At 36.6% G+C, this 140,610-nt stretch overlaps 4 protein-coding genes across 4 annotated transcripts; 2 read left to right on the top strand and 2 right to left on the bottom strand.

The window, feature by feature from the left end:
* Positions 1 to 3,465: 3,465 nt before the first annotated feature.
* On the bottom strand, positions 3,466 to 5,468 carry LOC134678408 (uncharacterized). Its single transcript, XM_063536982.1, has 4 exons — positions 5,036 to 5,468; positions 4,514 to 4,678; positions 3,976 to 4,094; positions 3,466 to 3,674 (listed from the first exon to the last, which is right to left on the bottom strand). Exons 1-4 carry the CDS (start codon positions 5,342 to 5,344, stop codon positions 3,539 to 3,541), a joined length of 729 nt encoding a protein of 242 aa, XP_063393052.1. The 5' UTR covers positions 5,345 to 5,468; the 3' UTR covers positions 3,466 to 3,538.
* A 1,062-nt stretch (positions 5,469 to 6,530) lies between these two features.
* On the top strand, positions 6,531 to 11,150 carry LOC134678401 (CDK-activating kinase assembly factor MAT1). The gene is made up of 5 exons (XM_063536970.1): positions 6,531 to 6,771; positions 6,896 to 7,192; positions 7,412 to 7,650; positions 8,367 to 8,545; positions 9,160 to 11,150. The coding sequence occupies exons 1-5, from the start codon at positions 6,648 to 6,650 to the stop codon at positions 9,257 to 9,259; spliced, it is 939 nt and encodes a 312-aa protein (XP_063393040.1). The 5' UTR covers positions 6,531 to 6,647; the 3' UTR covers positions 9,260 to 11,150.
* A 13,171-nt stretch (positions 11,151 to 24,321) lies between these two features.
* On the top strand, positions 24,322 to 122,192 carry LOC134678683 (protein Wnt-4-like). Its single transcript, XM_063537338.1, has 8 exons — positions 24,322 to 24,939; positions 111,337 to 111,475; positions 113,196 to 113,316; positions 114,206 to 114,363; positions 115,641 to 115,748; positions 117,242 to 117,388; positions 121,197 to 121,324; positions 121,991 to 122,192. The coding sequence occupies exons 1-8, from the start codon at positions 24,875 to 24,877 to the stop codon at positions 122,190 to 122,192; spliced, it is 1,068 nt and encodes a 355-aa protein (XP_063393408.1). The 5' UTR covers positions 24,322 to 24,874.
* A 13,572-nt stretch (positions 122,193 to 135,764) lies between these two features.
* Positions 135,765 to 139,044, bottom strand: LOC134678392 (chitin deacetylase 7-like). Its single transcript, XM_063536957.1, has 6 exons — positions 138,883 to 139,044; positions 138,111 to 138,423; positions 137,396 to 137,663; positions 136,939 to 137,125; positions 136,234 to 136,374; positions 135,765 to 135,870 (listed from the first exon to the last, which is right to left on the bottom strand). The coding sequence occupies exons 1-6, from the start codon at positions 139,042 to 139,044 to the stop codon at positions 135,796 to 135,798; spliced, it is 1,146 nt and encodes a 381-aa protein (XP_063393027.1). The 3' UTR covers positions 135,765 to 135,795.
* Between the last annotated feature and the right edge of the window lie 1,566 nt (positions 139,045 to 140,610).

Here is a 140,610-nt window from a genome sequence, read left to right as displayed (position 1 = left end):
AAAAAAAATACCTGTGAATAGCCCAGTTATCCTACTATATAGAATAGTAAACTTGTTAAACATTTTTTTTTCATAACTCTGATAAAAAAAATGTTTTGTGTCGCGCGGCGTACCTGCATTGTAAGAGCGGTATGCAGCGTTTAGGATTTTTAAGTATGTTTCGATGGTTTCTGATAAGTTGTTATTCTTCTGGTTGTAGAAAATTACTTCTGGACGTGATATATATACAAATATAAATTAAATGTATAAATATAGATGTTGGGAAAACTTTCGCCAATAGAGTTATTATAAATGTGATAAAATTAACAAAGCAGATGTTTGATTAAAATGCGGGTTAAAATACGAGTAAGATATATATTGTTCGCAATTGCCACTATATGCCCATGGGTCCGTGCATTTTAGTTTTTTCTTAACGCAGTTGCACCTCCCTGCGCATTTTGTTTTGCAGCGGCAACGAATAAGCTCTAAACAAGCAGCAGCCGCCGCAGGTAGGCTTGTACATATGGGCTCCCAATAACCATTTTGTTTGGACCAGCTCCAGTCAGCAGGACATGGAAGCTGTTGCTGAGGGGCTATAATCTGTCCCCAAACATAGCCTCCTTGGTAAACTGCACGGAGAATATGTTTACGTAGGTAGCGCATCTTCCATTGGAGGCAGATTCTCTAACTTAAGATTATTTTTTGTAAAAAGTACTTTTCGGCACTCTTTTACACTTGTACTTGTACCTGATCCGAACACTGTAACACAATGCATAGTATCAAAATAATGTCTAAGGACCAATTCACATCTCGTAATTCAAATCTGTTCAGATTTAATATTGTAAGACTCTTACTTGTCATACAAGACAATAACATTTTTTTCCAAAATTGGCTGCTCAATGTTGTTTTGTTTACCGTATTTAAATCCCTCCGGAACATTACAAGGACCACTAAAACCAGGATTGTCAGATCCCTCATATTTCCCACTTTTCTGTATGCTGTATGTCTCACATGGACACTAAGGGCATCCGAAAAACAGAAAGTGAATGCACTAGAGATGTGGTGCTGGAGACGAATGCTGGGCATATCATGGACTGAGCATCAATTATTGAGGAGCTTGGCATTAAAGAGCGGTTGCTTTCTACGGGCAAAACTCGGTACTCAACTTCTTTCGACACGTGTCTCGTCGAGACGGAACCTCTACAGAACGTCTAGTTGTGCAAGAAAGAGTAGGAGGCGACAGGGCTAGGGGAAGATCTCTAATGAGATGTACTGACCAAACCAAATCAGTGTGTCGGTCACAGTAAGCGAATGCTTACGGAAAGCAGCTCTACGGGAGGAATGGCGACGTGTCGTTAAATGAGTCGCTCAAAAGTTTTCATAATGGCCACGACCACTCTATCAAGAGTGTAACGAAGAAGAAGGCCCTCCGTTACAGCAGGATATGCGCTTTAAGCTTGAAATACGCTTTTTTTCCCTTTCCACACACAAAAGAAACTGTGTTGTAACCTGAAAAGGCGTGGAAGAATGGCAAGACTACTATCCTTTCTGGTCCTGTAAAATAAATCATATATCTATGAGTTACAAATAAAATCATATATTTAAAGAAAGTTTGCAGCACGTGACCATTAGCCCAGTTGACCTGTCTCTTATTGCGGTGACATATTTATTTATTTTATTTACAATTAATGGAAGAACTACAAACGTTAGCTTAAGAAAATGCAATAGCATGGCACGAGAGGAACAGGTGATTCTTTCCTGTGCCAATCCTCCATTAATTGTAAATAAAATAAATATGTCACCGCAGTATACGAGACAGCTCACCAGGGCAATTGGTCAAGTGCTGCAAACTTTCTTTAAATATATGATTTTATTTGTAACGCATAGAAGTCTTGTCATTCTTCCACACCTTTTCAGGTTGCGACACTGTTTCTTTTTTGTATGGACAGGGAAAAAAGCGTATTTCAAGCTTGGAGCGCATATCCTGCCGTAACGGAGGGGTTTAAATACGGCAAACAAGGCAATATTGAGCAGGCATTGCCAATATTGATAAAAATTGTTATTGTCTTGTATGGCAAGTAAGAGTCTTACAATAGTAAGTATGGACAGATTTGAATTACGAGGTGTGAATTGGCCCCTAGACGTTATTTTAACAAAATGCATAGTATTTTGTTACTGATTTTACGAGTACATCAGGTACAAGTACGAGTGCAAAAGAGTGCCGAAAAGTACTTTTTACAAAAAAAAATCTTCAGTTAGAGAATCTGCATCCAATGGAAGATGCCCTACCCACGTAAACATATTTCTCCGTGCAGTTTACCAAGGAGGCTATGTTTGGGGACAGATTATAGCCCCTCAGCAACAGCTTCCATGTCCTGCTGACTGGAGCTGGTCCAAACAAAATGGTTATTGGGAGCCCATATGTACAAGCCTACCTGCGGCGGCTGCTGCTTGTTTAGAGCTTATTCGTTGCCGCTGCAAAACAAAATGGACAGGGAGGTGCAACTGCGTTAAGAAAAAACTAAAATGCACGGACCCATGGGCATGTAGTGGCAATTGCGAACAATATATATCTTACTCGTATTTTAACCCGCATTTTAATCAAACATCTGCTTTGTTAATTTTATCACATTTATAATAACTCTATTGGCGAAAGTTTTCCCAACATCTATATTTATACGTTTAATTTATATTTGTATATATATCACGTCCAGAAGTAATTTTCTACAACCAGAAGAATAACAACTTATCAGAAACCATCGAAACATACTTAAAAATCCTAAACGCTGCATACCGCTCTTACAATGCAGGTACGCCGCGCGACACAAAACATTTTTTTTATCAGAGTTATGAAAAAAAAATGTTTAACAAGTTTACTATTCTATATAGTAGGATAACTGGGCTATTCACAGGTATTTTTTTTCTAGAGCAAATCCTCATAGTTTTAATTTTGTAGAAGATTTTCGAAAAAAGAAGTGAAAAGATTTTTTTGGAATTTTTAATTTCTCGATTTTTTTGTATGGAAGAGTGAAAATTTAGTCACAGAAATGAATTCTTCATCCTCGAATTACACGAAAAAGACACCAAACTTGATATAGTTGCTAGATGTATGCAGATATATAGCTTAGAGTGAGGCGCGCCGGAGCCACATTTGCCCCCCCTCCCCTGCCCACCTGCTGGGTGGAACCTCTTGGCAACCGGGCTTAATCGGCTCTGATCACCCCCAGAAACACCTGTTCCAAGCGGTTTGCTTTGTCTCCAAAATGCAAGGTCCCCTTAGAAAACAGGACCTTAGAACTTCTGCTAAATATGAGAATATTCTCAAGAACTGATCATGGAGTTTGAGACTTAGTATAAAATAAGGAAAATGCATAATAATGGGAGAAACAAGAGAAAACAAATCATAATATAACTATAAATATAAAACATTATGAAAAAAATTTAAGACACAAGTGCCTTAAAAATTATTTAAATAAACTGATGTAATAAACTTTGACTGCATTTAATTCCAATTTATTTTTACATGACTTAGTTGGGGATAACATTGGGTAAAGTAACACTATTTTCGCATCAAAGATTGAGGCTGGAAGTGGTTCACTATGTTAACCCACCAGCTATCTTCTACACCTTTTGTGAATTCCCTGATGAATCTATAGTTAAGGATGAAGATTTTGTCTTGGTATTCTGGCTGGACACTGAAAGTAATACATTGTAAAATTTAAAAATCATCAAATAGTTAAAAATTATGAATCAAAAATCTTTATTTTAAATGGACTTCCTTTCATAATTTGCACAAGGATACCCTGAGATTTGATTTATTGGCAATGAAAGTGACTTACATAGTTAATATGTGCCCAGCACTTCTGTTTAGTAAAAATTTAAGCCTGCCTAACATGTCTAGGGCCAAAGTAGGTAGTAGCAAAGGTTTTTTACAGTACAGTCATTTGTCACATTGGTGCACAGAAATTTTAATGCCAATAAGTACTAATAACTTACCCTAATGAAACTGGCGGCAAGTCCCCACTCTCCTGCATTTGTTTGAGACCCCGAAGCACATGGTAGCACATCGTGATTTCTACCCAGCGCTTGTCTGACTCATCAAACATAACTCCAACCTAAAACAAATCACATCTATACTACATACTGCACAAATTCCTAATTACTATTTTAACTTTGAAATTGACAATTTATGATATCAGGCAACTTGTTGCATTAATGCATTCATTGCTACCCAGCCAAACAAGACATTCGCGCCAGGGCACAATAATTTTGTCATATAAAGCAGTAGTACCATGAACCCGACTATTGGGTTGTCTGGCCTGGGAACAAAATCATAAATTAACTTTTCGGTACTGAATGTGTTAAAATATACATTTGGACTTGTTATAATCCTTTTGCTCATTCATGCACTTTATCAATTGTGTAAGAGTGAATTAAAAATTATATCAGTCATGTAAAATGTTTGCAGTATACATCAGTACTAGTCAGTTATCTCATCCTTAGAGTTAATTGTAAGGTAGGTACATATACATACCTGATACGGAAAAGCATAGAAGATGTCTTCCTTGTCAATAGACAACAGCTGCCGTTGTGAGACAGACAGCTGAGAGATAGCAGTCTTTAAGGCTGCAATGGCCTCCTTGTCCACTAACCCTTCCAAGGACTTGAAATCACTCCTTTGGAGTGCCTCTGAAACAACCTGACTACTTGGTTAGGGAAATGATAAAATTCTCATACAATACGTTCAATAAGTAAAGTGGTATCCAGATGGGGCTGATCAAATCGACCGATTTAATCAGAAATTAAATTGGCGTCAATCTCCAATTTTAGACTTATGGTGATATAAAATTGAAAAATGCCCCGGAACGAAAATACTGGCCTCACAAATTGGTATTCTTGCGTCCGCACCTCATTTTATCGGTCATTATCAGCGATTGAAACCTAGGAGATTCGATCGGGCAATTCAATCAGATTGGCGAAAAATTTACTAATCTGGATATGCCTTAAGACTTCAATAATTATCCATAACGATACACAGAATCAGCATGGCACGTACCTGTACTGCATGTTTAGAGGCTTCTATAAACTCTGCAAGGCTGAACTCTGGTTCAAAATACGGTCTAATAATCAGATTCGCGAACATCCAGTTTTTGATGAATTTGATAAAAGAAGGCCACACCACTGGAGGGAAGTCCATCAGCTGCGGCAATTTCCTCGTTTCTACATTGTTATCGCAATAGTTTCGAAATTGTATAACAGGGCTTGATGAGGTTATAGGGAGTTGTTTTGGTAAACATTTATAGCTAAGTCTGTCGCATATTCTAAATGTTTGCCTCGTGAGGACTTGCCTTAGAGCTAGATTCATATTTTTAATTCGTTTTTAATTACAAAATGCACTTTTTTAGGCGTATTAAAGAAGCAAAACATGAAAATATAAAAGTTAACGTATTTACACAAAAATTACTTAACTTTTAGATCTGTCAAAATGCCTGAAATCTACGACATCTACATAGGGTTGCCAGATCGAAAGACGCTATTATCGGGAAACAATAGAAAATTTTTCGGGATTTTGGGACTTAAGGGAAAAAACATTCAAATTAAAGTAATTGTATTAAAACAACGATATTTTACATTATTAGCACTACGTCAGCTCGCTCGCTCGACAACAGTTCGGAGCTTGAAATTATTGTTTAAAAAAGTGCAGCTGTTTTTCGGGACAGTTAACACTTTGTCGGGAATCGGGAACACATGCTAAAAATCGGGAGAATCCCGCTAAATCCCGACCATCTGGCAACCCTACATCTACATCTCTGTAAAAAATACGTTCACGGAGCTCAGTCCAAAGGAATTATACTTTTTTGTTCGCATAACATAAATATTTTGCTCTTTTTTTAAATCAATTAAAGCTAAACATTTAATTTAACTTAGATTTTTTTTAAAAGTGATTTTTATAATCCTGTGGCTGTGACTTTAATTTCCAGGGCACAAATTGACATTAAAAAAAGTTTTAGTGTAGCGCTTTTATCTAACGTTAATATATTCGATCGATTATAATTTAAATTACTAAATATAATAATCAAAACAATATTAGATTACACCAAGAAAAGTCTGCAGCGATTTCAATAGCCCACGCACGGCAAGTGTTATTTATACGACATAATTTCGCAGAAGTTTGGCTTTTAAAATAACACTAGCACTGACTAGCACTTACAGACTTTTCTTGGTCCAACTTTAATAATAATAATTACTAACCTGCGCCAATTCTGAACTGTAATAAAATTGAACTGTTGAGTAGAACATCCGGACATACGAAAGCATAGATGCCCAAGCTTTAACGGAGACCTTAGCTGTCGCTTGGTCAATAGGGACAATTTGTTCAACCAATTTGTAATTTTAGTACAAAAATGGTCCAAAAAAAAGCTTGAAACATTTTTTTATTTAGGGTGTCTCGTTTGATAATTTTGGTTTTAGATTGTGTTCATCTATCGGTTCATCACCACTACATAAAAGTGCCGCGCCATTGCATCTGTCAAAGTCAAACCGTCAAAAATTGCTTTGTTTTCTCGGGCCGCGGCCGCCGACTTGCAATTTCGTTTGATTGTATGAGTACGGTTTTCTACTTAAAAAAGTGATATAATTTCAATAATAAACTTTACGAGATCATCATCATGGACGACCAAGCTTGTCCACGTTGTAAAACCACTAAGTATAGAAATCCATCGCTAAAATTGATGGTAAACGTTTGTGGCCATGCTTTATGCGAAAGTTGTGTAGATCTACTATTTTTGAAAGGTAATTTACTCATATTTTACTCATAAATAGCAATATTAAATATACTTGTGGTGTAATTAATTAAAATGTATCACTGGATAGTCTTAAAACTTCACGTGTTTGTATTTTTTCATTTTATTTTAAGGATCCGGTTCCTGCCCCGATTGCAACGTGCCACTACGACGGAGCAACTTCCGTGTTCAATTATTTGAAGATGCCATGGTTGAAAAAGAAATAGACATTAGAAAACGCGTATTGAAAGATTATAATAAAAAAGAGGAAGATTTTGCTACTCTAAGAGAATACAATGATTACTTGGAAGAAATAGAAACTATTATATTTAATTTAACGAATAATATAGATGTAGTAGGTACTAATAAGAGGATTGAGCAGTATAAGAAGGAAAACAAAGAACTTATTAATAAAAACAAAGCAAAAATTGGTAAGTTCTTAGCCCCCTTATTCATAAAACTTTAGAGACGTTTTACCTATCCTTTTCTTACAAATTACAGTTAAAGAAACATTTCATAGCAAATTCAGGCCAGTAAGGTGTTTAATCTTTTGCAGTCAAAATTTAACAAACAGTGTGGTGGAGAGGAGCTATAATTTATTTATGTAAATTAATTTTCAATTATCATAACACAATTGTTACTTATTTCAGGTCGGGAAGAATTAGAGCTTGAAGAAATACTAGAAATTGAGAAACAAATGGAGGAACTCAAGCGATCAGAGATACTCCGGCTCGAACAAGAGGCTAAAAAGGCCAAGATTCGGGAGAAGGAGGCTTTGATTGACGAGTTGATGTTTGCTGACGGTGATGCCAAAGACATCTTGAACACATTTGCTCAAAATGCCATTGCCAATAAGCAGGAGGCTGAGGTGGTGCCTATTGTGCCAAAGGTGAGGATTTGGTTCATAAGTGAATGGGAATCCTTAACACTTTGAAGGACACTATGCCTGTTGTACAGTCGCCATCAGATATATCGGAGCGGCCAAGGTGCTCATAAATATCTGAGCATGCCTGTACTGTCAAGGCGTTAGAGTGCGTGTTCAGATATTGTGAACACCTTGGCCGCTCCGATATATCTGATGGGGACTGTAATTGTAATTAGCCTTTATTATTGAAGTTAGTTGTTACATACTATATATTAAATCAGTTTCATAACTTTAACTTCAACTCATTCTTTGATGTAGGTAGGCCTTCTCCATAGCTTTCCATTTGTTTCTTTCTTTTGCTGTTTGCATCCATTTACCTCCTGTTATTGTTAGATCATTCAACCATCTAAACTTTTGTAGACCACTCTTTCTATTATTATATCTTGGGCACCACTCTACAAGGTTCTTTGTCCACTTATCTAGGGTTTCTCTCATCATATGCTATGATGCAATTATATAGCTTAACAACTCTTAATTGAAAGTACAGTACTTTCAATGTGTGAAACATGTTAGGAAGTATTGATATCACATTTTTATATTAGACTCCTGATGCTTTCTTATCTCGAACACTGCAAGATAAGGCTCTTGTAAATTTTGGTAGTTTTTCCGGCCTGGCCATGATATGACACTATACATAATTTCCCGGCCTCTATGTATAGTAATGTACTACTCATTTTTAGGTAACTCACTTCTCCTCTGGAGTGAAGTTCACAAGAGGAGCCAGTGGCCAGCAACCATTACCGACCTTCGAAGAGGGCCCTCTGTACAAATATGAGGCTCCAGTCATACCAGACCGATGTGGGCCTGATGCCCCAACCATTCAGGAGATTGTTACTGGTGGATACTTGCAACATGTTAGGTATGTACTCATAGTTGAGAGTAAATATTTAAGTGTTTCATTGCTATGATTTAATAATCATTCTTAACCGTGTTTTAGCCTACCTTTCTGATAGAGTTTTGACTGCTAAAATATTTAGATGAATCTGTTAGTCTTATTGTAATGTCAGTATTAATATATTTAAGTTACTGTTGATCATTTTTTTTATAGGATAATTAATACATTTGAAATTTTTGAATGAGTCTGTATGAGAATAAAGGGCTTGGGTTGGGAAATAGGGCTTGAAAAGGTTTAAGTAATACACTGCAGTTTCATTTTGCCTTTTTTTTCACTTTAACTTTACACTAGTATGTCTCATTCTATTTAAGTGTTATGGGCACTATGTGAAGATAATACACATGCATAAATGAACATATAAATATTTAGAAAATTGCAAACTCCTGAATATAATTCCTGGGGTCTGTTTATCATAAGCTTGTAACTTGTAATACAAGTGGAAATCCCTTTTTGACAGCTTTTGTTAGAAAGGGACTTCCACTTGTGTTGATAAATAGTGTTGATGTGGAGTATACTGGTGTACAGCTCTAAACCTATTGCAAATACAAAGTAAAATTTTTATTTAAAACTTTTTACAGAGCAGAGAACGAAGCAGAGAAGGCTGGCGGTTACTCATCAACTCTGCCGTGTTTGCGTGCCCTTCAGGACGCCCTGGCTGGCCTCTACCATGCCAGCTGACCCGGAGACCCCACCGAAACTGTCATCATACTCGACTAGCTATCTAATCACAGGCTGCATTCCAATGGAGGACAAACAGAAAGAAAAATAAATTATTTTAGAGTATGTAGGTAGGTAGTAACACTATTTTGTACAGAATTTCTACTGTCTAACTAGAAATTAATCGTAACTCTACTCTGTGAACGTTAATTATAGAAAGTAACTTTAACTCAAGCTTCAAGATTTCAAGTCATTTTGTCGAGGCGCATAGTATGACCTAGGTACGTCAGTTTGTCATAATTGTTGCCCCTTTCTTTAGGGTGATTCTTTTGAATTGAAGGTAGCTTTTGAGCTGTTTTCAATAGAATTACTCGTACCTGCAGAAAGAGATACAAAACGAGGACATCATTTAAAGTCAGTTTCATTGTTTAATGTACCATCACGCTCCGCGATTATTGCGCCATATAGCTCCTAAATTAAATTCCTAAATTCCTCCTTCTAGCTAAATTGGTTGATCAATACTTGCGCTATAGAATTTGCAATTTACCAAGAACCCTAAATGGTATAACAATCCCGTGTGGTGACTGTACATTTTAAGTTTTAACAATATGGCAGAAAGTCCTTAGCATTGATTAAACTATTCCGTTGGACTCGTCTATTGTTTTGGAGAAGACTATATTATTCGACTCTTCTTCAATTTCGAATACGAAAAGTTTATTAAAAAAACTTTGATATATAACATCCTATCGCAATTTGAAATATCGGTTGCAGCCTACCTCACCTTAAGTGAACATTACGAGTCCAATCCCTTCACATTATTACAGGGAACTTAAAGTTAAAATTATTTGAGATTAACGAGTTGTAAAAAAATCAGTCTTACGATCTTAATAAGAGTAATAAGAAAATTCAGATTCTACAGGGTTACTTTTTTACCAGTACAATAAATCAACATACGTAATTGTTGCCAAAAATAAAAAATACCAGCATTCTTTGTTACTACTATTTGGGAACAAAAAAACAAAAATACCAATGCCCGAACTTATCCGCTAAAGTACTAGAAAATGTGGATGCCTTACGCATCAATTAGCAAACGCACGAATTGGCAACTGTTTGTTTACGTCATCGCGCGCGATTTCATACCGTTGACTTGACACCTTGTAATTAGTGCAACCAGATGTTACTAAATTGGTGAAGGATAAATTAATTATTGCGAAATAAAAAAAAAAATTTTTTTATTTGTGCTATGTGATCTATTATCGATGATGTGGTAAAATTTATTGTACCGGTAAAAAAGTAACCCTGTATACCTTTTAACCGCTAAAGACGTCAACTAACGCGCGCAGCTACAGTCCAATATCAACCTTCGTGCCTCTAACAAAGGTTCACGATTGCGCGCTGCTGCCTCATACGGGTATCGTCTTGGGTCATCCCATTCGTTTTTCGTCAAGTTCTTAAATTGGTCCTATTCTACTTTCGTCACTCATTCTACATTCATCACAATCGTCGGTGGCTTTCAATGTAGAATGCGTGACGAAAGCAGAATAGGACTAATTTAAGAACTTGACGAAAAACGAATGGGACGACCCAAGACGATACCCTAATACGTTAGGCGTGGCGTTCAAAGGGTTAACAATTTTGTAAGTTAACTCAATAATTATCAATTATAAGTGTACACCAAACTAGCTTAGGGCCACTTGCACCACCCCACTAACCCGGGGTTAACCGGTTAAATCGTTAACCTAGTGTCAAATTGTACTGGTAACCATGGTAACGCAAAGGTTTAACCGCTAAACCCCGGGTTAGTGAATGGTGCAAGTGGCCCTTATTGAAGTGTAAATACTTAGTTAAGCTATTTAATTACTGTGTGTTGTTGTTGTTATTGTTGTTTGGTAATACATTGAGTGCATTTGAACGTTGATTTCATTATTGCCGTCCTCGCCGCCCCTGCAGAATGAATGAGCCATCCCTACTATGAAAAACAAGACGCGTTGAAAATAATTTTCGTAGGGCATATATTTTATTGCTTGACGCTTAAAGGGTTGTTGACCGAGCGTTAGCGTAGGTTACGTTTCAGCTCGAGCAAAAATGTTTTCGTAAGTATGCCCGAATGTTCTCGACAGGTTGCAATTCTCAACCGATTCTCATGAAATTTTGTGAGTAAATAGGTTCGATAATGAAATAGATTTTTTTTGTTGATAATTCGTTTTGGAAAACTCAAAATGGCGGAGCCATAGGTACGTTTATTCAGTTTAAAGCTATCACAGAGCCTTTAAATAGGTAGGTAATGCTATGAAACGCATGTCGAGTAACAAGATTCACAACACTTTTTGGGTTCCGTACCTGAAGGGTAAAAATGAGACCCTATTACTGTCTGTCAGTCACCAAACTGTATCTCACGAACCGTGATAGCTAGACAGTTGTAATTTTCACATATGATGTATTTCTGTTGCCGCTATAACAACAAATATTAAAAACAATAAAATAAATATTTTAGCGGGACTCCCATACAACAAACGTGTTTTTTTTTGCCGTTTTTTGCGTAATAGTACGGAGTGGTTGCTAATTTCGGGTAGTTAAGTGGTGTCTTATTGATATCTCCGTTGACATTTGCAGGGATGTCAGTCTTTCCATGACCACTGCTGGTGCAACTCAGCTAAAACATGGGAAATTAAGGTAAAAACAATGAAATTATATCGCTGTAGACCCGTTTGTGTAATTAATGTATAATGGTACGGAACCCTTCGTGCACGAGTCCAACTCGCACTTGGCCGGTTTATTTCTATCTTCGCCGTTACCGTTGACATAACGTTACCGTGCTACCAAAACCTGTTAATTTTGACCACTACACTTTTATTTGGTTAATATTAAGTTATAGAAACCAAGACACGTGCTTTACCTAAGCCGGCTTTTGTCGGCACATAACTCCAACGTCAACATCCATGTTTGTAGTACTTAAATGCAATGAACCTGCATTCAATGCCGAAGGAAACTAAACTTTAGTGCCTTCTTTTAAGGTCCTCAGGGAATTAGTTTGTGTATTTATGACGCGGCGCTTTTACACCTTATCGCTTGACCAATATTTGCTCCTTGCTCGTAGGTATGTCACTATATCAACAAGTATTTCATCATAACTCCCCATTAGTTACTCTTCAAAAGAGAGCTTTATTTCTAAATGTTTAAGGTAGCTTTTCGATATTTAGCTTATTGGAGGGTAGTACTTAAAGTAGTTGATAGGCGGACATGGACAGGCGGACAAATATATCGTATATGCATTATCGCTTTTTGTGATTTCTGTTGAATGGACAGGAAAGCGTATTGCTCAATCCCGAAGGGATAGATTAAATTATTAGAGGATTAGATACGAGTAGGTAATACGTTACCGGTTTACTTAGCCGTGACTTAGTTACTTCCTATTCCTGTTTGTAATCCCAGAGTACGATTAGTAAAAATGAAAAGAGAAATCTTGATAGCGCGATTTAGAATTAGTACTACTTGGAACAGCGCCATCTAGCTGGTTAACTGTATTTATTCTGCAAAAGGGTATGAATTGTCAATGTCACAAGAAATATCGTGATAGCACGATTCATTCCATTTTAGGTACTTACTCCACGACAAACTAGCATAGGTAGGTATTTTCCCGAAACCGAGCTTACCAGTAAATATTTCAAGATCTCCACGTTTTTAGGCCTCCTAATAGTCCTAATTTCGTTACGCCTTTTTTCTACTATTAGGTAATACCTACCTTTGTTAACCGATATCTGAATAACAATTTCGAAACTACTAAATATTTAAAAAATCTAAAATAAAAAAAAAACCCGACCAAGTCCGCGTGAACCACATAACTACGTACCTCTACTACGTATCCTAATATATTCTTCGTGCACTCGGGCGTTTTCACAAATCGTTGTACATACGAAAAAGTCGTGTCCCATGACTTCCTTAGCTATTTTCTTGAATATTACCCAGACGTATGATAAAATGTTATACTTTTCAATTAAACAACTCATTAGGCTTTTTATTGGTCCTAGAATAACGCATTTAGCATTGCAAAATTTTAAATAAAACCGAAAAACCTTAAAAAAGTAGTCCAATTTTGACGTGTCCCATACTATCCAGGCAAAGATCAGAGTAAGAAAAAAAAAATTATTCCAAGACTATTTCAAAGTAACGGCTATTTTTCTGATCAACAATAAACTAATCCTCAATTCTCAACCTTAAACTCGAGTAGTACAGTACAAATTTAATTAAAAACAACGTATTTTGTCCTGTCCTGCAGAATAGCGTACAGCGGAATTTCCATACTACGCCACCGCAGTTTTAAAGGCTTGGCAACATTTTTTTAAACAAATACGATCTGATTTTGAATTAAGGCAACATTTCAAGGCAATAGCAGCCGCCATTTTGTTGAAAACTACGGCAGTTGATGCGCATTATGAGTTTAGAGTGGTCGCGTGGCATTCAGTCAAAAACAAAACTTCCAATACGACGCCTGATTTTAATAAGGTTAGATAATCCTCTACTTAAAACTTTTTAATTTGTTGAACTTGTTATTTATTCGTTATTCCGAATAAATAACACATTCAATTGAAGATCTAATAGATCATTTGCAATTTACATTTTAATGTTGCGTTGTCGTTAATACGTTACCTCCATTACGCCACCATAGCGTGAATGGAAATAAAAAGTGACGTAATGGAATTCTTAGGGTCGTTTCATAACGAAGCTAATTTGCTAAAGGTAATAAATTTATATATTGTGTGCGTATTATAACCTCGTCAGACCCACTGTACAATGTAAAATTACAAGATGTACAGTCACCATCATAACATCGGAGCTGTGGAGGTGGTCACAAATAAAATAATTCTGGTAGTTTACTTTATTTTTTGAAAATGCAAAGCAGTATGAACATTGCCTTATAGTTCCTAAACGCCATTTTGTGTTCTAGCTTACGCCACTGGGCCGACTGGCCTAATATGTCCTGCTATGGCTGTGATGTATTTCTTAAGATATTATATACAATATTCTAACGATTTTAAGATGTTAATTTATAAAAGTTATTTAACTTTATTATGTATCAGAGATTTATTAATATTTCACTAAAATATTAGTCATTTGTCAAGCTGTAGACAATAATATATAGTAAAAAGTACTGAAAAGTAGCGTAAGGGAAAGTTTTTTGATAAAAACGGGGTTGTTTTGTTTTATTTAGAAGACGTTTATATTTTTTTTTGAAAGATTCTTTTGTTTATATTTTGATGAATAAAAATTAAAACACTTTAACCCTTCCTGTATTTTTTTTATCAATCGCAAAATCAGTGACGTAATGGAACCTTGACCTAGCCTGACACGAGATTAATTGCGATTATTTACTGGAATTGTTAATATATCTCAATAAATTTAGTATTTTTATGCACCTCAAACAATAAACTATCTAATCAGCTACACCATAAAATAATTTAAAATATTTCCCAAAGTGGAATTCCACATACGTCACCAACAACGATTTGTGAAAACGCTCACTCACGCGGCTCACGCCCATACATCATATACAAAAGTTAGCAAAATAATAAATGAAGAAATAGTTATTTACGATACAAGTGCGGAAAAGAGGAATTACCTATTCGCACGTGTATCGTACAACGTTTTACAGTACATATGGCCCTTTAAACTATTGACATACGCACGAAAAGTGCTATTTCACGCACTAGTGCGGGAAAATAGGACCATATTGTACTGTAAATAATGTATAAATCCTACAGGCATAATTTACACATCACAGACAGACATCATCACATCACACATACACGTACAGGTTAGACCAGACTCCACTCCCCTCGTTTAAACTCCTCGGCAATTCAGTACTAAGTTTATTTTCTTACCTCCATTACCCGTCGGGTATTTTCCTGTGTCTCACATGTTCGATACAATTAGCATGTACGCTCGGCGCCGCGGGGCCAGTCTAATTGGCCCTGTGTAAACCCGCCCTGCTATCGGGGTGCCGAGGGCGCTGCCGTGAGCTTGGCTGTATGGAGACGGCTTTTGCTTATGTTAACTTAACTGTTTCAGTCAAGTATATTGTCTATACGCGCGACATGTTTTAGAGAGCCTATTAGATCTCTATTTTGTTAGAAGGTTAGTGGGTCGCATACACTGCCGGATTTCACTTTTAATACCACAGATACAGTCAACTGCAGAGAAAAGGTACGCCCCCTGCATAGAAGTTTGTATGCAAAAGTGCTAAGCGAATATCCACTCAACCGTCCGGCCCGCGAGACTGTTTTCCTGTGAACCGTCCGGGTTTTTTTAGCGACGCCTGCCCCGCGCAGCGCATTCACAACTCTCTACAAAAATTATAACTACACTGCCATCTAAATTTTTTTAGAGCTAACTATTTAGTTAGGCTACGTTGTCGCATCAAGAGAATTAGTAAATAATGCCGAAATATTCCGTTAGATGGCTCTGAAATCAATTCTTTCTTCCAGCCCTTTGGATAGTAAGGTTCCCGCGGACGGTTAAGATTTTTATTTTTTTCGGATACTATGCTATCGTCGGACGGTCAAGTGGGTAGTAGATATTACTGACTGTAAGGTCTGTAGGTGTGTACCCACACATTTTAACGATTCGTTTCTTTTAGGTCAAAAACGTTCCGAACGATAAAGTAGAAAAATTAGGCTCTAAATTTAGTTTATTTTATGATGTCCACAGGAAAGACGCATACACACAATTCATGGTGCCGAAAAAACCGATTTTAAGCGATAATTTACGCATAACCTAATTCTCCATAAAAGTCCATTTGCCCTGAATCACCAAAACAAAACATTTCCACCCACCGAAAACAGTAGCTAAATATCATGAGAACCGCATACTTTTATTTGCCGTTCTATTAATTTTGTGGAAACAACAATGGGCGGTCTCCATAGTTGGTTAACGTGTACAAATCCGCCCAACTAGCGCGCTAATATTGACTTCTTATTACCGCGCGCTAACCGCACAGATACCATGCTGTATCCGACCAAGAGGTAAGGATGCTGGAGGGAATTTTATGGTAAATAGGAATTATGGTATAATATTTTTGAATCTGTAATAATTTAAATCGCGGAGAGGGTTGTACCTCAGGCAGGCCAGAGGGACACCTTTAATAATTTGACCCAAACTTTCAACACAGCGGGAATGCGAAATTGACATTTAATGAAAAGACAAAAATGTTAAAATTCCATTACCTACTTATCTCAAAATGATATATACTCGTATATGCCAGCTGAAGGGTTAAAGAAATAATTTTCCGGTATTGATACAGAATAAATTTAACCTAGTGATTCGAGCTGGCAGGCCGGCGCCATGATTTTGAGAAATAGCCCCAACAAATTGCTTGTTGTGTTATAGGTAGCAGATAGAGAGACCTGACAAGGTGTGACGATAAATAAGAAGATAGAGAGACATTACCGTTTCGTTCGCTAGGCGCAAACAATTGGTATCTTAGCGATGCCCTCTGGGCGTTTAAGTCGAAAAGTAAAGCAGACAGATCTCGATCAGAGAGACTCCGTCAATTGTTTTAAACGTGTCTTCTTTCGGATACTTTATTCAACAAGTTATTTTAGACCAATAATGGTCAGAAATATGAAGACAGCAAAACGTTGGCTGCCATTTCCACCCACTGTAAGTCCGGGTGGCCGGTATCGCTGCGCTCGGATAATATTGTGATTCCCGCGTCGCGTCCGCAGATAACAGGTAGGTAATGTCCGTCGCCATATTGTTGCAGGGAAGTTTCAGCTTGGCTTTACCTACAAATTGGACCAATTTTAATTCACCCTTTTTGGAATTAGCATGCGCAGACGGTGCTGAACCGGAAAGGAGAAGGAGAGAAGTTTTTATCGGGTAAAACGAAACGCTTCTACTACTGAACAAATGTATCCTTTAAGGATCCTCACAATGGCCGTGTGATGTCTCATCCAAAGGTGTCCCGCGGACTTGGCTAATAGGCGGCTTACCTTGTAGAGAAATTACCCACTTACCCAGATACTTAAATAAGATTTGCTTACTTTTTTTGAATGAGTAGGTACCTCGAATTACAAAATGATCATCCGTAAAGCAGGCCACTGACGAGCCTTCCAAATGGATGCCGTTACAATGGATCCATCCAAATGGACGGCATCCTAATATTAAACATTGTACGTTGTTTACATTCACGGACCGATTTTGGATTGCAGCCACGCTATTTGGACTGTTGGAAGGCTCGTCAATGGCCACCTTAATAATTTTAACATAAATCCATAAATTAGCCATTGGGCGAGTTGATTATTCCGTTATTTTAACAAAAAATGCCCATAAACTATGTACTTATATCGGAACAAACGTGTACGGTTGGTTCGCCAAATAACCTGCATATCAAATTCGCAGCTATTGTATTGAGTCCTTTGTTTTAATAATGGCGCAACTGGATCCAAGATGGCGGCTAAACGTCACCGGTGCAACATGGCGGCTGTAACGGTTATTGTTCGAAGCGCGCGCGATGAAAGGTGAAATTTTGATTGGCAAATTTAGAACGAGTTCATTGGCAAGGCATATTCATGCCAAATTCTGGCGTTCCGTAACATCATAACTTGCTGAAATTTTCGCAAAATGGTATATGGTTAATGGTATAGGTAGGGTCACTAGAGTCCGTCTAAGATAACTTTGCTCCGACTTGGAAAGAACAAAGTGAGGAAGTGTCATTATAAACGACACATTTTCATAGAAATTTGATATTTTTGTACTGAGTAGCTGTCTCATAAAATGTTAGTAGTATTTTTTTGGAAGTTTAGCACATCAATTTATTAAGAAATATAAAATCGAAATAATAAATTATGGTAAAAACATATGTCCTATTGTTTTAATTAATTCCAACCAAAAGAGACTTGAAGGAACTGTCGTCATAGGCACTTAGGGACTATCATCCGACGCGAGAGGTATAAATAACAGATATCAGAATGAACGTTTTAGCAGTTAGCTGCTAGAACCTGTAACTGTAAAAAAATAATGATTTTAAGAAATTAAACACGGCTGGCGGAAACGGGTCTATTAGCTTTATAATTTTTAAACTGATCACAAGCTCAGTGCGTCAGCACAGGCTGGCCTAACTAAAACAGCGCCCACCTAAACGCGGCGTTTAACAACGTGCCTATTTCTACGGTAGGGCTGCTATCGTATCGATAAAAAGTACGCTGGTGGTACCTAGTACTAAACGCATTTTTGTAAAAACCTCCTATATACGGATACCTTTCTATGATTGAGTGTAAGGCCTCAAAATGCTTTAAATTGTAACAAATATTATCAGTTATCAGTTTACTTACCTATGTGCATACGCATTTTTTTGCCCTCCGCCTCGCCTAGGTCTGTTCGAGAGTTATAATATATAAAAGCGTATCATTCAGGGTTTATCGAGTCACCTACTTAATTTTCAATCACTTTACAAGTAACCCTTTGGATGGCTGGTTTTAATTTAAATTTATCCTGATCATACAAAAAATACTTCAACAGGCAGTAATAAACACTCAGCATACTTACCAATCTCAAAAGCCCTTAAAACAGTAGACAATTCAACATCATGCCGAGTAAAGAATGTTTCAACTTCTGTAAGTTTGTTTATCGATAACTTTTTCAAAGCCCGTCCCTTACACTTTATTTATTTATCAAAATACTGGTTTGTATCAGCGCTCAATCATCGGAGTGTTTTCAAATCACTCACCACCGGCGGCCAGACCATCCGTCTTTATAAAACCCAGTGTAAACTGACCGGAATATATTGTACGTTTTAACTGCATATTAATTTGTTTATGTATGCCTATTAGCGCCGAAAATTTACAGCCGTAATAAAAAGATTCGCGGGATTTTGGCTGTTACGGAGGAATGCAGGAATGTTTTGTATAGGATTGTGCTGTTTCTGGGATTTCAGTGCATATCACAGGTACCTACTGGCAGTATAGTCACCTGCAATATTATATTAGACAATATCTTATTTGTAGAGCATAAGAGCGTGTCACATATTTTTGGGGCCTTTGAAGAGTAACATAAATGCAGGTAGGCAAGACTGTACACGATTTTGATTTGGGAGGGGCTTGAACCCAATGAGCCAGGTTCAGGTTACCCTAAAATTTTAATGGAAGGACTTAGATGCTTGTGATTGAGCCCTCTCCTTGAATCCACTACTGGAGACGCGACAAACTTATTTTGGTTTTTATCACGTGTAGTAAACAAAAATAACATTTTATCCAACATATGTATGAAGACTGACACGATCTTTAGTAGTAAACAAAGAAATAAAGATGGCGCTCTATGAATAAAATAAAAATAGCATAGATGATATCGCCGGAACGGGCTGAGTACGGAATATGCCGAGTTATTATTCTTCTAATAACTGGATCGTATTAACTTCGTGCGTAGACCAAGGGAAGGGAAGAGCTGAAAAACAAAACAGGAGATTGGTCTTTGAATTTTTATATACGGAGTATATATATAGTAGTGTACCCTATGATGGGCGTGGAACCAGTAATGGGACAAAAAACCACAAATCCTGTAAAATAAGTGTCTAAAAGTAGTTTATAAACACTGCCTGTATATTATCATAAATAAGAGTCCTAGAGCTGTTTCAGTTTAAATTTTTATTAAATTTGGTTGTTTTTTAAGAAATTGGCGTCAACCCAAAAGTTGTCGTGTCACTGAAAAAAAATACCACTACGAATTCTTAACAACTTCGCTAAGAGAGGTGAGTTAATTTATTAAATTTTAATTAATTAATACTTGATGAAAACTAGAATGTGTTTTGTTAATTGCATTTACCATGAGATAAGGTATACAACATACTATGTTGTGACTCCACAGATGTAAAAAAATAGTGGTATTTGACCCAATCCCATTATAGGAGCTGTAAAACTGCATACCTCCTATAATGGGACAATTTACATAATGATGCTTGCCATGCCATCATTTCATGTTTAAACAATACAGAAGTAAAATGTAGTTACGAAATATGTCAACCAGGAGGTATGCTCGGACTTCGGATAAATTAATATCGTTTTTTAGTGTGGGTCAAATCTTGGTAGCCGAGTTTGAGCCACTTTCCCGTTTTCCGATTGAGTTGAAATTTTGTATTCGTAATTAAATATGCAAATCGGATAATAATGCAATATTATGATAACATGGACCAGATCTGATGACCTATTTCAATATTTTATACTGATAGAGCAGTGTCCATTACTGGGAGGCCCATTACTGGAGCTTTGGTGTCCATGACTGGAGAAAAATAGCATAGTTTTAATTTGTTAAGTATGTGGAAACTCATTGCAGTATCTTTGATACAACACGCCTGAAACATGAAAGACGGGTAGGACTTTCATCTTTCAATACGCTAAGCGGCAGACCATTCACATGTATTAGGGAAATATCACAAATACTCCAAATTCCCTCTTAAATGTCCCATGACTGGTGCTGTTACTATAATATAGTTTAGTTCCTTACAAAAAAAGCTTAATTAACGGGCTTCGGGCTTTCATGAAATGGGATCATAATATTCGATTAAACTTTAAAATTTGATAGACCTATATATATTTATAGTGACATTGCAAAATTGTGGCGCTATCAAGTTAGTCTGATTATGATAGAGTTAGGATATGCCGTTAAAAAACCGAATAGTCTCAATTAATTGTTGCTAAATGTATAACCAGAGCCTGAAGAAGAAGTTTTTATACAACATTAAAAACATCTTCGGCAATTTATTTGAAGTGAAAATAACATTGACGAAAATTAGAAAGAAAGTGATCTAAAGAAATCACAAACATTAGCAGTGCAAATCTGCTTTACCACCCATTGGAATACCAGAGGGGTTTTGATTATGCCGAGTTCAGATTTTCTTCTGCCGCGTCTATACATTCTCAAACCTAACAAACTCTTTATGGCATTTATAGATTACTCATTTGTATCCGACGTCGATGGGGACAATATAGTCGTTCTGTCCTCTCCATACGTTCAACTGTTGTTGCAAACTTATGTGCGATAAATTCACTTGCAATAACAGTGCCAATCGCGCTGAAGGGTTATCGTGGACTTCAATCAGGTAATAATGTTTCGAAAGATTTGGTAAAGACTATCCTATAGAAGCGTGTATATTGTATAGGTACATATATAATAATATAGATAAATATTTTTTTTAAACGCGATTGTATTAGTGCGTTATTTACGTATCTCCCCGAATTATTTATATTACTGAATTGATTAATTACTGAGGTGTCGATAATTCATTTCATTTCATTTATTCCGTTATAAAACATAATTTCAAATGGCATATTCAAACCGATATACTCGTACAGAATCATTGTCTTTATACTTATAGAGTTTAAGTTAGTAAAATAACTATAGTTATAATAATAAGTTTCATTGAACAACTTTCTACGTTGAAATCTTATCCAAACAGCCGGACTTTCATTTCTTTTTTTCATTTATTGTAGTAAAAATGTTACTACCTGAAAGAGTTCATTTGCTCAACTCTTTAGTGATTTATTAATGGGTTTTTATGCCTACATTGCATAAAAGTTATCATCCTTTTCTCGTTATTACTCAGTTTCCTTCCGTTATCTATCAAGCGGTAGGCGAGAGAAAATATACAATAAGTAGGTACCTTTTCTAAATACCCGTATATTTACGAGTGCCTATAAGAAAAGCTTTACAGTACCTAATTGCTTCAATCAAATTTTTCAGTAAGTACCAAACAAAAGCGCAATCAGATGACGCAAGCCGACAATCATCTAATGAAATAATGGTGCAAAACAATTTAAACGTAGTTTTCTTAATAATAAACTTTATTAGTGTATACAAACTTAATACCTACAAACAAAAATGATACTTAAAACATAATTAAATAACTAACCTACAAAACTTAAAAACTAAATCTAAAAATAAATAAAACTAATCTAAAAATAAATAATTACAAACTATCCTGCGGAATGGTGCCGTAGATGCTGGCAGCATTTCCCCGCTGTATCGCAATACTTATTCTTTGTGCGAGGAAGCTGCCAGCTCTACGATCACCAGTGGCGTCTGCTATCCTTTTGGATAAATCCTTAAATAGTGTAGACGCGGTCGGACCCCACGGGCCAAGGGTCTCGACACCGAAGGGTACGAAATAGTATTCGGGGCCGAGACCCCTATATTTGTTCTTTTTTAATTTTTCGGCCGCCTCTGCCGCCGCGCCGGCTTTTGCAATAGTGCCGTGGAGATGAGACGGGGCTAGGGTGTCCACACAGGTGGCGTCCCACACCAGCACCCGTCCCATCTTCCACGGAATTAGTGACATTCCGTCCGGTCTCTTACCATCATCTCTTACAATACCAGGAGGCTCGAGAAGAGCTGGTACGTTGACGCTGGCAAGAGACCGGCGGAGAATATCATTAAGCGCGGCGTGTCTAGAGAAGCGGCCGGCGCTCCTTTGGCAGGAGAGCCCGTGGTGTCCGAGGGCGTCTACGTCAGTGCCGCAGGGGCACCTATGTGGAGCACAGACCCGGACGCCGAGTCGCAGGCAGGCCGCAACGCGCAGAGTGTGCGGTTCCAGGAAAGTGCCGGTTTTCTTTAGATTGGAGATGATCGCGCCAATTGCCATTGGCACTATTCCGCTATTTGCCAGTCTGTTGAACTTTAAAATAATCATAGATACCGATTCTGTTTTAAATGTTTGATTTAGTTTTAATTTTATTTCGATAGGACCTTGGTCTTGAACACCAATCAGAGCGGCTCAAGCGATGGCTAAAAGAAATAAGCGATTCAAGAGTCGTCTCATAGGGCATTTCTCTCGCACATATCGGTGCGCGTGAGATATCAACTCATAGGGCAATACAGATATCGGTGCGCGTGAGATGCCAGATAACACGACTCAAAATCGTATCAAAACGAGATGAAAACTATATCAAATTGTTAAAACAGAATCAGCCTCTTGATTAATTCGATACTTCTGACCTGGTTAATTTATTTCATTGTGGTATCAAATGAAAACTTTGTTGGTTGGTCAGAAATTTTGAATACATTGGCTTATTGTTTGACACTTCATCACTTAACACACTTACTACTAGAAATACTAAAAATTCATTTCTAAAAACAGAAAATACTATGTACTCTTCTTCTGTGGCCTCGCTCTTCTAACTTTTAAACCAGGTGTAAAAAATAATAAAGAAAATGTAGCTTGATATATATTTCCACGAAAATTGATCATGTTCATCAAATAATTAAAGAATATCTCCATATATAAATATATCTCTTTTTATTTAAGTAAATCCTGCGCACAGGAAGCTATCACATTCAACCCATTCTGCACATTCGCAACAGTTGGTTTCAAACTTGCAAATAACTGCACTAAAACGGCACCTTTAAATTAGACGCCCGTTACCATTTCCTTATTACCGGCACTTAAGGTTCAATTTTAAAGGCATCTCGTTTTTTTCTCGAAGCTCGTCGGGGCGTTTGATCCGTTGCAATTACAGTTTTACTGCATCGTAAACACAGAACAAAATGGCGCAGGTATGCCCATTGTTGCCGCGGTTTCAAGACCTTTATTGTTTTTTTAATTAGTTTTTTTTAACTATAGTAGGATAGACGTGGGTTACCGGTTAGTGAACGTTTTTTTAAAACTTAGGTTAGTTATTATTATTTATAATATTTTTATGTGTAATTACAATAGCAATTTTTTCGGCTATTGCTATCTAAGTATGTATATTATTTGTATAAAAAGTAGTTTGGGCATTTGGGGAGGTATTTTTAGTTTTTAGACTCAACCCGCCTCTTACCTAAGCATTAGTAGTTCTTAAGCCGTACTTAATTCTACAATTTCTACATTGTAGACGTATCTCGGCTATCATACTGAGTAGACTTAACATAAACATCATATTTACTGGCAATAAACTAAATCAACGTAACCACCAACGACCACATTTACGGCCATTCGTCCGATCAAGAAAGTCAATTCAGTAAACAAGCGCGTCATATATTAGCGCATTTACTCGTACCTTACCAGACGCAAGCTCGCAAATCTTACAATTGATGAGTTCATAAATAAAAATTATTTTTTATCTCCTACCATTGTGTAGGAGGGGATATAAATAATTCCTTGACATTATAGTCGTGATTGCAACGACATTTCACGGTGGTTTGTCGTGGTAAGGGCTTGCAGCAATGCATTCGCCCTCCAATACGACCCTTCCCCTTACGCGAATCCTATGGAATACTTACGAGCGCTTGGAGCAAGCCAGTCTGGTTTTGTGTTCCCATGCGCGCGGATCGCGGGCGCGCACGTACCGGCCAACTATCCAAAATATTTCCGAATTCGAAATTTGAAAACCAAACGCTCACTGTTACTGGTTTATTTTCTAATCGCGGCTGATTTAGAAGAAAGTTTACTTTTGCATTTTAAAGTGTTTTGAACTTTTCGGAAAGTTTTTAAAAGTTTTATTTTGTTTTTTTACAAGGATTGGAAATGTTTTAGTGATTACATTGTTATGTTATCGTTTTTGTGCTTTATGTTGTGTTGTTGCAGTTATGTTTTGAATTTTCGTTAGTGTTTTGTTCATTTGCGGTGGTTTGTGAGTGTTTGACTGTTGAGGAGGATTGTAGTTTGTCACAATGGAGCTATTTTGGAAAGTGCTGAGCTTTCAACTATTATTAGCACAGGCTCAGGCGAACTGGTGGTAAGTAGCCTTAGACTAAAAAAGGTAAAAAACTCTTATTGCCGGTCTCTTGGCTGTAAACTGTATAAATCGCTTTATTTTACTGCTTACCAGCTAAAAGGCTCACGATTTAGAATAGCTGTTTCCCTTTTTTTTTCTATAGAATGTAGAGATTTTATTATTATTTGCGTATGTGACAAATAAACTTATAGTTATAGAAAATAATACTTAACCTACGCAAGTGGAAAAACGAATGGCGTGGCGGTAAAACATATAGATATAGGTATTAGTTATTAAACCGTGTAGTATTTATAATATTTTTTTTATTGGAGTGCAATAAGGTGAAATTAAAAAGGAAATTATGAAAACCGGAACAAATACATAATATATGAGCGTTTTCACAAATCGTTGTTGGTGACGTATGTGGAATTCCACTTTGGGAAATATTTTAAATTATTTTATGGTGTAGCTGATTAGATAGTTTATTGTTTGAGGTGCATAAAAATACTAAATTTATTGAGATATATTAACAATTCCAGTAAATAATCGCAATTAATCTCGTGTCAGGCTAGGTCAAGGTTCCATTACGTCACTGATTTTGCGATTGATAAAAAAAATACAGGAAGGGTTAAAGTGTTTTAATTTTTGTTCATCAAAATATAAACAAAAGAATCTTTCAAAAAAAAATATAAACGTCTTCTAAATAAAACAAAACAACCCCGTTTTTATCAAAAAACTTTCCCTTACGCTACTTTTCAGTACTTTTTACTATATATTATTGTCTACAGCTTGACAAATGACTAATATTTTAGTGAAATATTAATAAATCTCTGATACATAATAAAGTTAAATAACTTTTATAAATTAACATCTTAAAATCGTTAGAATATTGTATATAATATCTTAAGAAATACATCACAGCCATAGCAGGACATATTAGGCCAGTCGGCCCAGTGGCGTAAGCTAGAACACAAAATGGCGTTTAGGAACTATAAGGCAATGTTCATACTGCTTTGCATTTTCAAAAAATAAAGTAAACTACCAGAATTATTTTATTTGTGACCACCTCCACAGCTCCGATGTTATGATGGTGACTGTACATCTTGTAATTTTACATTGTACAGTGGGTCTGACGAGGTTATAATACGCACACAATATATAAATTTATTACCTTTAGCAAATTAGCTTCGTTATGAAACGACCCTAAGAATTCCATTACGTCACTTTTTATTTCCATTCACGCTATGGTGGCGTAATGGAGGTAACGTATTAACGACAACGCAACATTAAAATGTAAATTGCAAATGATCTATTAGATCTTCAATTGAATGTGTTATTTATTCGGAATAACGAATAAATAACAAGTTCAACAAATTAAAAAGTTTTAAGTAGAGGATTATCTAACCTTATTAAAATCAGGCGTCGTATTGGAAGTTTTGTTTTTGACTGAATGCCACGCGACCACTCTAAACTCATAATGCGCATCAACTGCCGTAGTTTTCAACAAAATGGCGGCTGCTATTGCCTTGAAATGTTGCCTTAATTCAAAATCAGATCGTATTTGTTTAAAAAAATGTTGCCAAGCCTTTAAAACTGCGGTGGCGTAGTATGGAAATTCCGCTGTACGCTATTCTGCAGGACAGGACAAAATACGTTGTTTTTAATTAAATTTGTACTGTACTACTCGAGTTTAAGGTTGAGAATTGAGGATTAGTTTATTGTTGATCAGAAAAATAGCCGTTACTTTGAAATAGTCTTGGAATAATTTTTTTTTTCTTACTCTGATCTTTGCCTGGATAGTATGGGACACGTCAAAATTGGACTACTTTTTTAAGGTTTTTCGGTTTTATTTAAAATTTTGCAATGCTAAATGCGTTATTCTAGGACCAATAAAAAGCCTAATGAGTTGTTTAATTGAAAAGTATAACATTTTATCATACGTCTGGGTAATATTCAAGAAAATAGCTAAGGAAGTCATGGGACACGACTTTTTCGTATGTACAACGATTTGTGAAAACGCCCACATGTCACGCCATTAGTAAATTGAAAATTTTGGTTTTTAAAACCATAATTCTGTATAAAAATTTTCAAACTTAATAAAATAACAGTAATTTTAATTAATTCAATTTAGTCTTTGCAATTGAATATACAGTAGAACCCGCTTAAGACGATTCTGAGGGGACCTAGCAAAACAAGCGTCTTAAACGGGAAATCGTATTAAACGTGAAAAAAAACTAGTACTATTTCATGTCAAACACCGTAGCGGTGATAATGAGCGAATGATATCTAGGTAAGTGTAGGTAGATATAAGTTCACACGCGGTTATTAATATAGGAACACTAACGATAGGCTCAACTAGAAAGTCGTGTAGTAGTAATTGCAAATAAAAATCTGGAAGCGATAGCTGGCACTCCGTGGTCCATAACCGTCAAGCAGATGGCATAGCATTCTCTGATAATGACCCGACAAAAGATATTAGTAAAACAAAAAACCTAAGGTAGGTAATAAACACATTAAAAAATGTTGGCTAACGGCGTATTGCATAACAATACGGCCGTACGACGGTTATGTCAATAAAACAAACGTGCAGATGGTGTGTAACGGGAATTTTAGATGGCGTATTAAACGGGACGCGAGTTGTATTAACCGTGAAAAAATGTATGAAAACAGGCCTAAAGATGCAGGGACCGGCGTAAAATGGCGTATTATGCGGGAAATCGTATTAAACGTGATCGTATTAAGCGGGTTCTACTGTAATTAAACAAACAAAATCACAGAGTTTTCAATATACCTAAATTGCGAAGTTTTTCCCTGGAACCGGATACTTTTGGTCAGTCCTAAGTCTTCCGGCTATTTGTCACAAGGGATTACAGTGTTTCAATTAGGAAGGGTTATACATATACCTACTGGAATGCTTTATTTTTAATATAAATATTTACTGAAAATGTTATAAATGTTTACACTTGCTTTAAATTTGGTAAACTACCAAGTTATTCTACACATTTAATATGTAACTTTACTTACCGGCATTGTTTCCAAGTAAGGTATGTTGGGATAAGTGCGGATCTGGAATATATACGGATAATTCAGTTATCTATAAAACTAAGCGTTCTTTTCGTTTGAATGGTTCACCCAGTTCCAGTCCAAGTTTAAATTAGTTACCTTAGATTAAACGTTTTTCATTTTAAGACTACCTTTTGATTAATTATGACCTAAATGATGTAAATTTTATGCTAGGGTGAAAAAGAAGGCCCTTAGGCCTGTCCTAGGTGCTTTTACCTTAGGAGGTACAGACAGCATGTAGATAATATGGTAATTTGATTGTTTTCTGACTGTACATGTGTGCAAAAGTAAGTTTTCTATCTGGCCCGCGTAGACAGCTGTTTAAACCAGATTATCTCTAAGGCTAAATCAATTTCGATGCAAATTTGAGATAGATCCGATCGGTACGGGTTTGGTTGGAATTTTGACGCTAACTGGCAAATAAATTAGGTTTAACCAACAAGATATAAAATTAGAGCGCGTATTCAATAACTGAAAATAATATACCAATTTAATTTTGTCATAAGTTTGTCGCGTTCTCCTTGTAGTCTTGAGCGATTCTCTTCTACTTTAAATTAATAAATACTATATATAGAATAAGTACCTACTTTAAATTAGTGTCATATTTTAAATTTCCTAATATTGTTGCATCTGTTTAATGCTTAACGGCCTACGCAATTTGAATCAAAGGGCCTACCTAGAGCGGAGTTTGATCAAAATTATAACAAGCAAATAATTCAGTACTTAATTTGGCATCGTTTTTCTAAAGTTAAGTAATAAGGCGCGTCCCACACTGTCTGAAAATAAAGGTTAGATAAAAGTTAGAATATCTATGGTTAGGTACGGAATAAATTCAAAATAAATTCCTCCTCTTCACCTCTGAATTAATACCGTGGCAATAGTCTGTTTCTTAATTTCAGCCGTGCGCGATGGGCCTATAATTCTTTTTTTTGTCACACATATGTATTTTTTATTGGAAACTTATTAAATTTCGTTATTAATAATCTAGTATATAGTAGTAAATATTTATCCAAGAAATTACATCGGTAATAATATATTGTAAGGTAAGCTTTTCCTAGGCGTTTTAAATACATACATATATGTATAATATGTAGCTTAGACGTTTGTTAAGTTTTATAAAGGGAGACTTTGAATAAATTATTCTCGATATATTTTTTAATTTCACCGATGTTTTTTGTCCGTTGCGCTCTTAGCTCTTAGCGGGCAACGCGGGTAGTCAAACTTATTTATAACCCAGCCTAGAAGTTACGGGCACAAAATAACTTTTGCTTTGTTTACCCCTTTAGTAAACATGAACGTTTAATTCTATGCCTAACTATAACACATTGAAAAGTGACATTACATTGACAACATGTAGGTAAACAAATATTGTAAAGAAGGTACTAAATAGGCAACCATACACCATACCCAAAGGAAAAATACACCTAATCTTACGCAGTAAAAAATCGGGCGTAATTTTATTTATTTATTATTCCTAATTATGTATAACTAAGTCAGATGTTGTAGGTATACCTACTGTTGAAATTACCAGCAACTATTTTACAAAAGGTAAAAATTAAAGATACAAAGTCTACGTCTATTAGCACCAAAAAGGTCTACTTATACATAATTAGCCATTAAACAAAAAGGATACAATTTAAATTGCATTTCTACAAAAACAATACACAATGTGCAATAAAAAATGTTGCATGCATAGTTCTCGAGCCGAGTACTTACGGCACTCCCACGCATCCGAAACCATATTGCAATTATCTCGACATTTTGTCCCTTCACCTTCTTCACAGTAGACATTTTATGAACAGCATGGAAATGTTTTCGTTTTTATATAACGTTTATGATCAGAAGACCATAGAATCGTAGAAAATACATACTTATACCTATATTACTTATCAGAGTTAGACCAAGAAAAGTCTGCAGCAATTTTGATAGCCACACAGTACAAGTGTTATTTATACGTCATAATTTCATAGACGTTTGACGTTTAAAATAACACTTGCACTGCGTGGGCTTTCAAAACCGCTGTAGACTTTTCTTGGACTAACTCTATCTGCACATACACGGTCACTCAATATGATAGTTGCTACGGACCTCATACTATTGTCACTGTGACAGCCATGTGACAGCGTACGATATGGTGCTAAAATTATTAAAATAATTCTTTGACTGTACATAAACAAATAATTCAAATAATGCACCGACGTCTAATAACAACATTCAGATAATCTTATAATCTTTAAGTGTGTGCCCGTGAAACTTTGAATTTGCTCTGTGATTGCCTTAAGTGGGGAGGGAGATAAAAGAGGGTTCTAAAGAATTCTAAAACAAAATGCCCGAATGCCAAATTTACTATCATAAGTGCGTATTATAAGGTAGAGAGTTATTAGTAAAAATATTACCGCTCTTATTCGTAAACTGTTTCTAAGTCGTTTACTGTTTTGATACTTCTACGAATGATCAAGTAAGTATGGGATTTTATGCGACATTACCTGCATACTTAATTGTGCATCTCCTTTCTTGGCCGCATCATTAACTATTTAGAATTAATGCGAAATTGCCAATGGAAACTTTTCTTACTTTGCATATGTGGTGGTAAAAAATGTTTTAGTCATTTTTAACATAGATAAGTAACTAGGTACATACTTGTTTGCCGGTAAAATATCTTGCGTTTAGTTTATCCATAATCAAAACTATGTAATAAAAACAAGATATATACAGTGGTATATACTAAAATAAATTAATAACTAGCTTAAATCTAAAATAGGCTCTTGAGGCATTGTACCAAGGATGCTGGCGACATTTCCTCGCTGTATCGCAATGCTGATACCTTGTGCGATGTAGCCGCCATTGCGTTTAATTTAGATATAAATATTACAAACATTTGTTAATAACGTGAATTTTAGTAAACTAAATTCGAAGTATGAATAGGATTAGGTATCTAGGAAGCTAAAATTAATCTGATCTTCAAACCTTCAAATTTATTTACTCATATCAAATCCATGTAGGTACTAAATCTACATCGTAGATTTGGTCCAAAATACACAAATAAGTAAATAGACTGATGAATGCCGGCTAGGTAATCCTGTGGCCGATTCTGACTTAACCATTTGTTACGGTTTAGTCTTGATTTGATACGACCTTGATTCCTATTCGACAAGCGACGTTTGACGTATCGTGTTGATCTCCCGTTTATGTGGGAAAATACATTAGTTACCGAATACATACAATTTTAAAACTTGACATTAGCAATCTACAGTTAGGTGATAACCAAACCGAACCACCCCGAGTTCAGAGTTGAGTTTTGGTTGTACCAACTGATATTATCGAATCATTTGATAGAATCAACATGCAATAAAATCAACTGTTTGATGTGGATACGAAATCTGACAGTTGTACTTACATGTCGAATTCGCGCCCTTGGCAATAGTTAACGCTGATTGGTTCATGGGGTATGCAGCATCATTAGATCGCTAGCACTTATAGGTGTGCGTCAGATGCCCAGTGACAATCGTCAAGGTCTTATCAAAACAAGATTAAAGTCATAACAAAACGTTGAATTCGAATCGACGCCCCTATATTATAAATGTGGGGTACCTATTTATACAGAGTGAATTAGTTCTAGGAGTTCTGTTTTCAGTGGTTTCAGCTAATTGAATTCATTTATCAAGTGAGTGTCGGCAGGAACATTTATGACTAATGGCAGTTTAAAATGATTTTAGTGTTGCTTAGAAGTAGTACAGGATGATTCCAACTGTAGATTGATTTTAAAACACATAAAATTAATAATTACGTAAAAAAAATAGTATGATGGATGAACTTGCTGTAGGCTGAAGAAGGCCTTTAACGATTTTTTAACGTTTTAGAACAGGGGTCTTCAAACTTTTTTACCTGAAGGTCATATTGCACCTCAGAAACGTTTGCGCGGGCCACTCGCTTTAGGTGTCGGCGGGCCGGATTGGAACGCGTCGCGGGCCGGATTTAGAGACCCATGTTTTAGATAATTACATAAAATACCTGTAAAAAGCGTTGCACCGTAAAACCGCAACACAAACGCACGTGGTGTGACATCAACTCAACCGGTACTTAGCTTACAAGTCTCACAACACAACCGCCTAATTCACAGAGGAAGTGATCGCTCACTCGGAAGCTAATTATGTTTAACACCTTTCATTGTCCGTGGCGAATAAATTAAACACCCAAATTGAATAGCCAGTAGATAACCATCGATAGAATTGGCCTTACTAAAGACAAGTAAATAATAAGAACTGCTAAAATATGTATATCGCGGTTCACTTAATAAAAGTCAAAGCAAGCTAACTCTGCACGGACTTTTCAATGTCAAAGTATGGAAGTGTCACCATAAACTTATTTTTTTATGACAAGACGGACTCTAGTCTGTCGTAGGTGTCATTTAACACATTCACTGCCAAGAACACGTGTGTGTTCATTTTGTACTGAAAACCGAAACGCCCGGCACCGAAAGTGTTGAGCGACATCGTACTCTTTTCAGTCTAAATATCTTGTTTTCTTTTGTTTTGGTCTCCTTTTTAATACAAAGACAGCTACAATTACAAGCAATTATTTATTTTGAAATTAGACTTAACTTTTTGTGGAACTAGGTTAGGCAGTTTCTATTATCTACCCATCACTTATGTTATCCACTGGTAAAATGTACTAATTCAAATTGAATTTAACTTTATTTTCATCTTAGTGAATAAGATCACAGGCTTTTAATTTGAATGGATTTCGTTATCGAAATGTTTCCTTTTGTAACTAAGATTTGAAGTTTGGTAATGAGAGCTTAAATATAAATGGAGTAGGTACAGTTTTGTTTCGATGGTTTGATATCACGATCTGATAAAGTACCTACTTAATATGTATTAATTAAATAAACAAATTTATTTCCATTTTCTCTCTTCTCTCTTCCTCTTTAACATACATATTTATAAGATCTTAGAGCTATGAGGCTTAAAAGTGGTCACGTGTTTTCATTTGTAGTCTGCCTCTGTCGCACTCATGAAATGTTCATATACGTGCTGACTTTCCTTTTGAACACTTCCAAGTAAATTATCTTTAAGCGTAATGGTTCATTCTAGACCTGTGGAATTTTATTATCATTATAATTATACAGGGTGTTACTGGCCATCGGGCTTTAAATCCAGGGCTCGATTCTACTCGCTAAACTGAGCTAATTTTATTATGGCACCAACCCCGAAATCCCGAATTTTTTTTTCACTTTCTCATACATTTTGGCTGATCAGATGTCGACGTTTTCTATGGAAAAGCACAAAAAAAATCCCCGATTTTAGGGTTAGTACCATAGTAAAAGTAGCTCAATTTAGCGAGTAAAATCAAGCCCTGGAATTAAAGCCCCATGGTCAGACACAAACTGTATAATAGGTATGCATGTAGGGAGTTAATTTAGTTTACTTGGTATGTTAATCTAGGAACCTTTGCAAAGCCAACGGTGGAAAGCGAAACGGTCGCAGAAGCGTTTCATACAAATTTACAACCAATTTCATAAAGTGAATTCTGTAAGAGGTTGTTAGTTTGGGAGGTTACGAGACAGGCCATTGTCATTGTTCGCTTCAGTTCAGTTTACTTTCATGCTCAAATCTTACCGTTACGTGCAGTTTCAAATTGGATTTAGTTCCTTAGAAAATAATACTCAGTTTTGCTTGTACAATTATTATATGAGGTTTGGAAACGACATTTTAGGTACAACTTTTGGTTCTGCTAGACTTTCTCCGAAGCTTTTTGAAGTCCAAATGTAAAATTATAGTAAATATTATACAATGATGAAAAGTATTTAACCACCATTTAATTAACGCCTTGTCCATCGGGGACCAACTTGGCAACGCTGTAAGCGTAATGGGCACTATTGCACCCAGAAAACGAATGACGAATCTTTGATAATATAATGTATCTTTTTTCTGTTTATAGTTCGTTTTTTTTAGCATTAGAAATTAGGTAAACAATTTTGATGTGTCTTTTAATTGAAAACACATTTTAAAAATAAGTTACGGCAAATATGTAACAATTATGAATCTAATACGATCATTTATATTATTCTGCTTTCATAAGTAATAGTTTTTGATCTTTAAAAGGCGTTTTTCAATTAAAAGACATGTTAAGATCGCTTACCTTCTTGCAAGTTCTTTCTAATGCTAAAAAAATGAACTATAGTATTAGGTATAATTGTATTTTGGATATTTTAACTACTGACGTAAGAGGATGTTTTACATATTTTTATTACATGTACCTATCTGTATGTAGCATCGCAGCTTTCAAACGATTCTTCGTGTCCAGTCCTGTTTTTTATTTCTATCTGTTAAAACTGATTTTCGATTCACGTTAGCTTGCTGGATGGCGCTTCCTTAATTGTGTCAGAGCTTTTTAAATGATATCGTTTATATATATAAATATCGCCTACCTATTTATGTATACCTACCATCTATTAAATAAACAAGCAAGTAATAAAATAAATTCAAAAAGGATTATCGACATTTTTTAAAAGAGTTTCCTCTTATGATTACTTATTAATTTATATCCACGAAATTTAAGACAACTCTTTTTCTCTTTATGAACCTCAACGAAAATCTCTCGCTAATTTAACACGCACTACATTCCGACATAAAGGCAAAATCTATAAATAGTAAACAGCCGTATATTACGTTCAAAGACAAATGTCCGCAGATGGCCATAACGCGCCATTGAGTCTAAACGGACCGTCGAGTTATCACTTTACTCAGAACTTGTATACTGACGCATTTTGTAAAGGAAAAATGCGGTAATTATATAAGAAGCTCATAGGCACTTACATCTTTTTAACTTTAGAATTATCACTAGGTACCGCAAGTCTGTTAATTCCTAAGTGTACTTATCAGTGGCGGAGCGTACTTACATAGAACTCGGTTTCCACCGGCTTGCCTAATATTGAGTTGAGTGCTGTTTCTACGGCTCGTAAAGAAAAGTCAAATTAGCTTCAGCTTCCTTACAAATATTTTGATGCAGAGACCACTATGCACTGATTGATACGTACCGCACCTACAGGATGGCCAAAAAGTACGCTGAAAAAAATGTTTAGGAATAAATTTGCTACTAACATGTATTTTAAATATGTCATTAAAAATTAAAATAACAATCGTTTAATTAAAACTAAAATTAATAAGATCTTAGAATTCCGATTTCTCGATACCTAGCGCAGTTTCGCTGGCAGCAATACTGTCATCTAGGCTAATCGGTGGTCTTCTGAGCATATTCTTAATGCAAATGTCTGCGAATATCCAAGCCAAGGGAAGGGACGGGTATCGTAAACTACATTGCTTATTATATCTACTGGCTTGATAAACATCTCGGCGGATAATTACAACGTGAAATTTTACATGAACTAAACATTATCCAAGTAACATACATACGTATCTACGTGTGGTACCTACTAGTTTTCGTTGCTAAAATTGTTATACAGAGAAAATAAAGCGCCGCATTTCAATAAATCAATCGTGTTTTGTTTTTACTAAAGACTGTCTGTTAGAGAATGAAACGAATAAAATAAACGTATTTTTGACATGTGACATAAAACATATCTATCTTAAAGCGGCGCCAATAGTCCTATTGTGGAGTCTATGGTCACAAAATTAAATAGTCTCAACTCAACAAACTGACAGAGCGTTCATTTTAGTATTCGAGTGCTTGGCCAATGTTTGAGCCAACATCACCCCAAGTAAATAATGCATTCATAGGATGTCAAGGGGGCTAAGTATTTACTACTTTACTAATGCTTTCGTAGTTCCGCAAGATTTAAGCATTATTGAGGTATGGTGGTCCTTCTTGTTTCTTAAGTATGCGTGGCTAGCCTGAGTGAGACAGGTAATATTTGTAATACGTATTAAATTGCTGATCGGGTCGGGTTTGTTGAAGCTCCATTCATTTAGAATTCATCCAAAAAGTTGTATTGTTTGCTTGTGATAGAATAACGCTACGTCTTACGTAGGCGAACAACGCGCGAACGCGGCGCGGCGCGGCGCGGCGAAATCAATCCTTTGATGCCCATAGAAGTGTCCTACGTAAGCGATCTCGTTGCGAACGCGGTGCGGCGCGATTTGCACGCGAATGTCAGGCGGCGCGGCGCGGCGCGGCGCGGCGGCGGCCGCTTTCGCCGCGCCGCGCCGCGCCGCGTTCGCGCGTTGTTCGCCTACGTAAGACGTAGCGTAATTGTAATAATAAAATTATTTTTACGTGAGTCTCGTGATGCATTTCACAGAATAAGACAAATAAATTTGAAATTGTTGATTGCAATTGATTTAACAGATGTTTCATTAATCTTACAGGAATTACAAATTATTGATTGCTTTTGACAGGGGCGCCATCGCTAACCACTTCTTTTCCTCACTTTCCTTTACCTTATGATCACATGACGTATGCACTTATTTATTGAAAGTAATTGACGTATTTATTGTTCACCGAGGCTGAATATTATTGTTTATTTATTACCTACCTCCTTTGTGAAGAGTATTACGCACCCTACTAAAATATAACGCTAAATTAGAACAAGAGCGATTAATGCAGGCCATTGACGAGCCATCCAAATGGATGCCGTTACAATGGATTCATTCAAATGGACGGCATCCTAATATTAAACATTGTACGTTTTTGACATTCACGGACCGATTTTGGATTCATCATCATCATCATCATCTCAGCCTATATACGTCCCACTGCTGGGCACAGGCCTCCTCTCGAGCGCGAGAGGGCTTGGGCTATAGTCCCCACGCTAGCCCAATGCGGATTGGGGACTTCACATACACCTTTGAATTTCTTCGCAGATGTATGCAGGTTTCCTCACGATGTTTTCCTTCACCGAAAAGCGATTGGTAAATATCAAATGATATTTCGTACATAAGTTCCGAAAAACTCATTGGTACGAGCCGGGGTTTGAACCCGCGACCTCCGGATTGCAAGTCGCACGCTCTTACCGCTAGGCCACCAGCGATTTTGGATTGCAGCCACGCTATTTGGACTGTTGGAAGGCTCGTCAGTGGCCACCTTAAAGCATCCTGCTTGAAAAACCGAGATTGTCTATTTTTTCACTTTTCAAATGTACAATATTGTCTTCACCTGAAACCTTGAATTCAATCTATTGTATCTTTGTATGTAGATCCAAGTGTAGTCTAAACTGTAACTCGGTTCGTCAGCGTCACTGCCCCACGCTATCACACGGCGCAGCGTAACATGCAAATGCCCCCCGGCCATGAAATATACGGCCAATAAATAAACACGCCGAAAGGGGTGAAATTAAATATTCATATGGGGTTAGTGATGGGCCGTCGATGTCGACAGTCTAGAAACTTCCACATCGGCATTATGATAATCACTATTACCACTGCTCTTTACGAACATTATATATGTAGGTATAGTGGCAGGGTTTTTCTAGAAATCAGAAAATAGAGATATCTAGAGATTGTTATTCGATTTACATTAACCAGTGATATTTTTAAACGTATAAGCGGTTATCGCATAGTTCCTATAGGAACTTCGGATGGTAATATTTTATCAATTATCAAAATTAAAAGAAAAAAAAATTTGATTGATGTATTTTGTATTTGATTTTTATTATTTACCGTTAATTAACTAACTACCGTATTTACTTTTCGGGATTCGCTTTATTAAAAGTGTTTATTTCAATAAAAATACAAGTTTGCAAATAAAACTAAATCTAATCAAAGCTGTATTTATATCGTATAGAGTACCTATGGTGAAAGTATGATGTACGTTTCTCTTGTGTACTTTTTCCGTCCTAGTTTATTTCTTTCCCCAGAACTGTTTACGTTGGGATCGAAATCTCTCCCTATTGATAATCTACGTGAAAGATACTGAGCAGACTCTTTATTGGTTTTCTAAATTTAAAGCGGTTTCGTAGGTTCAAAGTGTTCCTAGTCTCAAAGTTTAATAAATGTAAGAAAGATCATTTGAAAATGTATATAATCAAATAATAAACAAACTTAATTATTTGAAATGACGGTTTGCACTTTTCTGCATTCTCGAGTTTACATTTTAATCATAAATGTAATATTAATTGAATTGATTTAGTTTAAAATAATATTATCACGTTACTACAGTTTAAACTGAATATCGTACGTAGGATATCGGTATCTTAGCATTATTTATGTTATAAAACTTGAACAAGATTTGTTCTGAATTAACAGCAAAAAAATGCAACAAAAATTTTCTAAGCCATCGATATCGATAATTAATTTGCCCATCACTGTGACAGTACAATATCGTAATAGGCAGGCTAAAGAGTGAGGCGACTTGTATAACATCACCAAATTAGCCAAACGATATGCACTCGCCCTAGGCGGCATCGGCAGGGCTGCCACAATGAACATTGTTATTTTAGTATTCTGCCACGTGACTGGGTAAACAAGATTAGAGTTGTGAACACGCTGTACTCATATTATTTTAATTACGTTTGCGTAGTATAGGTACGTAGTTTAATATTATCTTAGCAAGGATAGCAAGATGTAAGGATAGTTTTGGCAATTAAAACATGTCCTACATGTTGTACAATATTACTGAAATTATGCCTAGATTAGACAAGGTTTGTTATTAACTTATATTGTAAAGTCCTACAGGCATTTAAATTAGAATAACCTACTCTTTCGGCCTAAATAAATTATAACACCAGCTTAATTGTACCATTACATGGCACTGTCAGACTGATGTTATTTACGCAGGCCAGCAAAATATCAGATTATCAGACATTGGTAACTGCGAATTTGTTTTTAAATTGTAATGTTTTTTTTACCTAAAACAAACTTTGCAAGGTAAAAAAAGCTTGTAGTTAAAAAGTCGACTGCCAACCCTGATATAAACAAAATGTAAATGTTTTGTGACGCCTTTATAAATGATTTTATCCGCGTGTTTTGTGTGAAATATTGTGTTAGAAAATTGAATTGGACGCAATCTGTTCGAGAGCATGTGTCCTACGGTGCCTTGGTGTTACAAAGGCGTATGTGGTACCAGGGTTCTATGTAAATAGGATATTGTTTGAGTTTTGTTTGATGCGACATTAGGGACGCTTCGGAGGGGTTTTAGAAAATTGACACGAGTTGTGTGAGAGTGGACGGGTTTTAAGTGCATGTCAGAATAATCTGGAAAAATATGTTTTATTAAGATAAGTAATGTCTTATATTTTGTAGAGCACAACAATTTAAAACGAATTTATATTTACGTCATGCATTGTGCTAAAAACAGTTAATAACAATTTCTGAAGATGTATTTGTAACAGTCTCAAAGCGGAAGGGCAGTCGGATGGACAGAGAACAGGCGGACTTATCGCTAAAAACATGTAGATGTAGTGGTGTGACGAATATAACAATATGCTGCCACTTTAAGAAATTAATAACATTTTAAGTTACATGTATCACAATAGCTGAATTATTTTCATCACAGAATAATTTTATAGGCATCCTATTCGTAGGTATTATTAACAAAAATTATAGCCATCCTATTGTATTATAAGAGTGAATTGTAAAAAAAATGTACGTAATTAATTAAGCGCAGTTAAGAAGCTGTGATTAGTCTTAACTTAATTGATTCATTTGTGTTACGTAAATTGTATTATATTGTATTTATTATATTTAATTCGTACACATATAAGTCTATAGCATACGCTAACACACTTTCATGCGTCTAACTTAAACAGAAATGGCTTAACTGTGGTAACACAATGGAACCAATTAACTTTAGACTAATTACAGGTGCTTGACTATGTACATTTTTTTGCAATTCACTTATAACTAACCTAGTAAATAGCTATTAATAGCTTCAATGCTAATGTTCAAACAATAGACAATTAGGAAAGTAAACTAAGCAAAGTTTATGAGTGAATTAATTAATTGCTATATAAACCAGAAACCACAAGAATTTTAAATACTTAAATGAGAGTTTAACGTGACGCAAACAAAACCAGTTCAGTTAAACATAAATGTAATAAAGTTTTCAGAAACGTTTTCCTGAACTTTGAAAAGTAAACCCTTTTATTTGTTGAAAGGGGAAGTCGACAAGACGTTTCACTGAAAATATTAGCTGAAGAACTTTAAGTTTGTCTAGCTGTAGGTTTTGGGAGTTGATGTTTTAGTTATAAAGTTAATTGGGAGGTTAGGGGCAAGATCTTTGATTACAGAAATATTGTAATTGTAAACAGTAGGATTAATAATTTAACGTATTCGGGTTTGGTTTTGGCCAATACAGGATACAGTATCCTTAACTTTCTTGAATAGAAGGGTCAACTTTGTAGATGTGGGTACCTATTTTACTATGTCACAAAAATTGGTTTTATTTAACCGCTCTAAAATATAATACATTAATTTCATAAACATTATAGCCATTGAGCCATGAAATTGTATGCGTTTTCGACCCCCACTGTTTTCACGCTTGCTTCTATTTTACATAAATTTAAATGAAATACAATGTCGATTTTAGAAATAAATGGTTACGCTCTTTGAGCATGCAACCTAATTTAGGACAGGGTCCAGTGGGGTGGAATACTTTTGACTTTTAACCTAGTTAAAGGAAGAACTACTTAAATCGTATTTGATTTCCCTGTATAACCAGATCGCATACTTCGAAAGACTTTCCGACAAACGCTTGTCGGGAATAAAATACAAGGAATCTGGATCATTCAATCAGTTTACTTTTAAAAGGCCTTATATTTCCATCAAATGTATATTGATTAGCGACGTTTTACTCAGTTCCTAAAAGGACCTACATTCTTTACGTTCAAAGACACTTATTTCCTTTTAAGTTAAGCAGGCCAATGTTCCCGGTTGGCAGTAGGTATGTGGGGCCGATGAGAGTCACAGTTTCCGAGAAAGACGTGGGAATGGGAATTGTAGTGGTGTCTGATTGCTTCGCTGTTCCTCGTATGGACATATTCTTCTAATGACGAGAATATAGGTTAAACTACTCAATGATTGGCTCTTCATAGAACTGTCACTGGCTCCTATTTTTGAGGGGAAATCACGGCTGTCTTAAAATATGTAAGCTTGAAAAGGACAATCATTGGAGCTCAACTCATTTATTTAGTATATATAAATTTAGATTAGATTTAGATTTATTTATTTCATAATATTAAATTACAATATAAATTATTTTACACTAATCTATACGAATTTATATTATGATCGTCAAGTAGGGAAATAACAATTGATTATAACTATACAAATGTCAAGCAGTACACAATTTAAAAACCATTATTAGCAATCAATTAATTAACTAAATTGACATTGTGTAGCATATAGAGCATAATACTAACAATAGTTTATAAGTCATAGTCGTAAGTACTAACAAAAATGATCTTGGTCCTTAAATAAAAATTAATAATAAGAAAAAATGATGAATAAAATAAATAAATTATTATGAGTATGAGTATGAGTATGAGTATGAGTAACAATGTCAAATAATATAAAAAATTTAAAAACAATGTCAATATGGCTAAGATAAGCACGGATATCTCATAAGGATCGTCAAATTAAAATAGAATAAAATACATGAAATACAGGTCTCATAAAAAATTTAAGTACTACATTCAATTTATTATATTAGGTACATATGATTTCCATATATTCCTTTCCAGAATATAATGGATTATCCAATAAAAAGAGTCTCAAGTTGCAAGTTGTTCAGGCAATCCAGCGTTTTCTTTGATAAATAGACAAACGTGAACGTTTTTCCGGTATTTTATGTACTTACTCATGGGTATAGGTTACAAGGCTCACACTAATCAGTAGGTGCTATTAGCAACAGGTTAAGGCTCAGGTAAACATTAATATAAGGAGATAATTTGGACAGAGTTCGAAGACATTTCGTGTATTATCTTTTCGTTGCACAATATCTACCTGCCAACTGGGAAAAGCTAGAAGCTTTATAGTTACTTATTACGTAAACTTTGATACTTTTATAGCGTGGGTAACTTCTAAGTACTACTACTTACGATTGCAGGCTTTAACATTTAAGTACAATATATAATGAACCTGATAAGACATATGCAAATGAGAGCTTTAAAAACATCCGACATGACCCCATGACTGGACCATTATCGTCAACGGCCCGATAATGTTTAAGCAACATACTTTTCATTGCAAATTGTGATTCCAATGGCTATCGGAAACCCATAAAAGCAACGGTTCGGTGGTGACCAGAACTAATTTTGGAGACGATTTGACTACAACTTTGTTGTAAAAGCCCACTTGGCCAGCACAGTTACCTACATGAATCAGGGGCCACGGAAGTGCCCCCGCCAAGTTCAGCAAAACAAAGAGGCACGGCCGTACCATCCTTTTCTCGAAGCGATCCAGGCCATTTTCGACGTCCTGTAATTTTGTGCTGGTCAGTATTTTTTCTGCGACACAGTTTAAAATAAGGTTTGAGTTTGTATTGAGACACAATAAAAAACGCTTTAATAATAGGTTTGGGTCTTCTTCCTGTATTATTTGTATTGTTTTCTGTAATGAGGTGTGCAATAAAGAGTATTTGTATTGTATTGTATTGTACCTAATAAGTCGTATGGGTTGTATATTTCATTACTGATTAAAACGAATGGATATTTAAAAACCGCAAGTTTATAGGAGCGCAGTATATGTTTTCATGGCGCTTTTTAAATGAACCATGATGGGATGCGGTTATGAGTAACGTCCCCATTTGTTGCGGTCAAACCGCAAAGTAAGTTTATTTATATGTTCTCTCACAATAAGATGTTAAAATGATACTTACAAGAAATTCGTTTTACCTAAAATAATAGCTGATCTTTGCTTTAGCTAGTCATTTTTGCTGTACATACTCATATTTGTTGATTTAAATGACGCTTCTATCGGTTGTTTGATATATGTTTGTGATGTTTTAATAATATGTTTGAACTGTAGGTATTACGTTCATACTTTTGTCTCGACATCTTTTACTCGTAATTAGAAGACTGTGACAGCACCTTCGTTTAACAAAGTTACTGATGCTTGTTTTCTTTTACTCTTCTTTCTACAACTCTTGTACCAGTACCGTAAAACCACCCAACATTAGGTAGTAAATTAACCCCAATATCTCCGTTCAGGTGCGACTATTATATAAATGTCAATATATAAAATAAAATATGCTCATAAATATAAAAAAAAACTCATACAAACCAAAAAGAACATGAATTGGTACATACTTAAATACGTACTGAGTTTGTGGACCAAAGTTAGGTGGTTTGACTGTAAGTACTTGATTTTACAAGTATATTTGTCTTCGCTCTAAAACTAAATCGCATCTACCGAAGGCTACGTGAAATAAAACAATGTTTCACCTTAACCGCAAGGAGTGATTGGTTCTGTATAGGTAAAGGCCATGTTAAACAATGAGACCACCGCTGATGGCCGTTCACTCCCTTTGCCTACGAGAGCACGAGCGAACCAAGTTTTCAAGTTAACCGTTGGTACCTCATATCTCATATCATATGACTAAAAATACCTATTAATTACGCAAATGAGAAGCTTTCCCAGAACAAAGCACATGTCGTAAATTGACGGTTGAGGGGCGTTAAGTTCTTTAGCGTGATTTAATAAACTCACAGAAAAGCGATCTTAGAGATCAGCTTAGCACCAGATGGTCGCGGGCAAACTACCCCTAGCTTTACTTTTGTAGTATTAGACTTACGGGCATGTCACGGCCTGATTCGAACTTTTTTTTTTTTTTTTTTTTTTTTTTTTTTTTTTTTTTTTTTTTTTTTTTTTTTTTTTTTTTTTTTTTTTCTGGCTTACTCCCTGCAATTTTGCACAGGGTGAATTTGCCAATGTCGGTGTTGACTTTCACACGTGAGGAGTATGTTCGGTATAATAATTTTGCATTTTTGGGAGGATGTAGTTGGGGAAACCTAAAAACAAATAATTGTTATGAACATCACAGACAAACACACGAATACAACGATTAGCAAAAAAGCGGGAAGCGGATGACAGAACGTTAGTAGTGCCAACATGAAGGAAGTGGAAGAGAAGAAAACGATATATATAATATATGTAGATAGAAATAGAGAGTATAGAATAAAACGAGTATAGATTGACATGAATTATACGCATTAAATTAGAAAAGATAAGACAATATTTAGAGTTTTATGTTATTTGTTTGTAAATATTTAATTAGAATAGAAGTTAGCTTAGTATCCATGTGGCAAAGAAGCGAGCTAAAGCATATAGGTCGTGGAACATTATCGGGTAATACATCGTACAGCGAGTAGCTACATTTTGTACAAGCAAAGAAGATGTGGTCCAAGTTGCCCTCATCCAACCCACATTCACACAATGAGTTCGCACGGACACCAATCATAGCCAGAAATAACGGGGTACATACTTTGCCTAAGCGTAAACGGCAAATGGTGGATATTACCCACTTCGGAGAAGTACGGAATCGATAGAACCACGGTTTTCGAGTAATTCGAGGTTGTACACAGCCATAATGTTTACCAGTCTCCAATCTAGAGATATCCCATTGCCTCTGCCATGTATTAATCATATCAGATAGCGCACAACTCAACAGGTCAGTACTGTAAATTTCCTGTTTTAGTGAACCAATCTCAATCGCCCGTTTTGCCCATATATCAGCCATCTCATTGCCTCTAATACCACAGTGGCTTGGAACCCATCCCAGAACAATATGCAGGCCCCTCGATTCACACCTACGTAGCACAGCTTTAATTTGAAGAATCAATGGAAATTTGGCTTTAAATTTTAATTGATTGCCTACTATTGCCTGCAGGCAACTCCTACTGTCAGAGAAGATAATTGTTTTTTCAATGTTATGTGTGTCTGCATATTTGACAGCCTCCAGAATAGCAACTGCCTCACCTGTGAAAATGGACGCTTGAGGAGGACATTTAAATGGAAGGACGATATTGTACCGTGGAATCCACACCGCTGCTCCCACACATCTTGCAGGATCCACCTTAGAAGCGTCAGTAAAAACCGGTAAGTAATCTTGCCATTTATCTAAAAATTTATTAAATTTGTTGTTTGCTCCTGGATCATCTTTGAAAATTCCTATGTCTAATATGACCTTTGGTGAGTGTGTTAGGGTCTCAAACGCCACTTCAAATAATGGGTTAGCACCTGATTGATATAAACTGGGGCGGATATTAATCAATTTTGAAAAAGAAATTACTATTCTGGGAAAGGCTTTATATGTCCAATATCTGCTTTCAGTGACCTCCAGTGCCAGCGCCTGCAAGCGCGGGAGCAGCAAGTGGTTGCTGTAAGAGCTGGCTTTAATCAAGAACCTGTCGGCGAGGTATTGTCTGCGTAGAGCCAACGGCGGTTCAACACCTTCCACCTGCATGCCATTTTTGGGAGAGGGAAGCATAGCACCTAGTATGATCCTTAAACATTTCGCCTGTATAAGATCTAATTTATCTAGACCATCCTTATTGCAGGGTTCCATTAAAAATGACCCATAGTCTATATGGCTACGTATGATGGCATTGTATAGTAGCTTCTGGCAATAAGGATGGGAGCCCCACCAGACACCTGACAATGCTCGAAGAATATTAATATTTTTCTCACATTTACCCAGTACATATTTGTGGTGCGAGGTGCCAGACATTTTATGATCTAAAATAACACCTAGAAATTTTACTGACTCTGTATTTGGAATCATCACACCACCATAACGGACATCTGCGTCAGGCATGGTCCTTCTGCGACTGAAAGTCACTACACAGCTTTTTGTTGGCGATAGGGTCAAACCATGTTCATCAAGCCAATCCTTGAGGTAACCCAAAGCTGTATTCAGACTAGCAGTGGCTTTGTCCATTGATTTTGCTGAGGTGTATAAGACTAGGTCATCAGCATACTGCAAGATATTACAGAAGGATAGGACAGATTGCTCCAAGTCGTAGGTGTAGATACTGTAAAGCAGGGGGCTGAGCACCGATCCTTGCGGGAGACCACGCCACAAAGTTCGAGGTGGGTAATAGGAATTACCATTCCTAATTTTAATTGACCTACCCATGAACAATTTGGTGACAATATGTACAATCTTCGCGGGAATGCTCAGATGTAGCATTTTTGCCCTGAGCACCGGAAGAAGGACATTGTCGTAGGCCGCAGAGATATCTAGAAAACATCCCAGCAGATATTCGTTTTTTGAAAGGGTTAGTCGGATATCAGTTGCTAAGATATTTAAGCTGTCCATTGTACTACGACCCTTTCGGAAGCCAAACTGCGTGTCAGCTAGAATACCCTTGTTTTCCACAAACCATTCCAATCTATTTTTAACCAGATGCTCTAATATCTTTCCCATTGTCGCGGAAAGAGCAATCGGGCGATATGAGCTAGCTTCGTCTGGGTTTTTAGACGGTTTTAGGATTGGGATAATAACTTGGGTCTTCCAGTCAACTGGGATCTCTCCCGTGTCAAAGGCATGGTTTAGAATACCGAGCAGATACTCCTGTGAAGATGAATTGAGCTTAGACAGGAAACAGTATGGTATGCCATCCTCTCCAGGTGTAGTATTTCTCAATCCACTAAGCACTAGACTGAGTTCTGAATATGAGAAAGGCATGTCCAGTGAGCTCAAGGTGCCTGACAGCGGGGGAAGTAACAAGCAGGATGCTTCAGGGACAGTTGACGGGGCAAGTCTATCCGCAAAGTCGGCCAGCCAAGAAGCATCTGTGGTGGGCATAGACTCTGGATGAAATGAACCCCTGAACCTCTTTATGTTCCGCCATACAAGTGATGGAGGGGTTCTAGGAGATAAGCTCTCACAGAATCCCTTCCATCCCCTCTTTTTAGCCTTTGCTAGGAAGCGCTTTGTACGTGCCGAAATTTTTTTAAAAGAAATGTAATCATCTAAATTTCCGGAATTGTTAAAAGTTTTTTCAGCGGCATCTCTTTCCTTAACGGCTGCCGTACAGTCTGCGTTCCACCACGGGGGTGAAGGGATTTTAAGTCTAGCAGGTTTTTTTTTTGGTATAAATTTATCGGCGGACTCTATTAACACATTTTTAAATTTTAAATATTTTTCATCTTGACCCATTTCGCTCGTGTCCCACTCTTTCATACTTTCCTCTACAAATAATGCGTAATTGGGCCAGTCTGCTGATTGAATTTTGTGTTTTAAAAGAGGTTCAGGGGACGGAATTGGAAGAATAGAAGAAGGCTTCGTGATAATAATTGGGAAATGGTCACTGCCGAACGACTGGCGTAATACCCTCCAGGATAATAAAGAAGACAAACTAGGAGAACACACAGATAGATCGAGGACTGACTGGGGGTTCTGTCCTGGGTATACCCGATGCGTGGGAGTACCGTCATTAATAACTCCCACATTGATTTCATCGAATAAATCCAACAGGGCTGATGAAAATGCATCCGAATGGTATGACCCCCATGACATATTGTGACAATTGAAGTCCCCTAAAATCATAAGAGGAAGTGGAACCGATTTGAGAATAGATTTTAATTCATATATATCAACTACTTCAGGATGGGGAATGTATATAGAGATGAAATTAATGCCCATAACCTTGGCAGCTACGGCATTAATCCCATCCGAATGAGGGGGAATAGAGATTTGGGCGAAAGGGTAACCGCGTTTGATGAACAACGCACATCCGGCGCGTCCATCATTGCGGTCTTCCCGGAGACATGAGAAGCCCGGCACTCTGAAAAAGGAGCCGGGGCGTAACCATGTCTCCGAAATGGCCGCAACAGTCACAGCATGATTGTTGATGAGCTGAATAAGGTCAGGTTTCTTTGGTATAATGCTTCGACTATTCCACTGAAGAAATGTGACCGGGGGGGCCATTATGGAATGTAAGCCTTTCCGCGAGTGTGATCATTAAGGGTGCAACGTCGTCTGGTAGGCAATCGCTCCACTTAGCGATTATGTTTGTCAAGAATTTTAGACAGAGCTCCATTAGGTCTTCATTAGGAGTGATTCTATTGTGAGCAGAAGAATCTTTCAGAGCTTGGCCATTGGGCAGTTGAGGTGGGGGAGTTCGGACAATATTGTTGTGAGCTACTCTATCATAACCGGGGGAGAGGGAGACCCTCGTCCGGGGCGCTCGATATACGGTCTTACGATATGAAGTGGTGGGCGGAGGGGTTGGCATGAAAGTATCAGGGTGGCATGGGGACTGGGAAGATCGTGAAGAGTCTGTAACCGGCTCAAACATGACTCTTGCTACATCTGAATATGGCCTGCGAACCGCTGAGAACAGTGCTGCTGCTTCTGCGTATGAGATATTCTGTTCAGACATGGCAAGTTTAATGGCCTTTTGTCGACCATATTCATTGCATACTTTTTCTGTAGCAAAGTGTCTGCCGGAACAAAATATACATGTCACATGTTCTGGAGCTACATTGCATCCATCACCGGGGTGTTTTTGTGCACACTTATAGCATCTGGCATCAGACCGGCACTGTGTTTGAATATGTCCGAACCTAAGGCACTTCCTACATTGAATAATTGGCAGTTGATACACTTCTACAACTAGTGAGGTGTAGTATGCGAAGATTTTTGATGGTAAAGATTGCCCTTCAAAAGTAACCACCACTGACTGGGTTGGTACCCAGCATGAGGAGCCATCATCTTTTGTCACCCTTCGTTGCAGTCGTCGAGCCTTAAGGATTTTTCCTTTACCTTCTTTGAGGTTTGTGCCGTTGACTAACTCCTCCATCGACCAATCCGAAGGAACTCCTCGCACACCTCCCATACGCGACACATGGTATGAAGGAATATCAGCTATAAACTTATGTTTGTCTAGTAGTGGGTGTTTTAGGAAACTATTTGCGTCAGCTGCTGTGGAGAAAGTTACTGCTACTCTGTTGCGACCTACTGATTTAATACCACCTTCTTTCTGGATATTATGAACATTTGCTTGAGTAAGCAAAAGGCCTACATTGATGGGTTTTAGAGAGGCATTGGAAGATGGTGCAGACTCTCTAGAGACATGAACTATAAATGGTCCATCATCTTCGGCATTATACTCTCGGTGTTTGCTATCTAGACTGGGGTGTTTGTATAAATGTGGGTTGAACTCATCTGAATTATTTTTGTTTAAATCAACTGTATTAATTTGACTTGTCTCGGCTGGATCATTTTTGTTTAACTCAACCACAATACTGTTGTTCGACTCCACTGTATTAATTGTATTACCCGATTGATTGGCGGCCTCTGACGGGTCGATTACAATTTTTTTAGGAGAAGGCTCCAGCTTGGTCGGTGACAAATCCAAGTTACGTTTACGTGAGACTGTCTCCCAGTTCATGTCATTATCAGCCTCGTCTGGAGGCTTCTCCTTCTCGTTACCCTCCATCTAAACGCCTATAGGATTAACCTACAGTATTATATTTAAATATACCACCACCTGATTAGTAAACAAGGAAAGTTGTTTTATTTAAGGAAATATAACCTAAAAACGAACCACTCACTCAACGCGCTACTCCTCAAAAAAACGATTCGAACTTTAAGAATAAATTTGCTAAAGATACGGATACGTCAGTGTCAAAAGTGACGTTTCTTCAAACAAAAACGTCTCTTTTGACACTTTGACGTATCTTAAAGTTCGAATCAGACCGTCAAAGGTCATTGATAAGCTCGCCTTAGCCTTCGACTCGGTAGTGGTCCGGAATACACTCCAACTGAGAAGTATCGTGAGTGCGCATGCAGAATATAGGGATGTAGGCGAGATGCGTGATCGCGGCCCAACCGGCAACCGCAGTCATAATGCTCAGTAGAGCTCGGATGTGCATTTCAAAATTTATCCAATAGTATATCTTGTCCTTATACAATAAGATACATATTTAGACGAGTAATTAAATGCACATAATGCATTTACCGGTTTTGCTAAACACAGCAGAGTGATGCCCGCCTTGGTGCAAAACCGTATGTTATAATTTTGTTAAATCAATAAGTCTTAAAAATCTACTAATACGAACTGATCAATAAAGTTTAGGCATTGTTGAAAGCACTTACATTTAATTTTAACTTACATTTAACATTACACAGAAAATTTGGTGCAAAAATAATATTTAGGTAGGTACCTATATTTCACCGGCAAAATAGGAAACCTAATTTATTTGCCTAAGAAGAAAAGCAGGGCCTTGTTCTGTTTGTAAAAATAACATCACCCTTTTAACCGACCCGAGCACTGGTGATATAATATATCATTACGAGGGATTAAGGATACAGCCCTTAATTCCACAGTTAGATTGCTCGCATATTTCACGCGGTTGATACTTTTGAAATATAATAGTCCGCTGGACGATTGGATGAATCTTCGGAAGTCTGTTATTGAAAACTTTAAGGTTATTAGTTTCCTACTCATGTTCTTCAGTCACAAATATTAAAAAATAAGTGTTCCGTGATCAAAGTTTTGTACGGAACACTAAAACACTGTAAGATATGCAGAAACATCGCTAGAACGGTTGATGTCATCGGGTACTTGTATTTAATTGCCTTGTAGGCTTAATATTGATGTAGGTATATATAAATTAGCGGTTTGTGTGTCAAGACAGTACTAAAAGTCTACAATAACTTGCCTTTCAAAGGTACATTTAACTACTTATCATTACCTATGTAGATGTATAAGTATATGATGATGCCATTGCTTAAATAATACATTTAGTTTAGTTATAACTGCAGAAACAATTATTTTAAGGAAAAGATAAATACTGGACCCGCGGTTTACGAAGAACCTATACTTAAAAATTCTTTTTTCTCTTGTACCAAAAACGTGTAAAAGGGTAGACCACCTCTGACTCTGGTAGCCGTGTAATGTACGACCGTCATTAATTTTAAATGATGTCAGTGGTTGTCAACAGTTTTGGGTTGATATCTTTTTTTATGTTCGGCAATAAGTTTAGAGGATTTATGTGTTTTGATTATAAATTTTGGAATTATATTAAAAATGCCGATTGGTTTCCATCACCAGGTAGTTTAAAGTAGGTCGGAGCCCTTGTTGTAAAACCAATTGGCCCGTAATTGGTGATTGGCATCGTAATTGGCTTGTTGATTACGAGTCACATCTATGAAAAATATAGGTACATTGTAGGTGTACTATTTCACACAAATTAATTTATTTTTATGTGAGTTTTACAACTTAAAGGACCTCAACGATCGTTATCACGTGATTTATTTCACAAATCCTAAACACATTAACGAAAACATTCACTATCGAAGATCCAAGCGCACATTAAGTGAACCCATCAAGTTTTTGTATCGTTTTTCAAGCTACCAAAGAAGTTATTAAACCGATACGATCGGAGAACAATTTATTGTACATCCTCTATTAAGAAGACCTCTTGTGAATTTTAATACTCAATTTAACTCCCACCTATCGGAGGCTGCGGGTGGCGCAAGGAAGAAAATTATTGCGGAATCATAATCGTATTCAAAAGTAGGCAGATTAGTTCGAAACTATATATTTTGGAACAAATACATAATCGGCTAGTGCGGTATTCATTCAATATAAGTAAATTGTTACACATGTACTTTTGTACTTATCAATGAAACGATATGATTTATTTCAATGATAACTTTTGACGATAATTTTATGTGTAACTAATAAAGATTACCTCTTTATTAAACGCATCTCATACATTTTATAATACACCCGACACGTAGGCTACCTCCAGAATACACCTCACTTGCACCGCACCTCACTTGCAACTTTCCAAGCAAACTCTATCATTAGGAAGCAAATTGAAAGTTACCTTAGTTGTTTAATCGAAAGACCACTCTAAGACTATGACCAACAGAAAAGGTTGTGCCCGTCTGGATTGCAGCTCTATTAAGATGTTAAATATTTTTGATTTTACGTCGCGGCAAGATTATGCGTAATTATGAAAACATTACAGGTTTTATGTGTGGTTATGAAAACGTTATGGCTGTGTGCGCGCGCTCACATTAAAATGAAGATGGACGGGACGTCGGCGATCTTCACAAGCTAGTGTTTTGTTTATGTTAAGGAATTTAAGAGTTGCATTAAAATGAGCTGGTTATTACAATAAGGAATAGTTAATAAGTAGGTAACATCGAAATGCAATGAAGTGCAACTTTGTACTATTTATTTAATAGATTATTCTACACGATTCTTAGGACTTACTTAGTTATTTATACCCTATTCCTAAAGGCCACTAGGTTCCTAAATGTAGTTATTATACAATCGAAATGAGGAAGTAAATATTATTTATTTATTCGAAATTAAGTTTAGTCCAATGAAAGTTGTCGATGACCGCAGAAAAAATAAAATTAATGAACTAACGAAAAGCATATTAACACAAAAATATCCTTGTTTATAGTTAAATAATGTAAATAAACCTGTCGGCACACAGTGTGGTCTGGGCGTAATCGCGTAAGCTCGTCTCGCCTACTGGTCGACATTTGCTTCCAACTGTGCACCGTTATGACATAGTGGAGATTGATACAGTATAGCTGATGCTGAATCGATTCTATCGCTTGGATATGAAAGAGTGACAGAGAGGCATATAACGAAATTTCTATTATCGCGGAAGGCCCTCTGTTCTTTAACTGCCTCCACCAAACTTCGTTTTTAGCAAGTCAATATAACTCTTGCATCTTTTTAATTTCTCATGAACATGAGAAATTAAAAAGATTTTTTAGGTACAAAGTTAAAAATAATGTGCCTAATAATAATAATATACCTTGACCTTGGCAATACTACGTCGTTTTCCTTATCTTAAATCTTGTAAAAAATAATGCTAAGGATCCGTAGCTAATGAAAATTTATAGTAAATAAATGTTTTGCATAATTTTCGTCACCAGTTTTATGAAACTATAAAGATGCCCACTGTACGTGTCGTCTCCTCTAGCATAATGTTAAGCAAATATGTGCATTTAGCCATAAGTGGTCTGTCGTTATGAGCCGATACTCTTAAAACTTGAGCATTACGTCTAACTGGTTATCGAGCGGTGTGCACACTGCTTACTCTCAACCTCATTAATAAAGTCCTTTTATATACCACCATCGCATTCAAATGTGTGTTTGTGTGTTAAAGGACCGACCAAGAACGTAAAAAACGTTTAAAAAAGCTCTTTACGCAGAAATATATACATACATACATACATATAATCACGCCTATTTCCCGGAGAGGTAGGCGGAGACCACGGATTTCCACTTGCTACGATCCTGACATACCTCTTTCGGTTCCTTCACATTCATAACATTCCTCATACACGCTCGCCGGTTTAGGGTGCTCTTGACCTGGCCTTTCTTCAGGATTAAGGCAGAAATATATAATGGGGAAAACGTGTATGTACTTTTTGGAGGATGTCAGAGATATCACGTAAAAATGAATGTCCCTATAAATCGTCTCTAAAACCTAAGAAATTAACAAAGATTGTAATTTATACGTATAACTTTACATGGCGCGATCGTGGGTGGGTTATATATTTCGCATTTTATATGACAGCTACAGATGTTAACAAGTAAAGCGTTGAACACTGTAATTATTTACATTGACTTTTTATGGTAATACCTTTTTTGGTCTTGACAAATTTTTTTGTTAAAATAACCCTTAATAAGACGTAATATCTACATTTCAAATTTCAACATCTATTCTCATGGAGTATTATTATATACCTACATAAATTATATTTTATAATTAGCAGACATCGTAAATTTTATAGCATATGCGGTGCAGCGGAGTGGTGTTAACGGAATTGATATAAACAATTTCAACCCTAATGTTTAATTAGCGCAAATTATGTTAATATTAACCTTAATTTACCATTTCAGGTGGAATTATCTATACCAATTCCGTTAACACCATTCCACTGCACCAAAAATGCTATAAAATTTACGATGTCTGGTAATTAGTGCAGATGACTAGTCCACATAGGTACCTATAGCGCCGGCTTGCATTCAGACTTTAGTACGCACTGCGCACATGTCTCTGGGCCCGATTCGGATTTTGAAATAAATATCTATTAGATATCTTTTAGACATCACCAAGACACGATAATGATATGATTAAGATCTAACGAGATAGTCTTGAACGATTTCCACAGGATATGACTTAGAGATCCAATTCACATCTAATAGATATCTTACTCTATCTAACGTAAAAGTGACATTGGTTGCCCGAATTGCGCTGCAAAAGAGAACTAGTTGATATCTAAACTATAACGTTTCTAGAATGGATCTAGTACGTCTCGTCTCTTGTGAATAACTTGAAGTTCGAATACGGTAGTCTATCTGTCGTGTAACTACGTGAAAAAGTCATCTAATTTCCATACACGAGTAGTTTCAATGCAAGATTTAGCCATTAAACTTTGACTCTAGTCTATACTGTAATATTATGTGTTAATCGCTAAGCTTGCCTATACCAGTTAGGAGAGCTATTATATTTCTAGTTTTATAGTTATAGTTGCAGGTTTAGCTAGAGTTTTCTAGTGAATAAAATAATGTTTAATTTTCCCTTAAAGTTTTAAAAATTTTGTAACATTGGTTTCTAAACGTTTAACTCATGTTAAAAATTGATATGAGTTCCGATGCACAAAGTTATATTTAATAAGGCGCGCGTAGTTCAGCTGCCGATTCAACTAGGGCTGTCTCGACTTAAGAAATAAATTATAAAATTTTAGGTCAGCCAGATTTGTTTACATTACTAGTATTCCCATTTTATATTGAACTTCATTAATTGTACTACGACGCCGGTAATGGCGGCTTTATTGCTGCGACCATTCCGATAACACTAACCGTAGGGATGCACTCGTGCAAGCTACATACAGGTCAATTCGAACGTAAGTACAATGACATCAGAATAAGTTTTGAATTATGTTATGTATTTAGTTACCGTGCGTTTTGCTCCTATACTTGATACTTGTTCACATATGTATTGGCGCGGGAGAGACGAACGATACCTAAATAACATGATTCTAATATCATTCTTGTGTCAGTTGCCTGATAATCAGTAGAGTCAAAGGTTTGTATAGATACCTGTCCCTAGTTGCTGCTTTGGTGACTGCTTACCATCAGGCGGGCCGTGTGCTTGTTTGCCACCGATGTGGTATGAAAAATTGTTGTATAAGATTTGGCTTAAATGACAAAAAATGCAAAAATAACTAGAAAGTCGCCAGCCTGTCGGTATTCTACAGGTTGCACTTCGGGGAGTGTGCCCAAGAGCTACACGAGCTTAATCCACCGTCCCCATTCTACCATCGGACTTTTAGACGCACGGCCGGTTTCCATCCTTACTTGGTAGATATTCCACCAATTCGCACGAAGCGCTTTGCTTCTTCTTTCCTTATGCGCACTGCCAAGGAATGGAATTCCTTGCCGGCGTCTATATTTTCGTGTTCTTATAACCCGGCAACCTTCAAATCAAGAGTGAACAGGCACCTTCTGGGCGAGCTCGCTCCATCGTAGGGCACGTCTACGCCTCGGCTAGTCTGTGGCCATGAGTAAGCCCATTCATAATTAAAAAAAAATAGAATTTGACACAGCTCTAGGGATTGATACGCTGGCACCACCTATAAAATATTTAGCCCTATTTCCAATACCACTTAAAGTTGTAGGTAATTGTAATAAATGACGGATACAAAACTGAAAAATGTGACCGACAACCCTAGTTTTAAGAATAGTGCACGTCTGGTGTTATCTCGCCGCGACAGCCGCCAACATAGGCACTTAGAGCGAATGCCGATCTGTAGACATCAGGGGGCCTACCGCGAACTACGTTCGACGTGTTGCCTCTTTGCCACACTTGTGTCCGAATTTACAAGTGCCACACAGAGGCAACACGTCGAACATGATTCGCGGTAGGCCCTCAGTTTAAGATTGTCGCCTGCCTCGGGATAGGGCACATGGATGTATTTTCTGATGCATTAGCAGGGCCTGGTCAGTCAGGTGGAAAAGCAGTTGGTAATTTTTCATTCTAGTTTATAGTTTTAGTATCAGTTGCGTCCCTTCCATGCGTTAACATTTTCATTGGAAACATATAATTTAACAGATTCCCGAGAAGAGTAAAAAACCCATGCCCTCCATAGATTTCTATACGGTTGATAAAGTTATAAGTCAATATAAGTATTTAGTCAATATGGATATCTTGTCGGAAATAAAATATTTCTAATTTTTAATTTTTTTTTAAATTTAAATTATGAATCAACCATTTTACATGGCACTCCATATAAAAATGAACAATTTTTGGGTGATGGGCCCATTCCATGCGAGAAGTCCATCTAGTCTCATCCAGTGCTTTACTCGTTTTATTTGGTAAATGTCGTTTATCGCCCAAAATAAATCAAAATATCGACTAAGCTCTTAGTAATTGAAATCTCGGAACAAAACGTTTCAATTTGAGCGCGATTAAAAGAGCAACGAGGCTAAGCCGCTAAGAGGTTTAATTATGGTCTAAATAACTCGCCACCAGCGGTCGGGTCCACACCGACCGCCCTGCTTGCGAAAATATTGCCGATTTAGAGTGAGACCGTCGTCACACTGGATCCGGATCCCTATTAGACCAGCGGTGGAACAAAAATGGGTTTTGATAACATTAAAGTTTTTTCTTTTTTGATATGTTATTGTAAGCATGTTAAATAACATTCATGTAAAAAGTTAGAAAATTTTAGGTGGAGCGTTCGGCCATATTTAAATTTTTAATTTTTGCTAAATAACTATGTAAATATAAAATTAAAGTTACAAAAAACTTTAACATATTCAATAACACTTTAATTTATTCACACTATTCGGTTTTTAGAAATCTGGAACAGCTGCTTTCTGGTGAACGTAAAAACAGGAATTATTATGAAAATACAGAATTAGAGTAGCTGATATTGCAAAATTACGATATTATCTATCAACTTAGTATACATGTAAAAAGTTAGAAATGTAGACAATGTGCTTGTCTAGATATTGATTTCTCGTTAAGCAGTATAGCCAATATTGAATTAAAGTTTGTAGAGTTAATATTACACGGTCATAATAAAGATCTTACTTCTCACACAAAAGATTAGAAATATAAAATCACGGCGACACTAAATACTGATACGTAAGTATGCATTCCGAGCTTATATTAAGTTACATTTCAAACGCGCGGCGTTTGCGCGCGCCGCGCTGTGCGCCGTGGCAGGAGGCAGCGATCGACGGTCGCGGCTAGCGGTTAGCGCGGTGCCCTTAAAAATACGCAAAGCGTTTATAAAATTATTATCAATGGTAAATAGTTATTTTACACAGTACACTAATGAAAACTTACCTTCCCTTATTTATTTCTATATGTACTAGGGATTGCCCGCGGTTTCGTTTACGTAGAATTCGTTATCGTGTTAAGTACAGAAATAATAGATACATTTGAAAATTATTTTAGGTGCATTGTCATACAGATAACTACCCTTGTTAAAGTATTCTTCAAATTCAATACACAGGTGTCATTTCAATATAATTTTGCGTAATTTGGCGCTTTTAGGTTATAAATGACTAGCGATATATATTTTTTAAGAGCGATCATCTCCGATAATATTTACTTTATCATAAAATCAATTTCAAACTGACGTTATTCAATATTTATCATTTTAAAGTCAATATTACCAACCAACTGATCCAATTTACCTACGGTAACAACTCAAAATTTGCATCAAATTAAATGCCACTTTTCTTATCCGTTACGAACAATCAAGAGGGCCTTTACGAGCTGATGTGGTGAAAATTTTATTTAACCTTCGTCCCTTGAAACCTTCACTACGCTCAAGGTTCAACTTTACGAACCACTAACTACGCTCGTGGTTCAATTTTAGAATGTTTGAATTTGTGAATGCCTCGAACAGCCAAACTGTGGAATGAACTGTCCGATACGACCTTCAAACCTTCAAAGACCCCCATCTTAAAGGTCGGCAACGCGCTTGCAACCCTTCTGGTGTTGCGGGTGTCCATGGGCGGCGGTAATCGCTAACCACCAGATGATCCGTCTGCTCGTTTGCCTCCTATTTAATAAAAAAAAATGTTTCGCTTGTTTGGGTATCAATATTAGCACGAGCGGTTAATCAACAACTTTTCCCCTTGTAAAACAAATAAATAAGGTAGATGAGGTGCAGGCATATGAGGCCCGGCGGGTAACAAGGCCCAGCATTCAAAAATAGCAGTTGCTCCCTATTATTCCCAATTATTCTGAATTTGTACTTGTTGCTAAGAAGGCCCACTGTCAGTGCAGGTAAAAAGGTCTAGTCCCGGGCCTTATTGAACGTATGAGATGAAATATTAGATTAAAATATTTTAAGATAATTTTCAATATTTTTAATCTCTTATTAATAAGGTCGATTTGAAGAAACTTCTATGAAATTATGACTTATAAATAACACTTGCACTGCGTGGGCTGTCAAAATTGCTGCAGACTTTTCTTGGTCTAACTCTAATAATTTTTCACTTGCTTTATTGACCTAAAGACGTTTTAAAGAATCAAAAAGTCTAATAACATTGAGGCACTTATACTTTTTAAAGGCAGTAACTAATTACAAGTGACTTTTTTTTGTTAATACATAGGTAGGTATTTACGATCATCATCATATATTTAAGAGTATGACTCTTGTCGGTGGAGCAAATTCCATGTTTGGCGGTCCTCCGCCTTCTCTTTGACAGCCCGATACGACACGACTTTGATCTTTTCCTTTATTTGATCCATGTACGCTCTCCTTGGTCTTCCCCTCTTCCTGTTTGCTTCAACTTTCCCTTCTATGATATTTTTGATAAATTCGTCGTGTCGTATCAGGTGCCCAAGCATCCTTCCTCTTCTATTGTCTATAGTTCTTAACAAACTCCTCCTCTCTCCTACTACATAGGCCACACTGAATGTTTTGCACTACTGGCCACTGGTAAACATTTAAATTATGAATTGTATATTTAAAAAAATACAGGCTTTTGATTATGGAATGTGACAAATGTTGGCGACAAATCGATCGTCTTTTGTTTTTAATGGCTTGTCAAAGTAAGTCAGTGCGTTGAACGTGGCTTTAACGCGAAAATATTTTTAGAGCTATGATTTTGTTATGATTTTAAAAGTTCGCTTACTCCGCAAGAGTGTAGTGCTTGCCTTCAAAATGCTTTTGGGATTGAAGCACCACATCAGAGCATCGTGAGGCGTTGGTATGGTAAATTTAGTAGAGACAGTATTATTCTAGATAATGATTTTCGTGAAGGTCGACCGTCCACGGCGATCATTCAAGGAAACGTGGCTACTGTGAGACGACTCATTGAAGAAAACCCACGAATCACCTATGACGAAATTTGAGGACAATTAGGGATAGGTATGAGACAAATACAAAAGATTTTACAAGAATATTTAAAAGTCGGGAAGCCTTGTTGTCTTTGGATTCCTCACGAATTAACTTCAGTCCAAAAACAGGTACTTTTTGACTGGTGCCGAGAAATGCTGCGTAAGTACAAGCAAGAAAGTTCAAATGCTGTATATAACATCGTTAGAGGAGATGAAATCTGGATTTACTGCTACGATCCGGAAAAAAGGCATTAGTCCAGTCAATGGGTCTTTCGAAGGTGACAGGAGGCCCATAGAAGTTCAACAAGCCAAAAGCGTTGCCAAACATTTTTATCGTCTGTTTTTTTAAACGCGACTTTTTTGTACCGTACTTTTAAATAATAAAAGAACGTTAAATACTGAGTAGTACACTACCATTTGTGTGCCCGCAGTCATTGAAAAAGACCGCGAGAGACGACCGAGAAGCCGCATCCTCCTGCGTCATAATAATGCGTCCACCGATACCGCAATAAAGGCAAAAACATTTTTTCATTACGAAAACGTGGAAAATGTCTCTTATACGGATTATAATCCAGACATTGCACCCTGTGACTTCTATCTATTTCCCAAAATTAAGGATTTAATTTGGGGTTTGACATTTAAGACCCCGGATAAGGCAGTTACTACGTTTCATCACCACGTCGAAAACATGCAGTCAAGTGATTGGGCCTCATGCTTCCAAAAATGGTCTGAGCGAGTGAATATGTGCATAGAATGTAAAGGGAAACATTTTGAGAAGCAATAAATGTATTATTATGGTTATAAATGATTTTATTCAAAAGTTACGCAAAACTTTCAGTGCGGCCCTCGTATGCGTAAAACCTCTTCGTTAGTTTTCTTTTTTTTTACGATAGAATTGCGAAAAATAGATATTTTGCAACGAGTGACGAATTTTAAAACACGGTCAAAGGGAGTGTTTTAACGTGCTTATTATAGCACCGGTCGTAATGTAGCACCAGATGTACTGTAAAAATTATGTTAAAAGATAATACTTACTGTTACGACTAAATATTTTTACTGTAAAAAAATATCCCACCAAACACATTTTCATGTAAATTTTGTTGCTAAGACGAAACCATAAGACTCGCACTGTCAAAAAGTTGTCAGATCTCTTGTCGAGCCAAGCTTCAAACTCTACAAGCCCTAACTTCACTAACTCTACACCTTAGTCAAAATATGTGGGTTGGCTGTTTCGCTACCGCCACATGGGCATAAGGTGAAAAATTTATTAAATTCATTATTTTTAGGGTTCCGTACCTCAAAAGGAAAAATACTGAACCCTTATAGGATCACTCGTGTGTCTGGCTGTCCGTCTGTCACAGCCTATTTGCTCCGCAACTACTGCACCAATAAGTTGAAATTTGGTATACACATGTAAGTCTCTAGCCCAAGGACATACACGTAAAGTAAATAATAGAAATTCAAATAAAGGGGTCACTTTTGAGATGAATGATAAATAGAAGAAAAAAAAAACTATATCTTGTTATAATTAATATAAGAGAATTAGAATATGAAATAATATAAGAGAATTTTGTTAGAATTTTAATTAGTAGAAAGATAGATATGTATATTGTCATGTTATTTTCTCGAACTCCCCATCGGCATACAAACCTCCTCAAGGTTTTGCCCACGATGGGTCTTGTAATAATAATGTACTTTATTTAGCTTATTGTTCAATAAATTAAAAATATATATATATATATATATATATATATATATATATATATCAAACAAAGGGGCTCATTGTAAGAATCTCAGATATATTTTTTCATAATTTTAAAATAAATAGTTTAGAAGTGATTTAAGAAAATACGCAAAAAATGACCATTCCCCCCTCCCCCCTTATCTCCGAAACTACTGGGTCTAAAATTATGAAAAAAATACACATATTAGCTCTCTTCCTATAGATGACAGGAAAACCTATTAGAAATGTGCAGTCAAGCGTGAGTCGGACTTAAGTACCTAGTTTTCCGATACCTACGGGTTTTTTAAAGACTACTCACTTTTCTCTTAAAAAAATATGTATATTGTTAAAAATTGTGTAATGTACAGAACCCTTGGAACGCGAGTGCGACTCGCATTTGGGCGGTTTTTGTATTATACTTACATACAATAGTTCTTGTAGAAACGAAACGGCCAAGCCACACACTTTTGGTGTAGAGCTAGTAAAGTTAGAGGGCTTGTAGAGTTAGAAGCTTGGCAAGAGATCTGATAACTTTTTGACAGTGCGAGCCTTATGGTTTCGTTTGGGCAACATTGTACATCAAAATGTTTTTGATGGGATTTCACTTCTTTTTGTAAGTTGTTTATGACAATCTTCCATCCCCTAATTTAAAGGGTTGGGGGTGATTTACTATTAAAAATCCTGAAATAAGTATCTGGGGGCATCTGTTACACAATGTACTTCTTACTGATTCCCCATATAACCCTTCACCCCGTAAGGGTAAACTTTGGGGTTGAAATCTGCCTTCACCCCGTAAGGGTAAACTTTGAGGTTGAAATCTATTCTATATCCTTCCCCATGACAATACCTATCTACATACCAAATTTCAACTAAATCGGTTCAGCGATTATTGATTTCCCATACAAAATTAAACCCCATCTTCATCCCCTTAGGGATAATTTTTTTTTTAATTTATTTGTTGTTTGTGTACTAAAACTATCTTACATACCAAATTTCAGCTTCTTAGAGGACTTCAGGAAGTACCCGGTATTGATGATCATCAAGTGAGTGAGTCAGTGACGAAATCGAAGTTTTTAGATATGAATAAAATCTAAAGTATAAGAGCTATGCAATTGATATGCTTAATAAGTCCGAGAACTTTGTTTATCTGGTATAATCCAACCCCAAGTTATGAGGGTTCCAAAAAACGACGAAGCGCTTCGAGAAAAGGTAGATAGTGCCCTTGCGCTTTTCTCGTCTTGGCGGGGGCACTGCCGTGCCCCCAGATGTTAAAAGATGAGACTACTGTAACTAATAAAGATTTATGTTTAGTTACCTACTATTTTCGCGTAAACTAGACAATTTTTATATCTTTAGTTATTACGACCCAAAATAATTATTTTCACTTATTATAAATAAATCCTCCTGTTATGAAGTATCAAATATTGTTATTTGTATATGTATAAGTCTTAAGTTAAAAACAATAAAATCTGTTATTACCTACTGTCAAAATGATTATTTTTTGCGGGATTAAGTAATACACTGGTAGTGTTCAATAAGGCCCATAATAGGACTTTTATAAAAGGTATATTTTCCAAGAGTATCGTAATATTTTTATAACTATTTTGGTATAATGAAGAAACTTAAATAAATGAGAAACCTATTTGAGTGAGTTTTTCATACTTCATATCCTGTTTATTAAAAAAAACCATTTTAATTTAAGGTGGGCTGTATATAGGCATATACGGCCCACACGGAATATACAATAAGGTAAGTGAGGCCACTTACCTTATTGTATATTCAGGATGTATACCGTGTAATATTGATCAGTTGGTTTATAATATACATATTATGATATTGACGTTGAATAGGACAGGACATGACAATAGGAACCAGAAATAGGTATAGTTGGTCAAACCAATTTGTCAGTAAATAAAAACAAAAAAACTATATTCATCCTTTTCTTTTGGGTGCTAGTACTAGTGTAAGTCAAAGATAGTATGATGATTCTCCCTGTCTATGTTTGAAATGAGACAGTCCTTTGACAAACTATGTATAGTAAAAAATAGTTGTGAATATCTTGTACATTTTTATTACAATATTAGTCAAGATAATGAAATATAGCTGGTCAAGCAAATCTTGTCACTAAAAAAAGGCGCGAAATTCAAATTTTCTATGGAACGATATCCCTTCGCACCTACATTTTTCAAATTTGCCGCCTCTTTCTACTGACAAGATCTGATTGACCAGCTGTAGGTATTTTTACTTAATAAGATATTTTAATTTCACGTAATGTCCGCATCTAATTTATATATGTGCACGGTAAACAAACAAATGAATGATAAGAAAAGACAGACAGTGTTACTGAGCGGGAGGTGGGGCGAGGGGCGAGGTATAGGTAGGCTATGATAGGCTCTCGAGCGCCGCGCCGGCGACTGACGGACCAGCGCGGCGTATGTATGAATTTCGCGCCTTTTTAACTAGATTTTACTATTACAATGCAAGCTACACACAGAAATTTCTTACTTTCCATAATATGGCTGCGTATATTATTTTATAGTAATAGACTTATTTTTACAGACTCTAATTCAATATTAGATCTTATAGGACAAAAAACGTATATTAATTCTAAAGCATATATCTTATTCTTCTAGCTTTTTAGCTTGCCTATTAACTTATAAATTTAGATATGTTATTGTGGATTTATTAAACTTTAATTCAATATCGACAAAATAATAAGCTAATTGTAGTTTGACAAAGAAGCACGTTAAAAAAAATTCTAATAATTTTACATTATAAAGCGTCATACATATTATAAACAATGGAACTTAAACATTGCACTTTAATTCAATATTAAAAAATCATTACTAAAAATATATAAATACCTAATTTATATCTAACGCTCGTTCTAACTTTTCATCATATATAGCATATATGCTTAAAAATATGTCCTATATCAGATAAGTATCACTTTTTCAACTTTAGAATTATCAAAACTTTTAGTGCAAAAATCCGGTCCCACTATTGAGCTATATGCCGCTGTCGCTCCAGTGTGCGAACGGGACATGTATACTTGTATAGCCCTGTCTCCGGTGTATCAGAGAGTCACACACCGGAACCGCGTGCGAATCTGCACCAGTGTGATAAGAAATGTAAAACAAAGTTTGTAAAGGACCTACCAAATATCGGACATAAGCTGCGATTTTTACATACGATACATTCGAAGTTGGTCCTTAAGATTCAAAAGAATAATCATTGATATGTAAGTTTGTTTAAGGATAATAATAGAATATAAAAAAGATTAATCTACAGAAAATTGTTTACTTGCATTGTTTACGAGTAGCACAAACTTTGTTACCCTATTTTCGCTGTCACGTAATTAAGTGTCATCAACGCCAATCAATATATTGCATGTAAACAGACCTGACCAAAGCCTCAACTTAATATGAAGTCATAGCGCGTGGGGCACTAAATGTACTACTTAACTTTATATCAAGTCAACGACGGCGTGTAATGTAGTATAAGACAGGAAATACTTTTTACCCTTCATCTAGTGTGGTCGGCTCAGACCCGGCTGTTTAATTTTAACTCGCAGCGATTAACAAAGATCAGACTGGGTGTTTAATAATTAAGATCTATTGACAAGAATGTTTCGTCGGTTTCGTAACCTTTATAGGTTACACTGGGGTAGGTTTGGTTTCGTAGTTATAGTATATTTATTGAAACTAAATTACTGTCATATTCTACGTCGCTGATGATTACACCTCTATCAGCCAAATACATAAGAGATAGTGGAACACAACACAAGAAATAATATGTTAGGCAACAAAAGCCGCAAAAATATCTCACACGATCTGATTTGAAGAGCCATAAGAGCGTGTCACATATTTTTGCGGCCGTCGAAGGTGACTGTACCTACGCTTTATCAAAGTAGGTATAATCTTAATTTATCGCATTTTTATAATCTAACTATCAACTCCCCCAACACCCTTATAAAAATGTATGTCTCGTGTCATATATACCTACGGATCTCTGTCTCAATCTAATACTAATACTATTTAGCTTAAATATTTAGAGGTCGAAAATTAGTAATTAAGATATTCGCTAAAGTTTAATTTGTTAAAGTTTGTGCAATTTAGGTTTCAATGAAACTATTCTAAATGAAATAGCTCTTTAAGCAAAGAGCATATTTGTGATTCTGCATATTTAGTGTAGGTTTACATGAAATTAAGTTGATCCAAAATCAACATTAACGAAACAACTAAAACGAGACAATATCGCGCACAGTCTACTTACATGCGGAAAGAGAAGAGTCGTGAAATGTATGGGATCCAAAACATTATATGACTCTTCACTCTCCGCACTAGGCTTGTGTCTGCTCGGTCACTACAGAGAGCGCTCCGCTCTCGGTCAATCGGTCAAACGAACTAGTTCGGTCTTTTAGTTCCTTTAGTTCAGCTTGATCTTTGAGAGCTGGGAATGTATGAATCGATTTTACCTTCGTTTTTTTTCTAAATTTTTGGATACTGACGGTTAAACATTTATTTATTTATTTGTACTTAGTTCATTCGCTTGCTGCTTTAAGTCGACACTCACCACTTACACCTAACAACAAAAGCCAATTGTGGGCATGTAAGCCCGGCACGCCAAGTTTAGAGGGACCTCATGTTTATAATGGAAAGTGAGCGAACCTCGGCCGGGCATTTTCGACATTGGAGGCGCATCTCGCATTCCGGCCAGGAGCGTCAGCAAGCCACGATCAAAGGGAAAATCCAGATTTGACAAATTTCGCATAATTTTGGTTTGGTTTGGTTGGCATAAGTCTTTCTATTAGACTTGGGGATGCTGGGCTAAATATCAGTAAAGCTTGGGACACCTACAATCTGGCAACCATAATCTGGAGAAGAAATTATTGACGTAGTCTCGCTGTCGGCACGGAATCCTCTTGATCGTGACGAGGCTGATTAGGGGTCATCCATTAATTACATCACACGTTTAGGGGGAGGGAGGGGGTCAAGAAAATGTGACATATTGTGACATGGGGGAGGGGGAGACACAAACTTTGTGAGGTCACTTTAACTTCATCAGTAACCGAAAATTTATTTAAATTATTTTATTCGCTGTACATTTAAATAACAAGTTTTTAAATCGATAATCGTTTTTATTTGTTTAATTTTCTTTCCTAAGCAGTTTTGGGTTATAAAATTAAAAATTTTATATCGTCAAAAATATTTTGATAAAATATTAATAATACTTAGGTACTTACTTAATTCGATTTGGCGATTTCGTAGAAAAAATGTGACATCACACTAGGGGGGAGGGGTTTGCCAAATGTGACCAAGTGTGACAAGGAGGGGGGAGGGGTCAAAAAACCTAGAAATTCGTGTGACGTAATTAATGGATGAACCCTTATCAAAATTTTTGGAACGAAGTTCCTTGTTCTAGTTCAAAATTTTGGTAAGTATTGAATTCGGAAAACACGTACCTAAGATAGGTATAACATACAAATCTGGGATATGTGGGATATGAATGAGGACCTTGTGAGATGACCGATTTGAAAGGCAAGGCAGAATGAGGATTTGGAAGAGAAAAAATTGAAAAACATGGAACGCATTCAGAAACGGTATGTGTTATGTAGCTACCTTTAGTCATGAGATGTACGATGGTTAATATGTAATTGGTTATTTTCACCCCAATCCCGCTGTGATGCAGTCGGTACATGCTTAAGCACTCATTGTTGCCGCCCCCGCTGCAGGTTTAATTAAAGAATTCAATTAACGAGTTATCTTTAACTGATCATTGACTGAAGGAGGTTTATTAATACGCAGATAATATAAATATTTAAATATTATTTTACAATAGATGTATATAATGTACTTAGGTGCCTTGTTATTAATTTGTTTTAATATAATATTTTACGAGTATATAGATACAGTCGGTACCCTAAAGTATCCACTTTTATATACAGCTAAAATGGCCAGGTGGATAATTACAGTGTGGCCCAAATATTATTATAATTTCTTCCTTACACGTCTTTTTAAAAATAAGCGGTAAGTTGGGGCACTTACTGTACTAGGTTCATAATTATGTATAGTGACAGCACACTGGGAACATAATTATATAGAAATAAATCTCTCTCTCTCTCATGACTATCTGACTCAGCGCCACTTGCACCATCCCACTAACCCGGGGTTAACAGGTTAAACCTGGAATTACCATGGTTACCAGTACAATTTGACACTGACTTAAAGGTTTAACCGCTTAAACTCGGGTTAGTGTGATGGTGCAAGTGGGTCTCAGTACCGCGAAATTAAACCTGGGGACATCATTGGAAGCAAGTACTTTACTATCGACAATTTTATGTACTAAATGCATAATTTCTTTGTAGAGCTTATTTTTTCATTATAAGTTAGATTAGTTTTCTAGAGGTACTTACATTTTGAAATAATTATACATAAAGTAAATCCTTGAAAATTAAGCTTGCTATTAAACAGCAAGCTATTTTCTTCTCATAGTTAACTACTTCCTACTTCTTTAATACTCCATTATAATTACAATCTCAACAACATTTTAAGCCATACCTTCCTCAATCTCAAACAAGCTTGAACCCTTGATAATCATCAACGGGCCAGGCCATAATTATAATAATAATACACATAATATGATTAAATACTTTACAAAGGCACGCCCCCTGCGCGAGCGAGACGGGCTGTTCGCGCGCGGAGGTTGATGTAGGGTGAGATTTGAAGTATTTGCTGTTTTTGTTTTGTGTCCCTTTTCTTACGACGCATGAGAATACGTACTATTTATTTAAGTACTTACGTAATTAAAGAACGACAAAATTAAGTAAAAAAAATGTTACTGCTACGTTGGAGTGATTTTCGGTGTTTGTGAAATGTAACGAGTTTTGATATTGAAATTAATTAAAAACCTAAGAAATAATAGTTACACGTATCTCATTCTATATTTTACATTTATCATTTCGTTGCATTGTACCTATTGTATCGGTATTTCAAATAGTTTGATCGCGTAGATAGCATTTGATAGCTTGCGTAAATTGCCTAATATTTTGGTATAGAGTGACAAACTAGTAGGCTTCATTCACTATGGCAAAATCACGACCGTTTCCTCGGGATTATCATTACACACAAAGTTGCCATGTCGTCGACTGGTTCGGTGCCTCTTGGGCTGGTCTACCTTCAGTGTCATTGTGTCATGTCATTTATGGGACCCCTGTATAATGTTTAATGTCGCCAAAACCGTGATACCTGATACCTACTATGTCTGCATTGCTATGTCTGTAGTCTAAGTTATCTTAGCTGACTAATTTAGATTTGATTGACACCGGCGCAAAAATAATAATGACAACCTAATCACCATTAAGTATAACACCAATCTAAATACGACTCTATTATATTAGGTGTAGGTCTCCGATTAAAATTGTCCGAGTTATAAATTGAAGTGAACTGTACCTGCTTCCCGTCTATTCTTAGATAACACTAGGGCCGTTTCTCACGTCCCGGTGGTCGTTTAGATATAGGTCTCAGCTGATTTAGCCAGACGGTAGGTAGTGCACAAATGAGGTTAATCTTTCAATAATTTTATGGAAGCCATTTGGTTGTCACAGAGAGCTTTAGAATGGAAACGTCCGATAGAAATGAATATGGATTTGCTTTTGTGTTGTTCAATAGGCTTACAAGCGTATTCGGGAAACGAGATAATCACAAGATCTAGAGACGATATAGAGATCAACTAGATTTACATTAGATATCGACTAGATGTGACTTGGATATCTAAGTCATAACTTGTCGAAATCGTTCAAGAGGGCCTCCAGAATGGCGGAAACATCAAAGACATATCTATCTTACAAATATCTTTAAATTATCCATATCGTAACTTGTTGAGGTCTAGTAGAGATCTAATTCATTTTCAGAATCGAGCCGTTAGGTATGTCTTGTAGATATAGTTTACGAGTATGAAGAAAGTGGACGACCGTTTCTCCATACAAACGTAGGTACTTTCCCTAACACTTTAACGGCATATTAAACTTTCCTCAGCTCAGTGAAAAATAAAACATAAATCAGAAAAAGAGCAGGGTTTTCTAAAATTAAACAAGAAAATATTGATAGTCTGATAAAAGGGATGAACTCCAGCATTTGCTGTGGAACACTTTCGCGTTTTGAACCTCGGAGTTTTGAACACATACTTAGCCGCGATCACTACCAGTGAAACCCGTGTCAAAACGTCGGTAAATATAGGTAATAAAATAAATTCGCGATACACCCGTCTATAAATGTGAGTTAAATATAAGTAGGATTCATTATTACTCGCAAACTTGATATTATTTATAAACTCAAATAAATGTCATACTAAGAAAAAGTGACCAAGGCCTCTAGTGCCCCAGGCACTGCAGCAGCAGGCAGACTAGGCTTAATATTTGTTATTAAGATTATCACGAATGCAAAATCGTACTCACTTCAACCGACATTGTTCGTGTTGTTCACTACCTACTTGTATGAATGAGAGGTAATCCTGACAATGCACTCATAGAATTCGACAAAGAATTTTCGCAAACACATCTCTCTTCTTACTATACTTTCAAAATTAAACCATATTACAACATAGCAGGGTTGCTAATGTGAGAAAATACGAGTTTTTGAAAGCGATTTGTCGGATTGCGTTATCCCTTTTATATAGAAAGCGCTTTTGCCAACAATTGTTAGCCGGTTTGTACTTTTTTTTTATAGTTTTTCTATTGTTGAGTGGTATGAATGGCGAATTGGTAAAAATTAAGTTCAGTCAACCATGACTGCCGGCGGTAAGTCTTGAAGAAAGGGAATCTGGAATGCTTTTTACATCCGACCGTGCCAGTGCCGGATTTAGACATTTGCCGCCCGTAGGCTATGCCGATTTTGCCGCCCCTATCCGCCTCGTTTATAGGTTTTTTGAAGTACTTTCCTGTCAGTGGCGCTTAATTTTATAGTACAACACACTATAGCCATATTAAACTGCATATAAGGTGACGTCACAAATGTCACATTCTAGATACAGATTTATATGGGCCGTTTTTGTCACTAAATGACGATGCAACCTCTTTATATTTGCCTGATCTGATCGGTGACCGGTGGGTACCGCTGGGTTTTGGCATTGGCAGTCAGGCTGGATAGCTAGCTAGCTAAGCTAGGTTAGCTAAGGAGTTCGATCGGGTCTGGCATACAGTCTGCTCGAAAGATTATGCCGTACAAATGGATCGCTAGCTTTTTATCCGGTAGACGCATATGAGCCGTATAGTGAACATTACCGCTGGCGTTCTACTGGTTCTGTGATATCATTCAATGATATGGTCAGATGGGTCACAATAAAATGTAGTTAGTGAAAGAAAAACGCGAGCGTAGCGAGCGCGAAATTTTTTCGAGAAAATAGTACGTAGGTAAATTTTTAGGGTTCCGTACTTCAAAAGGAAAAAAACGGAACCCATAATACAACGAAGATACAAGAATCGACGACCATCCCAAATTTACAATGTAGTCAGATGGGTCACAAACAATGTAGATACTTTAATGAAAACGCGAGCGTAGCGAGCGCGAAGTTTTTTCGAGAAAATGGTAGATTTTTAGGGCTCCGTACTTCAAAAAGGTCTTGACATGACAGAGAGCGGCAAAATCGACAAATTATGCTTGTTATTAAAATTTTACAAATAAATTCTGGTCTACCCTATCTGAACAGCACATAAAATATTTTTTGACCCAAATTTGCCGCCCCCTAAAATCTGCCGCCCTAGGCTTCAGCCTACTCAGCCTAGTGGTAAATCCGGCACTGGACCGTGCAGTTGCAAGTTGCAACATAATAACAGCAGTGAACGGAAATGTTCACTGAACAACCGTTACAGCACGTAAACTTTAATATCATGAGTTCATAATAATAGACCGCAAATTATCGCGTTCCAATAACCGAACTGAAATTCCCAAAAAAGTGTTTACCTGGCTTGTGCTGCTTAATGTCCTAGAAACGATCGGCAAGCAGTTTCTTGTTTCTCCGCTTTCTTCTTTGTACTAAGTATAATTATGTTAAGCTCTAAGCGAAAATTAAATACTTGAAAACAAAGGAATAAAACATTGTACATAACTTCACTGTGTTTATAAACATAAATGTTTACTCACAACTTATTTACATGATTGAAAATACTATTCATCAGCTAAGGTGTTAAAATTTCTAAGTATTTCTTCAAAGGGACTTCTCACCAACTTGCCAATGTCCCGAGTAACTTAGAGTAATTATTATCGCCATGCTACATCAAAGCAACAGACGGACAAACTGTTTCCTACCTTTAACGAGCTTCTGCTGAATCTGCTTTCAAAAGCATCTTATCACCGCGAGCCGCCAGAAATAACATAAGCCTTTTTAAAGTTTGCGTATGCGACGGACGTGCAGTTCTGGCTATTAATAGCATAGCACACATTAACTGTGCGGTTGTATACATGTATATTCCGGTAAATATAATAACCACATATACAAGATGTCTAAAAAAATGCACATCTGGAGTCTTCTCTTAAATCAGTTGGTTGTTGTCACATTTTTCATATAGGTATTGGAATATCTTTAATTTGGGGTGGGGGAATAACATTAATCACTCCCGAATTTTGAATATAAATAATGTAGGTGGCTATCCAAAATTTGCCCTATATTTTAAACGTGTTAAGCATACGTGACTTCATTTGAAAGTTGTATGAATGTACCTAAATATGGAAGTATATAGTTAAGTTAAGAATATATATACTCGTAAATTTCAATAGCTGACTTGGAATTTAAGACACTCTGTGAATAGTTTACTCTGAATCATTGTTTACTCATGCTCATGCATCGGATGCGCTGTCTGCCGAGTTTGTCTGCAAATTGACGTTAACTTACGAGTTATGACGATGGAAAAAATGTTTTTTTTTATTGTAGTTAAAATATGAAATTAATTGATGTAAGTTGCGCTATAAAGTGGCCAATGTTTGACAAAAAACTAAATAAAACAGACAAGAGTGTTTGCCAAACGTTTGATCGCGCTGATGCGCGTGGGCATGCAAATAGCTGTCAACGGCATAAGTACGCTGCGTCACGCATCTTGGTGTATTTATAATAAAAGTTTTCGTTGGTACGAATATTAAAACCGTAAAACGAGTACATATCACCCAAATTATTGTAGATTATAATGCCTTGATATTTAGATTTTGACTGTTTGGTTTCATACCACTAAAATAATTCAGGTGCGTTTACTGGGTCCATTAGATTACTAGCTTACAGCCGGATTGAACGTTAACGGCGTCATGATAAAAATATTAATATACAAGTATCAAAAAGTTTATGTGGAATCGTTAATGGATAAGTTCGCCTTTGTACTAATGATGTGTGTTCTTTCATGTTTTATGTTTCTTTTTGTACAATAAAGTATTTTACTACTACTACTACTACTACTACTACTACTACTTCTTGTAATTAATATAATTATGTCATTTATTTTCTTGTTATTCTGAATTGAGAGCTAAGTTTTGATGTAGAATTGAAATTTCATTTATAAATGTACAATTAGAATAGGTAGAGTTAGACCAAGAAAAGACTGCAACGATTTTGATAGTATACGCAGTTCAAGTATTATTTAAACGTCATAATTTCATAGAAGTTTGCACTGCGTGTGCTATCAAACCCGTTGCAGACTTTTCTTGGTCTAACTCTATCATATATGAAGTCTACTACCACATTCATTGGCTAACCGTACATGCAGATGTCGATAGTCCCGCGCAGCGCACGCGCCGATTCTTATTGCATTGCCGATCGTTTTTTGGGTTTTGTTTGTTTGTGTCCGTCAAAGTGGTGTCAAGATTGCCGGTTAGCTTGTCGAAAACGCATTAGGCAGTTTTGTTAGCTTTAGTTTGGAGTGAAAGGTCGGTGGTTTGTTTGTTACAAAAGTGCGTTTTAACAGAAAAGGGTAAATCGAAAGCTCATTAAAGTTAGAAGTGAATACATGTAAAAAGTATAGGTAGTATTTTAGAGAGAGAATTCTGCAGCTGTTATTTTTATTTTTGTAGCGATTATATCCGAAAACATAAAATAACCAATTAACTTAGAACTTTAGAAGTCGGTCACTTAGAAAGTATTAAATTTGAAACGCAAATAATACCTACTTATATACATTTATATAAGCAAAGAGTACCTACATACTAATATCAGTAGGTACTATAAATGTTATTAAATATACAAACATAAAAGCAGTAGGTAAATATATCAAGTATTCACTCGTATCCTTTGGTTTCACGTTCATTATTTTTGAACTTTTGGCTTTAGCAACAAGTACTTACGCATGGCTAATTATAATAATAAATAGCAAGCTTGAAAGGGTAATTTCTGGTTAATACATACCTAGTTAATATACATTCCAAAAAAGAAAGCGAAATTGATGAATGACGTTTACTTTAAAAGTAAAAGCCTTACTTACATCTATTCCAGATCCTTATGATTTATTCCCACCTCTAAAATGACCCTTTTATCTGTTTACACATTAGCCGTCCGTATGACAAAGTACACAATAGTAAAACAACCACTGTATGGTGAACTATGTTGCGGCCCATATTATAAGTGAGTCTGGGTCTTTTTAAAATGGTAGTTTGTTAAAAACGTCTACACCTTTTACAAACACATCAAATTGTACTCGAAATGTTTGATGTTTACGACAAATGTTCGACAGACATTTCCGACATAAACATCCGTTTAAAAAACAACATTAAACTGTGTCGCATAAGGTTTATAATAAGTTTTGTTGTTAAAGTTCGGACCAATATTGGAACTGAAGGTGACAAAATATAGGCCTGTCTTTGAGCACATTTTATCAACCTGTAATATATTATTCCTATCTTTGTCTAAGTCATTAATACATAGTGCTGATAACACTTTTTGTCCTTTAAATTATTTTAAAATGGCTGTCACTGTTTTTAAAGTAGAGTTTAGTTAAATTGATACGTTCACGGTGTTTAGGGACAGTGAAAGATAGTGGCTATGAAGTATGTGGCAATAATAATAAAATGTTTTTAAGATAGATTACATATTACATCGAAATAGGTATTTTTGAAGAGTGCGTCACCTTGATATTTTCTAAATATTCTTTATTATTTTTGAAGGATTTATTAATGTCGATCAGCGTATCTAAGCAGGCATCCTACACTCTGTAATTATTATTCATTCAAATTTCCTTCACACGCCAACATTATTAGTCACGGAAATGCAACAGTCTGCCAGCAATCTAGCATCGTACAACGAATCTTACAAGCGCACCTGCTGTTCCCCTTATGTCTAAAGGGATAGGGACTAAAATTAACAGTGAAGAACTGAGGAATTGTACAGTAGAACTAATAGATTTCTGTTGGAATGATTGCTCTCTGCTGATGACTTGGTGATTACAGGTTTTCTAATGAAGTACGAGTAAGGCTGGGGCCAAGTGAATTAGAAGAGCTTTCAATAAGCTTATTGAAGATTACCTACACAAAACTTTATCTCTTTATGGAAAATTTTGTATATCCATGGGTAACTTAGACCTTGTTTAGGCAAGAGTATTTTTCTTTAAATATTGTATTAAATAAAGTAAATACATACCTACATTTAAATTAGGATGAGACGTTTAGTTACTTATTAAGGAGGAACGATTTTATATGTATATTTGAAATAATTATTTAAAATATAGGTATATAAAAATGCATGTTTCACACTGTTACAGCTACGTTAAAACAAAAAAATCTAGAATATAATACGGAGGTTGTTCAATTTGAAGCCATTGCCAAATACCAAAGATAGCGTAGAGCAAAATATTGCCGTCAAAATAGTCGTATAGTCTTACCAGAGTCCGTAACCCGGCAACCTTCAAATCAAGAGTGAACAGGCACCTTCTGGGCGAGCTCGCTCCATCGTAGGCCACGTGAGCCACGTCTCGTCTACGCCTCGGCTAGTCTGTGGCCATGAGTAAGCCCATTCATAATAATAAAAAAAAACACATAATTCTTTAAGTAAGAACGCTAGAGTTGGCTGCAGTTTTGTTAGGGCCATTCGGAACACATACTTATGGGAGAGGTAGCGGGCGGCTCGTGACGCCGCATATGTCAGACCGCGGCACAAGTTACAGGAGTTTCGTCAGTCGTCACACGAATATTCGGGAAGTGTTGAAGATAACTCCGTAACACAAATTAAAACAAGCGAAGAGCTCTACGATTGGCTGCAGTTTCATTAATCTGTTCAGAACACATACTTATGGGTGAGCTAGCGGGCGGCTTTAGTCAGAGCACAGTCAAATTACAGGAGTGATTCCTGTCTTTATGAGTACCTATTCGTTGGTGTTATGCGTATTATCGTGGGAAAATACTGTTTTGTACTTAATAATTACTTATTTACTTTACATTGTCTGCACGTTAGTCCTAAGATATACCATAAAAATTGTATTCTCAAGTAAGCGAATTTTGTAAATTCTTTTTGAGAATAAAGTTCTTAAACCATAAATAAAGGCAACCGAGCACCACAGGGTGATTTTAGAGGAGTAGCTTTTTAGGGCCTCTTGCACCATCCCCCTAACTCGAGGTTACGCGGTAAACCGTTAACACAGTGTCAAATTGTACTGGTAACCATGGTGACTCCAGGATTATTCGGTTAACCCCGGGTTAGTGGAATGGTGCAAGTGGCGCTTAAAAGATTTAGGACGGACATTGAAATGAAAACCACAATTTTTGGCGAATGCTGCAATTCGCGAACTTTACGCGGATTAGAACTGAAATATTGGTTCTTAAAGAACTCACAATGAGAAAAGAACACGTACATGTTGTTGTTGATTTCTAGTAGACCATTTCTGAAAAATAAAAGAGAAAAGACCAAAACCAATTTAGTGGTCAGACCAAATCCAGGAACTGCTCCTAAAAACCAAAACACATAGTATTAGGGATGTCCTATGCGCTGACTGGTTACGAATCAGAGTACTGAAAGACGAAAAGTGTAGGATGTTGTTTTTGTGACTCGCTTTCCCTCACAACACAGCCCACATGGCTAGGGTGGCCCGTGAAATTGTGCATTACCATCATCGTCCTCCGACCTCAGTATTAAAGGGACTATGACCCTCGAGCCAGGTACGTCGGGCTAGTTTGATGGGCCATCTACACTGATATCATACGAAACTGTTATGATATTGATATGACACCTGAATAGCTTATCATTGAGGACCAAGAAAATGAAGCTCTAATGCAATGAGTTAAAGTTGAATTCGTAATTGAAAGAACTGCAGCTTTTGAATAGGTATTGGTTCGTATTGTCATATTTGATGAAAGTAATTGTTGCCAACTGCTCAATAAAGGGCTGGCAAGGGTTAAAGATTATTGTTAGCATCCTTGAATAGTAGGTTTCGCTGTGTTGTAAGACATTTGATAGGGGTATTTAACCATTTGTGATATCATAAAAATGTCTCAAGATTAGAGATCACATGATATTTTTTATCGTCTCCACCATTTGGCAGGGAAGCCAAAAAAAGGTCTAATCTATTTTACATACAGTATAATATTTCATTTACATGCAACAAATAAATAAATATATATATATATATATATATATACATATATATATATAATATATTTAAATTTTTATCCATATACAATTATTATTTATTCGAAATATAATTATTAAACAGTTCTTATTATTTCAGAAAATATTATATGAAATCTTAATTTTTTTAATTTTTGTTCAGAAAATATTTTATGAAATCTTAATTTTTTATAATTTTTATAATTTGATATTGTCTAAAGTTCGATTTATTTATTGGTGTGGGTATATTTATTTGTAATGAGAACCCCTCTGTAGGGTAAAGGCCTCCTCCAATTTTGCCCATTGCTTCCTATCCATTCTTCTTCCTTTGCCATTTGTCTCCTGCTATGTCTTTAATATCGTCGGTAGGAGCCGATACTTCATCTAAAACAATGTGATTTAAATGTAGAATGCATAGCGGGAACTACCAAAGACCGTTAACCAAAATGAATGTAAGCACATTAACAATTCTATTAGCTTGACCGTATACATATAAAAAACAAATTTACTTATACATAATTACTTAAAATATTGCGTGAGGTGCGAATTCATTGTCCACTTTCAGTTTAAGTACTCATAATGTATGCAAATACTGGAAAATGGCGTCTTTACGTTCAATTTATGCATCGCGTCGGAGTAGAAATCATGTGGCGGTTGTTTATGTTAGAAACTGTTTTGTGTCATCATTAAATGTATTGAATAGGTAGAGAAATGCTTGAGAGACCATAATCGAAACACGGAAATATACCTATAGTATGTAGTGGACGGATGACAGTTTATCTGTAAGATTTGAGGAGATCCCAGGATTCCTCATTGATCCCATCGTCAGAGCTAGATTTTGATAAAAATGAGACCAATGTGTAAGTATAGATAAATTCTTTCAATAAATAATATTCCAAAACGGTTGAGAAATAACAGAGTTCTGAGGTAATAAACACTGATAAAAAACATACAACTGAATAAAGAACATCCTTCTTTTGCAATTTTGGAGTCAGTTAATAAGAAAAAAATGATAAAGCTTGTCGATTTTTAAATCATGAGTATCATGACACTACTCTAAAAACAAGAATTACTCAAATCGACCCATGGGTCTCGGAGTAATCGGTGAACATATATAAAAAAAACATAGCCACAACCTAATAATTAAAAATAAGTAGGATAAAGAATACTAATAGACATTGATATATATCAAGACATTACAGCGGCAGATGTTCCGTGACTAATGAAACTAGGATTAGCAAAATTCAAGCAGGATTCAATTAGCCAAAGGTGAAGTGAGAATGAGATCTTCGACGGATTAACCAAAGATAGTACTAATGACTTCGCGACGGGCAAAGCTCTTACATTCACAGATTGCGTCAGAGTATGCGTTATAATTTATGTACCTACCCAAAGGATAAAGTTAAATGATAGTAAATATCTTTTAGTGCCTAATAAGTTTAATGTTAATGATTTTGTTTCGTTAAACATTAAATGTCGCAGTCAGCCTTAAACACGGGCCGATTGCCTCATAAATAAGGTACCGATCGGCTGTAGACTTATCTAAGACGGATTCTTCAATCATGTCCATATACACAAAGTACTTTGTCTATGTGGACATAATTTTTGTCTATGTACAGTCAATTTCACAAGTAGCGGATCAGACTACACGTCAAAAGTTATCTACAATCGTCGTCATTATCTAATAACGTAACCAATACTGATACGTATTATTTATGTGTCAAATAGTTGCACCAATCACAGTTAATATACTGATCAACAGCACGCAACAGAGATCTTTGAAATTTGCCGTACAATAAAATCTAGCGAATGCTTTAATAGTGACAGATAGATTAGTGCAACCGACTCTTAGATTGTTACAATTACTGACTTTTGAACCCGTAATGTAGATATATATCTCTATTTGAAAAAGTATTTGAGAGTGGCACTTTTGGTGCACATAGGCTTACTAAAATCCACTACACGCAACTCAGGTAGACCACCTACCACCTGGTGGACGACGGTTTAAAAAGACCTAAAAGAAGCTCATTTAAATAAAGACGTAGCGCAAGACCACGCTAGATGGAAATTGAGGACAAGGAAGACCTGTTCCCAAGTAAATGGGAACAGGTCTAGCAGGAAGAAGAAGAAGGCTTACTAAAATCATAAACTTTCCTGATGCCTTCACGTTAAAACAAAAAAAAATGTCTTTGATAACAGTCTAGTCTAGAAACATCGTTTGGTGTCATAAACACTATCTGGTGTCGAAACCGATCGCGATCACAGATCGTATGCCCGGTAACGGGACTAGCCCATTGTCTTAGTGTATCACGGTGTGAGGTATTGTGACACATTTGCTAATAAATACCTTCTTCACTGACGTCCGTCTACTTGCGCACGTAAAGTGGAATGGTGCATCAATTTTAGGCCTACCTATTTATATTCTTGTATAGTGCTAGTGCATAATTATTTTCCATCGTATTTTCACGGAAACGTACGAATGTGTCTTGTTAGTTCAGTCAGTCTTGGTACAAAAAGTATGAAAGTTGACTGAAGTAGCGTCGCAAAATATTAATGTTTCTGAGAAAATACGACGGAAAATAACTATGCACTACATCTGTAGTTCACCTCTTTTCACTAAGTTTTTTTTTTTTACTTTTCTTGAACACCGAATTAGTAACTTTTGTAAAAGTTTTACTTTCAAATTTTTATAATTATACAACACAACTAAAAAAAAAAATCTCGAAGAAACCAAAATTGGTAAACCCAACCCACCCTTGTTTCTCCCCGGGGTTGAATTGACAAAATGCTTTCATAACAAGAATTTTTAAGCCGATTCATGCTATTAAAATAGTGTGCTTAGTAACGTATATATTACTCGCAGCTATAGGCACTACTAAAATCATGAATTATTTGTTTAATGTACGTGTAGAAGATATTAATATATAAACAGCTATTACATTAAGCCCACCGTGCTGATCAAATAAGTCAACAAATAAAATAAAACGTTTTATCCAATACAATAAACCAGTAGCTTTCTCACGTACCTGCCATAATTCGAAATATTCCAAAGACCCGTCAAGTAAAGGAAATATTAAAAAGAATCCCGTTTTGATAAAGGCATGTGTCAATTGGTGCACATTACTGCACAAGCGTGCTAAGTGACCTTATGGTGGTCTCCATTCGCACCTCTTTTTTCGCTTTCTTGTAAGTTATTTGACCCTAAGAATGGGTCTACATTAGACGTTTATGGCTGTTATAAGTAGGGCTAAGTTTGTACAGTCAATATGCTTTCTAGTCAGGTTTGATGTGAGCACGGTATTGAGGAGGTATTCTATGGCTGTATGTAAGGGAAATGCCATTCTTATACTAGTTAAGTGCGATATGGACTGCAAAGTCGAGTGTGGAAGAGGGCTCGAATTCTAGACACTGTTGTTTTATTTGTGTAAGTAACACCATGGTAACACCATTTGATAAGTACATTTAGCTTCAAGGCAAAGAAAAACATCGCGATGTGCATATCTTAAAGAAAAACTTAAGTTATTCCCGAACTTAATTTTTATCTTTATTTTTCTAAATAAGTTTTATTTTAAGCAAAGCCTAAGAGGGCACTGTTTTAATTAAAAATACAAGGATGAGAGGAGTTTACTTGATTTTCCAGTTCCGCCATTACCTGCCGAGGAGCACCGCCGGGCATTATGCTCTCACTTGACACAGTGGGCCGGACAAAAAACCCTTCATTGTGACGCGAAATGCCGCCACGTCCCACAATCTTGATACTTGGAATCATGCTCCAATTATTTATACTCCATCATTAAATAGATACTTAATGTTTTTTTCGTGGAAATATACTTAGATATTCACGCATGATATTTTTATCCTGCGTAATGAGTGGGTTAGATTAAAGTTAAAGTCGCAGTGTTGGCAACCACAGGCGTCAAATAAATATTAGAATTTGGATGTCAAACGATAGAACGATTGGATGTTTACCTTACTTCAATCTTCCGACAATCTTCAATCTTCAATCTTCAGACAACCTTCAATCTTCAATACAGTTATAAAAGTAAGTAAACTCAAACTTGTATAGATTCGTTTGCAAAATAAATACCTACATACGTTTTAATGAAGCACATAAATTAAGTAGCTACTTAGCTATTTATCGCATCATTGAATGCCAGTGCTTACCGAATTTCAACTATCAAGTCCTCAAAATCTCACCCCACTGGTCAACTTCTACCAATGATGTAGACAAAAAACTCGAACAAAACCCGCGGGTGCCGACAAAGTGAGGTATAACATAACTTTTAAGGGCAGCTATTGTTGCCGCTAGGTGGCGATTAGCAGTTAATAATGCGGTTTTGTCAAAGTAGTTTACATAACGACCTGGTAGTTTTTGTCCGAAAATTTGTGCGGTTAGATTCACGGGCTGGGAAAGAGAAATTTGAAATTGATTCGTCTCAACGGCATAATGCTGGGATAGGTGGGCACTTTTTGTATAATAGTACAATGTCTTACTGGAGGTACGATATTGCTCTACATTAGCGTTACATTAAATTTATTACCGGGTCTTGAAAAGAGATTATTAAAGCGACAATAATAGTTGCGTTTTAGATATTGTCATATGTCATCTTCATACGCATTTCGTTGTCAACGCGTCGCCGTCTTCGTAATCTAACCTAGTAGTAGTAGTTTCAAATTCTCTTTGGTAAGTACGTATACGTAGGTACGTACGTAGCTATGCTGTATTTCGATATCAACCCTTCTCGCTGTCGCGGTGGTGTATGCAATGCCACCATAACAGGACGGTTAGTGCCATTGTGTATGTTCATGTATAGCCATACGGGTAGAAGGAATTACAAAGTGTCTGCTGAAGATAACCACTATAATGAGTCTAATTATATACCTATAAAAAGTCATCTGCGGCGTCCGTCCGTCTGTTACCTACTAGTCCTACTACTTACTGCACTGGTATTCAGATGCAGGATTGCACGTATGAAACAATGCAAGTGGCACTTGTTTTTGTCATTTTTATTTTTATAGAGTCGATCGATGAAACCACCATTAATCGGTTCATATAATTATCTGACATGCCTACATAAATAGTACTCGTTTTATGTAGTACTTTCCTATAGTCTTCCTGCGGATCACACCCAACCTACGCAAGGTAAAAAAAGAGGTTTCTTATTTTCGATGTCTACAAAGAAAAGTGAAAAATCTTTATCAACCATTTTGGATAATTATCCAGACGAGCTGGAGACATCCACTGCTTCCATTATTTTCTTTTCTTTATTAAAGAATGAAGTTATCATGAGAGAGAACTATTATGTACTACATATTAATAGGTATTTTGTAATTCCTATTCGTGACTAGCATCACGTCGGTCCCGGCGATAAATCGCGTACCATTGCGAAGCTTGTTTGGAAACCTGGTGACGGAGATTACTTTACGGCATGTACGCTTGGCTTCTGATATATTGCTTGATGCTTATTGTGGTAAATGAAGAGGAGTAAAGATCACATTTCAAAATACTTCGATAGTAATAAGATACCTGATTTTAATTTCTTTAATATTTATAAATATAACGCAAAGATTAGGTCTATATATGTATATTACTACTGCTGGTTAAAAAGTGTTATAAAAATAACATTTAAAGCTAAATGTGTCTACATCTAAGGCGCATATATTCAAAAAACATTTCAACGTGTTTCAGCTTATCCGCTGCACAATGATGGCCCTCAGATTTGTTATAAATATACATAATCGGAGGTCTCATTACACTAGCTTGCCTGCAGCGAAGCTGGTAGGTAATACTTAGTTGTTATTTGGTAGGTACTTGGTAAGTAACCGAGCAAATTGCATACAGTTCTCACGAAGCACGCCAGAAGGCCTACCGCGAACCACGTTCGACGTGTTGCCTCCATGTCACTCTTACGTACGAATTTACAAGTGCAACAGAAAGGCAACACGTCGAACGTGGTTCGCGGTAGGCCCTCAGAAACGGAATTAAATAAACGCAAAGGTTACGCAAATTACTTCGATGCGCGTCAACTTGAAGCAAATTGATACCTTTGGCTAAGAGAGCTATTTATTTGCTGCATTTAGGGACAGGTTTTGTTCGAACACGACTTCGAAATCTGTTGGGTGAAAAGTTATAGTCAATTAAGGAGAGTAAAAAAAAGGTAACGATTTAAGTAATTTAAGTAAGAGTATTATTCACCTATGTTTGTTATAGTTTGTAATTGTGGAATGGTCTGTGAAAGTTTGCAAAAGATTAGTACGGATATAGTTAGAGGAAATAGGCTTTTTCGTACTATGACCAATTGAGGAGACCTGTAAATTATCACATGACTTAGGTAGTCAACTAGTCATCAGCATCACACAATATCCCGATATTTACGAGCTAAGTGCGGAAACCGGAAGCCATAACAAGTATTTCAATCATAATAAAAAAAAAATTACTTACCTACAGTCAATATTTTTCAACTTTAATTAGGCACTTTTACGTTGAGATCTCTTATCTCACCCCAAATTCAGGTAATTAACCTTTAATTGACAAATTGTGCAAAAGGCAGACGTTAATTAGTGCATTTTTGGCATCGGCTAATTGGCTAAATCCGGTTTTGTCTTAACCGCATTTGAGCGCCCCGGTTCCGATACATTTTGATTTATTTGAGAGTTTTGCAACATAACTTTAACATTTAGTGAAAATATCAAGTGCCCAAAAAGAGCTGGATTTCCAAATAAATAATTACATACCTGCTTAATATAAGTGCTGACACAGAACTGAAAATAAGTTCTTTTTACATTTCATCATACATATTTCAAACAGTCTATCAGATTCGGGTTGCGAGGCGACAAATCTTTAACAAGGGTAACATTATCAGTTGAGAATGCTACCTTCCGACTAAAAAAACTATAGGATTATGGCAAAAATTGAAAGAGGCGTACAATACATCTCTACGATCGAGACGGGCTAAGAAGAAGAGGAGAGAAGAGAATGTTTCTTATATTGTGTTATGAAATCACATCACTGTCTTTCCTGAAGGCATTTTACTTATGCCTATAGATCGGAGTAGGAAAAACGTGGTTTTTCTTAGTTTCAAGTAAGTGTAAGTATATACTTAAGTACATATATCTTTAATATGAAGTGATAAACGCAGTGTTTACACCTCACACATTGCAATCAATAAGCCAGTTAACCCGCCGTCATCGACTTATCCCGAGGCGTAAGCATAAACCTCACCGGCGACTATGGCATAATGTAAATGATATACCTCTGTTAATATGCGTGTAGTGCTGCGTTCACACTGATAATGCTGCTAAACTGACCAGGAATATATGATCACGCCCCATGTTGCGGGATTTCACTGAAACTATTTTTTTCATACTAAACTGAACTGTCACCCTATACATGAGAATAAGAGCGCCCGCTTGACAATCCTGGTCAAGCTTTAAATACGTTATTATTATTTAGTTATACCAAAAAACCCATTGCTCATGAAACTATTTAAGTATACAAAGTTAGTTCGAAGAACATAATCACACTGAGGTTATTATTTTCTCTGGTCAAATCGCAGCGAACTTTTGATGAGGGTTAGTTGTGTTGTGAGGGCATGGGCTAGGCCGGTTGTTGTTTATATCCTTGAGGCAAGCTTTTGTCCAGCAGTGCCAGCGCTTTTGAGTGATAAGTTAATGATAACCATTCAATAATACCAACGGAGAATTCGGCAATACATACGTAAATAATATGGCAGGTATGTACGAGTAATTACCAAGGGCCAACCAAGGTCACCAAGGAGAAGTTTTGGCCGAAGGGCGGCCAAAACTCCTCAAGTTTCGGCGGTTCCGCGGCCGGCTCTCAAACACTGCGGGGTTGCGTAATGCATCGCAACCATAATGTGATTTGTAGTGTTTAGTTTTTTTTAACATATTTTTATAATATGTATGCTAGTTTTAAGGTATTTATATATGGGCCACTAGTTGCCTGAAATAAAAACATCATTCATTCGTGCTTAAATTCAGTAGGCATCTCATCACTAAACCTCTGGTTATCTACTTCTAAATTGTAACCATGTTCTTAAAGATGACCCTTGATTTAAGATAACCTATAGCCACTAGCCCTATCTTAACGCTTTCATTTTCACCAGGTGCCATGGAGAGTCGCCCTAGCCCCGCCGAAAAGCACTAAATCACTTTAGTGGCAACACTAAACCTGTAATTTTGCCGTCCTGCTCACTCTCAAATTGATATTTATGACGGGACGTCCGCGAAAATTACAAGTTTCTTTTGCTGTTCCCAATAAATTCATTGTTCAAGTATCTTGCCTACGTATTTAGAGTTCCGTCGATGTAACAACTGGAGTGGGGAAATGAATTACGGGTAATCTTAAGACTTAATTTAATATTACTTCCAAAAATAATATAACCACTACATTAGTTCATTCACCTATAGTGTTTTTAATGCCCGGCATCATTGCATGGTACTTTATAAATCGCTTCTATATAAGCAATTAACAAAATATTAGTTATTTAAAACATAGATAAAGTTAGACTTGCTTGCACACTTTCACTTTAAATATTACCAGATATTACTTTGTTTTTAATAATAAATCTGTATATTATTTGTCAACCAACGGATAACTGTTATTGGCCTTATATTATGTAATAATACTTTGTAAGTTGTATATTTACGCCTGTTGTTGTCCTGAATACCAATAAAATAAATAAAAATAAAATAGACCAAGAAAACACAGCCTTCGCAGTGCCAGTGTTATTATAAACGTCAAACTTCTATGAAATTATGACGTATAAATAACACTTGCACTGCGTGGGCTATCAAAATCGCTGCAGATTGTTCTTGGTCTAACCCTAAATTCCGTAAGAATATGGTCAGTTTAATGACTTTGATGCTTGATTACGATTAGTTTATAAGATGATGATACTTGTTTAATTTACAATAATATAATAGTATTTTATGCAACCGTTGTTTAAGAGAGGTCAAAAGGCGAGTGGCGTGAGTAACAATTTGAAGCGAAGCCGAAAATTGTTAATAAAGACGCCACGAGTATTTTTTGACTCAGTTAAACAACGTTGCATACAATACTTTTTCTACGATCAAGCACTTACTTTGAAATAAAATTGTAAATTTAACAAATATTTTTAAATCAAGAAGTAGCAAAAATGGAGGGTACGGGCGGGAAAAGAATGAATGAATGAATAAAATTAGAATGAGTAGAAAAAACACTTTAACCAATAAATTCATTTGCTTTATTCAATTTATCAGACCTTTAAAATACCGATTGAACGGTACTTAAACAAACAAAAACTCACACAAAAGGTAGCCAGAACTTCTCGTCTGTCAGAAATATGATGGATCGCTCTATACGTATCGGATTTCATAATTTGTTTAGCATCCATTCAACTCGATTTGATTGTATGCTCGATTAAATAGTTCGTCTTTTATTACTTTACTTTTTATTGGCTTAAACGTTTTCAGTTACGTCATAATCTCGACAGAGTATTTGAGATTTGGTTAATTTGAATTTGGTTAATATTTAAGTTTTTTTTTGTTTTGTAATGGTTTAGTGAACTATTGATGGAATTTAAGATGCCGGAATACTGACGCATCACAATATTCATGTAACATATCTAAGGTGTATAGACACATGGCAACGCTAGTAACCTTAAAAGAAAGATAATAGTCCTTGTCACTTATAAGAATTAGTTATTCATAATTATGAAACGTGGTCGCATGGCGGGAACGTTTTCGTATGGTCGCTTCAGTCAGAAGGGTGGTCTCGCGTTGTTGTTTAGGTGGAGTTTTTTTATTCTATTTACCTAAGTTGTTTAGTGGCTATTAAGGTGCGTCATCGTACAAAGACTTAAAAGCAACATTCGACATGCCTGATAATTCCTGTTCTAAATAGTTGGGAACAAACCAGAAATCAGAAGAATCTTACATCTGCTCTATTTTGTACTAAAGACAAAGCTTATCTAAGCATAGATAATGACGTTACAGGATGCCATCGATAGCGCAATAAAAACTAAGCCTTTAATAAGTCGCTATTACTTTTATGGGGGCTTTAAAACGAGCTCGCTTTAATTTGGTTGTAAAACTTGGTAAAACACGTAATGCTGGCTATTGAATGTAGCATTAAAATTACAATTCGCCTACGCAATTCCAAATGAAGCCATTGGAAATTCCTTTGCCATGTTCGTTGAATGGACTGGTCTTAGCTTATAGTCTGTATCTTTAGGTATTTAAATAAAAGTAAACAAAATCTACCCTTAGGGCCCCATCTAGCGTCTTTCGAGCGTCGGCGTCTGTCGGCGTCTGGTCAGCGCTATGGAAAATGACGTCGCTGCGCAGTTGCGTCGACGTTGCCTCAAGCAGCGGCCATAGAATTGTAGACGCCGCCGCTCGAAAGACGCCAGATGCCAGATGTGGGGGGGGGGGTCTTAAATGGCTCCTTAAGTCAGTAGAGGGTAGATGAAAACATTACATGATCAAATAATGTAGGTTGAAGTCAGGTCACTCAGTGACTGATTCGGGCGGTTTTGTAATTGGTTGGTTAACCAATAAATGCTATAACTACCCGAAAATGTACAAATTATTTGTTTACTTTTATTTACATACCTACCTAAAGATACAGAGTATAGTAGTAATACAAATAGAGGTTAATAATGATACACTCTGCAATGGAAATTTTAATTCTGGATAATACGAGTATACTGATCTCTAAATCTCTGTTGTTGTTGCAAGTGTAACAAAAGCAATCGAAAAATAAAAAAGGTTTCCATCTTATAGCAATATAAATATTCCATCTTAAAATAGCTTAGCCTTCGCCTCTACCATTTTAAGCGTTTACTTCAAAGGTGTTTTGGAGCATTCCACGGGCTGTCCCGTACAAACGCATTTTATTTCCTGTGTTGCAACTTTTTTTGCGGTATATAAAGCAGGCGAGAAAAGGAAACTCTTATACCTGCAAATCATTAGAAAATTCGCGTTTGTACGGGACAAACGGTAGACAATTTCATGGAATGCTCCTTTTACTTGAATTCATTCTTCTATTTGAATAATATGTATAATATAATTAAGTCATTTAAATTCGACTCTATCCGCCCAATTCGAACTTTAAGATACGTCAATTGATATATCTAGAAACAATATGGATTAGATGTGTTAGTGTCAAGAGTGACGTTTTTGTTTGAAGAAACATCATATTTGAATCGTGCCGTAGGTATCTACATTTCAATATATTTCAATTCCAATCCGAATATACTCGAACTGTTCCAAAACTATGGGCCCGATTCGGATTACGAAATAGACATCTATTAGATATCTTTTAGACATCACCAAGATACGATAACCATATGTTTAAGATCTAACCTGTCAAATTGGCATTTGCGCGATTCCGATGGAGATACTCTTGAACGATTTCCACAGGATATGACAGAGATCCAATTCACATCTAATAGATATCTTACTCTATCTAATGTGAAAGTGACATTGGTTGCCCGAATTGCGCTGCAAAAGAGAACTAGTTGATATCTAAACTACCTATAACGTATCTGGAATGGATCTAGTACGTGTCGTCTCTTGTTAATATCTTTGAAGTTCGAATACGGCAGTCTTTTACTTAGTTATGAACGTAACTTTAAAATATTTAAAAAAGTCGATCAATCAAGAAATGTAAGTAGTCAGGAGGTCTGGCTATTTACAACAACATGGCGGTTACACAAATGTCAGGCGCTACAATAGGGCGACATGGAGACGTACAGTCAACGACAGAATTATATTAGGGAGTAGATTAGATTTCAGTGATCTGATAGACGTAAGAACTTCTTAGCCAACTTTAGAGCTTTGAATACTGGTCCTTCATTGTATACCTAATGTATATATAAGTAAGTTTAATAAACATCTCCAGTAGTTATCCGATACTTTATGTGGTCCAAATACTAGCAGACTATCAGTATAAGAATGGCATTACTTTTAAGTAATTAAATTACTACAGACAGAGTAAGGATGGAATAAATGAAATGAAATGCTTTGAAATGACCGTATAGTTGAGTTTGCTCAGAGCAAAAAAAGGTCAACCACGGCGTTGCATGAACAAGAGATTTCCTTTAGCAGGATTGGTCCTTTGGACCCAAGGATGGATTTAAGAAGTGGAGCCACCCAGATATTTGATGCAGGTGATGTGGGTTTAAGCGTCTGCGACGTTTGAGGTTAATAATTCTTTAAGTTTAGGTTCTAAGTCAAGTTTAGTATCATTTTCAACTAAATCAAAGATATAGACATAGATTTCATCGAAATCGGTTCAGCGTTTATTGATTTCCCATACAGTCCTACACCTTACCTTTCATTTTTAAGGTTTTTTTTTTGGAATAAAAACTATCCCATATTCTTCCCTGGGACTGAAATGATCTATATACCAAATTTTATCTAAATCGGTTCAGCGGTTATTGAATCCCCATACAAATTTCCTCCTCCCTTTTCTTAAGGGATGAATATTGAGATTAAAAGTATGCTATGTTATTCCCTGGGACTCAAACTATCTCTGTACCAAATTTTAACTAAATTGGTTCAGCAGTTTGAGCGTGAATTTAATAAAAAGTATTTTTTTCATATTTTATGTGTTTTTACTTCGGAATGGTGTCATTATGATATCAGAAATGAATTCGGCACCCCCGATTTATACGGAAACGATAAAAAGCTTGACCTAGTAGCTTAAATGATCAAGATCAAATTGAGAGCCCCCCCCCCCCCCCTAAAAAATTACATCAAAAATCTCGGTGGCTCCACTTCTTGAAACCATCCCTGGGTCCTAAGGACCAATCCTGCCAAAGGAAATCTCTTGTTCGTGCAACGCCGTATATTAGCTCAAGCGCCATCCGCTAGTAAGTAGGTATGACAGTATATTAATGCCATTTATACCCATATAGTGCATTTATTTTTATACGTATTATTTGTAGATATTTTTTGTTAAATATAAATTACATAAATCCGTAGCCACTTGAGAGCGTGACCATCCACAATTGTCATCAATCTCCCCACGTCATTAGATGGTATTTGGTTTTTTACACTAATATTTGGGCCCGTTGAAAGGCAGGTGGCCCGTGGGATTCAAATGATGGGACTTTAGTTCCACGTTGGTCATTTAAACCTGATACAAGTTGACACGACGTAGGTCTACCATCTGTAAACTTGATTGCTATCTAGGATAGAAATAATTAAACTATCTGTGTGGCTAGAAATGGAACATAATTTATTTTTCTCAAACATGCAATGAAATATTGATGTTATGTTCCTTATAATAGGCTGCGAAGTATGACGTTTCAGGTGCGGCTAAGACAAAAGTACGTTAATGGAATTTCATACACATCTTGCAGGCCTAGGCCGGCAAAGTCCTCTTTTTTAATTTTCATTTCACAGATATTTTGTGACACAGCATCGTGGCATTCATCCATTAAAAAAAACTAGAGGCAGTATTTGCTTTATGGTTCGTAATGACACTCTGCCACTACGCCTATAAAAAAAAACAAAAAACAATGTTTGCTATAATTTGCAGTTTTATTTGTATAAAATCAACATGAACTTAATAAATAATACATTCTATAATTTTATAATTTTAAATTATAAATTTAACTACACAAATAAAAACATTTAAAATATTTTATCTAAACGTTCGCGGTAAAAAGGTCTACTCAAACACGCGTAGTTATATTTTTTAAATTGCTATGGAGGTAAAGTTGAAAAATATTCATTTTGTTTTATTGGATTTATGGTGCGTTGTTGATTTTTTGACTTTAATATGAGTTCCGACGAAATAATGAAATTAATATTAATTGTAATCGTAGGTGTTGGAATTGGCAGCGTAAGCAGAATTGATTTTTCTCAAACATGCAATGAAATATTGATGTTATGTTCCTTATAATAGGCTGCGAAGTATGACGTTTCAGATGCGGCTAGGACAAAAGGTCGTTAATGGAATTTCATACACATCTTGCAGGCCTAGGCCGGCAAAGTCCTCTTTTTTAATTTTCATTTCACAGATATTTGTGACACAGCATCGTGGCATTCATCCATTAAAAAAACTAGAGGCAGTATTTGCTTTATGGTTCGTAATGACAATCTGCCACTACGCCTATAAAAAAAAAAACAAAAAACAATGTTTGCTATAATTTGCAGTTTTCTTTGTATAAAATCAACATGAACTTAATAAATAATACATTCTATAATTTTATAATTTTAAAATATAAATTTAACTATACAAATAAAAACATTTAAAATATTTCATCTACACGTTAGCGCTAAAAAGGTCTACTCAAACACGCGTAGTTATATTTTTTAAATTGTTATGGAGGTAAAGTTGAAAAATATTCATGCTGTTTTATTGGATTTATGGTGCGTTGTTGATTTTTTGACTTTAATATGAGTTCCGACGAAATAATGAAATTAATATTAATTGTAATCGTAGGTGTTGGAATTGGCAGCGTAAGCAGAATTGATTTTAAATAACTTGCTGCCTCTGCCGCCAAGTCAAAGACGAAGTATGCATATGGTTGCTTATGGCAATTTTATTATTTGAGAAACTAAGAAAAATGGCTTACAGTTTATTAGAAACAATTTTGTGGCATATTTTAAATGAATGTAACTACAAATTCGTCAACACTGTGGAAATTATACTTATTTACTCCATGCATAAAGCAACGATGTATGTGAAACATGATATCAACATGAAAGACTATGTAAACTTATGTGACGAAAACGACAGTCAGACGGATACAAGGCGAAAAAATCAAAGATACATGAAAATATACGGGTAGTAAAAATACACGACACGTGTAAAACATACGCGTGATAATGATATAGGGACGTGTTGGTTAACTTGGTTATATTTTGGGCGTAGTTTACTTTTTTCTATAAATAAAACTTGGGTTTCGTGGATTTTTTATTTTATTTATTTCATTGCATGTTTGAGAAAAGCACTATACATACCTCGGCGGGAAATGGGGTTGCCCGCGCTCAGACCTATCCGGCCTCGCTTCGCTCGGCCGTCTATATGTCTTCGGCCGGCAACCCCTTTCATCCCGGCCTCTGTAGTAATGTACTATTATTAATGGGATGTGAGAACCAATCCAACTTTTAAATGTTTAGGAACTGCAAGTAATTGTTTCTGACATGTTATTTAAACATTGGCCAGTATGTACCAGCCAAATCTACATCAACATTAGTACTTCCTATAAAACTTCTAGCACACTATATTCAGTGTTTTATTTGAATATCATATTTGGAATATAGTTACATTTATGGAGGATCAGAATAACTAGGTGTCCAATATTGGATATTCTTAGTACAGTCAGCATCAAAAGTAGCGGATCAGAGGGCCTACCGCGAACGCCGAAGTTCTCTGTCACTCTAACTACGCCTTAAATTGGAGTACCCAAAGAGGAAGATGCCAGCAATTTGCGAACTTCGGTGTTCGCGGTAGACCCTCAGACTACGCGTTAAAAATATTATATTCTTATGCTTTATGCCCTTTATGGGAACGGTCGAAGAGATTTTAGCGCCAGTAACCGCTACCAATTTAGGTAACTTCTTAGACATCTACTTCAGCGTTATGTTATGACGTTATCAACATGACTCCCGCCTCGTTGCGAATACTGCATATTGCATCCTATGTATTGTACATACACGTGTGGAGTATCAAACTGTACGTACGTATAAAGGAGCTCAATTTTTTACACGAGGACTTAGGCAGTCATAAAATGCGTCTTACACTATCAGAGGGCGTCACTTTCCAATTTATTTTTTCCCCACACGGTGCACGGTGCAGTAAAGTTGAAATCGTAAAGTTACGATGTCTGCCCCCGGCCCTTACCACGGGTTTCAAGGGCCAGTTATTGCCGATAAAAAATATGCTGTTGCCCCCGGTTTATAGAATGTAATTAACTTTTTGACTCGTTTTTGAGTTAGAGGTCGCGAATTTGCTAATAACTTTAAATTAAATTGTACTCAATTATATGCACGTACACCTAAATTAAATTACTCTTTAGTGATAAGGCCGCCTTGTTTACCTCTGTCTTTATGTATTATATTTCAAGGTTGTGCAATAATGAGTATTTGTATTAAAATTTGTCGTACATAAATATAGTATAATTTGTATACACTTTGGCTCATGGTGTCGGTTGTTTAACTTTTTAACCGACTTCCAAATCCCAAAGGAGGAGGTTATCAATTCGGTTGTATGTTTTTTTTTATTTTTATTTTTTTTATTTTTTTTATTTTTTTTATTTTTTATGTTTGTTACTCCATATCTCCGTCATTACTGGACCGATTTTGAAAATTCTTTTTTTGATTGAATGTTTATGCATACAGATTGGTCCCGTTTTTGTCAAAACCCAGTTCTGATGATGGGATTCATGAGGAATCGAGGGAACTCCTCAAATCTTAAAGGCATACATATAGTGATTTTTGGGTTTTTATCAACAAATCAAGCATATACATCCAAAAAAGTGACATATGATGAAGTGGAACTGCTGATGATGATCAGAACGGAACTCTTCAACGACGCATAGTTCACGTTTGGCGATTTGTCCAGTTCGTTATGTTTGTTAAGCAAGTTAAGTTTTTAAGCCACATTTTTGTCAAGCTCGAGTTATGATGATGGGATCCATGAGGAATCGAGGGAACTCTTCAAATCTTAAAGGCATGCGTATAGAGATTTTTGTATTTACATCAGAAAATCAAGCATTTTCATTAAAAACTGTCGCATTTGATGAAGTGGAACTGCTGATGATGATCAGAACGGAACTCTTCAACGACGCATAGTTCACGTTTGGCGATTTGTCCTCTTCGTTATGTTTGTTAAGCAAGTTTAGTTTTTAAGCCACATTTCTGTCAAGCTCGAGTTCTGATGATGGGATCCATGAGAAATCGAGGGAACTCCTCAAATTTTAAAGGCATGCGTATAGAGATTTTTGTATTTTCATCAGAAAATCAAGCATTTTCATTAAAAACTGTCGCATTTGATGAAGTGGAACTGCTGATGATGATCAGAACGGAACTCTTCAACGACGCATAGTTCACGTTTGGCGATTTGTCCTCTTCGTTATGTTTGTTTAAGCAAGTTTAGTTTTTAAGCCACATTTCTGTCAAGCTCGAGTTCTGATGTTGGGATCCATAAGGAATCGAGATAACTCCTCAAATCTTAAAGGCATACGTATAGAATTTTTTGTATTTTCATCATAAAATCAAGCATTTACATTAAAAACTGTCGCATTTGATGAAGTGGAACTGCTGATGATGATCAGAACAGAACTCTTCAACGACGCATAGTACATGTTTGGTGATTTCGAATTTCGGTTTTGACTTGGACTGGGACCCGGACTCATACCCGGATCCGGTTCGGACCCGGACTCGGACTCGGACTCGGACCCGGACTCGGACCCGGACTCGGATCCGGACTCGGACCCGGACTCGGACCCGGTTTCGGACCCGGACTCGGACCCGGACTCGGACCCGGACTCGGACCCGGACTCGGACCGGGACTCGGACCCGGACTCTGACTCAGAGACCCGGACCTTGACCCGGAAAACCACTATGATAGCTAAACTAAATAAACCACTATGATTACCTACCATAAAATGTGGGTATGATGATGCCAAACCCCTCCCGCTCAAACTCCCGTACACCGCATGCGCCGTTAAGTGGGTTAGGTTAGGTTTGAACTGCGATCCTCACAGAACCGAACAAAAGTGGGTTAGGTTTGGTTAGAACTGCGAGTCTTTCAGAAACGAAATGCTACTAGAAAAGTGGGTTTGATTAGGTTCGAACTGCGATCCTCACAGAACCGAACTGCTATCAGAGAAGTGGGTTAGGTTAGGCTAGAACTACGACCCTTACGGAAACGAAATGCTACTAGAAAGTACTCGTTTTACCTCCTTTTCTACATAGTGCACCATCTACCATAATCTTTCACCGGGCCCCATAGAAGTCGGTTTTTTTTTTCTTAAAAGTTATTTTGAATTAGTTAAGTCTTTTTCACGTTTTAGGGATATAATGCGTATAGCAATACCTAGGCTCTCCAAAACATGGCGCGCGATTGACTAAAAACACGTGAGTTTAAACCATAGCATCATTTTCATGTTAATATCTCACGACTCACACGACAGTTTAAATTCGAAACTAATCTCGAATTTGCAGGTAGGTATACGTTTGTAGGTACCTAAACGTTAACTAATTAGATTAGAAGTATTGTTTGACTAAGGTGTTCCATAGGTAGACAGGTATTGTACCTAATTAATTATTGACAGCTGCCGTTTTGGTTTTCTATTCGAGAAATTTAATTCACTTGAACCATAGTTAAATATGTATCATATTCCCTTTCTAGACCACTTATGAAATGTCCATAGTAGGGGTAGTCCTACAATAATTTAGTAAGGATAATAAAGGTCCATTTTTCACTAGCTCAAATTGGACACGCCGGTAGAGGTGGGTTTTTTGCTGCATTTCTACGGTTCAATGAGGGGGCCACAAATTACACCTTCGTCTGGTAGGTAACACGAAATATTGGTCTGAGAGATGAAAGTTTTATGTATCTTATAGCTTTTCTTTAGTCTGCGATTGCTGTTGCGTGAAAAGATTTTTTTTTGTAAAATTATATTGTCATCGAAAATAATCAAAAATAATCGTACCATTGATTGGTTGGTACCTTTGTTTTATTGTAAAAATGTAGAACAGGATCGATTGTTACAAAATTATTGATCATTTAAATTTCAAAAGGTAGCTAAAAAAAGTAAAATAAGTTTGACGGTTATTACAATTATAATTTTATTAATATTTATTCATAACTAGTAAAAATCTAATTTGTTCTATGAAACCAATGTTTAATTAGCTAGTTATTGATGGACGACTTTATGTCTAAACATAATGATTGTAAAAAAAATAAAGATTAATATTTTTAGTCAATCGTATTTTCGAATAAAATCACATAATAATTTCAAGTTCCCGATAGTTTCAACATGTTCGCTAATTATAAAATAGGTACAAAATCTGTCTGCAAAAGAAATCTAAAGCTCGGACATATTAAGTCCTCCGGGTAAAGTTACGGCTGGGGTTGTTTTACGATCCATTTCATTTTACAATCCGCGCGATATGATGCGGGGGGTGAGCGAATTATAGCCACCAACCTGAGAGTCGCGTAAAGGGCCCTCTAGTCTACTCAAAACACGTCTTCCGTACGTCTCTTTCCTTAGACAAACTCATATAAAATTCTTACGAAAGCTTGTATATAAGTACAATGCAATAAATGTATACAGGCTGCTGCCTGTAACAGGAGCAATAAATTAAACTAAAGGCTGTACTCTTCAAACTGACCATAATTTGTTCAGCAACTTTTAAAAAATATGAATCCTTTAGACTTTCCTCTTTTTCATACAAAATAAATATTGCCTTCATTGTACTCTGACATCAGTGTGTTTCACGTTACTTGTCACGCTTTTAACATAACAAAATTTGCAATACATTGCGTCTTAGAATAAACTTTAAAGTGTAATAAAAATCAAAACATGAGTTATTTTCAAAAGATGCTGAACAAATGTTGGTCAGTTTGAGGAGTACAGCCTACAGTTTAATTTATTGCTCCTGTTACAGAAAACACACTGTAGATGTATACCTGTTGTAATGAACTTCCGTCAGGCGTGGCTCACTCCGCGATTTCGTCGCTTTGCTACAAGTAACTAAATCATCGTCGTGCAATCAATCATCGTGCATCCGTTCCACACCAATTTTGGTGGCTAGCCATAAGCCGCGCGTGGCGCTGTTGCCACTTAGCGGCCATATCTGTCCTGATCGTAACAGACGCGTTTTATTAAAGAGCGAGTCTTCTGTACCTAATAGTACTATTATTTATTCTGTGCTTCCGTGATTAAGTCATAGTGCGTTATGTGGCTTTATTATACCAGTTGGTTGGTACAAAACGGGTATAACGAGTGCCTTTACCATGTTATAAGTTTATGAAAACTTATTGACTTTATCTTCAAGTGACCTATCTATAACTAAGCATTACGAATTCTTAAGCTATTTAATAGGTATTCAAATGAAAGGTATTTAGGTACACTTCAACATAATCCGCTTTGCTGTGTTATTGTCGTTATTGAGTAGCAATCTGTGTACTATTAAACTACATAGAAATTCGAGCAAAAATTGGTAGATAGGTATTGAACTTTATGTTTGTATTTTATATCTAGTAACATTTAGTGAAACTCATGTAATGTAGAGACCCAACGGAGCTGACATGTCTCATTGATATGAAGGCTTCTTTTAAATATGTAGATACAAAAAACAGGGCAAGTGCGAGTCGAACTCGCGCACGAAGGGTTCCGTACCATAATGCAAAAAAAAAAACAAAAAAAAGCAAAAAAAAACGGTCACCCATCCAAGTACTGACCACTCCCGACGTTGCTTAACTTTGGTCAAAAATCACGTTTGTTGTATGGGAGCCCCATTTAAATCTTTATTTTATTCTGTTTTTAGTATTTGTTGTTATAGCGGCAACAGAAATACATCATCTGTGAAAATTTCAACTATCACGGTTCGTGAGATACAGCCTGGTGACAGACGGACGGACGGACGGACGGACGGACGGACGGACGGACGGACAGCGAAGTCTTAGTAATAGGGTCCCGTTTTACCCTTTGGGTACGGAACCCTAAAAATGTTTGTATTTTATGATAGTAAAATATAAGTACTTAATTACTATTATCTTTGATTGTGGTATAACTACTTCCTTAGAGTATATTTCTTTTCTCAAGATTCGCTAAAACAAACAGGAGCTATTAAAATAGAAATATCAAAGCGCAAACAAAGAGCAAGTTAATCCCCAAGATGCAGATGGTTGGAACAAAATTGGACGGACGAGTCCATTAGTAGCCGCTTTAATACCTAAATCCTGTGATAGAAATGTCTTGTAAGGAAAATGAGGCTTTTGAGGTTGCTCTTTTATTTTAGTGGATAATTTTCCTACTAAACACGAATATAAATATGGTCTTTGTGATAACAGTTTTGAATGATTCACGAATAGTTTCACTACGCTTATATCGACCGGGATATGGAATCAATACAAAAGATAATCACGGTCCATATCCCGGTCGATATAAGTCTATGGTCTTTGTGGCTAAGGGCTGATTTAGACGGCGCGCGAACTTTCATGCGATTTTAGTTACATTGCGGACTGTTGATTACGTCCAATTCAACCGACCAGTCAAAACCCGCAATGGTATGAAACTCGCATGCGAGTTCTCACATCGTCTAAATCAGCCCTAGCTTGTAGTGATTTATCAAGAGACATGCTTGACGAGGTTGTATTGAAACTTTGCGAGCATTAATGCATTAATTCAAGTGTTTCAATTAAAAATCGTTTATATGCTGCACTAAATTTTGTATCTGTATGAAAGAGTTACCATGCATAACTTAGACATGTTTCAAGATTACAATAAGTGTGACAAAAAACCAGTCAGCCAATCTTAGTTAATTACTATATACCTATAATCGCGGAAATGCATTAAAGTAGTCGTAAAAGTAGTAATTAAAATCCGCGTTGATTACTTATTTAAATTTTGTACTCATGTAGCTTTCTCTACAAAATCGACACATATAATTACATGCTCAATATATCTCTTAATCATAACATTTCGAAGATAAGTTGTCTATAAAATTGATGTTTCCGCAAGAAAACTGGTTATTTTGGTTATTGATCATAGTTTTATATCATTAATAATAATCACGGGTTGTAGAATGTATTTCACAGTTCGTTTCCGTAATGACAACGGGATAGTTACATTGTATTTATACCTATACGATCCAACATGTATTGTAGGTAAACTACGCGTTAACTACAACAAAGATAATGTACTAAAATGAAGACGATGAAATCACACTAATAAAAACAGATGTTTAAAAAGTCTTTAGTGACAATAGACATGCAGTTAATTTTAATGTACCTATTAATCTTGTGTCACCTTGTGTGGATTCTTTGTTTTAAAAATACTTATATAAAATATTATTAAATATATCATTAATTTTTTATTGGCATACAGAGTTTAATTAATACAAAAATATTACTTAGCTTATCCGTGAAATAATAACGTGCTAGTCAATAAGTGCTATTAATTAGTTCAAGTTCTTAAATTTTAATATCTTAATTAAGTACTGACTGTGGAATAATATTTTTAATCAACAGCCTTAACATTATAGTCACGACAACGATGGTAGTTAACCTCATAAGTGAGGCCGCAAGCTCAAAACTATATTATAGCTGTTTACTGTGGTGCGATAAATAAAGCGACACATGCACTGAAACTGGGAATTCTGCGTGCGATAAATACGCGCTAATGTTATTACATTTATGTAAGTACTGTTAAAATAAGATTATTAGTTTGAATTATGAGAATAATGGCGAAACAGCAAGTCAACACTAGGTTTCTGTCGACGAAAGGTGTTATGTTAAATATTTTAAAACGGGTCACTCACGTATTTTAAAGGATGACTCACGTTAGACCGTCCCGTGTCCGGGCCGAAGCTTCCGGCGCTTACTTTTCTATGACATGACAGGCGATCACGTGATGCTTTCCATAGAAAATGATACGCCGGAACGTTCGGCGAGTCTCACGGAAGTTTTGTTATTAAGGTGTTCTAGTTATTAATTTTCGCACACGCACAATGTACCCGATTTAGTTTCTTAGTAAATAGTTTTAAATATACTTACTTAATGTTTGGTTATTGAGTTATTTTATTAAAGCTGGATTATTTGACTGACTGTTATTCTCACATCCCAAATAATATGTGCTGCTTGTCAACTTACCTACCTACTTGTAATTTTTCACATATTCAAGGTTGGACAATTCAGACATGATTGTGAACTCATCGTTTACAATTCGGATTATGAAAAAGACATCTATTAGACATCTCTTAGACATCACCAAGATACGATAACGATATGTTTAAGATCTAACCTGTCAAATTTGACATTTGAGCGATTCTGGAGATACCCTTGAACGATTTCCACAGGATATGACTTAGAGATCTAATTCACATCTAATAGATATCTATCTTTCTCTATCTAACGTAAAAGTGACATTGGTTGCCCGAATTGCGCTGCAAAAGAGAACTAGTTGATATCTAAACTGTAACGCATCTAGAATGGATCTAGTACGTGTCGTATCTTGTGAATATCTTGAAGTTCGAATACGGCAGCATGTCTGTATTTCATTTAACGTCTTAATATGATAAAGATAGGTATATAGATAACTCAAAACGACGATTTTACTATGTCATTATAGTGAGCGACCAGTTAAACTGTCAATAAAGATTTGCGTCAATAAACAGTTTATTGAAGGATAAAATGGCGAGTGAAATGTTCGCCGTACTTACTTTATTGTTTCATAAAAGACAATATCGAACGGCGATAATAAAGATTTAGTACGTAACGACAGTTTTCACTTTCACGTTTAATAGCATCGATGGGTAGTAAAATTTGCTCGCAAAATTGTAATCAGACGATAGCTTATATTACAGCATTTTTCATCGACAATTTATATACCAATCAGAAACAATATGACACTCATACACGAATTACAAATTCGTTACCTATAAGTGTAGGCTCTCCTATACATTATACTCGTAATAGGTACCTATACCTGTTACCACTGCTTCCTCGGAAAAACTTCGGTTACCTATTGATTTATCTTAAATGATTTATTTTTGTTAGATTTGAAAGTTTTAAAACATTTATTTCACTTTTAGAATTTTATGTTTGCGTACCTTCGCCGGTTACATGTTTAATTTATGTATTTGTTTAACCCTTTACCAGGCTGACAGTTCAAAAATGACAATCGAATGTCAGTCTTATTGATCGAAAATAGAACACATGTTTGAAGTGCCGTATGTGGGAAATATATATCCCTTAGCCTGGTAAAGGGTTAATTTATATGCAATTTAATATTATGAAATAAACAAATCTAAATCTATAGTCAAGGTCGCTAAGGATTCTAGTCGCCTTATTACTGGCTATGAGCACTTTGGTTCTTTTTCTTTCAAAATAACTCAACTTGCAATATTATTTATAATTGCACTTGGCTTTATCTACTTATCGAAAAGTTCTCAATGCATATCTTTATTTACTTTATATCGCAAATGAAAATGACATAGTCATGTTTGCGGAAAAAACACATTGAAGTCTATTCTGGCATGCGACGTTACCTACTCTTCAATAGCACAGAATAAATAATAGTACTAGGTATAGTAGACTCACTCTCGAACAAAACGCGTCTGTCACGATCAGCACAGATATGGCCGCTAGGTGGCGACAGCGCCACGCGCGGCTTATGGCAAACCCCAAAATTGGGGTGGAACGGATGTACTTTTAGCTACCTGTAGCAAAGCGACGAAATCGCGGAGTGAGCCACGCCTGTCAATAGCCCGTAAATAGGTATTGTAAGTTTCATTAGCCATAAACTGCCTCGAGGGGCACCTGTGAATCACAAAATGGAGCTAATATTTGACGGTGTTTCGAAAGCAATTATAGGTCTGACTACTCTAGCAGTGTTGCCAACTTGGCATAAATGATGCCAGATCTGGCATATTTTCACTCCCTTTGGCATGAAAATTTTCCATTTAGCATCTGGCATATTTTTTAGCATAATTTAGTCTAAGCCAAGTTTGCACCAACTTGGCAGCAACAATATGCGCCATCGCCTTATGTGGTTCATATTTCATATGAATTTTGACTTTTGTGGACGGATGGACGTCAACGGACTATATAAAGTTGGTCAAGCAGATCTTGTCAGTAGAAAAGCCGGTAAATTTGAAAAAAGTATGTGTTTTAAGTGTCTAATTTCAAGTGACATTTTAGCATTTTTTTAGCATAGGTGTTTCAAAAATCTTTGGCATAATTTTGGCATAATCTAGACATTAGTCTAGCATTTTTTCAAAATCCGAGTTGGCAACACTGACTCTAGACTATATTTCTTGAATAAACGGGGTATCTGACTTAGACGCAGCGTTCACTTATGTCGTTTAGTGGTTGGAAGTGGTTGTTGTGGGTTTGAAAATGGGTTTGGAAAAGTTTTGCGAAGCGTGAGTCATTTATAACATTTTGTTCGATTTATTAGGTATGTGTACCTATGATTGTTGCTTGTTGGAAAAAACGTACAACATAGCATAACTTTTCAATTGCTTCTGAAGCAATTATTTTTGCCAGTTTCCTGGCACGAATGCCGTTATAATAAGAGTATGTTTATTTTTCTAGCTTGATGCCTTACGCTGGAAGAATGCAATAAATGCCTCGTGTTTTAAATGCTTTAAATAAACCGACTCACATGTTAATTTGTAAATATATGTATTTCTAAGTACAGTGAAACCTGGTTAATTGGCACCTGTATAAATGGAAAACCTCAATAATTGCAACCAAAAGTCCGGTCCCGGTCCTTTGAGACCAAAAGGCCTCTATAATTGAAATTTTGGAACCTCTATAATTGCAATCTAGATTTTTGTGCTTTTCGTAATTTTGCCTCTGTAATTGACCACATCGCAACTTAAGACCTCTATAATTGACACTATGCTAAAAAATCCGTTATTCTTTCTCTTGTTTTTACCTCTATTATTGAAACGAGTCTTACTTATTACCTCTGTAATTGAAATAATGTAGTTGTAGGCAACAGAAACAATATTTTAATAGCAATGATCATTTTATTCATATCTATATTAGAATTCAATTTATTTATTGGGTATCTATAAACAGCCTGTAGTTAGGTAAAATAGTTTTGATCAAATAAAAACAAAGTATGCTTTTTACATTCTAATAAAAGTTTCTTCTACAATTCAAGGGAATTTTTTTAACCCATAAAAAAACTAAAGAAAATAAAGTGGTAATTAATGTAGTGTAAAAGTGCAAGTATAGACAGAAGCAATATATAGACCAGAAACCCAGAACGTAAGCATGTAAGTCTACTCTAAATGGTTATTTGCACCTCCATAAAAGAAATTTGTCAAAACGCAACCTCTATTAATGAAAACCTCTATAATTGACACAACGATTTTTTGAACCTCGTTAATTGACACGACCTGCTTAAATGAAAAACCTGGTTAATTGACAAAAACTGGTCGGTCCCTTGAGATTGCAATTATCCAGGTTCCACTGTATTTGCTATAATGTTAGTAAGTTATTTGCTATAATGTTAATGATACGTCAACGCAGTGAATTAAATCACTCAGGCACTGCAATGTGTAATTCATAATTACATGAAATATTTAATTCAGGGTCCACTGTAGTGGTACAATAAACATACTAGTATATGATAACTGTGCGATGCATCATGCATTGATACTAATATTCATGTAGTTTAATATCATTATTTTCTAAATTATGAAATCCACTCTGCTCCACCACGTATAACAATCATAAGTACCTACCTAACATTGGAAAACAAGATTATAGATACGATATAGTAAATATATGTGACATCCCACGGATAAAGGTACCTTATGGCGGTTGGCGCTTACGATTATTAACGTCGCTCCAATATTATTGCGGCGCTATGCGACGTAAGCGCCAGCCGTCATGGAACGTCACATATCTTTACTATTTCATATATAGTGCATCTATTATTTATTTCCCCAATCGAGCCGTTAGCATTTAATGCACGAGAATACGCTAATAATTTTCCAAATTAACTTATGACGCGGTCAATATTACGCGTTTCGTTTTCCATGGATTCTACGGAGATGGCAGAGGTGCGTGGCACCGCGGCAGTTTCGACACCGGACGCCAATGTCAACAGTTTGCATTCCTGTTGACACTCTCGTGATAACAGTATTTAGGCTAATTACCCAAAACTGTGACATCTTGTTTGTATCTACTGACAATATTATAACACGACTTAAACACGTCATTAATACGTAGGTAGTACTAGTGATTATGCGGGTGACGGTTTTCAGTCAATAAACAGACAGACGGCTCGATTCGGAAAATGAATTAGATCTCTACTAGACCTCAACAAGTTACGATATGGATAATTTAAAGATATTTGTAAGATAGATATGTCAAATTTGACGTTTCCGCGATTCTGGAGGTCCTCTTGAACGATTTCGACAAGTTATGACTTAGATATCCAAGTCACATATAGTCGATATCTAATATAAATCTAGTTGATCTCTATATCGTCTCTAGATCTTGTGATTATCTCGTTTCCCGAATACGCGTGAGAGTGGTTATTCGGCTGAAAGAATAAGTTTTTGGCAAAAATTTCATTTTTGGTACAAGCTTCTATCGCTGACTTTACTTTTCTTTACATACGCAACTAATACTCATCGAGACTATTCTAAAAACCCCAAACACAATTAGGTTGCGTTGTTTTGTCACAGAGTCAACTCCTGTCTCCATCATCAGATCAGCTAACATATGCATGCAAATTTTCAGCTTCATCGGACACCGGGAAGTGGGTCAAATTTAACTTGCAAGATTTGACCCGTACAACATAGTTAGTATGTTTGATACATTGCAAGTTAAATAAAAGTTTGTAAAATGGGAGAGGGCAAAATGTTTAGTGTAGGACGTGACGTGTGTCAGCACCTTTGCGGCGTCGCATACCTATTGACCCTACGTAAATATATAGGTAAAATTTGTCAGTAAATAAGAACAAAAAAACTATACTCATCCTTTTCTTTTGGGTGCTAGTACTAGTGTAAGACAAAGATAATATGATTCTCTCTGTCAATGTTTGAAATGAGACAATTAAATGCAAAAATTTATGTAAATATATATTATTAATATCAATATGTAATAATAATTTATCAGTAAATACCTGAAATGTAAATAACAGTTAGATATTGTACATTTATATTTATTGACTTGTAAAATGATTGCCTTTTACCAATAAAACATCTGAATCTGAATCTGAATCTGAATCTGTAAGTAAAAATTAGAACAATTTCCTAGTAGGACAATATTTTTCCATACTTATGTTTCATTTCCCATGGTGATGAGACTAGGACACAGAGGAATATACCACTTTGCAACCCTTTGTTGAAATTACTATTTGTCCACCTCCTTAAGATTTTGCAGAGTTTAAAATAATTTAACACTATATAGGTTATACTTATAAAACATTTTCATGCATTTTTATGAAATTAGCCTAATTGCCAGTTATGGGGTATGTATATTACTACTGTATTATTAGATATCTGCAGGGTGTCTTAAAACCGACACAGTAGTTATCTGTACGAGACAATTTAGGAGCACTTCATAGAAACAACACAACATTTAAGGTTACATTGTATTATGCCCTCTATTTCTGTGAATGTTCTAAGAAACTCTAAGATCTCAAAGCCATTTGTTCCACTGCTAATAAAGAGCGTTTCCACGAAGTTCAAAGCTCAAAGCCGAGTCGATTACGAGCAAAGACAGTTAAGTAATCAATTCTACACATACGACTTTAGGTTAATCTAGACACGCGGCAGCGTGTCAAGCCAAGTTCATTGAATATACAGTTCTCAGTTTACGTTAGATGTAATTGGCACATTTTATAGGTTATATATGTGGGCCTTTAATTGTTGTTTCTACATATATTTACCGCTGTTACTATGTAAATAGTTAATTTATTGTAGCTATATATCTAGGGACCAACAAAAAGCTATTTGTTTTAAATAGCAGAGGTTTTAATTGGTCATAAACAAACCTGCATTGTTGTTGATGATGCTACGTATATCATGTAACCTAAAACCAAACTTACCTTCGTTGTTATAAAGCACAATGTTGCTTAACAACTGAGAATATCCTACTTTTAAACAAACCCTTCACTCAATTTCTAGTGAGACTTTGCAAGGGTAGGATGATTGCTACAGCGAAGTAAACAACGCTAATCTGCCCTGTATTTTCCTCTCAAAAACAAGGGAACGAGTAATAAATAACAACGTTAAACATAATAGAAAAGCAGGCTTAACCTGAGAGCGCTCAAAACAATGAATCTACTAAGGAGTAAGGTTATTAGCGAGTCGTCCGCGCGGCCTGAGAGCTGCCACTCAAATAGCACTCGAAGGAAACAAAACTCGCTATTACCTACCCCCTTTTGTTCCATTTTTGAAAAAATGTTCTCTATTCAAACCGGCCAATGCGAAGCGGGCTCGGCTGAGACCGTTGATTGGCCGACGACCTCCGAGTGGAAATAAAAAGTGCTTGGGTAAATGAGACGTGTCGTCCCGCTCGCGCTTGTGGTTGTTTTATATTGTGTTTCTGCTCTGTTTTTCGTTTTAATTGCAAGCATGAGAGGATGTGGGGTAGGACCTTGAGTGTTGCACGTGCAGCAAGCGCATTCAACTTGTTTGAATGGGGAAGGGAATCCTGCTTATGTCATCCATGTTGTGATGGGGTGGAGGCTGGAGTGGCTTGATGACGTATGATGATTTATTGAGAATAAATAGGCTAGGGGCCATTGCTTGACAATTAATTAGTCCTCAAAAATGTAATTAAAATGTATTAAGTTATAGATGTTTGTTTAGGGTTGTGATAGTGATGCAGTTTAATGGACTATTACAATAGGTAACTAAACAAATGTATTTTTTTTTTATGTTTAGAGTTAGATCAAGATACCTAAGTTTTGATAGCACATGCAGTGCAAGTGTTATTTTAAACGTCAAACTTCTATGAAATTATGACGTATAAATTACACTCGGTCTAATTCTTCAGACTTTTCTCGGTCTAACTCTATCCTTTTCTTTTTCAACAGTTTAATTATCAAATTATTTTAATGATTTTGGTGTAAAATTGCAAAAGTTAAATTCTCTGGTCACATTATACCATTAAGACCGTCGCGTGTTTCGCCACCATTCAGTTGGCAACACTGACTAATAGTGTTGGCTACATCAATCCATTTCCTTTTGCCGCCGTTTCTTGACTTCCGCCCGATTTTAATATGGGCCATTACTTAACACTCAACACTTTGTTTAAAAAAAGGAGGCCTAATTATTGCTTTCATGATTTAAAATGGAACTAGGTATCTTTTGATGTTACGTTTTCATATATGATGCCAATGTTAGGTCAAGATGTTATCATTCAAAAAATGATTACTTTTCATATAGGTATGTACCTACTTACTTAATTGTTTATTCATTCAAGTATACCTAATAAAAATATCTGAAACATTATTAATATTATTATCCTAGTTCACACTTCACACTCGTACTAATACGCGAATAATTTGGATATAATTAATTTTTTTTCTTTAAGCACTATGGTACTAATTAGTGCCTAATAATTACAAGCAAGTTTTTCGCCGTACTTAGTACGAGTGTGTACTGCCTACTACCTACCTACTATGGTATAATAGTACATTACTACAGAGGCCGGGACGAAAGGGGTTGCCGGCCGAAGACATATAGACGGCCGAGCGAAGCGAGGCCGGATAGGTCTGAGCGCGGGCAACCCCATTTCCCGCCGAGGTATGTATAGTGCTTTTCTCAAACATGCAATGAAATAAATAAAATAAAAAATCCACGAAACCCAAGTTTTATTTATAGGAAAAACTAAAAGTAAACTACACCCAAAATATAACCAACACGTACCTATATCATTATCACGCGTATGTTTTACACGAGTCGTGTATTTTTACTACCCGTACGTTTTCATGTATCTTTGATTTTTTCGCCTTGTATCCGTCTGACTGTCGTTTTCGTCACATAAGTTTACATAGTCTTTCATGTTGATATCATGTTTCACATACATCGTTGCTTTATGCATGGAGTAAATAAGTATAATTTCCACAGTGTTGACGAATTTGCAGTTACATTCATTTAAAATATGCCACAAAACTGTTTCTAATAAACTGTAAGCCATTTTTCTTAGTTTCTCAAATAATAAAATTGCCATAAGCAACCATATACATACTTCGTCTTTGACTTGGCAGCAGAGGCAGCAAGTTATTTAAAATCAATTCTGCTTACGCTGCCAATTCCAACACCTACGATTACAATTAATATTGATTTCATTATTTCGTCGGAACTCAAAATAAACTCATATTAAAGTCAAAAAATCAACAACGCACCATAAATCCAATAAAACAGAATGAATATTTTTCAACTTTACCTCCATAACAATTTAAAAAATATAACTACGCGTGTTTGAGTAGACCTTTTTACCGCTAACGTTTAGATGAAATATTTTAAATATTTTTATTTGTGTAGTTAAATTTATAATTTAAAATTATAAAATTATAGAATGTATTATTTATTAAGTTCATGTTGATTTTATACAAATAAAACTGCAAATTATAGCAAACATTGTTTTTTGTTTTTTTTTTTTATAGGCGTAGTGGCAGAGTGTCATTACGAACCATAAAGCAAATACTGCCTCTAGTTTTTTTTAATGGATGAATGCCACGATGCTGTGTCACAAATATCTGTGAAATGAAAATTAAAAAAGAGGACTTTGCCGGCCTAGGCCTGCAAGATGTGTATGAAATTCCATTAACCCTTAACATGGCAAGACATGAAATAATGTATCCACCTATCTCGTGGAATGTTTTTGGGGATAGTAATGAGTAAAAAAGTACTATATTTAAGAAAAAAAATTTTTAATTCATTCTGAAAGTAGGGTTTTTAGGACGTCCGTTAAAACGGACATTGCCACGAACCTTATAGATTGATTGCTCCCAAGGTTGTCCTAAAAAACGGACAATGCCATAATACAGTTTAAGAAAATAAAAATTATTAAAGAATTACAGGGCAAGAAAATTTAAATTTATTTCAATAACACACTAGTGAATGTTTGGAAAAAATGTTTAATTAGATTATTAAGAAGAAAAAGCTTATGAGAAACATAATAATACTATATTTACTTCTAGTGTTGATGTGTAAAACGACCCACGCATAGATATATTAAACAAAAAAGCTTTTTAAGGCTACGTATACATGCAAAATAGGCTCATAAAGCTAGTTACACATTGCAATTATTGTAAGTAATATGACTTTACTTAAATGACCACACCATTTATCACTATGGTCTCACAGTTCTATGTCTTGCTTGTTTTCTTATTACCCGGACTATCTGAAACCTTAGCTGGTGGTGGCTACAGCTATTCTCTAGCTGTAGTTCCTGTAAAAGTTGAGATATTTTTCAGTCCAATGGCCTCTGGCAACATTCTGGGAACATATGGCTCCTCCTTGGCGAGAACCAGAGTCTTATCAATGTCATGCTTCCAGACCGCAGCCTTTAGTTGCCGGTTCTTGACATCAACTATAATAATATATTCTTGTACCCGAGTAGAAATGCTTTGCTTCGTCTGCCCGACATATGAAAGACTATAAGAAATCAGCTATTTACTCTCCTGAATTTTGTAGAGATTACATTTTACAGCCCGCAGAAATAGTAGCATCTTCATCATCGACTTGAAATAGGTTTTAACCGTAGGACATTTCAAGATGTGCCAATCATTTGGATACTAAAGCGAGTTATGTATTTAATGGCGAGGAATTAAGTTTTGTAGATAGAGTACTAGAGGACAGGTCGTGTTTAGGTCATCAGGTCGAGTATTATGAACAACTTTTTTCCCACAAGGACTACGTTAAACTTTGAAATTATATTTAAATACAGATAGTGCCATTAACAATGAGGCACACTAAACTTTAATAGCATGACAATAAGAATAAAAGCACGCGTGTTCGTAAATGAATATATATTTGTCCATCATATTTGACATCTTCGTAGAAAGTGACCTGGCTGAAAAAGGGTCAGATTGGGACAAGAAAGGTGTACAATCTGTATCTAGTTAAATTTTGTCATCGTCGTCTTTTTTGCTATCTCACTCTTCTGAGTCAGGTGGTGAAACCATCTAAAACTAAATATAAAAATGTATACATATACTTATGTATAACATAACCCCAACGCAACAATAGCCTATAAAATGACGATAAATGAAAATAAAGTATATACCCTAAGTATGGCAATGTCCGTTTTCTGTCACAATCTTGTCTCTGCACAAGTCGGCAATGTCCGTCTTTTAGGACGTGCTAAATGGTACCTTGTTACCAGTACTATCGACAATGTCACAAAATTGGGACAAGATTTATTTCGCAATTTTTGACTTAGAATTAATCTATGATTTAATGAGCTTTATATAAAATAACAATGTCTAACTCATCTAGTAATAATATCAACACAAAGAAAACACTTTGGTTATTTACTTTATATTCTATGACTTCAGGAACACACTCCGTCGCAAATTCAGCGAATCTCAAATTTCAACTGCCGCCTGCGCATAAACCAATTTTTTTATGATATTGTCTTAAACTAGAAAAAAAAGTACAATTTTCGCACTTTCTTTAACATACTTCCTTATCTAGCCTGCACTTAGTGTTTAAACTTGGCGCCACATTTAGTACCTGTACTAAAAAAGTGACATAAACGTTTTAAGGGTTAACGACCTTTTGTCCTAGCCGCACCTGAAACGTCATACTTCGCAGCCTATTATAAGGAACATAACATCAATATTTCATTGCATGTTTGAGAAAATAATATTATTTTCACCACAACTGATAGCAAAGTTGCATTTTATTCCCATGTGAGGCAAAGTAATCAAATGCAAATTTTGAGTTGTTTTCTTATGTTTGCTGGTAGAATTGACTTTTAAATGATGATTTTGGATGATAAATATTTAATAACAATCATTTGTATTTGATTTGGTTTGATTTTGTTTGATAATTTACATTTAAAATTTGCTTCGGGTTGGTGTGGTGAAAAATTTTGTGTTTCACTCGGGGCAAATTTTGTTTAACCCTCGTGCTTTGAAACCGTCGCAACGCTCATGATTCCATTTTTCGAACCACTCGCTACGCTCGTGGTTCAATTTTGGGATCTTTCGCTTGCTCGGGTATCAATATTAGCACGAGCGATTAAACAACAACTTTGCCCCCTTGTAAAACAAATAACTATTAACACAGCCACAATACAATACATAGTTGGCATTGACATCTCTTTTGTTACCGATATTGAAATAAAATATAAATCATTTATTTACATACAATATATATACAGTGGTACAATTAAACGAAATTAATAACTAGCTTATATCTAAAATAGGCCCCTGAGGCATTGTACCAAGGATGCTGGCGGCATTTCCCCGCTGTATCGCAATACTGATACGTTGAGCGAGGTAGCCGCCAGCTCTTCGGTCACCAGTTACGTCAACCAGACGCTTCGCGATTTCTGCGAACAACTTAAGCGCGCTGGGACCCCATGGACCTAGAGTTTCAACTCCAAATTATATATTTTAATATTGAAATTAAGATTGAAGGTGGAACAGTGTCCAGCGCTGAGACGCCTGAGACATAAAGTTGAGATTTTACGTTGCGTTCGAGATTGAAACGTGACGTCACCTGATTCCTTAACAGCCGAATATATTTCTTCCATTATCCCTATTATATTTTTAGGGCTCCGTACCCAAAGGGTATAAACGGGACCCTATTACTAAGACTCCGCTGGTGGTCCGTCTGTCACCAGGCTGTAACTCATGAACCGTGATAGCAAGACAGTTGAAATTTTCACAGATGTATTTCTGTTGCCGCTATAAAAACAAAATAAAATAAATATTTAAGTAGGTGCAAACGTGATTTTTTTTGCCGTTTTTGCGTAAACCTTCGTGCGTGTCCAATTCAATCCGACGATTTTACAAGCATGCCACTATTGGAAAACTCAGGGTTTATGTAATTTGCTTGTAAATCCAGCCTTGTATCGTTCATGTAAAATAGTTCCCATAAAATTAATGTCTATTCGTTTTGTTCTTACAGGAACTTAGCTGCGCCCAGTCCCGTCCTAGGGAATACGTCTATCGAGGCGGTCACGTTGCACAAAGAGAACTGTCAGAGGCTAGACTATCTGGGCGAGCGGCAGAAACAACTCTGCTTACTGTCCGATAAAATGGTCCAGGTAAGACAACACAAGTTTTGATTAAATCATGCTCGCATACATATCTGAGTTTTAACATAGGATACCATAGGATAACATAGGTCGAGAACTGTCAGCACCAGTTCTGATACAGCCGGTGAAACTGTAGCACTGTGCAAAACTCCACCGACATCTTTGGAGGGGTCCTCAAGTACAGTAAGTATTATACGCCCAAGTCTGTTCAAGACATGACTCACTTTAGTCTACCTTCGAGGTCTCTTTTTCACCACGATTACAATTGTCATAAAGGGCATAAGAAACATTTAATAGTTGCGCCCAGCCCCGTCCAAGGAAACACGTCTCTGGAGGCGGTCACGTTGCACAAAGAGAACTGTCAGAGGCTAGACTATTTGGGCGAGCGGCAGAAACAACTCTGCTTACTGACCGATTAATCGGTCATTGGCGTTGAACCTACCGTGCGCATATATCGGTAATTGGCGTCCAAAAAGTTTAAATGAAGCCTTTTATAAAACATGTACTGTACAGAAATACCTACACATGATATATGTAATGAATGTCTCGTGTCAATCGTGAACTTCATCGATTATTCCATAAACCGGAGAATCGTGAAGTGTTCCACTCCACAATATTATGGAGGCAATTAACGTTAATGATACGATAATTCCGTTTATAGCATATTAACGTTATAGGATGCTCACGGACGTAAAATAGGTAACATCTTTATTGAACAAGCAAAGCTCGTTTCTAGAATTCCTCGGTAGAATTGTTTTATTGAATACGGCTCATAAACTTACGAGGAAAAGTAAGTTGGTTTTATTACAATATCTTGTTCGGTTAAAATACCATTGGAGTTTACCTATTACTTTTAAGTAATTTTGGGCCCTAGCCTAACTTGGCCGTGACTGCCGTGAGGAATCAGTCCGACGTTCATAAGTACTGCTAGCTACGTCATTACCATATTATTACACCATAAATGAGAAAAAAGTACCAATAGACGATCTTCTTTTATTTAAAGTTAGTATTTATCTTATGCCCTTAGGGCCATAAAGAGAGACAGATTCAAACCCAGCAAGTTAAAGGTTACATTTGGTCAGTGACCACAATTAAGTAGCCTTACCACGACTGCCCTAGCAGTGTCAAACTGAGATATTCGCTAACATCTGGTCTGCGTAGCTTACTTTCTATACGTCTCGCTCGTACTAATAGGCGAGTACGAGTTAGATGCATACAAAGTAAGTTACGCACACGCTTGCCAGTGACAATGACAATCTGCTGGTAGCTGTAAAGTACTGTTGCTGTATTGAGAAGGGCAATGTCACTGTCAATCCCGTCGCGCTTAGAACGTTTAATTCGTCACGCATTTCATTAAATAACTATTGACGTAAACAGAGCAGGTGTAACGTTGCAACAGAAACGGTATTGAACTTGCTGAAGTCGTTATCTAAATCAAGAAACAAAAATAAAACGCGAAGGTGAAAGATGATAATACTTATTAACAAAACTGGATCAATGGTTATCTGAAAATGAAATAGGTAAATACAATTTGTATTTATGTTCGGTAGTACCTACAGTCGCCATCAGATACATCGGAGCGGCCAAGGTGTTCACAATATCTGAACACGCACTCTAGCGCCTTGATAATAGAGGCGTGTTCAGATATTTGTGAGCACCTTGACCGCTCCGATATATCTCATGGCGACTGTACTGAATGTAAACATGAGAATTGACTGTCGTGTTCCAGGTGCTGCAAACGGGCGCTCTGCAAGCGGTCGAGGAGTGCCAGCACCAGTTCCGACACAGCCGGTGGAACTGCAGCACTGTGCAAAACTCCACAGACATCTTCGGAGGGGTGCTCAAGTACAGTAAGTATGCGCTCAAGTCTGTTCAAGAGATGACTTACTTCTACCATCCTAACTTATCTACATTCCAGGCCTCTTTTTCATCACGATTACAATGGTCATAAATGACATAAGTAACATTTTATACCGAGAACCTGCCCGATATGGATTAGATGTGTCAGTGTCAAATGTGACGTTACTTCAAACAAAAACGTCACTTTTGACACTGACACATCTAATCCATATCGTTTCTAGATATATTAATTGACGTATCTTAAAGTTCGAATTGGGCCGAAAGGCGAGAATAGGTTTTTTTTTACTAATAACAAGTCTACCTTGTTCTGTGGACTGCATTTCAAATAGTTGAATGGCACTTCAAGGAATCACAAGTCAAGACATGCTGTTTATTTTCACCTGTCGATCGCATCACGCCGATTTTTAAAGACATGTGTTTATATTACTGGATCAGTGTACCTACTCTTGCTAGTTATTTAAGAGGGCGTTTACATTACAGTTCCGATGTTATATACAAAACGCAAAATCGTTGTTTAAAAAAAATTACATAGAAGACGACAACAGCTCACCAAAACTAATAGTAGAATAGGTACATATATGAAAATAAAAATTGAGTGTCTAAAATTCGCAAATAATAATTTTAATTGGAAAATATCTTATTTTGTAACCGACACCTAAACATAGTAGTAATGTACCCGATCGGCCTCGTCACGATTTTTCTGATTTACATGGATCTGGTCAGGATGTCGGGTTCAGTACGGATCGAAAGAAAGCCAATGATAAAAAGCCAAGGACCTTCATAGCTGTCGATGTGATTACCTTCTAAGTATATGGTTTCGTAGAAATCTGTGATTTTTTTAAATGAACTGCTTACTTAACATTCGAAACTTGATTCCAGAATCGCGTGAAGCGGCGTTCGTGCACGCGCTGTCTTCAGCGGCGCTCGCGCACGCCGTGGCGCGCGCTTGCTCACGGGGCGAGCTCAACGAGTGCTCTTGCGACTCCAGGGTGCGGAAGCGTACTCCAAGGCACTGGCAGTGGGGAGGATGCTCTGAGGTAGGCGTTGAGTAGGTTGGGTACTGTTGCTTACAAAGTCTTGTGAAGCAGTGTTCAGCAAATCAGGCGTACGCCATCCCACGGGCTAATTGGTGCATACGAGCCAGGATTGGAACCAGCGACATTTGATTAGAAACTCACACGTCTAAATTATTAGGCTACTACCTCTCGATGTGCCGTTGTACTTAGATGGGTTCTGTTAGGGATAGATGCCTAGCCAAATTTTCCGAATGTCTATGGATTTGTACGGTGTTCTTCCTTTTTAATCGACTTCAAAAAGGAGGAGGTTCTTAATTCATCGGTATCTTGTTTTTATTTTAATGTAAGTATGTTCACCGATTGCTCGGAGACTATTTGGACGATTTCGGTTTTCTTTTGCTTGAAAGGGTAGTATGCTTTCTAGTTAGTCCCAATGTAATAAATTCAGGATCTGAGGATGAGATCAGGGAGAAATCGAGAGAACTCCTTAGGGCATTTTCAGTGTTTTTTCAAGTGCTAAAAGGACATTAACTCTCGAAGAGTACCGCAAAGTAGACTTTTTAAAATGATGGCATTTTAAACAGTGTAGTGAAGTTCTTTTTTATTCAAAATTAAATGATGTAAACGACATTTAATAATCTCGCGTGTAAATCAAATCAGATGCTATTCTCGGCATAACATTTTTCTTTTATCTTATCTAATCCACGTCCGAATTGCATTTAATTCTAGGAAGTAATCAATTAAATGTTATCAGATTAATCCAACTGAATCTAAAACGCAATATTGATTTCATTGATTAAATATATTATTACAGCTTGCTATTATGTAAATTTTGACCAATATCATAATTTATCGCGATTTAAACTTACCTAATATTTCAGAGACCGAGCTTTGCTCGGAAAACATAAAAACTCAAAAATGCGCGTTTTTTTACATCTACATCGATTTTTCGCTCCCGAAAACCTCCCTATAGTAAATTTAATCGAAATCGTTAGAGCCGTTTCTGAGATCCCCGAAATATATACATAATTATATACAAAAAATCGCTCGTTTAAAGGTATACCTAATATTCCGTGTTTTTTTACAAAGGGGCTATTCATAAATTACGCCATTTCAAATTAGGGGGGGGGGGGGGGTCTGGACATCGGATGATGGTAGCATGACGTAGGAGGAAACGGGGTCTTTCGAAGCATGATTTTTGGATGATTTTAGGGGGGGGAGATCTTCAAAAATCGATGACGTAATTTATGGACAGCCCCATAACCGGTTGTTTAATTTTTGTCCATTCTCATTTTCAGGACATCAGGTATGGTGAGATCTACAGCCGGGACTTCGTGGACTCCAAGGAAGACAAGAACACTGATGAGGGGCTGATGAACCTGCATAACAATGAAGCGGGAAGACGGGTACTTAATCATTTAAATACCATGAAATAATAGTTATTGGTTTTACAAGGGGGCACTTTAACCGCTCATGCTAATATTGATAACCGAGCAAGCGGAAGATTCCAAAATTGTACAACGAGCGTAGCGAGTGGTTCGAAAAATGGAATCTTGAGCGTTGCGAGGGATTCAAAGCACGAAGGTTAAACAAAATTTTCTCCTGAGTGAAACAAAAATTTTTCATCACAGCAACCCGAAGAAAACATTAACTGTAAGATATCAAACAAAATCATATCAAATTAAATCCAAATGAATGTTATTAAATATTTATCAAAGTCAATTCTAGAAACATAAGAAAATAACTTAAAATTTGCACGGGATTACTTTGTCTCGCATGTGAATAAAATGCAACCTTGCTATCGGTTTTTGAACAATCAATTGAGCCTTTACTTGTTGGAGCGGTGAATAGAACTTTAAAGCAGAATGAAGATAACAAAAAAGATAAGAAAAGAGCGTACTCCCATCTTAAAGGCCGGCAACGCGCTTGCAACTCTTCTGGTGTTACGGGTGTCCATGGGCGGCGGTAATCGCTTACCACCAGGCCCCTGTTTCACCAACGTGACAGGTGCGACGAATTGTAAAATCACTGTTGCTGACGTCACAGGCATCCATGGGCTACGGTTACCGCTTACCATCGGGCGGGCCGTATTCCTGTTTGCCACCATCATTGTATTATTAAAAAAAACTTATCGGATATCGGAAAAAAACAGATATTTCTCTTGCTAAGTTTATGACAATTGTCACAAGAAACACTACAATTGTCACGAAATTCCGACATATAACTCATTACCTGTCAAGAATTACCTACAATTCTTCTAAATCTTTGACAATTGTCAGAAACTTTGCAAGAGAAATATCTGTTTTTTTCCGATATAATAAAGTTTTTTAAAATAATACAATGATGGTGGCAAACAGGAATACGGCCCGCCCTATGGTAAGTAGTAATCGTAGCCCATGGATGCCTGTGACGTCAGCAACAGTGATTTTACAATTCGTCGCACCTGTCACCGATGTGAAATTGGGGCCAGGTGATCCGTCTGCTCGTTTGCCTCCTATTTCATAAAAAAAAAACAAAGAATTTTAAGCTTGTCTTTTGGGGTTCTATACCACAATGACCGGTCTTGCGCCACCCGCATCTAGCGGAATCCCGCAACCTTTACCAGGTCGTCAGTTCACCTTGCACCCACGCTGCGCCTTCCGGTACGTGGTCGCCGCTCGAGAACCTTTCTGCCCCAACGGCCATCGGTTCTACGGGCAATGTGCTACCACTTATGTTTAGCGATTCGGAGTGCTAAATCGGTTACTTTGGTTCTGCTGCGGATGGCCTCATTTGTGATGCGATCACGCAGAGAGACTCTAAGCATAGCCCTCTCCATTGCCCTTTGGGTGACTTTGAGCCTTCTTATGAGGCACACAGTAAGTCCAACGGTTACTTAGCAAAAATGTACTGTTTCCAGGCGGTCCGCGGGCGCATGCAGCGCGTGTGCAAGTGCCACGGGATGTCCGGGTCGTGCTCGGTGCGGGTCTGCTGGCGCCGCCTGCCGCAGCTCCGCGCCGTCGGCGACGCGCTCACCACGAGATACGAAGGGGCGTCACATGTTAAGGTACTTACTGCATGCAGCGCGTGTGCAAGTGCCACGGCATGTCGGGGTCGTGCTCGGTGCGGGTCTGCTGGCGCCGCCTCACACAGGCGAAAAATCAATAAAAGTCGGACAAAACCTAAACATTCAGGATTATTATAGAAATCGTATTAATGCAGGTTTGTATGTATGTATGTATGTCACTTTATTGCACATAAACAGGTTTACATAAAATGGACAAAAACAAAACAAAAATAAAAATGTTATGTACAAAGGCGAACTTATCCCTAAAAGGGATCTCTTCCAGCTAACCTTTGAGAAAATGCGAAAGGATCAGATACTAACAGGTGAAAGACAATTTAATATGGACAAATAGCACTATGAGAATTTTGGATACACATAAAGGACGACGAGAGCAAATAAGCACTTAAAGAAAAAAAAAAAACAGTACTAGGTACATATTAATAAATAGTATAAATACGCATAAACTATAAACATACCTATACATATATATACTTAGACATATACTTACATAAAATACACATATACATATATGTATACATAAACATATAACCTATATATAAATATATATATATATACATATAAAGTATTCAGTTCTAACTACATCAGGAGTCTAATAACCACAACTTTTTCAACTTCTCCTTGAGTGAGGCAACAGATTGCGATTTCCTTACGTCCACTGGTAGATCGTTCCACAGCTTAACTGAGTAGGCAGTGAAAGACCTACAGTACGCACGCGACTTTTTCGGTGGAATGGCTAGAGTCAGATTGGCATTAGATCGCAGACGGTGACCGTAACAGTAGCCAAAAAACTAAATCTTTCTGATAGATACGTAGGGGATGCGGGATTAAATAACACGTTAGAGAGTAATGACAGAACATGCACATCCCTACGACGTCGTATCGGAAGCCAGCCAAGCTGCGAGCGGAAGGCAGACACGCGATCGTACTTACGCAACCCAAATATATATCTAATGCAGACATTTTGCAAGCGCTCTAGCTTGTCAAGCAGTTCCTCCCTTAGGTCCACAAAAGCAATGTCCCCATAATCAAGGAGTGGCAGTAAGAGAGAGCGAGCAAGACAGATTTTAGTAGTAAGAGGAAGAAAGTTTTGCAGTCGCCTTAGAGAGTGCAGCGAAGCAAATAGCTTCCTACTGATCTCCGATATATGCGGCGTCCATGAGAGTGTCTGGTCTAGGATGACACCCAAGTTCTTGACAGTAGAGGAAAGTGGAATCAAAGTCCCGTCATAGATGACATCGGGTAACACCATATCCGCTAGTTTGGAGATAAAATGAGGACTACCAATTACAATTGCTTGTGATTTTTTAGCGTTCACTTGTAACCCGAAATTCAAAGCCCAGTTGCAAATAGCTCTTAGGTCGCAATTAATCATATTGAAAAGAGAAGGAAGTTCGTCAATGTTAGCCGCCGCGTAAATCTGCAGATCGTCTGCGTACAGATGGTAAATAGACCTTAAAGATTTAGTAATGCCGTCAATAAAGATGGAAAAAAGCAAAGGAGAGAGCACACCACCCTGGGGGACACCAGCGGTAAGGTCACACCACCCGGAGACCTTGTCGTCGACCCTTACTCGCTGGCGCCTACCAAAGAGGTAGCTTCGAAACCAATCGAGAGCAGATTGAGAAAGGTTAAGCGTATTAAGTATGCCTAGGAGAATATCAAAATCTACATTATTGAAGGCACTACTAAAGTCCAGGAGCACAAGGAGAGTGAGCTTCCCACCCTCGATATTAAGACGGACGTCATCGGTTACCTTAACCAATGCCGTGACAGTGCTATGCCCGGGGCGGAAACCAGATTGGAGAGGATTGACCATACTATGTCTGTTGAGATGTGATGAAAGGCGACGATTTACGATGTGTTCAATTATTTTGGATAAAACTGGAAGGATGGAAATGGGCCGATAGTGGGAATAAGAGATTGGATTAGAAGTTTTGGGAAGTGGGACTACATGGGCGTGTTTCCATATAGACGGGAAGGTACCGGATGAAAAGGAGTAATTTATAATTTGGGAAAGGACAGGAGCAATGTAATCTGCCGCAAGCATGAGCATATCCAGACTTAGGCTATCCTCACCAATGGCTTTCGTCTTAATATTCTTGAGGATAGAAAGTATTTCCTGCGGAGAAATGATACCCAGGTCGAAGACAGAGGAGTTGGGGTGTGGGCTGTCAGAAAGAGATGAAATTGTACTCTGCTTAACAGATGGGTCCAGAGTAGTAGGAGAGTAACTAAAATGAGAATTCATACCGTCTAAGTCGAGAATACCATCTGGACGCTGTTGAACTTTACCCACCCCTAGTGTTTGCCAACTAATAAAAACAAAATTACAATTATATTATGACATTTTATTAAATTTTGATCATAATATCTTCTTCTAAAAGCGAAGCTTCTTGGGAAGCGACTTTTTACCACCCAATTTTCTTAGTCCTGTTATATAAGGATCGGAAGACACTAAAAGTCTCTTGAAAGTGTCTTCCATAGCCATTTGCCTAAAAAAAAATGTCGCTTAGTCACATTTTTGATTAAACTAGTCATCGATTAAAATGAAAATTTTGTTAAAATGTCGCGTAAGGTCGCATAAAATAATGGTTGTATGTTAAAACCCAAGTTCTGTAGTTTCTAAAATTGATAATATCAAAACCGGATCTATCAGGAAGTTGTACTTTTCTCCTTGGTGAAGTTGAACAATGTGCAAAAAATACAAGACATTACACTTATTTTTTTTTATAATAAACAAGCAAGCATAGCTATCAAAAGTAACTATTAGTAATTAGGTTATTACCTCCTGGAAGGGTATCCATCATTAAATCACAACTTTCTGAAAGCAAACGATAAATAAGTAAGCACATAAGTAACACTTCGCAGAGCACTAAAATATTCGCCTTTGAACAAGTCGAACTTTGGAATGAGAACGTGTCGCGTAGATGACTCTAACATGAAAATGATTATGCGAGTAGCGTGCACTGTTTATTGGACTACCCGCTAAGATTGGTTTTTGCCTGTTGGGGCTACTTAGAAGTTTTTTGGTTTTGTCCGACTTTTATTGATTTTTCGTCTGTGTGCGCCTGCCGCAGCTCCGCGCCGTCGGCGACGCGCTCACCACAAGATACGAAGGGGCGTCACATGTTAAGGTACTTACTGCATGCAGCGCGTGTGCAAGTGCCACGGCATGTCGGGGTCGTGCTCGGTGCGGGTCTGCTGGCGCCGCCTGCCGCAGCTCCGCGCCGTTGGCGACGCGCTCACCACAAGATACGAAGGGGCGTCACATGTTAAGGTACTTACTGCATGCAGCGCGTGTGCAAGTGCCACGGCATGTCGGGGTCGTGCTCGGTGCGGGTCTGCTGGCGCCGCCTGCCGCAGCTCCGCGCCGTCGGCGACGCGCTCACCACAAGATACGAAGGGGCGTCACATGTTAAGGTACTTACTGCATGCAGCGCGTGTGCAAGTGCCACGGCATGTCGGGGTCGTGCTCGGTGCACAACACATCACCATTTATGTTAGAGTTACACCAAGAAAAGTCTGCAACGATATTTTTATAGCACACTTCAATGAAATTATGATGTAAGTAACACTTGCACTGCGTATGCTATCAAATTCGTTGCAGACTTTTCTAGGTCTAACCTAACTTCCTTCGCATCTTCTTTATCACAGACCTTATTCTAAGTCAGCCAAGTTAATTTCTCAACTTTTTTCTTTTAAATATAAGACCTTGTTGCCCTGGTTTTCACACGGTATTTACACAATTTTTTCCCATGGTATTAAAAATAGATTTAATGATTTCCAGGTGGTTGAAAGAAAAAGAGGAAAAAACATAAGGAAACTGCGACCCCTTCACGCTGACATGAAGAAACCTAACAAGACCGACCTGGTTTATTTAGAAGACTCTCCTGACTACTGCGAACCTAATGATGAGTGAGTTTCTAAGTCGTTGAACTTAATTTCAAGTGTTTCTTGTTTACAGTAATTGACTCACTTCCCTTGTTCTGTCCTTTTTTTAGAGCTACGAGTATCCTTCTCTTGATCAACTAGTAGAATAGTCACCAATCTTGCCCTCTCCTATTGTTTTCAAACTAAATTTTGTGTTATATGAGATGGTTTATCATCTCGACTACTTCTTACGATACCTACTTATCGTTTTTTTTAAATCAAAGATTGGCTTCTGTCACCAAACTGAAAACATACAGCCTCTCTTGCTTTTTACGTACGTCATCATTATTTTCCTTGCGTTGTTCCGGAATTTTGCCACGGATAATATGAGCCCGGGGTCTACTGAGCAATTCCCAGAATTGGCGTAGGTACCAGTTTTTACGAAAGAGACTGCCATCTGACCTTCCAACTTTTTATTTTAATCCGGTTTCCTCACGATATTTTCCTTCACCGAATAGCTACTAGTAAATATCAGTTGATACTCATTGGTACGAGGTACCAGTGCTCTTCTGCGTAGCGAACGAAATATAACTGTCACTGTCACACTAAGATGGAAGAGTGATAGAGAGACACAAAGTGATTCGAGGGCGAAGCGCAAGCGATTGTCACCATGGCTAGGTCGACTGAACGCAATTGTTCCGTATATTTCAGGCTCGGCATCCTCGGCACGCGCGGGCGCTCTTGTAACCGCACGTCGGCCGGGCTGGACGGCTGCCGCCTGCTGTGCTGCGGGCGCGGCTACCAGACGCGCGTCCGCGACCACGAGGAGAAGTGCCGCTGCCGCTTCGTCTGGTGCTGCCGGGTGCACTGCGAGCTCTGCCGCTACAAGCGCGATCATCATGTCTGCAATTAAAGGCTGATTTAGGCGGCGCGCGAACTCGCATGCGATTTTAGTTACATTGCGGACTGTGGATTACGTCCAATTCAATCGACCAATCAAAACACGCAATGGTATGAAACTAGCATGCGAGTTCTCGCATCATCTAAATCGGGCTTTACTCAGGTTTTCGCCTTTGTTTACCACTACAGTCCTACAAGAAAATTGAGCCACTAGCACAGAATAAATAATAGTACTAGGTACAGAGGATTCACTCTGTATCAAAACGCGTCTGTTACGATTAGGACAGATATGGCCGCTAGGTGGCGACAGCGCCACGCGTGGCTTATGGCTAGCCACCGAAATTGGCGGGGGACGGATGTACTTGTAGCTACCTGTTGCAAAGCGTCGAAAGCTTCGCCTGCCACTAGAAACTCTGTATTTTAGGTACTTCAATAAAAGTAACAAACAAATAATTTGTACATTTTCGGATAGTTGACATTTATTGATTAACCAACTAAATACAAAACCACCTCTGTCACTGAACGACCTGACTTTAACCTACATTATTTGATCATGTAATGTTTTCATCTACCCTCAACTGGCTTAAGAAGCCATTTGAAGGTATATTTTGTTTACTCTTTTCTAAATACCTAAAGACGCATCTCACTAAACAATATCGTTGTGACTTTTTAATTTCTATGTTTCTTGTGGGGCTGCGGGTGATATATCGACATCTAGAGTGTTTTTGTTGGAACTCTGACTTGCATTTGATTTCAATGTAATTTTATAAGTTGCAATTGAAGAAGTATATAGGTATTGCCGGAAAATATATTCAGAATGCTCTATTATCCGACCAGGTTATTGAAGCTTTAAATTGCACGGTCAAAAACTTACATAGGTTCTCTTGATATAAAGTCTTTACATATGGTGGTTCAAGTAATGAAAGTTGGCTTTGGTTTCGATGTATTTTATTTATTACAATGATAAAAAAGCATTTACCAGACAATGTCTCTGACTGGTTGATAAACTGAGTGTCTAAAATATTTAGCCATTAATTCCTAAATTTTGATAATTGAAAACGGTATTATAGTAAATGAAAGAAGTTTTATGGGAACACAGTGAACTAAAATTTTCTATTTAATTGTCCTAATCCAAATCCAACAAATAGGTGTATGACTAACTATTGTATCTTCCGCATTTTGCCATTTATAAGTATCGTACAATCGATAATATAGAGCCAAATATGATACCTGGTGAATATTTCATTGTTTGTATGTACTTAAACAAAGTTTGATTCTCTATATACTTACCTATTGTGAATGGACTGATTTATTTTAAGCGAATAAAATTTGTTTATTTTTTAACTTAAGCTTTAAAATTATTTACAGTATTACTTTTAATTTATTTTACTTTAGAGTTATTGGTGTATAAAGTTGTAAATAATGTTTTGTTATAAAACATAGTAGTAACTTAGGACTAGTTAGGACCAGCCAGTAGTACTACAATAATATTGATAACCATTTTAATTTTATAAAATTGTAAATAATAATTTTAAGCGTCATCGTACTTTTAGGAAAATGTAATGATTAATTTTTATTTCTACCTCAAATGATCGAAATATTTTTTTCGAGCCATCGAATTCTATTCTAGTAGCGTTACTTTGTTTCGCTTTCTAGATAATTCGTAACTATTGTGTACATATAACGTAATCGAGTGTAAGTTAGTGGTAATAATTTATTACATCTTCATTAAGCTGTATTGTACCAGTCTTTACAGTAAATATAAGCTATAAATTATCATGTTTCTCTACGAATTCATTTTAATATCCATCGATGTTGTCCACTTCATAATTTGTAAATAGGTACTTAATAGTCTTAAGTATGTTTGTCTCTCATACTATATATATGATACGTGATATTATATTACTAGTAACTCCGACCTGAAATATTTAATTTAGTATTGGAAACTAAGAGTGACATTCCATTTCCAACTGCAGCTGCAATACTGTTCATTTTACTATGGAAACGCGTCGCTGTCATTGTCAATTTCCATAGTAAAATGAACAGTATTGCAGCTGCAGTTGGAAATGGAATGTCACTTTAAGGCATATTTTCAAATTTATATAAAAACTAGGCTTTGTTTCACATTAATGACTTCATAAGCAGCAAAATATGTTAAGCAATACTCAGGTATTTATTTAATTTTATACCATATTTTAATGTCATGAAACATTTGTTTGCCGTTGAGCATTAAAAAATAAAAGTTAATTAATTTACAAATGAGGAAAAAGTGTAGCAGTTACATGCCTAATTCAAATATCCTTCTAAGGGCCAGCCATATAAATGCCAAATCCAGAATTTGCCACTGAAATTTGAACCTTTTGTGCAGGGAATAGAGTTGATTTTGGTTATGTTTGAAAATTGAACGAAACAAAACAAAATGAGACTCTGTTCCCATTGAATATGATTTAAATTTCATCAAACTGAATAAGTACTATGGGTAGGACCTTGGGCCTTAGGAGGATATGGAAAGTTTGATGACTCCATATTAAAATGCGATTATCTGTCGTTAGTAGTAAGTTTGCAATGAAGGGGCATAGATGTGTAATTGTACTTTAATGTTTAGAGGTAAAGAACAATGAATGCAAAGACTCGATGTAACCATTTGTATACATTATACCCAAAATTGGTAGGCGAATAGTTACTATTTGATGTAAATGGCGTACAATAAATGTATTAGAAAAGTTTTCTTATGTCTTATTTTAGTTATACGGAAGACTCATTTTAAGGAAGACTTAATTCATAATTAATAAGAATCACTTAGGGTAATTCGCCAGTAACTGGCCACCGGCCAATAACTGGCCACCCTAAACTGAAAATGAATTCTATACACAGAATTAATTTTAGTACCTATAAGGTTTCAATAACTGGCCAGCCACCTTTTACAAAAATGAATTCTGTTCATATTTAGTTTAGGGTGGCCAGTTAATGGCGAATTACCCTATTTTTGGAAAAAGAAAAGTAAGTCCTAAGGATAAAATCATGGCCGTTAAAATGTTACTTATCTAAAAAAAAACATTATGATATTGATGATGCTTTCCTGACCGATTTCGGCCTCAGCAACTATACTGTGCTCTGGAAGCAGTTTTTAACTCGCGTTATCTAGACACGCGGCAGCGTGTCAAGCCAAGTTCAAGCAAAGGAACTGGCTAGCCAGCGCCGAGTGTAATATTACACGAACCACTTGGTGCCACTTTTGACCCTTCTATAACTCAAAACATCTTTGACGTAAACACATAAAACTACGTGTGTTTAATTATATCCATAAGGACATCTAGAAGCCCAAATTTCATGAAGCTAGCTCAAACGGTTATAAAGATATGAAGGTCAAAAAGTCGTAAATTTTAAGACTGACTTATGACTTATAGTACCTAAACCTAACCTACTTCCAGATGACCTAGAAGGATGAAATTTGGAATCCAGCTTGGTTATTGTGTGTAACCGTAGGAAAAAATCTAAAAATAAAATAAAGTTAAAAAATAGGGGGGGTCCCCATACAAAAAAAACACTTTTTATTGGGACTGACATATAAGTACCTAAACCTAACCTACTTCCAGATGACCTAGAAGGATGAAATTTGGAATCCAGCTCGGTTATTGTGTGTAACCGTAGGAAAAAATCTAAAAATAAAATAAAGTTTAAAAATAGGGGGGGTCCCCATACAAAAAAACCATTTTTTATTGGGACTGACATATAAGTACCTAAACCTAACCTACTTCCAGATGACCTAGAAGGATGAAATATGGAATCCAGCTCGGTTATTGTGTGTAAGCGTAGGGAAAAATCTAAAAATAAAAAAAAGTTAAAAAATAGGGGGGGTCCCCATACAAAAAAATATTTTTTTATTGTCGCGTTGGAACCGTTACAAGCAGATATTTGAAACTACCCCAATATATGTATTATTATATTTGCTATATTAAAATAAAGTTAAGTCAAAAAATAAGTGGTGTCCCCATACAAAAAACTTGTAATACGCTCTAAACAACCGGTCAACGGTGTGTCGTCGGCGGCGCGCGGCACCACATAATTATACAAAGAACAGAAGTAAAAACCATACAGCGGAAACACAAGAAAAAACATTAAATCTCAATACCTGCCTAGTTTTCTTTACAAAAAGTATTGATATCCCACCAAAAACATAAATGTAAAAAAGGAGAGCCAAGTTCAATACAAAAATTATGCTTGGCTGTGGGGCTCGCCGCAAAAAGAATGAAGATCTAAATGAGTGCCACTGCCAAGTTCTATGCAAAATCCAAATATGTATTTATTGGAACAAAATAACATTATAAACAAGTATTAAACTCTATTTCTTTGCTTTATTGGATACCTATAACAATTGCTGTTATTTAAAAAAATGTGAGATCTTAAAGTAGGTTAGATTTGACTTGGCCAGTTTTCATTATATCAATCATTTTATATATATTGTAATTCTGATAAAACCTGGCCAAGCCAAATCTAACCTACTTTAAGATCTCACATTTTTTTAAATAACAGCAATTGTTATAGGTATCCAATAAAGCAAAGAAATAGAGTTTAATGCTTGTTTATAATGTTATTTTGTTCCAATAAATACATATTTGGATTTTGCATAGAACTTGGCAGTGGCACTCATTTAGATCTTCATTCTTTTTGCGGCGAGCCCCACAGCCAAGCATAATTTTTGTATTGAACTTGGCTCTCCTTTTTTACATTTATGTTTTTGGTGGGTTCGAATGTAACTGGTCCCCTCTCTGGTGCGACCTTAGGTGGCTCACGTCCATACCCTATCCGTAGGTACTATGATAATAAGTGTCATTTTAAACGTCAAACTTCTATGAAATTATGACGTATAAATAACACTTACACTGCGTGGACTATCAAATTCGCTGCAGACTTTTCTTGGTGCGACTATAGAAGCTTTTTTAAGTATCTGTGATTTTTATTTAATACTCAAGACTCCAAGCTTGAACATTACTATACTGGCTATAACCTATTATGATATTATACATACATATATGAATTGCTAGGTTTAAAATTATTTGAGTGCAGGATAGCGTAGAACACAGGTTTCTTCCGCTACCAGCCACTGTAAAGGCCAAAGCCGGTACACAATGGGCCATTGCCGGCCACTCCATGGGACGCATTTATGCGTTAGAGGGAGCAAGTGATATTGCTATCTCATTCTACTGCATGGCTGCCTCCCTTGGAGTGGCCGGCGATGGCCCATTGTGTACTGGGGCCTTAAGGTATCTGAAGTATTCATTGGCCGCAACCCGTGAGCCGGGATATGCTATCAAATCTCTTCCGGATAAGTCGATAAACTGATAATTTATTAATTATTAACGATAATTGCGGGTGGGGCGGCGATAACACAAAGCAGGTACCTTACTTCACAAATATACCTACTTATCTTTCAAGTAATAGTTATTTACGATACAAGTGCGGAAAAGAGGAAATTCGAGTTGCTAATTACCTATTCGCACGTGTATCGTACAACGTTTTACAGTACATATGGCCCTAATCCCCTCCCTTATGGCCAATATCTAGATTCCGACTAATAAAATTGCACACTCGTTGCATCTCAATTGCGATTATGTCACTTTAAACAAGAAATTTTAACAAGAGGGTTTGGCACGCAAGTCTCCTTAGCAAGCTTCCTGCATACGGCATCCCTGCTGACTTTTGTAGCTGGCTATCTGATTTCTTGAGTGAACGGTCGATCAGAGTAGTTATTGATGGCTGCTCTTCGGACCTCATGGCCATTGACGCCGGTGTTCCTCAGGGGTCAGTTCTCTCCGCAACCCTTTTCCTGCTCCACATTAACGACATGCTGCAACCCAGCATTGTAGGTTATGCAGATGACAGTACGGTTGTTGAGAGATATTTGGCTAGTGCAGGGGACAGCAGGGAGGATATACGTTCACAGAGAGAGGCCATGGTTGAGCGAATGAACTTGACCCTTAGTCTCGTTTCCCAGTGGGGTGATGACAATCTGGTCACGTTCAATGCCTCCAAAACGCAGACGTGTCTATTTTCCACAAAACGGAGTCCATTCGACCTGACTCCTTCTTTCCGGGGTGCATCTGTACCTATTGCCGACAGCCTGGAACTCCTCGGCATGGAGCTGAGTTCAGTCCTCAGCTTCGGCAGTTTCATTGAGTCTAAAGCACAAACTGCGGCCAGAAAGCTGGGCGTCCTAAATAAGGTGAAGCGATACTTCACACCTGGACAGCTTCTAACACTTTACAAAGCTCAAGTCCGGTCGTGTATGGAGTATTGCAGCCACCTGTGGGATGGCTCAGCTAAATACCAACTCGCCGCTTTGGACTCAGTGGAGCGCAGAGCCAGGAGGATGATTGGCGACAAGAAGCTAACGGCTAAGCTTCAGTCTTTGGCCCATCGGCGGAAAGTCGCCAGCCTGTCGGTATTCTACAGGCTGCACTTCGGGGAGTGTGCCCAAGAGCTACACGAGCTTATTCCACCGTCCCCATTCTACCATCGGACTTTTAGACGCACGGCCGGTTTCCATCCTTACCTACATGGTAGATATTCCACCAATTCGCACGAAGCGCTTTGCTTCTACTTTCCTTATGCGCACTGCCAAGGAATGGAATTCCCTGCCGGCGTCTATATTTCCGTGTTCTTATAACCCGGCAACCTTCAAATCAAGAGTGAACAGGCACCTTCTGGGCGAGCTCGCTCCATCGTAGGCCACGTCTACGCCTCGGCTAGTCTGTGGCCATGAGTAAGCCCATTCATAAAAAAAAAAGAAATAACAAATGACGTAATAAATTTTATTTTTATTTAATTCATTTGACAGCTTTCTTTCCTAGAAGTAATTTAGATTGTTATCTTTAGTCGTTATCAAACGGTGTATATACGTAAATTATGTTCAGTTCACTGCACAGAAATCAAGGTCCTTATCGGACATTTGATTTTGCTTCTACTTTTTGATAAGTAATTTATCGGAATTTCTTTAAAGATATAGTAGATATTCATTTCTAGACCAGAATTTTCAACAACAATAATTAGTCATATTAGCTTTAAATATGTCAAACGGTCTCTGAGAAAAACGTATTTAACTGATTTGCAAGACCGAAGTGATCCCATAAGTGTTCCGTAAACAAAGTTTTGTACGGAACACTAAAATAGTACATTTCGATGCTAGTGCGGAAGGTATGTCATTACTTCACGAGTACCGAGATATCTTGCCACGAGCCGCAGGCGAGTGGCAAGATATCTCGATGACATTTCCGCACGTGTATCGAACGACGTTTTTTAATACAGTTGCGAAAAAATAAGAAAAACATTGTTAATCGTACACTAAACAAAAGTGGTAACAGTGACAGCTCGGTTAGACGTCGTCTTTAAGTATATTATATCTATGGGCGTTTGGCAGCTATTCCGTTCCATTCAGTCAACTTATTAAGAACGGAATTTTCAATATTGAATATTAAAAAATAAACGTGTTATAATGATGAAGAGGTAAGTAATTAAATATGAAATATGTAATATTTTTCGTATTCTTACATTAACAGTAGGTTTTTATGCTGATTACGACGTTTAAAGGAAACTAATATTAACACTCATCAATAAGTAGTCGTGAATTGGAACAAGTATAAATTTAAAAAAATTGGAAAAGTAAAAAGCACTAGTTCGAGATAACCAACTTTCCGCACGCTAAACAGCTACGTAAAGTAGCACTTTTTGAGCAACTGTATTAAAAAGAATTGAAAGGGTATCTTGTCTTTATCCTAGCCTGAAATTCAGGATTACGGACACGGGTTTCCTTTATCAAGGTAGAAAATAAATATAGTAATATGTGCAGAAGTAGCAAATATTTTTAAAATGTCATGTACCTTCTCGTATACACATTTTACAAACAAAATAACTACTACTATAGACCGGCTCGTAAGCTTAATGTACAGTACAGTCTTAACCGGAAGAAAGGACTTTGCATTCATAGGTACATATTATTATGTAGGAAACTAAGAATTAATAAACAATAGAAGTGGAATAAAACTGCCAATGAACAAACAACATCCAGTTTTTTTAAGATTAATAAAATAATAGTTTACGTTTTCATTTCTCTTGACTTGAGTGAATCTAATATAACCTGCAAAATTTTAAATGTGTAATTTCTGGATCCCTCGATCTTATAGTTATTTATGATAATTCCTTTAATTACAAAACATGTAATTTTAGTGACACTGCATGCTTAGAAATAGTATTAGTACTTAGAAATAGATCTATAATATTTATTACCACAACAGCATGTAAATGATAATAGCTCCTTCCACACTACACAACAAAGCACACCTAAACCTAATGTTATTATGTATTCTGATGAAATTGGAAGCAATATGAGCTCATTTTTAAACTTTTACCTAAAGGGACTTAGTACAATCAGCAATTGCCTGCCTCACAGTAGCTTTGAAAATATCATAAAACAAATTTTAAATGACAGTAATATTAATTCTAAGACAACACTGCTTATTCTTATGGGGAATAGGGGTAATGTGAACAAAAATAATTTAGTTAAATACTTTGAACAGTTAACACGTTCGCTGCGATATAAGGCTTAAAAACCCGATGCATGTACTCCCACTCTGTGCGGAGGCGAGAAACGGTGAACTTCCCCTGGTGCGGCGGCTGTATAAGGAGCATTTCTGTATGTACCAAAGAGACAAGTATAGGTTTGAGTTCACGACCTTAAGGGCTACTCAAAAAAGCATGAAAATTGTGCTAAGGCTTTCCGGCCTGATAACGCACTAAGTAATTCTTTTTTCGATTCCTTGCGGGTAACGGGCCGGAAGGCCTGTCATAGAACACAAGGTCACTCCACCCCTTCCCGCACTGTTATAGGTGATGGAATTACTTACTTACGATTAGTGTTGTGTCGTAATTAGCGGGAACAGACGTAAATACGATAGTGCATTATTCGAGTGTTTGTTTACGTTTTTACATGGTGTTATTGAAGTTTAATTGTGTATTATGTCTCGGCCAAATAAACGATGTAGAAAAATACTGGAACTATCGTTTCAGCAAGATAGAAACCTTGAAAGTGAACATTCTGATACAGACAAATCAAAGTGGAGAAAGGTGTTTGTGAAAAATGATTTAAAAAAGAATGACTCGCAGCAAAATCGCTCCGAAATTAATATCACCAATCCTTGATATTAAAAATATTATGTCGATAACTTATTTCCCAACACTAATACTTCCTGGAATAAACCTGTAATTCGGTGCGGTTTCGGGTTACAAGACCTTACATATACTTTGGCATATATCTCTCAAGTAAATAGTAGGAACCCGGGGCGAAGCCAGCACTATGACCACCAACTCGTCGACTATCGATATTGATAGGTAGGTATCCATTTTTTTACGTTTTCGCTTAGTTATAGTCATTTATATCGGTCGATACCTTACTAGGTCAATAAGCCTCATATCGCCGCGGCGGAGAGTCTAAGCACCAGGCCAATCGGCCAGTTAACGCACCATATAAAAAACCGCCAGTTTTGGTCCCGCAGCGAACGTGTTAAACTCACTTGCAGTGCATGAAATTATTTTTTTCACGTTCCCCTATTGTGAGCAAATGTCAGAGGCAGAAAACAACACTAGACATAAGTTAAATATATCTCTATATAATCTTTGTACATATAGTAGTAAGTTTAGCATAATTGACATTAACAAATTTGTTAGTAAATACCATATGCCTATGGTGTTTTTGAGTAAAGGCAAGTGTTGCCTTTCAAATTATTACAAAAGACAAATAGCTTTATCGCTATCCTATTTACTTGACATTTCTGCCAAGAATTTGGCAGATAATTCTGCTCCTATTGAGCAGCCTAGCATGAACTTGGAATTGGTTCCAGTCATAACCAATGATTTAATTGATTTAAACTAGCTGTTAAGACAAAGGATTCTGTCTCTGGCAATTTAGAATTAAATAAATATAATGAAAAATACTGCAAAAATGGAAAGTATATCCACCTGGTGCATCAAAATATTCAATGTATTAGAGGAAAAGATTTACAGATTGAACTTTTTTTGAATGATTTCAATATTGATATTTTATGCGTTACTGAACACTGGTTAAATAATAATGAATTAATGCCTCAATTTAATAATCACCAGGTGGGAAGTTCGTTCACCAGACTTAGTTCCATACATGGTGGGTCATTAATTATTTTAAATAGTCAGTTAAAATCTAAGGAACGTAAGGACATTGTATCCATGTCTGTTGAACGGACTATAGAACTAAGTGCAGTAGAATTGGAGCAATTTATTGTTGTCTGTGTGTATAGGCCGCCATTAAGTAATTTTGAAATATTTGAAAGAACAATGGAATCTGTCCTACTTAAACTATCACCTTCTAGTAAGAAATTACTTATATGCGGCGACTTTAATATAAATATTTTGGAACATTCAACAATGTCTTGTAGATTGTTGAATCTTTTCAAATCGTTTAATCTCAACCACATGTTTATGGAGCCTACTAGAGTGACTGCTACTAGTGCCACCTGTATAGATAATATTTTCAGTGATATTTTTCCTATTACTAAAAAAGTTATCAGCAATTTAGAATCAGACCACTTAGGCCAATTAATGGTATTTGAGGCCTTAAGGAAAAATACATTGAGAAAACAAATTACTTTTGTACCAGTAACCTCGGACAGCGTGGAAAGAATGAAGCAAAGTCTAGTTCAGGCGCTACCCTTTTTGTCTTCCGATATGAGTCCTAATAGTATGTATAATTCATTCTTTCACACTTTTATGGAACATTATAACGCGATATTTACTTCAAAATCGGTCGTAGTTAGTGGTGCATCTGTTTTTAGTGAGTGGGCTACTGCGGACTTACATCAACGGAGACGTGAACTGTATGCTTTGTATGAGGAACGGCGGTTTAATACGAGTGATGAATTTAAAGAACATGTCAAGGAATATTCGAAGAAGTTTAAAATAGATTATCATATAGCTAAGCGGAATTATCTAAGTCAGAAAATTAAAAATAGTCCGGACATTATTAAAGCAACTTGGAAAGTTATTAATGTGGAGACTGGTCGCTCGAAACACACAATGAAAGAACTGAAACTAAATATTGATAACAAAATTATAGATTCCAATTTAGAAGTAGCTACTGAATTTGAAAAATTTTTCACCGAGGTACCAGTATCCACAACTAAGGATTTAAATTCATCACCCTCATCTGCTGTTACATTATTAAAAGATAACGCTCCAGAGTGTTGTAGAGACCTTCATTTTGAACATGTTTGTACCTCAGATGTAATAAAGGCGTTTAAATCAATTAATGTCAAAAAAACGAATGACCTCTGGGGAGTCTCTGTCCATGCTGTCAAATCCTTAGTAGAAATTGTAGCGCCTGACTTGGTAGTTATATTTAACAACAGTGTCGATTGCGGCGAGTTTCCTGATTTAATGAAACATAGTAAAATAACTCCTTTGTTTAAATCTGGTAGCAGCTCTGACCCCACTAACTTTAGACCGATATCTGTGCTACCAACATTCAGCAAGATTTTTGAAAAATTAGTTCTTTCACAATTAGTACGACATTTTAACGGCAATAATTTAATGCATAATAAGCAGTTTGGTTTCACACGGGGTCGCTCAACAACCGATGCTGGTGTTGAGCTAATTAAGCATATTTTCGATGCCTGGGAGGAGTCACGAGATGCTTTAGGTGTCTTCTGTGATTTATCTAAGGCGTTCGACTGCGTTTGTCATGAAACATTGATCAGGAAACTACACTATTATGGAGTTAGAGGATCGGCACTGAATTTACTTAAGTCCTACTTAAATGGTAGAATACAAAGGGTCGATGTGAGTGGACAGCGATCACCGGGGTCATTGGTCTCTATGGGTGTACCACAGGGGTCAATATTGGGGCCTTTCCTATTCCTTATCTACATAAATGACTTGCCATTCCTTGTAAAGACCCACCATGACATAGTATTGTTTGCAGACGACACCTCACTTATTTTCAAAGTCAAACGACAGCAACAAGCGTACAATGATGTAAACGATGCTATTTCAAAGGTAGTAAATTGGTTCAATGTTAATAATTTATTGTTAAATGAGAAAAAGACTAAATGTATTCAGTTTGTCACTAGTAGTAACGTAAGGCATGTGCAAACAAGTGTCATTGTGAAGGATGAGGAATTGGAATTAGTTGATAGTACAGTTTTTCTTGGTATAACTTTAGATTCTAAACTTCAGTGGGGTCCCCATATTGCTACTCTTTCGAGTAGACTGAGTTCTGCAGCTTTTGCAGTGAGCAAAATCCGTCAGTTAACTGATGTGAAAACAGCTCGATTAGTATATTTTAGTTACTTCCATAGCATTATGGCATATGGTATTTTACTGTGGGGCGGTGCTTCAGAGATAAATACCATTTTTGTTCTGCAGAAGCGGGCTATTCGAGCAATATATAAATTGAACCATAGAGACTCACTTAGAGATAAATTCAAGGAAATTGACATAATGACAGTGCACTGTCAATATATTTATGAGAATATTCTGTATGTACATAAAAATATTGTTAATTTTAGGAAAAATTGTGACATTCATAATATTAATACTAGAAATAAACATAAGCTCGCAGTGCCCTTCACACGGCTCCATAAAATTAAAAAATCATTCATGGGTAATTGTGTAAGATTTTATAATAAACTTCCAAACCATATTACTGAATTATCAATTAATAAATTTAAAAATTATGTAAAGCGTAAACTTATTTCTAAAGCTTATTATACCACACAAGACTACATGAGTGATAAAACAACGTGGGATTAATGGTGACTCGAAATAGATAATTCAATGTATGTACTTCTTTGTTAAGTTTTATTGACATTTGTTATTGACATTTAGATTTTATTCTAGAAACATTCTAGACTAGTATTTTTTATACAATTTTTTTTTATGTTTGACGATCTTTTTGTGAAATTCTTAGTATTAAATTTGATCTGTATAATAATATTAATAATCCAATATTACTATGGAATAATATTAACTTCAATAAATTGCTCTGATAATTAGCTTAAGATAATATATTATTATGTAAAACGTTCATAAGTGCTTGTTACTAGGCCTACATGAATAAAGTATTTTTGACTTTGACTTTGACTATTGCTTTCAATTATCGTATTATAATAATGCATGTTTGTCGAAGCAAACATTAAATATTGTAAAATTTTAATACTTTATCTGCGCAATGTATAAATAATATGAATTTTATGTACCTATTCATCAAATGTTATATAAAAATGTTTCTCATATAAATGAAATGTAAATTTCTTTTTGAGAAAATAAAAAAAATCTTTAACCCGAAAATTTTGGTCAGATCGACAGAGAGATCGACAAAATTAGGTAATCTGGGTAAAAGTTAAAAAAAGATTGTCGTCTAATTTTTCAGTGGTAATTTATTTTAATAAATACTTTTAAATTAATTTTCCTGATAACTTTGATAAGCTTGAAAAGTTTGACTTGTAGGTGGTTTCTTAAACTTTTATTTTTTTACGCTGTTCCCCATTCTCGCTTATTTTTCTCTTCTTGTTTCGAGAGAACTTGTAAGTTCACTATTGACCCAAAGGGTTTCCCAACCATGGGTATGTGTTTGGACACGCGGCACAGACCTGCATCCAGTATGCACCCTGAAAACAAGAAGAAAATTTATAACAAGTTATATTATTACATTTATGAATAAGAACATTAAAATGTTATAATCAAAGACAATTTATAATCAATAATCAAAGACAACATTTATTATCCAAGTATTAGGTATTAATATCCGGCGAGAGTGTATGAGGAATGTTATGAAAGTGAAGGAAGCGAAAGAGGTATGTCAGGATTGTAACAAGTGGAAATCCGTGGTCTTTGCCTACTCCTCCGGGAAAAAGTCGTGATTATTTGTTTGTATGTATGTAGGTACATGTTAATATACCAAAAAGTGCGCTCGGTATTATCCCAAATCTATCTCCATCGTGGTGCATTTACATGTAAAGCAAGCTACTCACCCATTCGTTATGGTCTGAGGTCAGAGGGCCACAGCTCTGATGCGGGCATGGGGCGAACTCCCATGTCCGGCATGGCCGGCTTCTGTATTCATCAACTGGCACAGGATCCTTTACCCAATCGATCACTTCAGCCGAGTTTACCTAGAATTACCAGGAAAATATAATATCGTTGTCTAAATCTAAACTAATCAAATTGTAGTTAGATACGAGTATAACATTAACTCTATGATGTTATTCATCACTATTCGACTACTATGTATTCTTGTGGTACACATTTCGGAAAAACTACTGCACTGTTAGGTTTGAGATTTAACATTCCAAGTAGCAAAAAAGTCTCAGATTGGGCACTTTATAAGATAACTAATTTTTGTTTTGAATATGAAGCTTAAATGAAGTACTAAATATCTGATTGAAATTTTATGGCTGAAGAGGTTAATACAATCGTAATAGTTTAGGTATGTCAATCAAGTTAGCCAATAAATGGAAATAAATGATTTATTAATATTAAACGTCCATATAAATCTCAGCAGTATGAAGCGCAAGTGCACATATTATAATTAATTCATGCTAAGACTAATAATCTTATTAAATATATTAAAAATGAGTCACCCACGTTTTGCGATTAAAAAACGTTTTAAATATATTAAATTAAGTCTGTACGTCTGGTCGGCTCACGAAAGTTTTATTATTAATGATGATCTTTACCATAAAAGCATCAGGAAGGTTGTTGACCATGTCTAAGAATCTTTCCAAAGCCCTGTAGACGGCGGGGTAACTTGCGACGTACCACTCGTGGATGTAGAAGCCGAAAGGCGCGCGGTTGCCCAAGTAGTGCCTCTCGAAATTGGTTACTATGAACTCGAACCAGGCGTCTTCATCAGTCAGGGTAGGTCTGTTACAGAAAAATGTTAAACCATAATAGTTTCAAAGATTTTTTACTGAATAGAAATTTGCTATAAATCAACACACTCATCGGCATCTAATTACTATATATTAGGATGTGGTACAATTTAAGTTTTTTTTACCTTAATATTTCAATAAAAATATTATTAATATCAGGTAGAAGATTTATGAATACTCTTGATAAAAATCTTTATTTACAGTTATTGGCGCAAACCAACAAGATGCAATAGATAGTCAAAGGTATCCAAGTAGTACTTACACACTGAAGCAAGAGTCAACCATCGAGCAAGTGAACCCGCCCAAATCGACCCAACTGACCATAGGCAGAACCCACACTCCAGGAATAGATGCAGTGGGGCATTCGGGAATAACGCAATCCTGGGTAGAGGCGTAGTCGAGTGTGTACGGCCACAGGCCAGGGTTTATCTGGTTGACGGTAGGCATAGAGCAGTCGTACTCGAGTCCGTAGTCGGCCATGACTTGAAAGGAAGCGTTTCCATTCATCTGCAAGAATGGGATGCGGATACCTGGAAATGGAGAAGCAATATTAGTTAATATCAATCATAATGTTGGGTTCGCATATAAGAATTACGACTTATTAGTCGATAAAGCTTGGATATACTTTTATCAGAGTGCTAATTAAGTTACTTACAACGGAGTAACTTAACTATAATAGGACAGGCATGATATGACCTACACATAATACGACATCTGCTGTAGGAAATAATTTTAAGTATTACAAAAACGAAGACAAGTACAAGTGCACTTAAATAAAACCAATAAAGTAAACTACGAATTGGAACTTGTTATTTACTAAATACAGTAAATACATATAAAGAAAAAGGCCGTGCTCGAGGCTGTATTGATATTTAATTTTTGTCTTATCACTAGCTAAAACTTAAACTTAAGCTTAACCAAAATTTAAATATTTTTTATTTTGATTTAAAAAATTTTAGGATTAAGCTGATGCTTACCTTTAAGCGTATCAATTGGAATATTAGCGAAATGAGACATTTGAATCTTCTGATCTGCAAATTCCAACTTCATGTCATCGTAGGTAGCTTCCTTCCAATAGGTGTCAGGGGTTTGGTGGCTTACGGAGTGGAGTGCGATCTCAAAACCTTGGTTATACAACTCATTCACGATGGTGTAGTCAGTATATTCGTGGTTGATGTAGTAGGTAGTGCCGGCGGGACAGCCATTGCTGTTGCGACGACCGTAAACAAGGTTGCGATAGGTTTGGATGTTGACGACGTTCACGCCATCATCAAAGGTTACCGTGACCATCTAAAAAAAATATGATGAAGTATGAAAAGTAAGTCATATTGATAAAGGTACCAAAAGACATAGAGACCTTACTTCTTGGTATTGAAGAAAATCAGGATTGAGTATGAATCAATTGTATGTAGGTAGGTACATTAGTTTTTTTAATGAGCCTTTCAAATATACGCTTTATGATACTTATAACTTCGATAGCGAAATGGCCAAAATGATTGACGATTAAATGATTTCTTAGATCTGAGAGAAAAATGGTTAATTTATTTATATTCCGGAATGTAAATATTTAAAAGGTAATAGCAGGATAGCCTTTGAAAAATTGCCCCCAGCGTTTTTGGTTAAAACTATAATGAAACGATGCCTTTTGAAGAGTTAATAGCCTCCACAAAGTTTCATCCCTCTGTTGCCCCCTGGGGGTGAAAAACACCCTTTGGAGGCAATATAGTGAGCATTTAAAGAGCTACTTACTTGTGGCGTATGCCGCGGTTCAAGTCCACCGGGAATGTCAGTGCCAGAACACCTGCAGGCGGGCAGCTGGCAAGCCTCGGGGTCACAAGGCTCCGCCAGAGGCAGCACGTCCTCTTGAGCCCACACAACCGCCAACAACGCTAGAAAGAGCAACCGCTTCATTTTGCTAGACTAACAATATGACCTAGTGTTCAAACTTATATAATGTGGCTATATATTATCAGCGGGTGCACCTATTGACAGTATGTTTATCAAAATTAAGATATGAATAGCGATTAGTGCTGTGATTTCGCACGATTGTGCTGATATCTCTATTCAGTCATTTTATGTGTGGTGGCTGTTTCAGCGGTAAATACGATTGATGTAAAAAATAAACTGGCTGTGGGTGAGTTGGGCTAGTGACCCAGTGTTTCGTACATATACTCTGGCACACCCACTTTGTTAGTAGAAAAACCGGCCAAGTGCGAGTCGGACTCGCGTTCCAAGGGTTCCGTACATTACTCAATTTTTAACAATGTATTTTTTATATGTGAAACGCGACGCGAGTGGATTGCCTTTTAAAAACCCGTAGGGGTCGGATCAAAAACTAAGCAATTATAGTCCCACTCACTCACTTGACTCATCTCAGCCATAAGACGTCCACTGCTGAACATAGGCCTCCCACTTGGACCTCCATTCTGCATGATGGGGGGTGAATGCGCGTTCGAGTACACCGAATTTGAGGGACGCTGTTGCCCGTCCACCGGCGGTCTTGGACGTAGTTTAAGGACATACCCGGGTCCCGGGGCACACTTGACTACACATTTCTAATAGGTTTTCCTGTTATCTATAGGTAAAGACCTATTTAATATATATTTTTTTCAAAATTTTAGACCCAGTAGTTACGGAGATAAAGGGGGGGGAATGGTAATTATTTGCCTATTTTCTTGAATTACTTCTAAACTCTAAATTCTAAAATTATAAAAAATATATATTTGAAATTCTCAAATTGAGCTCTTTCATTTGATATACACCGTGAAATTTTAGTGGTTGTTTTCCCGCGGCAGGGCGATTTGCTATCGGTAGTACTTTCGAATTATGATAGACAAACTTTTAAATAAACAGTTTTCCAATAAAAAAAATTACAAAAAAAAAAACCTAAACTCGAACAAGCGAAAAACAATAGTAACGCACTAAAACTGCAAGTCGACGACAGTTCCCGATATTGTCAAACAGATAAACAAATAAACAAGCACATGTTACTTTTTTAAACTGTGTATAGAGTGCTTTACTGTTTGACAACTGAAATATCTGTACTGAAACTGAAATTCAAATTTACTTAGACTGTTCCTTCACGATTAACAGTTGAAATAAAACCTTTTTATTAGTTTGATGATTGCCATTACGTTGTGTCAACTTTGGTAAATCGAATAATTACATCCTCTTTGCTTATTAAACTAATGTCATGAGTAATGTGATAACAGATCCTGTCAATGTCATCACTGCTATTTCTAGTAAAATGGATCGATATTACGAATATTCTAATTTAGAGTACGTCGCGATGGTGCAGCTGTACGCTAGGGCTAACTACGACTCCCACGCCGCTCGGCGACTTTACGCGGATCGGACCATTTACAGTCGCTGCGTCTTCGGGGGATTTTAAACCCCCAAGTTCCACACGGACGAACAATTGTCGCCGCAACACAGCGGCTGCTTGACCACGGGCAGTTTCAAACGCCAGGACATGCA

Source organism: Cydia fagiglandana, chromosome 2 (genome assembly GCF_963556715.1).
Source record: "Cydia fagiglandana chromosome 2, ilCydFagi1.1, whole genome shotgun sequence".
In the NCBI taxonomy this organism is placed as follows: domain Eukaryota; kingdom Metazoa; phylum Arthropoda; class Insecta; order Lepidoptera; family Tortricidae; genus Cydia; species Cydia fagiglandana.
Note: the sequence above shows the minus strand (reverse complement) of the source record. Positions and strands in the feature narration are given on the sequence as shown.

Coding starts and splice junctions, on each gene's coding strand:
- LOC134678408 (XM_063536982.1), bottom strand. CDS start 5,344: ATGAATCTAGCTCTAAGGCAAGTCCTCACGAGGCAAACATTTAGAATA. Junction 4,095..4,513: donor TCTATGCTTTTCCGTATCAG/GTATGTATATGT, acceptor GATTTGTTTTAG/GTTGGAGTTATGTTTGATGA. Junction 3,675..3,975: donor TTGCCGCCAGTTTCATTAGG/GTAAGTTATTAG, acceptor TATTACTTTCAG/TGTCCAGCCAGAATACCAAG.
- LOC134678401 (XM_063536970.1), top strand. CDS start 6,648: ATGGACGACCAAGCTTGTCCACGTTGTAAAACCACTAAGTATAGAAAT. Junction 6,772..6,895: donor AGATCTACTATTTTTGAAAG/GTAATTTACTCA, acceptor TTTTATTTTAAG/GATCCGGTTCCTGCCCCGAT. Junction 8,546..9,159: donor GGATACTTGCAACATGTTAG/GTATGTACTCAT, acceptor AACTTTTTACAG/AGCAGAGAACGAAGCAGAGA.
- LOC134678683 (XM_063537338.1), top strand. CDS start 24,875: ATGGAGCTATTTTGGAAAGTGCTGAGCTTTCAACTATTATTAGCACAG. Junction 115,749..117,241: donor ACAATGAAGCGGGAAGACGG/GTACTTAATCAT, acceptor TACTGTTTCCAG/GCGGTCCGCGGGCGCATGCA. Junction 121,325..121,990: donor TACTGCGAACCTAATGATGA/GTGAGTTTCTAA, acceptor CGTATATTTCAG/GCTCGGCATCCTCGGCACGC.
- LOC134678392 (XM_063536957.1), bottom strand. CDS start 139,044: ATGAAGCGGTTGCTCTTTCTAGCGTTGTTGGCGGTTGTGTGGGCTCAA. Junction 138,424..138,882: donor AACCGCGGCATACGCCACAA/GTAAGTAGCTCT, acceptor TATTTTTTTTAG/ATGGTCACGGTAACCTTTGA. Junction 136,375..136,938: donor ACCTTCCTGATGCTTTTATG/GTAAAGATCATC, acceptor TGGTAATTCTAG/GTAAACTCGGCTGAAGTGAT.